Here is a 144,179-nt window from a genome sequence, read left to right on the forward strand (position 1 = left end):
ATCTCTAACGTTAATCTGTCCATTTCTGCACAATCTAGGATTTTCAAAATTATAATCTGGTCTGATGGTAGGTTTTCATTTTTCCAAAATTGGGCGAATACTATTCTTGCAGCTGTCAATACATGTAATATTAAATAATCATTTTCTTTGCCGTTGTTAGGTCTTAATATACCTAACAGGAACAGTTCTGGTTTAAATTCTATCAGGATTTTCATCATCTTTTCTAGCCATCTATGAATCTTAGACCAATATTTTTTTGCAATAGAACATGTCCACCAGGCATGATAATAAGTACCCGGTTTTTGCTTACATTTCCAACATATATCCGATAAATTTTTAAACATTTTCACTAAGCAAACTGGTGTCATACGCCATCTATAAAACATTTTATATAAGTTTTCTTTATATGTTACTGCTTTAGTAAGTTTGATTTTTTATCCCACAGTTTTTGCCAGTCTTCTAATTCTATAGAATATACAAAGTTCTTCGCCCATACTATCATTGTCTCTTTTACTTGTTCTTCTTCCTTCTTCCAATTTAATAAGTATTTATAAAGCTTCTTAATCAAATGTTCATCTGTTTTTAAAAGTATTTTATCAAGTGGAGTTAGCTCTTTGTAAAATCCCATTGTTTTTATGTCTTTTTCATATCTTGTTTGAATTTGCAAATAGGACCACCATGTTAAGTCAATACCTTGTTGTTGAAGGGCTTGCCTGTCTTTGAATTTTCCGTCCTTATCCAAAATGTCTTTATAACTAACATGTTTGTCATAATTAATCAGATTTGGATAAGCAAATGCTTCCATCGTTGAAAGCCACTCAGGAATTTTCATATACATTCACATACATTTAAGCAATTCTTAAAATATGCAATCTGGAAATGGCTGGTGATCTTTAGGAAACATTTAAGATGGCTTGCTTGATAACGATCTGTTTATATTTCCAGACTGCTGTTGTCTATCATGCTGCTTTGCATTTACTATTCATTTTTTGTCCATATTTTGTATATTTGTGTATATATGTATATTGCTATGATTATCAGAAAAAAGTATGAACATTTAAGAAACGTTTTCCACATCTAAACTTGTCACAATAGGAAAAGAGAATTGATTGGGGTGTGGGATAGGGAACTTAGATTAGAGACTGATCAATCACCAAAATAATAATAACAACAATTATTGACTATCGTTTAAAAGGAAAGTCTATCAAATAATTATAAAGTAAAAATAAATAAATAGAAACTAAAGAACTATAATTGTGGCTATCTACTAGCATGAGATATTGATATTGTAACTTCATTAACCAATAAAAATAATCTGAGCTTTGGCTTATTTCCAAAAAAATTGCTATATTCTTGATAAATCATACAGTTACAGAGCCATAAAGATACAGGTGGCTAATATATAGTTCATTATTTGGCCTGCTTGGTATTTTTGAACTTCCTATTTAGTTATCAGAAGCAAAGACCATAACTGTATCTGTAACTAGTATGAAATAAGGAAGATTGGACCAAAGATTAAACATTCAAATAGTTTTATAGATATGTTTTCATTTGAATTTTGGGTAAAATGGAAGAATTGTCCCTTTTTCTCAAAGCCAATTCTAATAAGAGGACAAAAAGGTTAGGAATACAGTGTAGAATAGTCAGAACATTAACACAGAGAGCCTAATATATTTATTTGTCTATATTATTCCTATTGAGCAATTAGGTAGATTGCTAAATATTTAAATTTCCACAAAAAGCTACTGTTTAACTTTGAAAAGAAAAAGAAAATAAACTATAATCTTCCTTCCCCCTCCCCTTCGTTTTACTGTCATCCTTCAGTTTGTGTTGCCTAAGGGAATTCTGTTATTTTGCTTAACAAAGTACCTCTGCATTAACTGTGATTGACCATAATTGTATTAAAGGCAACAGTTCATCAAACATAAGTACTTCCATAAGATATAGCATATTTAGATAATATGATTTTATTCTCCAAGCGCTTTAAAATCAAGTCACAGAACTGTGAGAATTGCTGGAACTTGACATTATACTGATTTAGCTTTAGCTTATTGATGTATTAGATTCATTGAATTTTTTAGCCCTTACATGATGGCTTTTCATGTTGTTACCATTCAAATGTTTGAAAATATATATGGCAAAGAGTTAGAAAAATGTTTTTGTCAGGAAGCAACAAAAATAAATATAGACTAATTAAGTAAGCAGTCTTAACTATCCAAACTTACAGATATCCAATTACCAAATAGATTTATTTAATAATCTTCCATTAGGCTTGGGTAATACAAGTATCTGAGTGCAAAGAATTCCTACCATGAACCATTACCATTATATGATTGATTATAGAATTCCCCCCTCCCTGTTTTACAAAATAAAAGTTGCATATGGCCTAGCCCTAGCAGGTGCATAACTGGGCATGGAGGAAAAAGGAAATGAAGAGGAAAAATTAAAAATGAAGAAAGAAGCCTTGTCAGTTGAGGTGTCATAATGCCATGAAATCACAAAGAACATTCTGGAGCTCTGTTTCACTCTCTTTCTTTTTAAATCTTCCACACCTGTGATTATGCTATTTTGGCTCATAAGTTATTGCATATTTTTTTTGGCACCAGAAGCAGGATGTAGGTAAAATAAAATGGATATATCAGTTTGGAATCTTTCTATTATTTATCTTTCTTCTGAGAAAATTTTCTTCCTTACATTTATTTGGCACCCATCAATATACATGAATTTAATTTAGAGGTTATGTTTCGAAATAGTTTATGTCATACACACAGCCATATTTCATATGCTCATACTGCATTAATGCAAAAATTTGCATAGCATAACTGATCTTTCAAAACAACTGAGGGGTCTCAGAATCAATAGACTGGCTCTGAACTTGTGATGTATTGTTTACATATGCACTATTGCAACAGAGGCAGAATATGTCTAAACATAACTTAATATTGCTCTGTCTTAACAACTTTCATGGAGGGAAATATATTCTCTAATTACTATAACCTAGTAGTTAAGTATTATGTATCAATCAATTTGTTAATGTCACTGGCTATAGTCAATAAAAATTAAAACCAAAGAAGGTGGCTGCTGCATAAATAATTGGAGAAAAAATGTGATTGCTTTAAAAATAACGATTTTTTTTACATAAAAAGATGTTTGTAAAAGTGTTTTTTGTTTCTAATGTGACTTTTTTAAAAAACAAAGAAAAAAGTTTATTGAGTAATGATTTTGTGCTATCTAGTTGGTGTTTAGGCTTAGCAACTACACAGATATATTCTGGACAGGGCAATCTGTCGTCAGCTGGATCCTCAGAACTTCTGATGCTGCTGTGACTGAGTCCACTCATCTTGCTGTTAGTGATCCCTCTTTTCACTTCCCTTCCATCTATCCCAGAGACCTAGATCTTTGTATATGTACTAAATGTGATAATTTGAATCTGCTAATTTGTTCAAGTGAAAATTCTTTTTTGTTCTCTGATTCATGTAATTGTTTTCTAGGCTATTTTTGGTATTCTCAGAAGTCTTTTCCAACACCAAGGTTCAAAAGCATCAATACTCTTTCTAGCTTATTTCTTCAATCTTCAGCTTTCACTTCCTTAAAGTGTTACACATAAAAAAGTGTGCTTGATTCTGACCTTTGCAGAGACATCCTGTAATCTGTATATATTTTCTATGGGCTTCATTGCTACTTTACTAAGTCATGGTCTGCAGTATATAATAGCATATTAATTTATTGACTGTGCATCCTGATGATAGTTGATTCTAAAAGGCACATTCACCAATTACCAATTCTGTATCTCCAATATCGGTTCTAAGGGTAGTCGCTGTCCTCATTGTCATTAGTTTGATCTTCTTTATGTTTAATCTCATTTCTTTCAATGTATTCTTTGGTTTCTATTACAGCAGATGATTTTCATTTTCAGTTACTAATGTCATCAACATTGTGCAGATTACTGATTATTTTTTCTCCATTTAAAAAAATACCCTCATCTTCTAATCCATATTTTCTTAATATATATTCAGCATTTAGATTGAATAAACAAGAAGAGGATATACAGCCTTGTCTTATTCCTTTACTGACTTGCAAAAGACTGAGTCAGTCTGCTGAACCATGTCCCATCCAAATTGTGGTTACCTGACCTGTGGCTATGCTTCACAACCAGATTGCTTTGGCATTCCCATTTTCTTAAGCATATCTCACAGCTTGTATAGTTGACACAGTCAAAGGCCTGTCTATATTCAATGTAGTACATATTAACTTCTTTTTAATATTCTTTGGCTATCTCAATAATTTACCGTGCATCAGCAATGTTTCTTTACTGTACAGTCTTTTCTGAAACTAGCTAAAGAAGCTTATACTTTTAACATAATTTTAGAACATTCTCATATTTATCTTGTACTGAAGCACAATTTTCTTATTCATATATGGTCAAATATTGTACATTAATGCAAAAAATAAATTCTCAATATGAGAAATGGTATGCAGTAAACTGGATGCTGACTTCATTTCAGTGTCACACTTGATTTCAGTGAATATACTGTAATTATGACTAAGTCTTGCAACCCTACATTGGGATTTGGTTCCCACTGAAGAATTATGATTCATCCAAATTATTTTGTAAGCCACTTCCTTTTTCAATAAGGGCAAAAAGTGATGTGCTTTAAGCATTCCAGAACAGAGAAAGAGTTATAAAACTCAAGATAGTGGACAAATCCTAGGATCCAGAACAAGGTATTTTATTCCATGGGAAAGTTTTCACCCCACGTCAGGAGGAAACATCTTCATGCTTCATCAGTTCAGTTTGCAAAGAACTCTAGAAAGCCCCAAATCATAATGGGGAAATTAAAACCTTGGGTATGGAAGGGACACAGGCCTTGCAGTATTTATTTATTGACATTTTATTTACTGGCATAGACTTGTGAATTCATCAATGATATCTTTCTGTACATCAAAGGTTACTTTAGTCTTTGAGGTCAGGGTTAGTTCATGTAACCCGCAAGTTGTTAAGGAAGTACAAGGAAACCACTGTTTGAGATATTATCAACTAAGAGTAGCCAGAGAAAGGCTGAGTGCTAGTATCTTATATCAATAGTGCAGGGTATAGCTGCATCATTTCCCTTAAGGCCGTATGGCTGCATTTACTTTCCATGTAGCTGTTGAAAGAAAAATCTTCATCAGGGTCCAGTTCAAGCTGGGAATAAACAAAATGGAGACTGCTTTAGAAAGAAGGTTCTTGTTTATTTAGTTGCAGAAACTTCAGCGACAGCAGCATGTTTCTGGGGTGGCTGACCACATGGAGCTGGGAGTGGTGGGTTTTTATACCTTCATGGGCTTTTGTGTTTGGAGTTGTTCCTGTGGCATGAACTTTGACCTGAGGTTCAGTGAGGGGTTGTTGGTTCTAGGGATCTTTATCTTTCTAATTCCATCAGCTCTAAGCTTCCTCCTCCAGTCTTTAAGAAAGGATTATCAAATCTGCATTTCTACAGAGCTGGTTTCTGCTTGGGGCAGAGAGACTTGAGGGTGGGTGGGTTTCTGCCTAAGATTTTCTATTACTCCATTGGGGAAATATATTCTGCTTTTTTTAATATCTCCCAAAATATTTCTTTCTCGGGGAGGGGGGGTCCTGTCTTCCTACATAACAAAAGAACTCAGAGGTAATGCAGTTTTTTCCCAAGAGGCTTACATTTTTCTATGCAAAACTGTATGCAGATTATCAGTTTTAACACCTGTAGCTAGTATTACTGTGGAGCATTATTTTATGTAGCTTACAACACCTTTCCTAACGCTAATCCTTTTTTTAACCAAACAGGTTTTGTAGGTTACCAAAACCGTATTAAAAAATTTGTAACCACAAACCGTAAGTGAATAAATGAGTCAATCAATCCTTTTATCACGTCACCCACAACTTAGTATACATTGAGTTTCTAACATCATAGCTGCAAAACAGGGCAGTTAAAGACAAACACATGCTAGGACAGGTTAGGGGACAAGAAGGAAGTAACTTGAACGACTTATTCAGAGAGGCAGAGGTGGTTTAAGGTCAAGGTCTGAACATAAGAATTTTATGAAGGCTTCAAACACTTTAATAATAATAATAATGATAAAGTTGGAAGGGACCTTGGAGGTCATCTAGTCCAACCCCCTGCTCAGGCGGGAAACCCTATACCATTTCAGACAAATGGCTGTCCAGTTTCTTCTTAAAAACTTCCAGTGTTGGCACATTCACTACTTCTGGAGGCAGGTTGTTCCATTGGTTAATTGTTCTAACTGTTGGGAAGTTTCTCCTTAGTTCTAGGTTGCTTCTCTCTTTGGTTAGTTTCCACCCGTTGCTCCTTGTCCTGCCTTCAGGCGCTTTGGAAAATAGCTTGACTCCCTCTTCTTTGTGGCAGCCCCTGAGATATTGGAACACTGCTTTGTACACCATGTCCTTTGCCCTTATCTAAAAATACAGAGAAACAACAGACCTCACAACCTAGTGGAGATAGATTGGGCACTTTACACAACTACCCGAAGAAAACAAAAATAAAACTGGCAAGCGAAAAGAGTTAAACAAACAAAAACAAAGGGGCATCAGGAAGGATCATGACGTCACGGCGTAAGACGTTCCCGCCGGGGATAGTCGCGCCCGCAGCTCATTCCAGGACGAGGTTTCCTCTTTAGAGGCGTGCGCTCGCGTGACAACAAGGGAGGAGAACGTGCTCAGTGTGGGCGAGGAGGACGGGTTGCTGAACGCGCAACACCCCCCCCCCCGTTAGCTTCCGGCGCCACTACCGCCATCACTCTCCAGCCAGCACCTGGCCCCGCCCCTCGTGCGCGGGGCCGCGCCTCGTGCTGGACAATAGCGGCGTTGCCGCAGCCGAGTTGTGTCTCCTCCAAATCAGGCCGGGACTTGCCGCAGTTACAGCAGCCGCCGGGCCCGCCCGCTACGACCTGAACTAGCGGCGGCAATGCCGCCGTCCCGGTTGCGGAGCTGACCGGGGGATTCGCTTTTCGAGCCGGGAGCTTGATGTTGGTTTCTTCTGGATCATCTAGGCTGCCTCTCCGCTTCTCCTGCGCAAAGCTCGCCGAGCCCTTCCCGAACGGTAGAAAGAAGTCTTTCTAGCGTTGCCCGGGTGTGCGTGCGTGGGGCAGGTGAAAGCGGTGAGCCGGGCCCTGCCTTGATCCCGGAGCCGGGCCTGGCTTTGATTGGCACCCCAGAAGACGAGGTGGTGGTGGCGGCGGTAGTGCAGCCACCGTTTCAATGGAAGTATGCTATCAACTGCCGGTGCTGCCTCTGGACAGGCCGGTCCCGCAGCATGTCCTCAGTCGCCGGGGGGCCATCAGCTTCAGCTCCAGTTCCGCTCTTTTCGGCTGCCCCAACCCCAGGCAGCTTTCTCAGGTGAGGCCCCTCTCGCTTTCCCTCGATGTGAAGGTGGGAAGCGGCCCTCGGGAGCGATCTTGGAAGGAGGGGCAGAGAAACAAGAATATCCGTGCGGGACCCCGAGGGGGAAAAGGGATTGCTTTTAAAAAAAATCGGAGACTCCAACGTGCAAGGTTTCAAGTCCTCTAGCACTGTTTAGTCAGGCGAGGAGGAACAAAAGCGGGAGGGAGGAAGATTAGGCCAGATAGCTTGCAGATGAGGTTTTCAGTTAGCGGCTCAGGCAGGCAATCTCGGAACACGCGAAAAAGACGCACCAAAGCACAGCTTGACTCTGGGAATTGCCCTTTATCGGGCTCTGCTCGTCTCCCGTTTTATTTTTGTTAACTCTTGCTGTTTTGTCACCTGTAGCTGGGTAGTAATGCTGTAGATCATCAAGATTGCCTTTAATGAGTTTTTGTTGATTTTTCTCCCCCAAACGAGCAAGACAGTGTAATTTTATCCTGATCATAAGGCTAGAAAGGAGGAGAGAATGAAATTGTTTATTTGGTAGGTAGTTGAGGTGATACCTTTAGAAGCGTTCAGTCTTTTTCTCCTTAATATTTATACCGGTAGTAGTTATGAGAGTTACTAGGATATAATGAAGCTATTATAAACGCTTCAGATTTTAGAGGAGTCTTTTGCTTCACTTCAGCTGAATCATGCTCATCCTTTAAAATATTTTGCAAAAGATTGTCATATATTTTTGTTGTGCCTTTTTCAGGCAGTTTAAATATGTCTTTTATAGGTTTTTAAAGTAAATATACTATGAGTCCAATGTGAATGATACCAGTAATAAACTTAACCATAACAAATGTAGGTAGGTGGTGAAATGTGAAAAAATAGATTCTGTTGCCATTTTTGGCGCTTTTCAAATGTTTTGAGGATTGGGTTACCCATCTGTTATTGCCCTGATGCAGTCTGCTGAGATTTCCCTATGAATGATAACAAATCTCTGAATCTTAAGGCATTTGCCCAGAATTAGAGCTATGTATTTGCTTTCTTTTTGTAGCATTCCATGTACTTGGACGAATCACAATTTTATTCAAACATCTAAGGGTGTAGGTCCCTTTCAAATTTTGAAATAGCCCTGGCTAATACTATTGCAAATGAAAAGGAAATCAGTTATTCTTTGGTTTCTTTTTTAGTTTAATAGCACAACAAAATATGCTACAGAATGTGGATTATAAAAAATTAGTTTGAAGAGAGTCAAACTTAAATTTATTAGGATTGGTTCTAAAGAAATATCACAGATAAAACTAAACTATATTGACTCCAAATTTATGTGAAATACAAAATTGCAAATTATTCAGAGGAGCATAGGTGGAATTTAATGTCAATGGTGTATTGAAAGAGTGCTGACTAAAATAGTCCTGCCATGTATCCTCAGAATCTGAGGATAGGAAGATGTGGGGTGTTTGGTGTATAGAAAATAGCCCTTTAGACATGTAGACTTTTGTTTGTGTGATGATGGAGTCATCCATAACAAAACAAAGCTGCAGTTTTTGAGCCATCCCACGATATTCTTGAATTGAGATTAATGTATTAGCCCTGGGACTTTAGGCGATAATATCCTTTAATCTTAGACATTAAATATGCTTACATTTGAACTGATTTAGTAAAAACTGATTTGAAGCAAGGGACTTTGGATCAAAGTTCTACTTTTATGTAATAGTAGAAATTACCTCCAATTGATTCTTATGCATTTGGTTACCTGAGTAGTTAACATAATTAAGTTGGCTGATGGTGGAATTCATGTTCTGTTAATTAATTATATTCTTTGGGAACAGAAAATGCATACAAGAAAAAGGTCTTTGTATGTTTATTGCTTAGCAGTTTAGCTATTCTATAAATCATATGCTATGATATCAATAGGAAATGCTATGCAGAATGGTATTAACTTTGAAAGGAAGATTGATAGCTTTTGTTTACAATTGTTGACACCTTATAAATTAAATGATTGTAGGCATTGCTATTTCTTTTGCAAACATTAGTAATGCTTACAAGGAATTTACAATTTACAGTTAATTTAATATTTTCTTTCCACAATTATAGTGAATATTTAATACTAGTTATGAAGTCTCAGTATCAGTAAAAAATAAGATTGTGTTTATACAAAATGACCGTTCTTAAGAACAAACCATTTGGATAAACTTATTAATAATGAAATGTATAAAAGAGCATATTTTATTTCAGATATTGAGATGCTAAGTTGTTTCTTACAATATTTAGTTACAACCATATTAGTGCAACTTTTAAGTAGAGCAATTCACAGAAAATACTGAAAGACTTAACAAGTCTGTCAATGACAGTAAATACATTTATAATTAGCTTTTCTTATTTATTAAATTTATATGCCACCCATATCACTGTCAGGTGACTCTGTATGGCTTACAAACATCATAAAAGCAAAGGTACAAAACATTAAAAATTAAATAAGAGACTAAATAAGTTAAAAACCCAGAATACCATGATGTGGCAGTGTGATCTTCTTAGGCCAATAACCACCTCCAGCATGGAATGCCCCTATTGGGGCCCAGATCAGTTGGCACAGCCAGGTTTTGAGGTTCTTATGAAAGATCAAGGGAGTGGGGGCACATCTTAATTTGAGGGGCATGATGTTCCAGAGGGTGGAAGCCTTGGCAGAAAAGGCCTTTCTCCTGGATGCTGCCAGCTAGAATTCCTTGACTGACAAGGTTCGCACCATATCCCTTCTGCAGGAACAAGTGACTGGGCCAATCCCATTGCGTTGCTCAGATAGCCTGGACTCATGCAATAAAGGGCTTTAAGGTCATAAAGCAACACACTGAATTGGACATGAAAGCAGACTGTGCAACTTATGCAACAGCTAAAGGTTACAGTGGGCTGCCCTAAGAGCCCCTAGAACTGTCTGTGTGGCTGCATTTTGTACCACCTGTAGCTTCCAAATGCTCTTCAAAGGTAACCCGAAGCAGGGGGGAGATCCAATTTCTTTTAAAAAACAGATACTGTATTAACATTATTAACATTATCTAATTTGTTCCCTTACAGAATACCAAAAACATAAATGAGAGTGTAAAATCCCTTCTAGAAAGCCCATTAATTCTCTAGTTAATAAATTCTAAGGGTCAACATCCTTACAAAAAGTACATCCAAGTTATTTTATAAAAATATAAATAGATGGTAATATTGACTCAGTTGAAGATATTTTGATTGATGTCTTACCTACGGGTACATAAATTATCTTTTGTTTTTCTCTTCTATGTTTCAGTGCACTTTAATGAGCAACTTGTTCTGAACTTGAAACAATAAGGGAACTCTACCCATAAGTTCAAAACAGCCTGATTTGAATTTGAACAGAGTACTTTGAACTCAAAATATTTTATATATCTCTGAACAAATGTTACGGAGACTTAAATTTTTCAGGATATGTGAAAAGTTTTAGCTACTATATATATTTTTTGTTCTCTAAATCTTACTTTTTCAATCCATCCTTTTTCTTCAGGGGCCATCAGAAAATCTGTTTCTTACATCATCTAAATAATCCTTTTAAAGTGGCTGATGGTTTATAAAATGTGGGCAGGAAGTCTGGATTTAAACCTGTATATGCAGCTATACGTCTTGTTGCCTCAGAAAGCCATTTTCAGTTTCCGATAGTAGAGATTTTTGAGTTGATGAAAACTACATAGTATTGCAGAATACTGAAGGGGTCTCTTTTGCACCTGCCATATTCACTACTGTCTTCTTATGAATTTGCAAACAGTTGCACATACCTGGTAAACATACATTGGAATATACAGAAACATGGCATAAATATGTTGTCACTAACTTTGTACCATATACAGATTGTGTCAGCTTCATTTTGTTTAGGGATTTATTGAAATACATAATTTGATAGGGTGTCTAAACTTTTGTATACAACTGCTGTTTAGTCAAGCTTTTTCAGTTTCATGTCTTCTTCACTTTCCTGTTTTGATTGTATATATCCTCAGAAAGTACTGAGCTTTTTTTTCAATAGTGGTATTGTCAATTATCAGACACTCTTATGACTTTGACATGGTCATGTCACTGCTTCCAGATCTGTTCATCTGTTATAAAAAGAATGGTGCTTTCTGACTGGGAAGTGTCTTATTATCTGGCACTCATGCTCAATTAATATTACACATATTTTAATGCACTTGTCTTGGTAATAATACAGAAATGGTTTATTAGTACCTTTCTTCACATTTGATACTGGAGTGTTGGCCTTCCTTACATCTACCATCTACCATTCTTATCCCCATTGGGGATTACTGTTATTATTCTGCTCTCTTTTTCAACTCTACTCGCAAAAGGTAGTTAGTTTTACTGCCTAAAATAGAGGTTCTCAATCTTGAATTATTAGAATAATTATCACAGAAGAGTCTTACTAATACACAGCCATTGGGGGAGTCGGGATATAGGAAGAACTAGTTCTAGTGAGGGATAGGAACCGTTTTAGTAAGTTTAGCAGTTAAAATCCCATGAATGAATTGTTTCTTCTGTGAAGAGATTGACTAGTAAGCTCACTGTAAACTATGATTGGATGTAGCCAAAATATATGCCATTGGCTTTATAACCAAGAAGCATCATTTTATAATTGATTTTAGAGAGTTAAAATGGAGTGTGAGGAAAAGTATGCCATCCAGGGTTAGTTTTATTAAACATGATTGAAGTTTGAACTTTTGTCCTTTACTGGAGCATTTATTTATAATGGTTGCTAAATAATATGAGAAATTAAGAAACTTTTAAAAAATAGAAATAACATATATTTTTAATTTTCAGAGACGTGGAGCAATTTCCTATGACAGTTCTGATCAAACTGCATTGTACATTCGCATGCTAGGTAAGTGTGGTTGTTTATTGAGATATCAGTTCTATCTGTCAAATAGACAATATGCAGAATGCATTTTAATAACTTTTTGCTTCTTTTTGGTCCATTGCTTTCAAAAGTATTTACATTTAATTTGGTATCAGACATTAAAAATACATTTGAAGATGATTTCAAAAAAGGAAGATATGGGCTGTCCTGTAATTCAGATTTCAGTGTGAAGAAAATATGGGAGTGAAGATGCAAATATATAAGAGAACTACTAAAGAACATGCCAGATATTAAATATATGATAGTGGTGTCATGCATTTACATTTATGTATAAATTGTATACATATATTTATTTTTAATGTCCTTTACCTGTGTTAAAGGTTAGCTCTTGTAGTTATAGTTCTTGTGTTGAACATGTAGAGATTACAGCAAATGATGAATACATATAAGATTAAGAATTTGTTATGTTTAAAGATAGTTGGAATGATTCATGAATAAATATTTGTATAGGAATGAGTTTCAGTTTAAGTTGTAAACTAAATATTGTTGTGTGCTAGCAGTTTTGAAATAGTGCAACTTCAACACAGAGAAAAAGATGTGGAAGGAATTTTTATTTTAAATTATTCATATTAGTTCCACAGACATAAGAAATACATCATAATCAGTGATTTATTTGTTGAACCCTTATAGTAACTTCTGTTTAGGTCAGGGGTAGCAACTTTGACTCTTTTATGACTTGTGGACTTCAATACCCAGAATTCCTGAACCAGCCAAGGCTGCCTACCCCTGGTTTAGGTTATTCATTGTTATAAATTTTACAGAAATGTGTTGGTGGCTTTTAGAGCACTGAACCCTAAAGTAAGCTCAGTTGTTAGTATTGAACAATCAGCAGACAGTAAGTGTTGGATGATATATCTATGAATTCTACTTTAGTACCTGGTCAATCATAGTAGAATCTCTGTGCATCCCCAGATAAAAAAAGAATTGCAATCCTGTTGAATATGGGAATTGAAAGTAAATGATTCCTTAAAAATAATTACAATAGATTAATTCTAGATTTCCTTTCTGGTATTTACCTAATTGTTATTGTTTATTATACAGACAAGCTCAGACTAATTTGGCAAATTTCATTCATCCTTGTTTGTTGCTGTACCACAGCTACTAACCTCCCTGCTTGCTTTAAAATTCCTTTTGTGGTATTTGTTGGCATTTGGCAACACTAGCAAAATATTTATTTTCATTGTTTCATTTATATTAACAAGCCTTAGTTGCTTAAAAAGCATTTCCAGCACTTTGCTAGATAAAGCAACAAATCCAAAGTCATTACTCTCTGTTCACCTGGTCCTTCCATGAAAGTGAAACTTAAAATGAAACCAGCTCTACACCAGGAGTGTCAAACTGCCCACCATGGGCCAGATGCATCACAGTGAAACTGCGCCTATCCCAATGCCGGCAGTAGCAAAAAAGTCGTGATATGTCGCGGCACGTCACATGTTTGACACTTCTGCTCTATACCATTGGTAAGCTTATCTAATTTCCAAATCTGAGTGTTTCAGTACAGACATACAGTTTATCTGGGACCATTATGAAAAACCAAAAGTAATAGTTTTGAACCCAGGTTTTTAGAATTAACATTATGATTGTTAGAAGATACCTTCTGATTGTTCAGAAAAAATAACAGTGCAATTACCAAAATGAGTGAGATAAAAGATAATATAGTCAGTAATGCCAGAGGCATGGTGACTGCACTCACGCCCTCCAGATTTCAGTTGAGTCACAGTTCAACAGACTGTTCTCAATGCGAAGACTTGTAAGATACAAATCAGATATGAATCCATATAAAATTCCAGTTTAATAATGCTATAGAGCTGAATATTCATGCTATCTGGTAGGTAAATTCACATAGATTTGGACTGTGAGAAAATCTGATTGAGTTGTTTAAGTACAGCCTTATGACTTTATCTGTATTGAAATTGATTCTGTGACTCCCAGTGAGATTGACAACTTTCACTGGACTGTGAATTTGGTCACTTATTTGCTAGGTCCAGTGTCCTGAGTCATTTGTTTGGGTCCATGTGGTGGTATTGCCATCTTTGAGGAGAGGATGATCCTTCTGGCTTGAAGAAGGAGGTAGTACAGCCCTTTTAAAAGAGACCATTGCTGGATTATTTTCCTCTGGATAGTTATTGTCCAGTTTCTTAACCTTCGCTTTATAATGTAGGTTGCTGAAAAAGTGGTTGGATAGTTCTTGTAAAGGGGCTTGGAGGAAGCATGTTATTTGGACCCACTCCAGGCTAGGATACAGCACTGAAATAGCATTGGTCACACCTCTTGATGACTTTTGGTGAAGATGGGATGGGGATGGTATGTCCATCCTTGTGCTTCTTGATATCTCAGCTATTTTCAGTACCATTGATATTCTTTTGACTGGTTGTAGAAGCTAGAAGTTGGAAATGCGATGTTGCAGTGGCTTGCCTCCTTCTTCAGTGATTAGTCCTAATTGGTATTGACAGTGGGGAGAGAGATTACATCTAGAGCCCCTTAGTACATGGTGCCTAAAGATTCTCACTCCCCCTTTTTAACACCTACATCAGGCATGCCAAATGTACGGCCCATGGGCTGCATCTCGCCTGAGCAGGCCATGCCCACCCCGGCACCGCCAAGGCAAAAAACAAACGATACGTCATCATTTGGTCCATGTTGCTATTGGCTTGACACCCCTGACCTACATGAATCTGTTGGGTGACATTCACAATCAGTGTGGAATCCAGTATCATCAATCAGTATGCTGAGGATACCGACTTGTATATCTCACCCTTGGGCTGTGAAACGGTCAATGGCCTCTGGAGGCTGTTTAGATCTGAATGAGAGAAATAGACAACCATGACAGAACCCTGACTGGCTGCGATTATTTGCCTTCCCCCCCACAAGGGATGTTTTTATCTTTGGCTTTGGATGGAATTACACTTTCCTCTGTGAGATTTATATATACGAGTTGAGAGTCAATCTGAACTCTCAGCTACTGCTGAAAAAGCAGTAAAGTAAGGAGCTCTTATTTTTCTGCTTATTCATTAGCAAGATAGCTATTATTTATGGCTATTGATGTTTAGATAATCTGGGCCATAAAGGTTTTTTTGAAATCCTGGGTTATCATGAATTCCTACCTTAAATCAGTATACATAATTCTGCATTGATAACAAAACAATTATGACAGTATTGGAAAAGTCTATTGGTATAATTTCATTTTTCCATCCAATATACCCAATTCATGCAACTAGCAAAAGAGTGGATTGTTAGTAACATTCTTTGTTTCATTTTATCTTTGTTTTGAGATATTGCAACTTGCTTACTCTGTTGTCAGCAGAAAACCAGTATGATTTATAAAATGCTGCTAAATTAAGGTTTTGTTTAGTCAATAATCTCTTTTCAGAAAGGATTCAAGGAGTGAAATCAGGAATGGATCTTGAATTTTTTTTTTTTAGTTCTATATAGAATACAAATGACTGATTATATTCAAGAATCTCCCACTGCATTTTGCATACCATCTTACATAATGGGGAAAGGAATGCATTTTAGCAACTGGGTCCATTTTGTTGACAAGTGGCCACAGTAGTTATTGGATATAATTTTGTACAATATTTGAATGTGGAATATTTAAATTAGAGAAAAAATAGCAATACACCTGAAACTGATAGAACTATTATTGATTCAGTTAAATAAAGCAAGGTGCCCAACATATTATGATGAATGTTTTTCTCAGGGAAAATACCAGTGTATCAAAAGCAGATAAAAGTGATAAGGTTTTAAAGTACTTATCTATTCATCATAATTGCAAAGAATCCCTTTGAAAAGAAATATTGTGTGTTCTGTTCACATTGAGCCTAATCTTTTTAAAAAGGAATGTTATCATGTTGGCATTGCCATCATACTGATTTTATTCTGCATTTGTTAAGCTTAATATCCCCTGAGGAAGATGTTCACTGAAACATTGGGCAAAGCATAATTCTTTAATCATTTCTGCTTTCTGCTCCTTTTTATTTTATAGGGTTTCCTGCTTGAGCAGGGTGTTGGACCAGAAGACCCCCAAGGTCCCTTCCAACTCTTTTATTCTGTTATTTGGTCAAATGCTTTCTGAAAGCTCAAAATACATAGAAAGAAATCTTACATTCTAAATTAATCCCATAACTATAAAACTAAGAAAGCATTTAAAAAAAGTTTAAAACTAAGTCTTGACTTTTCAAATTATTTTTATTATTAATAGATGAATTTATGTTCATCCAGGAGTGTATAACTTGAGGCCCAGGGCTACATGTGCTCTTCCCAAAGTCTAAATGTGTCCAAGAGACTTCTGAAAGTTGTTACCAAATAATATTTGTAACCTGTTGGAGAAAAGTTAATGCATAATTGTGTTTTAACTATATTTAAATATAAATGTAATAAATTTAGATCCTGTCCTGGCCCCACTCCTCCAGTATATGATTCCAAGGTTCAGGAAATTATACAAATTATAACAGTGTGTTATTTATCTTAACTATTGCTGGGAAGAAATTTCAAAGAATGGAAATTATATCTCAAATCATGGTATGTGAATCGTGGTATTAAATCATGGTATTTCTCCAGCGTGACGAGTGGAGAATCCACCAATGGGTTAACTTCGTCTTCTGCTCTGCCTCTCCTCCTGGGACGTCCCTGCCCCAGTCTCGACTAGTCTTGAGCCCAATTAGACTGAATTCTTGACTCCTGAAGTGATTCTTCTTTAAGTCGTATATTTCTGATATTTTGGTCAATCCGGGGGGGGGACTCCAAAGAACGAACGGCCGTTTGTTTGAGCCCTTTCTGCTGCAGGTCGCAGCACAACCACGAGGCTGGCCTGAGCCCAGCCGATCGCCAGACAAACAAGGAACAGGATGCCATTTTCCGGTCACCAAGTGTGACCCTGAACAAAGGGAGAGACAATCTCCTTTTCCCCTCCCAACCCAATCCTCCCACAGGGCTAGCCAGGATAGCCAAAGCAAATTCGGAATTCATTAGCACAGCTGATCAGTGGGCAATTTAAACCTCCCGCGGATCATACGGAAGCTGGAGAGCTGCGTGGGGACAATAGGACACACACGATGCTGGTGAGCTGCAGAAGAATATCACAGCTTTCGAAGGCTCTTCCCCTAAATCAGCTAAAGACCTCCAAGGCTCCTCCTGTTTCCATTGCCTGAAGCTGAGAATTAGCTGGTCGATGGAGGGCTTTTAGACTCCGCAGCTTCCTCCCAGAGTTTCCTTGCAGCTCCTTGGCTTCATTGCAGCTCACACAGACCGTATTCCAACCGAATACAAGTGCAGTTGTTTTTTCTTTGGTAGCCTGCAGGAAATCCAGCTGAGGGAGGCACAAGAGAGATTGAGTTCGGCCAATAAAAACCTCAACTCCACCCAAGCTCAACCCTTCTTCCTAGCCACATAGGAATAATAATAATAATAATAATAATAATAATAATAATAATAATAATAATAATAATAATAATATAAGATAAAATAAAAATAGTAATAATAATAGTAATAATTGAAGAGCACAAGACATAGATCAGCTCGCAATTACCCTGAACCAGACCGGAATTGTAAATCTTTCCAGTTAAGAATGGCAGATACCAGCACAGTTCAAACAGCGCAGGATCCTGCCACCACCAGCCCCCCTGCTTATAAAAGACAGAGATCATCCAAACAGGAGGTGGCTGGGAAGATCAAGGCCAAGGCAATATTGGCCAAAAGGCCTTCCAAAGCAGTGGATGGGGGGGGGGGGCTAAGCGACGTCACCAGGCTCTAGAGAGACAATTCTCCCAAGCCAAAAGGAGGCAAATCTCCACTGAAGACGAATTAGAGCCACCCAACTACAGGGAGGAGGAAATTTTTGGCACAAGGAAGGCCAGCCAGGAACCTTTGGAAACAGAGGCTGATACGGAACAGGGGAATGGCTCTCCCCTAAGTGAGGGGCCTGGAGATCTGGGTTCAGAAGCAGGCACCCGTCGCTCAGATAATCATGGAGCAATGTCTTCAGAACACCTTCAATCCATGATATCTCAGGCTGTTGCACAGGTCATGACCTCCTCAAGACACCATTGTTTTAGAACAAGGTCTGTGGCCTCTAGGGGCAGCTCCCGCTTTTCTCAAGAGGAGGCCTCTGTGTACCAAGACTCTATTTCCTCCTCTAGGTCTTCCAGAGGCAGGAGGTCTCCTGCGGAGGACCATGAGCTGATGGATCAGAGACTGTCTGACGAAGAGGATGTATCTCCAGATCCTCCTCCATTTGTGGGCCTGTTTAATCCGTCCTTATTCAAGACGCTGCTTCATAAGGCCAGCGGCACTGCAAATATCGAGAGGCCCCCGATTCTGTAGAAAGGAATCTCCACCAATCCCTCAACTAGTAAGGTCACAAACAACAAAGTGTTTTCACAGCCCACCTATACTCAACACTTTGTTCCCTGCCCACCTCTCTTCTTTGATTCTGTTCAGAACAACATGGGGGCACTGGGTTCCTTCCTCCCAATGGGTGGGGGGCAGACAAGAAAATGTTCAACATAGATCCGGCACTATCAGAGATAATAGAAGTGCCAACAATAGATGAACAACCCTCTTTTCTCCATCCCTGATAGCCGGGGATGCAGCGGAGGCCCTGAAATCAGAAGACAGGAAGATGGACCTCATCTTCTGCAGGGCACACCAGGCCTCGGCATGGGCAATCAAGGCAGGGATCCCTACGTCCTTTTTCGCCAGGACATCTCTTCTTTGGCTGCGCCAATTCCAGTCAAGTATTTCCCCGGTGGAGGAGAAAATTCACCAGAATTTAAGGTTAGTGGCGGCAGCGGAGCTCATGTCAGATTCCTCCTTACATGCAACCAATTTCTCTGCCACAGCAATAGTGTACAACACTGGTGCACGCAGATTGCTGTGGCTCGAGCATTGGAGAGTGGACATGAAGGCAAAGTGGTGTTTAGCGGTGGCACCCTATAAGGGTGGCTGGCTCTTTGGTGTGGCACTTGAACCTTTTCTAATTGAAAATAAGGACAAATGCAAGATCCTGGCCCACCTGACAAAGAGGACGGAGAGGAGAGCTCCCTCCTTTCCCGCAGACTGGCCTTCCGACCTGATGCAGGCACGGATCAGGACCTTTTCCCGTCCCTATCAGCCCAGATCGGACCGTCAAGGTGAGAGAAACAATAATAGGGACAGGTTCAAACAACAGGCCCAAGCAAGGCGGCCCTTTTGAGGAGCTGGGGAGCATCCCTACCGCAGATACAAGTGACAGCCCAGGGCCTCCCCATTGGTGGCCGGCTAGCCCTTTTTGCCCACAAATGGCAAGCCACCACCACGGACCTCTGGGTCCTAAATATCATCAGATTCGGTCTATCCCTAGAATTCCTCTCAACACCCCTGAACCGGTTCATTCCTTGCCCATCTCCAAAAGATCTGATCAAGAAGAACCTCACCAAGGAGGCCATCCAACACCTCCTGGACATTCAGGCTATAGAACCGGTAGAAAGAGATCAGTGGGGACAAGGATTCTATTCCATACTATTCATAGTCCCCAAAAATTCAGGGGGTGGTGGAGAGCAATACTAGACCTAAAGATTCTGAACAGACACCTGGAGTACAAAAAATTCAAAATGCAAACCCTTTGCTCGATATTAGCAAGCATCAGGAAGGAGGACCTTCTGACATCCATAGATCTGACGGAGGCCTAACTTCACATTCCCATACTTCCGGACCACCGGAGGTTCCTCAGGTTCTACCACACAGGTCAACACTTCCAATACAGGGCCCTATCTTCTGGACTTTCTTCAGCTCCCAGGGTCAATTTGTGAATCGCCGCGCACTTGAGAACAATTCCGGTGCGCATCCAATGCTATCTGGACGACATTGTCATCCATTCCTCATCGGTCCAGACAGCACAGTCAGACCCGGCACTGACTCTGAAAACCCTTCAAGACCACGGGTTCTCAGTAAACTTTTGGAAGAGTCAGACCGTTCCCTCAAACCGTCTTCTTCATCTGGGAGCAGTCATAGACACACAAAAGTGCACAGTCCATTTCTCTCAGGACCGTCAATGCAGCATTTGAACCCTGGTCAGGCTCATCCAAAGGAAACGGTCCTCAACACTGGCTACACTCTCACAGCTGCTAGGAAAGATGGTGTCATGCCTCGCAATCGTACCTTGGGCAAGGCTACACTCCAGAGAGCTCCAGTGGTTCCTACTTCCGTTTCAAAGAGTGGGGATAGGCTCCTCAAACCAAAGAGTGAAGGTGCCACCAAAGGTCCTGAGGTCATTGTAGTGGTAGTCCTCCCCAGCGATGGGGAAGGGACACTTGTTCAGGGAAGTCAACCGAGTCACCCTTACAACGGATGCCAGCCTATTCGGTTGGGGAGCGCACTTGCAATCACAGCTAGCACAGGGTCAATGGTCAAAGAAAGACCTAAAGCACAACATAAACTGGCTAGAACTCAGAGCCATACACCTGGCTCTCCGTCACTTCCACAGCACAGTGGCGCATTGACACGTGCTCATACTCACAGACAACGTGGCCAAAGCGCATGTCAACCGACAAGGAGGCACTCGATTCAGGGCCCTCATGAACGAAGCACAAGCGCTGGGAACCTGGGCAGAAAACAGTCAGCCTCCATCAAGGCTGAGCACATCTCAGGAGAAGCCAATCGCCAGGCAGACTTCTTGAGCAGGACAACGATAGATCACTCAGAGTGGAGCCTGCACCCTGCTCTCTTCAGAGAGGCAGCAGAGAGATTCGGCCATCCAGTGTTAGACCTGTTTGCCAGCCCAAAGAATACTCAGCTTCCGAGGTTCTTGTCTCGTTTTCCGACACCAGGAGCAGAGAGAGTGGATGTACTTTGAGGCCACTGGGCGAAAGGACTGCTGTATGCATTCCCACCTCTTCCTTTGATACGAGCAACCATCAGGAAGATATTGCAGGAGCAAGCAGAGGTAATACTCATTGCACCGCACTGGCCAAGACCGCCGTGGTTTGCTAATCTCGTAAACCTATCTACATCTCCACCGTGGAGGATTCCACACGACCAAATTTCCTTCAGCCAGGGATCCCTGCTACATCCAGACTCACAGTGGCTCCAATTGACTGCCTGGCGCTTGAGTGGAGTCTCCTAAAGAGAGACAACTTCTCACAAAGAGTCATTAGAATGCCTACAACTAACAGAATCTATGATTCCACTTGGAAAAATTATTGCCGTTGGTGCAACAGGCAACAACTAGAACCATGCAACATCTCTATCCCAGATATCTTAGACTACCTAGCGGAAGGCCTGGATAGGGGGTTAGTACCCAACACAATTTGTAGACAGGTGGCTGCCCTATCAACCATTCTTACCTATGGCAACTCTGAAACTTTAGCCAGACACCCAATGGTGGGATCCTTTGTAAAGGGCGCATCTAACAGTGGTACACAGATACCCTTCCTGGGATCTACCTAAGGTCCTACAGGCCATAACCTTACCTCCATTTGAGCCTGCCAGGACCTGTGACCTACAGTACCTGACTCTTAAGGTCGCCTTCTTAGTCGCTATTACCTCAGCAAGACGCATCTCAGAAATAGCAGCCCTGTCAGCGAAGGAAGACCTTTTATACCTTCCACACGGACAGGATGGTGTTACGTTTGGACCCCTCCTTCATTCCAAAGGTCAATTCCCTATTCTACAGAGCACAGGAGATGGTGCTACCAAACTTTTGCCCCGAACCGTCCCATGAACTGGAGCATAAGTGGCACACCTTAGACGTTCACAGAGTTTTAAAGCAGTACATCAAGCGAATGGCACCCTTCCGTAGATCGGAAGCACTATTTGTCTCCTTCCATTCTCACACAAGAGGTCGGAGGGTCACTGCATCCATAATCGGTAGATGGATTAAAAGGTGTATAGTGGACGCTTACAGGGCACAGTCCTTGACGGTCCCCAGATGAATCACTGCACATTCCATGACCGAGGCCCAAGCCTTGGGATCCTTGGCGGAGGCAAACCTCATCTCCATCCAGGCCAAACACATCTCGGGGGAAACAAACAGACAAGTGGACCTCCTAAGCAGGTCGATCGTGGACCACTCCAAATGGCGTCTGCATCCAGACCTATTCACAGAAATAATGCAGACGTTTGGGCAGCCAGTTATAGACTTGTTCGCGTCTCCAGTGAACGGCCAATTCCCGAGGTTCTTCTCAATGTTCCCATCATCCGGAGCGGAGGGAGTGGACGCCCTGCTTTGCCCATGGCTGGGGGGGGGGTCTGCTTTACACGTTTCCTCCTCTTCCGCTGATTCCGGCAACCATCTGCAAGATGTTACAGGAACGGGCGGAGGTCATACTCGTGGCCCCACATTGGCTATGAAGACTGTGGTTCGTGGACTTGGTGAATCTCTCCAGATCTCCCCCATGGAGGATTCCCCCAGGCTGAGTGTCACTCAGGCAGGGAGCTCTGCAACACCCAGAACCCCAATGGCTTCAGTTAGCCTCCTGGCACTTGAATGCCAGATCTTGAGTGGGGAATCATACCCGTCAAGAGTAATTTCCATGATTCAGGCATCCTGCCAACTCGCAACAAATCGCATCTATGACTTCACGTGGAGGAACTTCTGCAGTTGGTGCGAAAGGCGACAACTCAATGCCTCGGACCTAACAGTTCCAAACATCCTAGAATATCTGCTCGATGGCCTGGACAGGGGTCTAGCACCTAATACCATCCGCAGACAGGTCGCAGCGCTATCCACTTTTCTTACCTGCACCAATTTAGTCCCCTTGACACAACACTCCGGGATTCGCACCTTCCTTAAGGGTGCCACCAACACAAAACCACCCATAGTCTACAGGTACCCTTGCTGGGAATTACCACGGGTACTTTGGGCCCTCAGCAAGGCACTGTTCGAGTCCATCAAGTCTTGTACTCTGAGGACTTGTCCCTCAAGGTCACTTTCCTGGTCGCTATCACTTCGGCCAGGCGTATCTCTGAACTCGTGGCACTGTTGGTCAGGGAGGACCTCTGTTCCTTTCATCAAAACCGAGTGGTTCTCCGCTTGGACCCAACCTTTGTTCCTAAGGTCAACACCCTGTTCCATAGAACCCAAGAAATCGTCCTACCAGATTTTTGCCCCAATCCGTCCCATGCCTTAGAATGACAGTGGCACACACTGGATGTTCATAGGGCATTGCGATACTATATCAAGCGAATGGCGCCCTTCCGCAAGTCGGAAGCCCTCTTCGTCTCATTTCACCACACCTCTAGTGGGCAGAAGGTATCTGCCTCAACTATAGGCAGGTGGATCAGGGCTTGCATTGTGGAAGCGTATCAATCATTTTCTTTACCACCACCAGGGCAGATTACAGCACATTCCACTCGCAGTGCTGCAGCCTCTGCAGTGTGGGCCACACAGGCCTCTTATCGAGGAGGTTTGCAGGTCGGCAACATGGTCTTCACCCTTCCCATTCCTCCGACACTACAAGATAGACTGTTTTGCATCCGCGGACGCCTCCTTTGGAAGGAGGGTTTTCCACGCAGCATCGGCCTCTTCTGTTTCCCTCCCATTGGGACAGTGAGGCTTTGGTATGTCCCATTGGGCGTTGTCTTACCTGAATGCCTTTTCTCAGCACGGAGATGAAGAATCCACTCCCACACTTAAAAATAATTAGTTCATATTAGAGAACCGGGAGCCAACATGTCGAATTGTAGTCAGCCGCTTCGCCTTCATCAAGAATGGGGAGTGGTTACTCAAGGATGGATGTGGCAAATTTGGCTGACTTGGTCTAATGGGCAGGAAGGCAGAGTTAACCCATTGATGGATTCTCCATCTCCGTGCTAAGAAAAGGTGTTAGGTAAGACAATGCCCCTTCCCTTCCTTTCCAGTGGCAGGTTGTAGCTGCTTTGGTTCTGCACTCCTAAGGGATTATTTCATTTAGAGGTATGGAGAAATTAATTCCTTACATTTTCTGTTTCTTTAACTGACTTTGGTCTGTCTTTTCACCATTCAGCTAACTGGTGGCTCCTTGTCGCGAGTTGGGTTGCTGTATACATTTAATATACAACCAAAAAAACATACCTTGACTTGACTTGAACAATAATGGTCCTGATAGATTCATTCTGAGAAAATTGTGTGATTGCTGCTTGTGATTAGTGCTAGCTACAGTGAAAGTTACATTGAAAGTGACTTTCACTTCTTTGTGATTAGGATTTTTGTAAAAAAAAAAAACTTTGTAAGACAATCAACAGTTTTCAATTTGTAGCTTCTGTAGAAGGAAGGAAGGAGTTAGTAGAACTGAAAAACTCCTATATATGAATACATTTTTTATTCATTGCATAGAAATACCATAGGATAACGTGATTTTCTTCAAACCTCCTTCTATTTCCACTAAAGCATTTCTTATAATTCAGTGGTTATGCATTTTTAATAGCCATAAGTAGATTCCTTATTAGAAAAGCCAAATCAGTTTATAGATAAGCTCATTGTTTTAGAAGAAAAAGTCTCATAATTATGTCATATAAATGTTTTCTGCAACTGTATTCTAACACAAGATAAGACTTTCAACAATATTTTGAAAAGCAGTCAATGATAATAATCAACAAAATTATCATCAGTCAAATATCAAAGGTAGCTTTATTTGGAACAGCTTATATCCTGCAATAGAACCTTTAATATCATTAAACAACAACTGCCTGTCTCAGTTGCTTGGGAAAGAGTTGATAGATGGACAAAAATGGTAAATCCAGTCTAAACATGGCTATGTGATTCATCATAATATAAAATTTGGACCTAGTGAGGAAAAAGGTTATAAAATAATTAATAGTATATATCTGAATTCTGAGTACAATTTGTATCATATCAGCTTTTGCATACCTGAGAAGTATTTCTGTAATTTGGAAAAAAAAATCTAGGCATTGGCTAATACTGCTTGAGGGCCTTTGGTGTAGGTCAGGGGTGTGAAACTGCCGGCCCAAAAGCTGGTTGCATCATGCGGAGGCTGCGCCCACCCCAGCTTTGGCAATGTAAAAAAAGGCATGATATGTCGCAACATATCACGTGACGCAGCGAGTTTGACATCAGTGATGTAGGTGGTTAAGACATCAAGCTAGAAAGTAGGAGATGGTGAGTTTAATCCCATCTTTGGCATGAAGCCAGCTGGGTGACCTTGGGTTAGTCAGATTTTTCTCAAGCTTAGGTAGTGGCAACTGCTTCTGAAAAACTTTTGTCAAGAAAATTGCAGGGGCTTGTCTAGGCAGTCTTTGAAAAAGAGACATGATTGAATGGACGAAAAATTAATTATTTATTGTTTTGCCAGTATAAATAGTAAAAATGCTTCTTTTTGCTGAAGGGGGAAATACATACAGTAATTTTCATGTTAATATTACGTTTTGATATTTTAATGAAGATTGATGTAATCAAGCTAAGTAAATTTTAATGGAATTACTGTAATTGTGAAAGTTATAAATGTAGGATTGTATATATTAAAAATCTATCAACAGGTATCTTTTAGAAAAATGATTTGATACTAAAGAGAAAAAAGAATTTTGATATTTTTCTTTAGATATATTTTTGTCATTTATTATGGTAATTTAGTATATGATATTAAATTTAAATATCTAGTGAATTGTGTATGAGAAGGTAGAAAAGGAATTTATGACAAGCAGGGAACTGGATATTTGTAAAAAACTTCAAACTTGTGAAATTGCATTTAAGGTAGAGGAGCTGAGACAGTTCCTTGTATTATTGTTACCCTACATCCACAGAACGTCTACACCTTGCAACTGTATTCAGTTGCATTTTTCTCTGTAGCTCTTCGATGGTATATTTCACTCTTGACCCTATTTCCAGGAGATGTACGAGTAAGAAGTCGGGCAGGATTTGAAAGAGAGAGAAGAGGTTCTCATCCATACATTGATTTCCGTATTTTTCACTGTAAGTATTTAATAGCAGTACAGTAATGAAGAATTCCATTTGTGTTTGGCTGCTGCGCGTATAGTCATGCAGGTTTTATTAACTAATACTTCTCTTTTATGGAAATAATTTCTATTTGAGAAATTATGAACATACTCTATGTAGAATATTACAGTATTGTTTCTTAAGCTACATTATATGAAGTTGAAAAAAAAAGCACAATGGATTCAGACTTAAGGGTGTATGAGGAAACAAACATAGCAGTTGTCTCCAGATCTCTAAATTCAAGTATGTCTTTTCCTGGGATAGTGCAGTGCAGTAACTACAGAGAGTAATTGAATGATCTTTTGAAAAAACATAATTGTCTATCTTCACATATTAGGGCATAATTAGAGAATCTCATTATTGTGTAAATTTACCCGTTCCATTGGCAAAGAGGCAATATTCTATAGGAATGTAAAACTCCTCTCACCTCTCCCAGACTTTAAGAATTAAAGACTCTGATAGCATAGGACAGGGGTAGGCAACCCAAAACACTTAAAGAGCCACTTGGACCTGTTTCCCACCAAAAACAAAACACTGGGAGCCGCAAAACCCTTTTGATATCTAAAATGAAGATAACACTGCATATATCCTTTTTTACCTTTATTATAGGTGTGTGTGTGTTTGTGTGTGTGTTTGTGTGTGTATGTATGTGTGTGTGTATATATATATATGTATATGTATTTATGTATGTGTATGTATACACACACACACACACACACACACAGGTTAAAAAAGGATATATGCAGTGTTATCTTCATTTTAGATGTCAAAAGGGTCTCTCTCTCTCTCTGTCTCTCTCTCTCCCTCCCTCTCTATCTGCCCTTGGTCTGCCACTCCTCTTCCCCCGCTCTCTTTCTTTCTCTCTCTCTTTCCTCTCTCTCTCTCTCTCTCTCTCTCTCTCCCTCCCTCTCTCTCTCCCCCCCTCCTATCTGCTGCTCACCTGGCAAGCTTCAAGCTGTTGTTCAACAAGCTCAGGGATAAGCAACCTCGTCTCTTTTATGACTCATGGACTTCAACTCCCAGAATTCCTGAGTCAGCCTAGCTGGGCTAGCTAGCTCTCTCCTGCCCTTCCTGCTTCCTGCAGAGACGCAGCAAAGGGAGGAGCTCCGCCCAGTAAACTTTTCAGCTCCTCGGAGAATACTGTGAGTGCACTCTCTTTTACACATACACACAGACACAGATACAGACACACACACACACACACACACAGAGAGAGAGAGAGAGAGAGAGAGAGAGAGAGAGAGAGAGAGAGAGAGAGAGAGAGAGAGAGAGAGAAGCAGGGAAGCGCAATTGCCTCTCTCTGTCTCTGTCTCTCTCTGCAAAGGCAGAGGAGGCTGGGAGCCACAGGAGAAGCCTCAAAGAGCCGCATGCGGCTCCGGAGCCACAGGTTGCCGACCTGTGGCATAGGATGACCACTCTTTGTCTGTTTAGATAGCCATGATGATAAGGTAGAAGTGCAAATGTTTTCACTTTGGACATGGCTTGAAATTTTAATGATAAAATTCATAAGATTCTACTAAAAGATAGACTGTAGTTGCAAAATGAGAGGCTTGAGCAAATCATGACATACTGGATGTAATTATCTCTATTTTTAAAATACTATCTTCTATGAATGTTTAAAATGCTTGGATTAATCAGAAAGCTGCTTCTTGACAGAACACTGAAGATTTGTTTATTTCAGCTACATATGAATATTATGTAAAGAGGTTCTGATATTCCTGGGAGACTTTGACTTTATTGTACATTCTTTCATGGGATGACTTCCCCACATTTTGATTTGAATTTTCTTTAATTTGGAACACTTTCTTTATATGCAAAGTGGAATGTTTTGAGTATTTTGGAAGTATTTTAAGTTCAGCTGTTTCAATTCTGAAACACTTCATAGATACTCAGTTTAGGTTGCCCTCAAATTACAACCACTTGTTTAGTGACTGTTCAGAGTTACAGCATCATTGGAAAAAGTAAATTACAACCAGTGCTCACACTTACAACTGTCATAATATCTCCATGGTCACAAGATCAAAATTTGGGGGCTTGGCAACTGGTTATTTATTCATGGTGGTTGCAGTGTTTCATGGTTAGACAATTGCCATTTGCAGCCACTCCAGCCAGCTTCCAAAAGCAAAATTTATTGGTGAAGCTGGTTTTGCTTAACATAAACATAGTTTATTTAACAGCTGCAGTGAATCACTTAATTGTGGCAAAAAAGGTTTTAAAATCAGGTGTGACTCGCTTAACAATCACCTTAGCAGAAATTCTGGTCACAATTGTGGACATAAGTTGAGGCCTACTTGTATGTTGCTTTCAAAAATATGCTGAAGCTCTTCGTGAATACAATTCTTTCATCTATTCACTGTACTAGAAAAAAAGCAGGAAGTAACAATAGCTTTCTTTTTCTTTTTGTTTGAACTGTGAAACTGTAGTTGCCAGCTTTCAACAAGGCACAATCTTTAACACCATATGGCACTGAATTAAAATTCTGGTTTAATAAAGTTGCTTGACATAATTTTCTGATTCAGGTAAATTGAATGACCATTATCTGCATTCATCTTACTATAGTTAGGATCATCCAAGATTGTGCTGGAATCATTGATTGAAATGGGAATTTAGTGTCTCATTTTGATCCATCCTATTTTCTAGTCCTTTAATGTTGTCAAGTAAAAAGAGAAGGGAAAAGAGTATGCAATTGGAATTATGTTTTTCCTCTAGCATCTTGAAAATGCCTGCTCACTACTATTAAAGGGTATATCTCCTGATAGAAAAACATTAAAATAGTTTTTTGAAAGCAAATGAACTTGATCAGGTACTTTATCACTGGTGAGCATCTTAGTCTGAACTTTGGTAATAGTTGTCTATTGAATTTCCTTCCTTCCATCCTCCCTTCCTCCCTCCCTCCCTCCCTCCCTCCCTCCAAATTGTGCTAATATTCATGTATATTGGAGAGCAGGTAATTTAACAAGAGTTGTATCTTAATTATGAATAATAAGAGACTGTAAAACCTAATTCCCTACATGAACAATTATTGAGGTTATTTGAAGTAAGCAACAATGGCCGTGGCATATTACTGGGCCATGAGCCGTTCAGAACTGGGCCATGGAAGTGGTGGGTGCATTCCCACTTCTGTGAGCAGTGGGCAAGCAAGCGTGCACGCATTCCATTTGCATGAACATTAGGCGCACATGCCCACCACTTGTGGAAATGGAACTGAGCGCATGCACGCTTACTGACCACTTGCTCAGAACCATCTCCTCACCTGCTAGTCCGCAAATGTGAAAAGGTTGGGGAACTCTGGTTTAGAAGGCAACCATTTTCAGAGCCATTTTTTCTATTTTCATTGTTTTACATGGACATTAATAATCTTTAGCTTGAGAATGACAGCTGAAATGTTTAAAAGACAACCTTTATTCACACTAGAAATAGAGGTTAAAGAGCCTTAAAAGGAAGAAAAGGCAATTGAAATACATCACGGAGTGAGATTTGCTGGTATTTTCTGTACCAAGTTGGAAGGTCTAAGCTGCCAATTACTTATACTGAGTGCATTAATGTGAAAATTATTCTAGCTAACTGGTTATGTGACTCTTCACTAAATTGACTCAAAAAATCCACCATGATATTGTCTACATCTAGGCAGATTGATACAATTTGTCTATGTTTCAGTTAGTGATTTTTCTTATTCCTGCCTTGAGAATCTGGGAGTTAAATTTAGAGTCCTATGGGAAAAGTATGTGCTGTACCATTGTCGATTGATCTTGTGAATGATAACCACAGGACAGTATATTAAGTCATTCATCCTTACATTTCTATTTTATTGTTAAGATGGAAAAAATAAGTTTATTCATTTGTTCTTGTTTGGCAGGAATATTGCTGTGATAGCACATTTAAATGTAGGAAGTATCTGTAGCTGATTGCTCTATTAACAAAGATTAATAAATTTCAGTCCTAGAAATGTTAGTTAACAAGACAAGAGAGATAATGATATTTGGACTAACATATACTCATGAGCTTTCTAACTGGAGTATAATTCTATTGGTTTTATATTTTCACTGTATCTTTTGGGTTGGATTAAAATGGGCAGTAAAGAACATGAAGTCATGTGACTAATAACACTTTATAAATGTACACATAATATTTGACTAATACTGTTTGGAAAGTAGCTATATACATCCCCCCATAATTGTAACTTGTTAGAGCATGTTCTGATTCCTTCTGTTGCTATAGCCTTTTCTCAGTCACTACCCATATACATGTGAAATTGTTATCAGACTGAATCCATACCTACTTGTACATTGTTTGTTTCTGATAACTCTATGTTAGAGTGGATTTTAGAAATATTGGCATTATAGTACAGTTTAATGTGTGTGCTTTTCAGATGAAATTGTTATATCTCAAGTTTTGAAAATTGCCTCAGAATCTTGACAAGGAGTAAAACTGTAGTGTAGAGTTATACTTATATAGGCACATACTTAAAATGTGATTGCAACCAAAAGTTTGAAACTTCTAATTTAGTTATTTTTAGTATATTAAAATAAAGCCAAAACATTCTAATGTTTTTTCTGTGCCCTGTACTTTCTCATTACCAATAACTTGACAAGGATTTCAAAAAATCTAGTGAAGATCAATATTGCTCTTAACTTCACAGTATTGCTAATCTCTGAATTGTTCCACTTTACTAGTAAATGTACATCTACATATCCATACATACATACATATAATCAGAAATTAATCCTGTTAATATTTGTGGAATTTATTCTCAATATGTAAGTGCATATAAAATTATAGTCTAGGTAGGTTAAACTGTCATGGTATAGTTAATTGAAAACTGGCACTTTCAGTTAATATTATTACAGAATGTATACATTATTTAAGCTTTGTGTGCTTCATGTAAAGATATATTTTTTGTAAAATGTTTCTAAATGTTAAAAAGCCAGAATGTTTTAAACTAGATTTTATTATAGTTTCATTTACTATTATTTGTTGGTTCCAGAGTTGTCCATAAAAATGCTTGAAGAATAGAGTCTTAATCTACTTGAGATCTGTGTTCACAGATGGACATTTATTTTGTGGAATTCAAATGCCCTTATCATCTCTCTATATCAGTGTTTCTCAACCTCAGCAATTTTAAGATGTGTGGACTTCAACTCCCAGAATTCTCCAGCCAGCATGCTGGTTGAGGAATTCTGGGACTTGAAGTCCACAAATCATAAAGTTGTTGAGGTTGAGAAACACTGCTCTATATCACCTCCATCCATAAGATTCCTCAATCTTTTGTTACAGATTTTTTGAAATGAAAAGTGAAAGGGATTGTGCATTCATTTGGTGTTAGCAAGTTTGAAAACTCTTGTTCTGATCAGACCCTTACTTAGACCTATGACGCTTATGTAGTTAATTTGTAAACCTGGCCATTTGGATGGCCTGCCTGCCTCCCTTAGAAATTGACACATAACACTAAGTCATAATGTAAGAACTGATACCAGTAGCTGAATGCTACTTACAGAATTTAAAGAAAAAAATGTTATTCACTCTTTAAGTTGTGTCCAGTTCTTCACAACCACAGGGACAATAGCATGCCAGCCCCCCCCCCCCTGCCCAAACTCAGACTCAAAAGACTCATCTATATATGAATTATATGTTAGTAACTTTGGAAATAATTTCATGTTTCTTGTACTTCAAATTCTGGCCAGCTGGTTTGGGTCCTTGGAATAAAATTATACTTTCACTGCTTTTACTTTACTTTGTTGTTTGCAGATTATTGGGCCAGAGGGAGTAAAGGGTTGATAGGTTAGATATGATGTTCAACATGGTACTTCTTTTTCCCCTATAACAGTTTCATGGATATATCAGTGTATAGTAAGAACTGCTAAGGTTATAAAGAAGAGGAGTCAATATAATAAGATGTTGAAGCAGGTTTGGGGAAAGCCAGGTTTACGTCCACCTTCAGTCACAAAAATCCATTGTGATTACCAGATCTGACTTCCTCCCATTCAAGTTATCTTTTCATAAGCTGATCCCAAAGCTTGGAAGAAAGATGATACATACATATATAAATAAACGTACCTGAGTATGCTAAAACAAATGCATGCTTTTCACTTCTGAAATGTTTATTTTATAGTAATGGACAAGTATGTGAAATTTTTAGAGTACAGTTTTGTCTGTATGGAGAAATGATTTCCATTTTCAAAAATAAACTTTTTGAGAATCATTAGCTTTTTATGTAGACATCTATTTTTCTCTAGTATTCCTTTCCCTTTTAATTGATATATTTCAACTTGGTCAACAGTGTTCTTTTCCTGCTGTCATGTACTTTCTTCCTCTCTTTCCCAGTTTGAAATCTGAGAAAAATTGGTCAATTTGATCAGAAACATGACCATGTTTCTCTTCTGTAGATCCTTTAAAAACATGTTCTAGAATAAAAAGACATTCTAAAAGCACAAACTGTCTTTCTCCTTATTCAGTTCATGGCTTCTTTAAACAGAGGTGATTTTTTTCATTTTTTGGGAAGTATTAGGATTTGTCTTTAAAGCGCTATTGGAAAAGGAATGCGAACTTATCTTGTGAAGATACATGTCTTGCTTACAATTAATGTCTTTATTTACAGGATTGTACTTTTGATATCCAAACCACTATTCAGTGTTTGATGAGTGTATTTATTTTGAGGTGTAGGAGTTTGATATATTGGATGAAAAATACCTCAATTTTTCTTGATAATGGTAATTTTACATTTATTTTGTATTCATTTCTATTTTGCCTTTCTTTGAAAGAACTGATTGAGTACAATTAAATGTAGTATAGGATAATGCATTAAATCATATTGAATGTGCTTCTGAAATGTGAAGTTACGTCATGGGGTTAAATTATTTAGCATGAGACTTAATGCAGAGAACTTAAAAGTAGTACAAGTATTCCTCCTTTAGCAACTTTTTTATTCAGTGATCATCCACAGTTATGATTGTGGTGAAAAAGTTAACTTTATGACCGCTCTTCGCATTTGTGACCTTCACAGGTCTGTAAAGCAAAGGAAAGCTGAAGTAAGATCATAAAGTTGCTTTGGATAGCAAAAGGTGCGGTATCATAAATTTAATAAACACATTTACTGTTTCACTTGTCAATTATTTTATGACTTAGTTGCCAGTTCCAATTGTGGTAACTAAATGAGAGCTACCTGTAGTTTCCTTCCCCTTCCCCCAAAGTTTTATTTACAAAGTGACCATTTAACATTTTGTTCAGGCAACATAAAATTATGGCTTTGTGGATGACTAGTTCCTAAAAGTGTTGAAGGATCCACAGAGTGGGCTTTTCTAAAAATGGCCCTATTTCTCATATTGTCTGAAAAATACCAGAAAAAAATGAGTATTATGACTTTTATGTTGAAAAAGTATCAAAATAGGCTTAAAGTATTTTAGTAAAATCTGAAAATAAGAGCTTAAAGATCTTAACTGCTAGATAGATACACTTTATTTCATTAGTTTCAGAAATGTTTTTGTGTCAGAGACTGCAGTGGCTATAAAGCTCATGAATAAATATAGGAATACAAATAGAAAATGCAAGATGTACATTTTAGAAATAAGGGTTCTCCAGCACTGGAGATGGATAATCCACTAATGGATTAACTTAATCCTCTTGCCCAATCAGATCAAGTCAGCCAAACTTGCCACACCTGTCCTGGGCCTGATTTGCCCCAGTTTTTGACTTGCTCTTGCCCAGAACAGACGTGCAGGTTTGGCTCACAGGCAGGTAGTTACCCTTTAGTGGATTATCCATTAGAGTGCTAAAATTTCTAAAATAACCTGACTTTTAGTTCCCTGAGTAGCGCTGGGACCAGCGCTCTTCCAGAGGAATATTCCTTACTGACTCCTATTGGGTTTCAGTTTCCTAACAGAGGACCCCGTTCTCTCCCCAACTTACTTTCCCCCCCATTCACTCCTCGCTGGGTAAAGGGGGATCTCTTCCGTTTTTTCTTCCTTCGCTTCCAATTCCCCCCCCCATTCGCACCAACTCCTCTGGCTTCGGACCTTTTCCCTCTCTTCCTCTCTACCTCCCACCAACTTTCCTGGCGTCGGGGCTTGCGGCTACAGCTCCGACGGCCTTTAAAGAGCCCGGCCCGGCTTGCAGAGGTCATAGGGACCTCGGATTGACTTGCCGCGTTTTTCGGACGCTGCGGTGAGGACTCACTCTCTGGCGTCGGAGCTTGCAGCTGCAGCTCCGACAGCCTTAGAGGGCTGGATCGGCGTGTGGAGGCCGCAGGGGCCTTGGATTGTCCTCGCCGCGTCTCTCAGTCGTTCTGGTGGCTGCTGCATAAGGGTTTTCTGTGGCTGAATCTCTTTGCAAATAATAAAACTTCCAGATTACACAGGATTATAGATATGTTTTATTATGTGAATTCTAAACTCTCACGGTTGTTGGTCGAGTATGTCATTAATGTTTGTTATTGTATGGCCAACCATAAGTTTATTTTCAGAACTTAGCCTGAACCATTGTTCTGATAAGATTTATGATTAGTCCACTCACAGGAATTAAATAGCAATAGTTTATCTGCTAAAAGTCTTGGAATGTATTCATTCACTGTATCCAGTAACTAGAAGACCTGATGTATTGAATTCAGCTTCAGAGACATGAAGTAGATTTCAAGCAATAAATTGGTTTTTATACATTTATGTTAATGGCATCATTACAGTTGAATGATAATTATAGCATAAAATAATCCAGATATCTAAATAATTTTTTCTCTTGCTTTGTCTTTTTGGGGATTTAAATGCTGCACCTTAAAATTCATCAGGTAAAATTTGCTCATGAAAGACATGTTCCTGACACTTGCTAATTGGATTGGGGGTTAAAGCCTGTTTACATTAGTTCTTTCCTGAAAATCTGATCCATATGTACTTTGGAGGGCTGGCAAGGGAATGTTGAAGAAGAGAAAATTGCCTTTCCCTAGATAGAAATAGGTTATTTTACAGTCAAACCCTAAATATTCAGCACTAATCTATATTGTTTTTTTGTTTAATAAATGAGCTGACTTATCTGATTACCAAACAAAACTGAAATAGTTAACACCAGATGAGAACTTTTGATCCACAAGTTCTCATCAGTCCCAAGTCAGTGGGATCAGTGGTTGGTAATGATGAACATGATAGCCCATAACATCTTGGGAGGGGGAATATATGTTTGGCTTTTCTTCTGTAAATAAATATTGTCTTTATAGATTCAGCTTTTGAAGTTTTAGGAAAGGGTTTTTTTTACAACTTAAATCTCACTATTTCCCTCCCATCTAGCAAATTCTGAATTTGAAGTTTCTGTGTCTGCAAGAAATATCCGAAGGTTATTGAGTTTCCAGCGGTACTTGAGATCTTCCCGTTTCTTCCGTGGTATTACTCTTCCAAATTCTTCAAACATTTTAGATGATGATTACAATGGGCAAGCTAAGGTTTGTTTTTGTAGTTATCTTGTAACTTTGCTCTAAATAAAATAGTAATTTTTCTTAAGGTGTGCAAGTAAATAAATAATTTCTATTAAAAGTTAGTAATGCTTCTGTTCCAGACTTATAGAAGTGGCGTTTCTGTTTATCTTCTTGTTCTGCAATTTGCCAACTCTCATCAATTTACATAATATATATATAATCATAACTAAAATTAAAAGTCAACACTAACAACAAGTCAATGTAATAAAATATGCATAATGCATAAACCTAGGAGAAAGCTGTCCAGAAAATCATGTTTAAATATTTTCCTGAAGACCAGCAGGATCGCTAGTCTGATCGCTGTCAGGCTATTCCAAAGCATAGCCACTGCAACAGAGAAGCAGCACCTTCTACTTCTAGCTTTGCCTAAAAAAGTATCTACATAGAAGTAGATCTAACTGTAGATCTGAAAGCAGTGGGCAAAATCTTTGTCCATAGTAAGGTTCAGATGAGTCTGCTTTGTTTTAGAAATAGTTGATCATTTTAATATTGGTCTACTTAGGTTAAAAAAAAAGATGTTTTGCTTCTATGAGAGAAAGCTGTTGATGTAAGAAGGCAGTTGCAACCCATCTGATCCATTAGTGACGAATATGATTCTAGAATTTCTCAAGTCAAAACTATGATGTAGTCTCAGACCTGGAATATTGTTGCTTTTCTGTTCTGACTACTATTCTTTTCAGAATCTGTATAGATTTATAAAATTGCAGCAAGGATGATTCAGATATGTAGCATTTGGAAAGAAATGGTTTTTATTCCCAAATAAAATGTTCTTTTCTTTTGCTTTTCAGTGTATGCTAGAAAAAGTTGGGAACTGGAATTTTGATATCTTCCTTTTTGACAGGCTAACAAATGGTAAGATTCCATTTGTTACTTTGAAGATACTGCTTTAAAAATTGAGCAATTGCTTTATGTGTATATAAGCTCATTTAGATTGTCGGGCTAATATTGACTAATATTCTACTTTCAGACATGAAATCTGGTAATTAGTTGAGTATTGTGCTTGTAGAATTGGGAATAAATTTTCTCTTTAAACCTATGTTGACATTTCTCAGTTTACATGCAGGGCTGATGAGGGAGTGTGCACACATGCTTGTCTCCATGTCCCTGTGTGGGATAGGCTGCTGAAAAGATGTTCATATGGATAATGGGGAAATGGCAAGGGAGTTTAAAAGCATATTCAGTTTAACATTTATAAAACAATTTTATAGGCTGTTAAGTTGAAGGGAGGTCTAGAGAGTGTGTTCATAGCTCCAGTTATGCTTTAGCCTTATGAGCAGAGGAATATCTCTGTAGGGATTTTATGGTAAGAAGTCTGTGGCTCAAGAGACTTGAAACAGCCAGTTCCTTCACTTTTTAAAATTCTTACCCCATACTTTTTAAGGCAATCATGTATTAAGGACGTGTGCAGAATGTGGTAAGGCAGAAAGTTAAGCTTGCATTTAGATTTACAGATGAACTACTTTGTATAAATATATTGTTTGCTTTATGCAATGATTTCTATATCAGTGATTTTCAAACTTGGCAACTTTAAGATGTGTAGACTTCAAATTCCCATTGGCTAAAGTAATCAGCCAGTAATTCAGCCAATAAACAAATTGGGATGGGTGAGTTCTGAAAAAGTGGTTGGAATAGATAATTTCAGAATAGTAGCAAATATATCTAGGGGACTGCCTGTTTTGTGGTTAGTGAGTAAATAAATAAACTCTTAACTATTGAGAGAGGAATCAGAAAAAACTTCGAATTACATCCTTGAAGGTAATTCTTGATTTACAACCATTTGTAAGTTAGACTAATTCCTTTATTATACTTGAGATAATAGAGATAATACTTTTCCAGCAAAATTTTAATTTGTTTTAATATTTTCTAATTTTATTTTGCTAAATGGACAATAGTCTTATATCAAGCTAACTGCTAAATCACCTGGTTCAGTATTAGTCCTCGACTAAACAGCCATTCATTTAGTACCCTTCGAAGCTACAGTGGCACTGAAAAGTGTGATTTATGACATTTTACAACTGATGCAGCATACCCATGATCAAGTGATCAAAATTTAGACGCTTAGCAGCTGACTCATATTTATGATAGTTGCAGTATCCCGTGGGTCATGTGATCACCTTTTGCCATCTTCTGACAAGCAAAGTCAATGGGAAAGCCAGATTCACTTAACAAACTTGTTACTAACTTAACTGCAGTGATTCACTTAACAACTGTGGCAAGAAAGGTTGTATAATGGGGCAAAACTCACTTAACAAATGTCTCACTTAACAACAGAAATTTTGGGCTCAGTTGTGGTTGTAAGTCGATGACTACCTATATAGGATCAAGTAAAAGAGAGAGCAATTGAATTATTATTGTGACATGTAGGAAATGGATGAAATTATTGACATTATAGGCTATTTGGAAATACCTCATTTTCTGTTCCCTGTTGAAGAGTTGTAAATGTCTAATAATGTCACTGTGTAAATGTTCTCTCTCCCTCTCTCTTGAGAGAAGTCAGTGATAAAAAAATTGTGAATGGAATTTATAAAAAGTATAGGTAGTCCTTGCTTACCAAATACCTTATTTAGTGAATCTTTGAAATTACAATGATTTGGGGAAAAAAAGCTTTGCAACCAATCTTTGCAGTTATGGCCGTTCTAGTGTCCTGCAGTCACGTGATCACCATTTGTGAGCTTCAGAACTGGCTTCCAATAGCAGAATTAATGGTGAATGCAGAAGTGAAATTGAAAGTTGTGATCACCTGATTATTGTCATGGTGATGCAATCAATGTGATTTTTTTTCGCCTAGCAATTGTAGCACATAGCAATGGAGCTGCCTGTCCCAATTATGGTTGGTAAACAAGGGCTACCTTTAAGGGACTGTTGAAAATTAATGGATTCATTTTATAATACTGGGTGATAAATTTCTGAATCACTTGGTGATATGAAAGCACTGAACATTAGAAATCTTAATTAAAATATTGAGAACTATATTTTAGTTACAGATTTGAAGAATAAATATGCATGTTATGTATAACAGAATTATTTAAACAGACTTGTCTACTTCCTACTAAACATGGTTTCTTTTTGTATTTTTTTTTTTTTAGGAAACAGTTTGGTCACATTAACCTTTCACCTGTTTAATCTTCATGGACTTATAGAATACTTCCAACTAGATACAATGAAGCTACGCAGATTTTTAGGTAAAAAATTCATAAGTTCAAACTTACCCAGTAAATCTTTTTTTAAAATGCATTTCATTAATTTGCTGCAACTGTTTTCAATAAAATGAGAAAAATGTCTATATTGTGGATTGATAACTCTTCATGAATATTGTCCAATATGACTAAAGAAAAAAAATACCTATGAAAATAGGGAAAGTAAACCAAAAAAATGTGATTATGTAGTCCTGGATATTTCTATATAATAATTTTCCTAGATGTGTGTGAATATATTTGGCAGATTTTACAGAGAAAATCATGTTATGAATATAAAGAAATGATTTTTTTTAAAAAAAGTAGTTTGCAAAATATTACCGAGAAATTGGAAGGCAGAATGTATACCTTGCATTTAGTGATTATTAATCATACTGGCAACTAGATTACATCTCTTCTCCTGCTTTAACTGCAGAGCAATTCAAACTATAGCAGGTATCTTAAGGGGTGGGTAACTGGCATTTTCCAGTATTGTAATACTGAAGTTGAAATGATTAGAAAAACAGTAACGCCCACAACTGAAGAAACCTGGATGTTTTGCAGCAGTTGTGCTACATAGTAGAAAATGAAACACTTTGCTATAAAGGCCCTCGTGCTAATGTTGCACTTAAGTCTGCATATAAATGTATGTTGTATACTGGCATTCTCTGGTAAATTAGTTACTGAAGAATGCAGGATGATACAAGTCAAATAAATTATTAAAGCAAAGACTTCCTTGAGGAAGTACTTGGTGACTACATGAAACATTTTCAGCAATATGGAAACAGCTGTTTTTTACTGCCTTCTGGGATATTACTTGATTTCCCTGTCTTTTTGAATACCTTGAGATTTCCTGGTAATCTCTTGATTTAACCATGGCTCACTGTGCTTGGTTTTTGGATCAGATTTTGGTTAGATGCCAGCTATAGCAAAACAATATATTCTTGATTATAACGTTAAAAAGATGTTATCTAGAAACTTAATTTGGGGGCATTTATTGTCAGTATGCATCTGCTGAATGAGATTATTTTCTGTCCCCTCCCCCCGAAAAAAACATAATGAAATGTCTTATGATTCATAACGTGCTGTAAAGAGAAAAACGTGCTTACATTTATGGCCATAAAATTAATAGGGCAGCATTTTGAATAATCAGACTTCATTTTAGCTTAGATATTATCATTTTATATTGATATTGGCAATGCTTTTCTGAATTTTCTGCTATTCAGTTTTATTTGGACCATATTGGAGTTTTCATGTTTATGTCTACAATAGTCAATGGCTAACAAGATTTAAAAACTTTCCCATATTTGTTACAGGCTTAGAAACATTAATATGCCAGGCATTTCCTGCTTTTTTTTCCAGTTTGAATTTTTAAAATGAATAGAAATTTATTTTCTAGAGATGACAAGGACATTCAGAAATCCCTGAATGTTTTAAAGAAGTTTGCCTTCATTTGAATTTTTCTGCTAAATCATTACTGAAGTTTATCATATTTTATATTATACCTATTGTTGCCATTTTAATTGATATGAATCAAGAACGGAAGGGGTTATTTTGAGGTTGTCTTTTTCCTTTTCCTCCACACATTAATATTTTTCATTTGTAGTAATGGTTCAAGAAGATTATCACAGCCACAACCCATACCACAATGCAGTTCATGCTGCTGATGTGACTCAGGCCATGCACTGTTATTTAAATGAACCCAAGGTAAAAGAAAAAAAGTTCCGTCATTATTTCCATATATTTATAACAAAATTGCTATTACAAAAGAAAATGATCGGTAATGACATTAGTAACATTAAGCAAAGGTAATATAAAACTTAATTGCTTTTGGAAGTGCTTGCTTTATGCCATAGATTATTTTCCTTGATATGATTTCCTCCAGATATATTTCATATATTGGTTGGGGTTTCTGGAGTTCCAGCTTTGTACAAATTGGGAGGGATCCAATTGGGAAAGTTTGTAATACTTTTGAAACTTTTAATAATGTCAAAATCAAGATTATATCAATTATGGGTAGTTCCACATTTGGAAAAAAAAATAACAGTATTACTTATTGTTTCAATATTGCTAGCCCTAGAATTAAAAAAGACAAAGACTTCTGTGTACTAACTAAAATACAATCAAAGTGAGAGAATAACTTGATGCCATGGTCAAACTCTGTTGGAAATGCTAGCCACATTTTTTGGAAGTATCAGTAATAGATATTCCTATTGTCATAATTTATATATTACAGCTTCTACAGTCTCTAACTCAATGGGATATTCTGCTCAGTTTAATTGCAGCTGCCACTCACGATTTGGATCATCCAGGTGTTAATCAGCCTTTTCTTATTAAAACAAACCATTATTTAGCAACTTTATACAAGGTAAGTAGAAAACTAATACTTCTGTCCTTTAATGGGATCTGACTAGCAGTGACTGATCAGGAAAAGAATCTTGAAGTCATAGTACACAGCTTGAGAAAAACGTTAAATCAGCTAGCTGCTATTAAAAAAAAGGCAATCCCTGTTTGGAATTATTAGGAAGGGAGCTGAAAATAGAACTACTGATATAATGCTAGCCTTAAAAATTATATTCAGGTTACACTTGTTTTGTATAATTTTGATTATAAGAGGTAGAATATTGTATAGTTTTGATCACTGAATCTTAAGAAAAGATGCAAAAAGGAGCAACCAAAATAATTAGTTAGTGCAGCACAGTGCAAGGAAAAATTATAGCAACTGGGCCATTCAGCTTGGAATCTAAAGATTAAGGGGAGACATGATAAAAATTGCATAAAATCACCATGGCATAGTTAACATGAAGAGAAGGAACAGATTCAGAAGCCCGGAGTATCTACTGCAGGAGTGTTAAACTGCCGGCCCATGGGCCGGTTTCATCATACCGGAGCCGCGTCCACCCCATTGCCGGCAATGGCAAAATAGTCCTGATACGGCGAGTTTGACATGTCTGATCTACTGAAACTAAATACAGGGAGATTGGACTAACAGAAGGAGTTTGCTGACACCTGTTTTTAAAATCAGCTCATTTGGATGGTTTCAAAAGGAGCCTAGATAGTTTTATGGAGAAACAGACTGTCAGTAGCTACCAATATTGATGAATGTTTATTACTCTTGAATCAAGGTTAGCATGTCTTATATATGGCTACTGAGAGGTGAGACAGGAAGAGGTCTTGGTGCATATAGTCCGGGATTGTGAGCCTCCCAAATGCATTTTGTTGGCTTCTGTGATACAGAATGCTTGAGTGGATCAACATATGAACTGATCTGTTGGGTCTCTTTTTATGTTCTATTCAGAAGTATTAAAGCATTTAATACAATAAGGAGCACACAGTACACATTTTTTAAAGAAGTGATCATTTCTGTGGAAAATATTTTTTTTTTAAAAAATCAAAATACAAAAAATAGTGCTTAAAAGTTCCAGCACAAGACTATAGTAGCAGATATATAATCAGTCTGGATACTTTAAAAAATCCCTTCTTAAATTGTCTTCATTGTTATTTGAAAGTGGGCAGAGAAGACATTTTGGTAATCCTAAACTTCACAATGAGAAGATCCTGCATCTGAAAAGTTGCCTACTTCAACTATTAGCAAGACCAGGAAAGCATGTTTACACTGGAACAAAACATGCTCTGGTTCTTCTCTGGGGTATGGGGGGAAATGCTATTCTTCAAGTTCAAAATCAGTTGAATCTGAGTAATTGGTGAAGCCAATAAAGAGAAGTCAGGAAAGGAAAGTGTGGTTGATAAATGTTAAAATTGGCTGATTTATCCAGGAAAATGAGAAGGATTGTGTTCCCTTCGTTAAAAATCAGTATAATTTGTTGCTTGTTATATGTAATTCAGCATTCAAAGAATATATAATACCAATAATCTTTTATTTAATTTCAGAATACCTCAGTATTAGAAAATCATCACTGGCGATCTGCAGTGGGGTTATTGAGAGAGTCTGGATTATTTGCACATATATCACTAGAAAGCAGGTATGTATCAGATTTGCAAAAACCCATAATTTTTACAGAATGGAATATACATTGCAGAATGAATGGTTTAAAATGAATAAACTAATAGTAAACGGTAGTTGTATTTTTCTAAAATGCATTATAATTCTGAATACAATTTTACATTCCCATAAAGCTAAATGCAGGTGGTTTTCATGATGACCACTCATTCAGAGACTGTTCAAATTTGCACTGAACTAATGGTGCTTATGACTGATTTCTTAAAAGTTCCAGCTGTCACAGCATCCCCGTAGTCTCATGATTGTAATCCAGCTGTTCAGCAACTTGCAAGTACAGTGTTGCAGTGTCCCATAATCCTGTGCGCTTTGCACAAGCAGAGACAATGGAGAAATTGGTATGAGGTCACAAATGCTTAACAATCACGTGGGATTTGCTTGACAGTGGCAACTGAAAGTGTTGGAACTGCTGTTGCTAAATGGTGTGATCCTGTGATGTCACACTTGCAAGGGCAGTTCCAGTACCAATTGGTACTGGAATTACTTACTTACAATTTGTAAGAAAAGTGGAAGAATAATAATTCTTGATTCATGATGCTTTCATCTATACTACCATCATTTTTAATGATATAGAAAGTTATAGTCCAAATATCTTAGATAATTTGGATTAACTTTCCAAGCAGCGTAGCTAATCCCAAACATCTGAAAGGCACCTATAGATAGACAGAACCAATAACATATAATCAGTAAAATGAACAACACAAAACTATTTCTCAATAAAAAGAATTATTAACAACCAAATGTTACATATAATATAGCAAAATCTTGCTACTTTGGAGAAATAAATTTATCTTGATTACCATATTTTCCGGCGTATAAGACGACTTTCTAAACCATAAAAATCTTCTCAAAAGTTGTGGGTCGTCTTATACGCCCAGTCGTCTTATACGCCGGAAAATATGGGTACATCAAAGCAAGCTCCCCGTATCCTGCGCCCCATGCTCCTCACCCCTTGGCGCAGGGATTGGCTGTCCGGATGAGAACTTAAGTGACCCACGCAGCCAAATAGCCCTAGAAAAGTGTCCCTCCGAGAAACAACCGGGAGGAAGGGGTGAGGTTGGAGCGTTGGCGGACCAATGGTGGGAGAGGAGCGCTGGCGGAGAGCCAGCAGAGTAAGAATGCCCGTGTTGGGTCAGCGGCGAGGGCTTCCCGAGAAGAAGTGGCCCCGCCCCCTTGCTGCCGAAGTGCTGCTCAGCACTCGCAGAAAGCCAGCAATTTCGCAGAAGCGTCCCCCTCTCAGGCAGGGATCCTGCCCCTCCCAGTCTAGGGCGGTGGAGGGAGGTGGTGCGAGCAGGGCTTTTCCTCCCCCGGGGAAACCCCCCCGCCACCAGCCTCTGCTCGGGTGGGTGGCAGGAGCAGCTGGTGGGAGCCGGCAGGCTGCGCAGAGGGTGCCACTTCCTTGGGGTTGACCGCACCAGGTGCCATTGCGCTGAGCGCCAGAAGCCCTGGGACCCCGACAGACAGACGCTCAGTGTTTCTTCCTCCTGCTCGGCCGCTTCTTTGGCAACCTGCCGCCGTGGCTGGTGCTATCGCTGCGCAGATGACAGAGCGATCTACCTGTGGGGTGTCGTCCCGGAAGCGGTCTGGCAGGCTTCCACTGGAACGAGAGGGGCCAGCTAGTCCCATTGGGGTGAAAGTTAAAGTACCTGTATTTTCCAGCGTATAAGACGACTTTCATGAAAATCTTCTCAAAAGTTGGGGGTCGTCTTATACGCCGGAAAATACGGTATTTAACAAAAAGTACAGATAAAACTGTAAGAGTGCCCTGGAAATTTAAATAAAAGAGGGGTAATCAATTGGTGGCAAATGTTCTTATAGAACTTGTAGTGTAGAAGAACTTGGGCTGTGGTTTCTGTGGCGCCCATATCACAATGGCAGTATCCGGTTTCATATGGGTTTTCCTATATTTTCTTAAAGGACAATGGGAGAGAGGGGGAACAGGGCTGAAATGAACCTAAACATCTGAGTTACATCTTTGAATTACTAAATTTAAACTTCATGTTTTCCAAACATTGTAAATTTATGATCAGTATTGAGCTAAATATTTGTAATAATTCATTTTTGCATTTACTTACTAATTATTGCTTTGGGTTTCTTCCTCTTATCTCCAATTTCAGGCAGCTGATGGAAAGCCAAATAGGAGCATTGATTCTCGCCACTGATATTAGCCGTCAGAATGAATATCTGTCCCTGTTTCGTACCCATTTGGACAAAGAAGACTTATGCTTATTAGAGGAAGATCATCGGCATCTTGTCCTCCAGGTAATTTACATGAATCTTAGGTGGAAAAGAAATTACGGTAAACAGTATCCTTCTAATATATGGTTTGAAAAAGTCCTGGTTCTTACTTAATAGTTTTTATAAAAATACAGTTTGCTGGGACTGAAAATTAAGGCCTCCTATTTGTTTCCTATTACAAGTGTAATACAACAGTATATTTTCCTATTCTGGCAGGACCATTTGATAGAAACTGATATGTCCTCAGTTTCTTGAATGTTCTGAAATTATTAGGCAAACATTAGCAAGATTTTATATTTTTCAAAACGTTGCAATAGAATTTTAAAGTCTACCTTTAACCTTTTTTTAAATAAAATCTTATAGGAACAAACAAATGCCTTTTCTGTTTTAATAATTTAGCTTGGATTCAGTAGGGAAACAATCACATAGAAATTGAGATCTCGCCACAGTTCCTTTCTGAATTTAATGTATATTGCTACGGAAGTTGATTTGACTTGAAGTATGTATTTTGAACTTGTAAAGGCAAAATAGTGTAGTTACAGTAATGGCCAAAATTGTAACCTTTTGGGAAAAGTATATTTTTGAGGTTTGATGGCTAATAACACCACTTTTTTTTGGAGTAGTACCATAAAATTATATATAAATGGAAAGATAATTTAATGAAGAATGTAATGCAACAAAGTTTGTTCAATTATCTCTACTGTATTCTATGAAAAGTTATAGCCAAATAACCAGAAAAAGGAAGCACAACTTGCTTAGGTTGATATCAGGTAGCTTTCCTTCATCTGATTGTAGCCAATGAGCATGAGTATTTAGAGAGCCACTCAGGTGTCATCTTGTTTTGGCAATGAGCCAATCAGATCACAGTAGGATTCAGTTATTGATGTCATGTATTGAAGCTGAGAGGAGGACATTTGTCAGTGTGTTATGTGATCGCTATCAAGTTGGTTGGGTTTTTTTGTGTTCTTTCATTTAGTGAGCTTGTAAAATGTAATAAAATTAAAGTAATGGTGCAAAGAGTTGACTGGTTGCCCAGAAAATGATGTAAAATAGTATTATTAAGTGAACAAGGCTACAGTTATAAAGAAATTAGAAGAAAAATTGGTGGAAACTTAACCAAAAGTGGCATTTCTACTGTACACTTTTCCCAAAATGTTTCCACAATTTTGGCCACTACTGTATAAGTTAATAGGAAAGATGGCTGCCACTTTTTTCTTTCAAATAATGTAATTATTACATGAAGGCAACATCTGACATTTCAGGTAAGAAAATGATTGCTTTCAGAAACTAAGCCTTAAGACAGGATACAACATGTAAAATATTTTAGAGATTGCCATGTTTTATCAAAATAATAAACTAATTTATTATTAGAAGTATTGATGTTTAATTGAACTATACTAGTGAATAATAATCATTCTTATTTATACTAACACTTTCTTTTTCTACCTGCTTTCCTTCTAGCCTTATGACTGAAATGTCTTCTCATAATAATTCCATGTGTTAATTCTCTTATTTCCTTTAGTTTCTTAATTTACAATCTTTGGTTCATTTCATCCCATCCTCTCTCAGAAAGTATGTGCCATTAAAATAATGGACATTGTGTTCCGTTTTAATTACAGCAGGTCCCTGTTGTACTGTTTCTTATGTCCATTTTTATTGCAAATAGAATTCCATAGAATTCTATGGAAAGATAGCATTATACCAATTCTCTGCAAAGTGTAATATACATATAAAGTCCCTGATACTTAATTAGTAATAATTAAAAACATACACAATTGTTTAAAACTTGCTGTTAGACTACTTAAGTTACAAAATTGTAGTATTATGGATATTTAATAACTTTTCAGTGTTAGTTTAATGTTACACTAATTTCTGTCTTCCATCTTGAATGGATTTCCTTCTTATTTACACATTGGCCATACTCCAATGTAGTTAAATTCAAACGGTTAAATTTAGTGGCACACCTCATTTAACTGCATGTGGCCTATAGCTCTCATTACTCATTATCATTTACTTTATCTTTTACTGTTATCTTGATTTTAGGATATTACATGGTAACTGTAATGCTAAGGCAAACTAGAACTAAATAAAGTGTTTATTTGTTTGCTAGATGGCTTTGAAATGTGCTGATATTTGTAATCCCTGTCGGACCTGGGAGCTAAGCAAACAGTGGAGTGAAAAAGTAACTGAAGAATTTTTTAATCAAGGCAAGTAGTGAGATGTGAAGCGTTATTACCATAAATTGTGAAACACTAACAGCTGTGGTGATAAGCAACTTGAGCTATTTGCAAGAGGTTCTATGACATGGGTGTCAGACTCGTGACCTACGTGACGTGTCGCGATGTATCCTGACTCTTCTTGCATTGCCGGCAACCGGGTGGGCACGGCTTCCGTATGATGAAACTGGCATGCGGGCCGGCAGTTTGACACCCTATGGAGTTCTATGGAGTTGGAATGGTTTCATTAAATTACTGTTGCTGGGATAATAAATTACTATTTTTTCTAGATCTATTTTTTATTTATTGTTTGGTTATTTCCCATCAGGTCATTTTCAATCCTAGCGCCCATACATATAAATTTTCTCCATGGTGATGTATCCCTAATTTGTTCTTTCAAGTTTCCCAATGATGCACTCATTGTCAGTGTAATTGAAAGTATCCACCTTGCTGCTAATCATCCTATTGTTTTTTTCTTTTTGTCTTTACTAGCATTAGAGTGTTTTCCAGATAGTTGAGTCATATATTGAGTCCAAAGGAGGATAATTTGACCCTGGTTATTTGTCAGAACTCTGGGTTGATTTGTTTGATGATCCATTGATTTGTTTTCATGGCTGTCTATGATACTCTCAGGAGTTTTCTTCAAAACCTAACTTCAAAGATGTCAATATCTTTTATATGATTCTGAGCTTTGTAGGTATAGAGCAGTGATGGCGAACCTTTTAGAGATGGAGTGCCCAAACTGCAACCCCAAACCCACTTATGTAGTGTCAGGTGCTGGGTGGGCGTGGCCAATGGGGTGGGCGTGGCTGCAATGGTAACGGTAGACTGGGTGGGACTAAAAAATTCAATCAATCAATTCCAACTGTGCAAGATCTCCCCCCCCCCCACAAGAAGTTGAAATTGATTGATTGATTGATTGAACCTTTTTTTTTTGCATACGGCGGCGGAAGCCTAAAGTGAAAAGCTTTTATAAAACCCAGCTGAAGGCCTAAGATGTGCCCACACAGAGGGCTCTGCGTGCCACCTGTGGCACACGTGCCATAGGTTCGCCACCATGGGTATAGAGACTTCATGGCATTTGAATTTATTTTCCAAGGCAGACGCTATCCCTACTTCAATATCTTCATTCTCAATTTTACAGCTGTTATCTAACTGTTATCATTAGTTTGGCCTTCTTTATATTTAATTTCAGTCCAATTTTTTCACTGTCCTCTTTGACCTTTAATATTAAGGCTTGTAAATCCCTTGCATTTTTGGGTATTAGAGTTAGTGTTATCAGTATAACAAGTTACATCATGACTTCTATTTCTATGCATAATCATGAAAACCAATTCAGTTTTTCTATTTTATGCAAAAAGTCTATAAGAGTTTTTCATTCAACAATAAACATTGTGTCTTTTCTCTGATAAAAGAAGTCAATTTGGCTACCTTAGCAAGTTCCATGTTCACCAATTATTCTCAGTTGTGGGCAATGCCAAATCTTTCCATCTTTGCACATGTAATAATCTCATTGCAGTTATCGTATACAAAATAGAATTTGAAGATTCTTTTGCAACTATTTGTCCATCATCCCCAAAAGAAAGACCTCTGGTCTCAATTTTATATTAATCTCTTGGAAATTTTTCTTTCTTTAGATATTCCTTTATTTTCTCCAGAGAGAAATAATTTATTTTATACAAGTTGGAATAGTATTGAAATGCTTTTTGTGTAGGCATGATATTCATTAATTCAGTATTTCTCTCTTGTAATTTCAAAACCATTTTCTTCTCTTTTTCGTTTTATAATTTATATGCCAAACATTTCCCTGGTTTGTTTGCAAACTTGGCATGTTTTCCCTTACATATTTAATTTTTATTTCAATTTCTCTTATGTTGTATAGATAATTATCATTGTAAAAGCTTAGTTTGTTGAGAAATACTTATCTTTTCTGGAAATTTCTTTAATTCTTCTGTTTATCTCATCCAAAATTGTTTGTGTGTTGACTCTTTTTTTGAGTTCACTATTATGTTCTCTAATAAAAGATTTATTTGTGTCCCAAACCATCCTTAAATTTGTACCTTTATTGAAATTATTTTAAAAAAATGGTTTTTTTTACAACTGTCCACCATTGTAGTACATTTCATTTACAGGTAGTCCTCAACTTAGGACTATTTGTTTAATGACAATTCAGATTAACAATACGCTCTGAAAAAAAACAGAAATTCCAGTCCCAGTTGTTGTCGTAAGTTGGTTACCCGTAGTCTCCATCTAAAAGATTTCCTTTTATCCTCACAGGGTTGTGATTCAAAAAATTCTTTAGTAGTGTCTCTACTTTAGAAATCCTAGTAGCCAAATTTTTTGAAATTCAAAACATGTCTAGGAACTCATTATTATTTATTATCTCAAATTTTGTGTGGTACTTTCCTTGGAAAACAGTTATTTTTCCTTTTTCAGTCTTGCTATTAAAATAACATGTATGGATAGATCATTTATAACTCCTACCCTGCTATTACATTAGACAGCATGAGGAGTTCAGGCATGTGATTGGAGAGTAGTGTTTTCTGTTTTCATGGGAAAAGTTTTTTTTTTTTAAATAAATTGTAAAAGTTTATTTTAAGGGGGCACAGCAGTATTGATCTATCCTCCTTCTCACTGAGAAATCCTACAGCTAATTTTTGGTAAGAATGGGTCTGGGGTTCTTTGGATTTTATCTGATAGGACTGAATTTATACTAATAGTTATATTAGGTGTAGTAATCTTTGGTTACAACTACTCATTCAGTGATTGTTCAAAGTTACAATGGCACTCAGTGAGGCACAAAGTTTCACAGTGGAACTTTGTTTTCGTCATTCGTTGCTTTCAGGCGTTCATTCTGCACTGTAGATCCCCAAGTGTCTACTGCAGATTTTGGAGGTTGTGGGCAAATTTCCTGACTTACTGTAGATAATAAATGATTAAAACAATATTCTGTTGTAGGAGACATTGAGAAAAAATACTGCTTAGGTGTGAGTCCACTATGTGATCGACAGACAGAAACCGTTGCCAACATCCAGATTGGTAATTACTGATTTATGTGGAAAATTGTCATAATTTTTTATTAATATATAATATGGAGGAGCTAGAAATGAACTGTCTGAATAATTTAAAATGTTTTTTGGCAGATTGCAAACAATTTTTTTTATTTTATTGCAGTGTATAAATGTTGAATTATGCTCATTGACTTTAAAAAGTTTCTGTGTTCATGAAACAGGATTTCTTTTATCTAGCACTTACAATTTGCCCGAAATACTATGAAATTGCTTTTTGAAATGAGCTTAAAATTTCAGTCTAATTTAGATTTGATACATTTTTATAGTGAAGTTTTAAATTTATAAATGAAGAAACAAGAGTTTACAAGTAACAGCTTAGCCAAATTTAAACCAATTTCTTCATTAAGATATTACATTCATGTTTCGGAAAAGAAATATATATTTTAATTTTTTAAAAAAAGAAATATTTTTGATAAAAAATTCCCTAATATAAAATACAAACAGAACTAAAGACAATGGATAAAATCGAGGTGAAGGAAATAGGGGGAAGGGGAAGGAAATGTTTTGATAGGTTTGCATGTTCCATTCTAAGCTTCATGGTTTAAATTAATCATAATAGGCGTTGGTGCTCAAATTCAACATAGTGTGATGCATACTGCAATTATATTTAGATTCCAGCTATAAACTGGAAATTCGTTTCTAGTTACACAGGAGGAGAATGGCTGTTATTTGCAATTAATATTTGTCTATCTCAATCTTAAAAACAGACTATCCACAAAGACATAAGAACTTAATAAATAACACTGAAAACTTACCTGATGCAGCATTCTGTTTCTATAGTGGTCAGCTGGATCGTTGGGGAAGCCCAATGGCAGGGCAGGAATGCCATAGCATCCTCCTGCTCGAGTACTCAAGGAGTTGCTGCTCGGGATCATAATGCCTTTGACCTTGTGCTAGATCTTTGGGAAGAGCCACATCAAGGCTCTGCTTTAGCCTAAATATTGGGTGTGCCTATTGATTTGAATGTCCGAGGGCAATTCGGAAATAAACCTCCATTTGGTTATCAGTGACAGACACTTGCAGGTACAGAACCTTTATTATACACATTAGAAAACTGCAACATTACATTACTTTTTGATATAGCCATTCAAATTGAGACACTTGTCATAACGTCTTACAAGGTTTGAAATTCCTTTGTAGTAGTCGTTCGGCACAAATCTGGCCTATGGGGGGAGGTGACCAAAAATATCCCAATGCAACTGCTTCAAAAGTTCTTGGGTGTGTCTAGCGGTGTGCTGGTGAGCATTATTGTGAACCAACATCACCCTGGAAGTCAGCATGCCCCCACGCTTGTTATGGATGGCTCATCTGAGTTTTCATAACGTTTCACAGTTGACTTCTGAATTGATGGTTAAACCATGCTCCATGAACTTCACTAGCAGTACTCCTTTGGAATCTTCACATTTGGTGCGATATTCCATGGCACCACTTCTGGTGTGGTGTTGGTTCACGATAATGCTCACCCGCACACCGCTAGATGCACCCAAGAACTTTTGAAGCAGTTCCATTGGAATGTTTTTGGTCACTCCCCTCCTCAGTAGCCCATTAGTAAGGAATTTCAAACCTTGTAAGACATTATGACAAGTGCCTCAATTTGAATGGCAATTATGTTGAAAAGTAATGTAATGTTGTAGTTTTCTAATGTGTATAATAAAAGTTCTATATCTGCAAGTTTCTGTCATTGATAACCAAATGGAGGTTTATTTCTGAATTGTCCTTGTATGTAATCTGTGGTCAGTTTGTACAATATAACATATTTTAAAGTAAAACTAAACTCATAGAAAGAATGATAAACTGTTTCTCAAGGACTGTATAGTAATGTTTACAAATGTATTTGTTCACTGTATAGATTTCCTGTGCTCATTAATATGCAGATGCTGTACAGTACATTTTAAAAAAAACCAATACTGAAATATTCCAGTATTTGAGGGGCTGCCACAAAGAAGAGGGGGTCATATTATTCACCAAAGCACCACAGGGCAGGACAAGAAACAATGGTTGGAAACTGATCAAAGAGAGAAGCAACTTGTAATTAAGGAGAAACTTCCTGACTGAGGACAATTAACCAGTGGAATAGCTTGGCTCTAGAAATTATGGCCCCTCCATCACTGGAGATTTTTAAAAAGAAGCTAGACAGTCACTTGTCTTTGAGATGGTATAGGTTCTCCTGCTTGAGCAGGGGGCTGGACTAGAAGGCCTCCAAGGTCCCTTCCAGCTCTATTTTATTCTTAAAATGTATAGAGTTGTGGGGTAGAGTTTTTTGATATTCACATTGTAACTTATTTTGTCTTTCTAGGTTTTATGACCTATTTGGTGGAACCATTATTTGCAGAATGGGCTCGTTTTTCAAACACCAAGCTGTCTCAAACTATGCTTGGTCACATGGGACTGAATAAAGCTAGCTGGAAAGGTATTCAGAGAGAACAATCTAGCAGCGGTGATGATACTGATCCTGCATGTGAGGAAACAGACTCTGATGTAGTACCTCAGGAACACCGACTATCCTGACCCCAGAATCTGCTTAACAAACTGCTCTTGCTTGGTATCTATAGACCAGCGTTTGAGGATAAATTCTGCCTGACTGCCAAGGTTTCAGTATAAACAATGCCAGCATTATTTATTTCCAGTTGTTTTCTTTGAGAAATTTGAAACTGGTTTTCAATTATAAGACCTGAATATAGAGCAATATGCATATGCCTCAGTTGGCTTCTGCATGGAACCTTGAATATGCAACCCTGAGAAGAATACAAGTCTGGACTGGGAAAGTTCAAGATTTGTTATGTGCCACATTATTTGTTTTTTTTAGAGGAGATTTGACGTAAGGCCTTCAAAACTGCCACATGACATGGATGATTCTATTTTCCTGGAATTTAGCAGGACTCCATTCGATCCTTGTCCATTATGTGGAAATGTGAAGTGCCCATACTTGGCTGCCTTGGGCAAGAACTGATGTTTACACACAGACTTGGAAACCGTAGATTCAAAAATAACCTTTCTGCATGGCTGTGAAGGAACCACTGATTTTTTTTTTAAATTATCAAATCTGAAACTGCAGCTCATTTTTCTCTTAGTAAGAGAAGTCTGCCGTGGGTTACAAATTTGGCTGTGCATTGAGAATTGAACATTTAATATAAAGCACAGCCACGTTTTACTCCAGAGTATGGGAATGCAATATAGCAAGCAGAAATACTTCTGAATTTTGGGAAGGGAGGTGGGATGGAGGAGAGGAAGAACTTCAAATTATGTTAAGATTCTATGGTGAAAACAATTGCATGTTGTTTTTGTTATTGTACACTTGAACTGCACATGCAACAAAAAAGGTGGAATGACTACCAGAAACAGCTCAGGGTATTGCCAGTCTGAAATAAAGTGGGATGGAAAGCATGTCCTTCATAACAAGGGTACAAAATGCCCCTTACGCTGCAGTGTGTGTGAGTGAGAGAGTGAGCGTGAGAGAGAGAGAGAGAGAGAGAGAGAGAGAGGATGAAGGAATGAATGAGTACCTGGTGGGATTGTGAAAAAAGGGGAAAATGAAAAGGAGTCAAAAGGCATTTTTTAATTTATTCTTTTTAGAATGTGATATTTTCATGAGCAGCCACGGGGGGTGGGTGGGAGGGGAGGGGAACTGATAGGTTGTTACAGCTGCCTTAAACTATGCACAAAGCTAAGTGACCAAATTTTGTTGATTGAAAAAGTGCATTGTTTACTTATTCCCTCCCTCTACTGAAATGTTACCCATTCTGGGTTTTTTTGATGTGAAAAGGAGAAATGTTTTTAAGGACAAATTTTAAGGACTAATTTTTAATCTTCAAGCATTCCTTTTTTTGTAAGTTTTAAGTACTGTAAGCACAACTGTAATCTATTTTGAGAAACTGGTGCTTTAATTTTGTTCATTTGTATTTTCCTTGTTTTTTACTGTAAAGACTGTTTTGTTCTGTTTACAATTTGCAACAGCCATTTTTGGGAGAGAGCTTCAGTGTAAAGCCATTTCTTAAAGGCTTTGCCATCCTCATGTTAATGTGCCTGTTGCTGTTAATCTTTGATTAATAATAAAAACTTTTCACATTATCTCGAGTCTAGTTTGAAAGGTGGAGAAATAGTTAAGATCACATTAATCAAATAATTTCTTTCTTAGTGACTTTGGATTCTATAAGAGCTTTTTATAGAAGCTACAAAATGTTTTGTAGATGTTTTCTTTGTGGTCCTTATGCAGCAAACATACAGCACTTAAATCAAAATGTTCTAAAGCCAAGGAAAATCTTTAGTGGGAAGCATGTCCTAGGGCCCAAATTCCTGGGTGTGGGTCCAGTTATCTCCTCAGTCTCTTTTCAACTACAGAAGCAGCGCCAGGAGCCTTTTGTCTGATAACCTCAGGTGCACTATAGGCGTTTCAAAGGTTCAAATATATGGGTAGATCCAGGTTCTAGGCTATTATTAGCCATGGAAGCTCACTACGTGATTTTTGGGACAATCACTCTTCATCAGCCCAAACTTCCTCAGAGGATTGTTGTTACGGGAAACTAAGAAGTCTTGTATTGCAATAAGCTATAAGCTGATACCTATTAAAAAGCTACCAGTGGTTTGTCTTGAGAGGGTTTTTTTTTCATTTTTCTTTCTCTTTTGATTTTCTAATCACAAATTAATTTCTGTATTATCTTTGTAGTTATGGACTTTGATTAGAAGGGGAGGCCAGAGTACCTATTTGGCAATTCTATGGCCTTTTCTTGGGGAACATAACATAATGCAGAGAAATAACCTTTTTTACATATATTAATGTGGAGGCAAAATCTTATCCACTGATGGGTGTTCCTTGTCTCTCATATGCCTTAGAACAGTGGTTCTCAACCTTTTTAATGCCGCGACCCCCAACCGGTCGTAAGTCGAGGACTACTCAACCGGTCGTAAGTCGAGGACTACTCAACTGGTGCAGCAGTTTCCAGTTTAAAGCAAACCTGATTCAGGACTTAACAGATACAGTTGTATCTTTAAATTGAACCAATCGTTTTAGTGCAGGGGCGTCAAACTGCCGTCCTGCTGGCTGGTTGCATTGCATTGTGCAGTGGTCACACCCTCCGCAGGTCAGCAATGCAAAAAAAATCGTGATACGTCACATGTCATGTGACACGGCGAGTTTGACACCTGTATTTTTAATGCATACATTTTGTTCATTTTATTTGATTTAGATGTTCTTAGGCCCCGTTGTGCAGTATTCTTTGTTCAAGCATCAAAAAATGACCAGACTAATGTAATATATATTATACTATTTTTTTTTATTTTGAACAGTGGTGGAACAGTTTAAAAATACTGATGTAACTATACAATAATAAACATTAAAATACCTGGGAGCAATTTAACATGATCAATTTAAAAACATTTTCATATTTGAACAAATTTCAAAGTGAAAGCTTTTAAGCATTTCATGATATTTACGTTAAATTTGCTCTTAATACTTATGCAGATAAACCACTTTTCCATGTCACACCAAATTATTCAGCAATTCGGCAAATACTACCCAAGATGACAAAATACTCTGTTCAAGAAGTAAAATGTTTTACTCAACAGGAAAGCTGGCCTTCAATTATTTTTTCCAATCTCAAATTATTTTCTGACCTATTTGACAGTTTATTGTCTGCAATTCAGTTCAACAGGAATTGGTGAGTAAGCAGGATTGAAGGTCTATGAAGGAGGCAACAATGTTAATTAGATATTAAGTTTCATTAATAACTGTTGATATGCTCATATGTGCATTGTCACTAGAATGAAGTTGCAATTATAGTGTTACATTCTATGTAAAAACATGATCAAGCTTTGGCTAGTTTCTTCCAGCATTTGCTTTAAATTAGCCAATTCTGCTAATAATAAAATACTTAAGCGTTGTCACCTTCACCCTATAGAAAGAAAAGTGACTCCAGTGAAGTCTGTACTTCAAGTTCAAAATGAGATGTCAGTACAGGCTAAATGTGTCCTACTATTATATTTCAGATATTACATCAAAGCTATAATTTAAACTATAATTGCATTCACATAAGTTTAAGAGTGACATTTATAACTTAGTGTTAGCCCAACACAGCTTGTACATAAATACTAAAACCTGTGCTAGAACATGGTAGATTTTTCGTTTTTAAACTTGTTCATGGAAGCAAGACACGCTACTCAGTAATGTAAAATTATAAATATAATTCTCAAAACAGTTAAGATGGACCTTTTATACTGAAGCATGGTTTTTCTACTTAACTATTTTCAATTAGATTCTTCATCTTTCCTGTAGGCTTCAGCAGGTGTGGCCCAAACTGAAAAGAAAAAGAATGTATAAACTAAAAAAAAAAAATCATGTATTTTCCTCCTTGCAATATGTTTGTATACAATAAGTGGGAATTTTTATTGACCAACAGTTCATGCCTACTTCTAAAACACCTTTTAGATCAGTAGCTGGGGAATTCTATGATTTTAGGTCCACGGTTCTTAAGAGTTGCCAAGTTTGAAATACATTGCTTTAGAATCTATTAGTGGGAATACTAAATCCACCAGAATGAAAGGAAGCAAATGTTCCCTGGCATGTTGCTCCTTTAACTCAAGAAAACCAATCATAAATACTGGAACTGATAATAAGCCAAGTTAAAAAAGTATGGGTGGACATTAGTTTGCCAATCTCTGGAGATTAGGCATTCTCCTGGAGATCTCTAGTCCTGAATTTATGTAAACTCCAATGTAGCTTGGCTTAGCCTAAAATGTGAACCTTGGTTGCTTGTAAACTGACTTACTCCTGATGTTAGTACAACCAGATTCTATGACTTGTTCAACACACCATGGCTCAGTACAGCGGACAAACTTGGGACCAAACACTTACCATCTTTGTTTCAGAAGCTGAATTCTGTTTATCACTTTCACTTGAACTGTCACTACGGTATCGATATGCAAATTTCTTTTTAAGAGCCTCAGCTATTATTGCAGCAGGATCTGTTGGGTCAGCAGTTTTCCTTATTGTGCTTTCCTCCGGCCTTCAAAAGAATAAGGTAAGGCTTTTATGACACGGTGACTTCAAATGTGGCAAATATATGCGCCGTTTTCACCAATGTTTTGCCTATCTTTTTTTTGCTTTGACACTTCAAGTGCCAGAAAAACAAGAAAGAAGTAATCAGAATACCTATTTATATTCAGGTCTACCAGGTAAAACAGCTGGGCATAGAAAATATATAGTAAAGTACTATCATCCTCTTTCTCTTTAGTTTTAAAAGTTGATACAGACATTCATTTAATGACTGTCTTGAAAAAATAACTTTATGACCTGTCCTTGTACTTAAATTGCTGTCCCTGCAATCCCATGAGCGAGATTAGAGTACTTTGCAACTGGCAGGCGTTTACAACCTTTGCAGCGTCCTGTGGTCATGTGAACAGCTGCCTTCTGAAGCTACTTCACTGAGAAGTCATCAGTAAAACTGCAATTTGGGCCATCTGATGTCTTTCTTAACAATTCTAGTGACTTGATTAACCAACCCAGGAAAATCAACAATATAAATTTGTCAGTCATGATATCTTGTCAACTATCACTTAGCAATGTGGTTACGGGTCCCAATTCTGTTTGTTAAGAGGGTCTATTTGTACTCATTAAAATGACAAGCTTCTGTTTGAAAACCAAATGATGAACTTGATGCACATTCACTTGTGGGAGGTTACTTAATTATCTGAATCAAGCAAATAAATGATTATCTCATCTCCATCTCTGCATAGCAATAATCAAAATATTGCACTTCTTCCCTGCAACCCTATCTCTAATAAGTAAAGGGAAAAACATACCTTTGCACTGAGCGCAGCTTTACATTGTTCATGTCTTTCAGGATATCTAGCATATTTGGCATTTCAAGCTTCTTTGGATCACTATCTATCAGAGCCTTGCCAGAATTTATTCTTTTTCCTTTGCGCTCTTTAATAAGGTCAATGGCAGAAACATTGTGCTGAAGTGATGGTGGTGGAGGCAGGGGTGGTGGTGGTGGTGGCGGCGGCGGTAGGACAGAAAGGGAGGCAGAAGAACTTATTCCAGCTGTAAGAAAAATGTACATTTAAACATGTTGCAAATATTTTTAATAATTTTTTTTAAGAAATGTATCCATTATTGTGTTTACCAAATAGAATCAGCATTAAACTGGATTGTTATCATGTACCACTATTATATTCCCTCTCTGTTCTTGACAATTTCCATTCTAACACAAAATATAATGAAAAGGGTGAAGCTTTTTTTAAGGGAATACATAGCTTGGCTGTAAATACTGACCCCAGTATTGAAGCAGCTTTCTAGTGTGTGACATTTATTACATTTCTATAAAATGTAACAAAAAAAAATGACTCTCGTTTACAGATAAACATAGTTTACTGTGTTTTCTATCCCTGTTTGCTGCCTAGGTTATAGGGGCTAAGATTGGTAGCTGTATGAATGTTAACTAAATATAAAAACAACATTAAAAACACAAACATCATAAAGCAATAAAGAAAATGATAACTATTCAGGAACAGTTCTATTTTTAAAAGTTACTAAAGGCCAATGAGGGTGCCAGCCTAATTTCAAAAGCGAAAACCGAAAACCAATGCCCCTAAGTTCTGGTCCCTTTTACTTCCTACGCATGGTAGACCATTAAAATATACTGGGAGAATTTCATCATGAACAGGTTGATCAAATCACTTCTTTATTGGAAAAGGTGGTTCTTTAAGAATCTTGCTGCCAAAGCATATGTAGTTTTATAGGTTAAAAAAACCCCAGCACTTTAAACTTACTCCTATCCAATCGGCAATTATAGAAGGAAACAGTGTTTGTATACTATTTCTCATGAAAATACATTACATTGTTGGGTAAAAGGAAAATTGGAAATGCGGGCAAAAAACTAATCATCATATGTGTGTCAACTGAACCTTTCATAAAATTGTTTTTAGATACTATATAAGAACAATCACAAGTAAGTCTCATTTTAAGAACTTCCAGTCAAAATCTTTACTATTGCCAAAAGTTTGTAATACAAATCCCAAGATCATCTTGACTCAGATTTCTACAAGAGTTCAATGTAACTTTGCCCAACCTATTACTACTATTACTACTATTACTCTATCTAGTGCACCAGATTACACTTTTCATCACAGTAAAGTATGCTGGCTTAGAATCATGGGTGCTATCATCTACCACAAAGGGAAAACAATAGGTTGTGGAAAGCAGGTTCAAGATCATATGTGCAGATGAGTAATAATACAGAAATATTCCATTCCAGATCTTTCATGTCAAGATAAAGACTATAGCAACTAATTTTCTAAATGTCATAATTTATACACCAAGAATATTTGCACCTGAATTTATAGTATTTTTTTGTCTACAGGCATAACACTTAAAACTTACTGAGAAAATGACAACAATACCTGCTGCTAAATTTTGTTCTTGTAGGCTTACAATTTTGGCTATTTGTGCTCTTAAATTAGCAAGCTCATTTTCTAATGCATTTATTTTCTGCAATGCTTCATTGTTTGTAGCTACTGCAGTTTTGGAGTTTTCCATTTCTTGTGATTTCCTGGGCAACAATTCTTCAGTACTTGAGTCTCTTCCTGAGCAGCCTTCATCTTTAAGGAATGGTTGGGATTTTGACCAGCCTTCTGATCTATAATCAAAAAAAATAGTTTGTTTTTTTCACCATGTAGCATAAACCTTTGATTGAAGGTAGCTAAGTTAAAGTTCTGTCTCTTAAATCAAATATCTTATTCTCTCCAAATGTAGAATGCTGTCTTTGCCATGTTTGTATTTAAGCTAAAACAATGTTTAGAAGTTCCTCTAAACATTAAACTATATTCTGTTCTGTTGTAAAGGTGAAGGTAAAGCGTTCATTTATGTTCCTTGGCCTTCAGCACAGATAAGTTAGAAATCTGATAACATTTAGAAAAATATCAATTGTATTTTAATAATAAAATGCTTTCAAGAAGAGATGGTTTAGATATTAAACACAACCACTGTTTTTCAATTACTATGTCTGCAAACAGTGCAGAAAAATTCATCTATACCAGTGGTGGCGACCCTGTGGCACTGGTGCCAAAGGTGGCACTCGGAGCCCTCTGTGGGCACATGTGCTGTTGCCCCAGCCTTGCCTCCCCCCGCAACCCCCTCACCAGCCCCCCTGGAGGAGAGTTGCCAAGTGTGGCCCACACGGAGCAGTGCAGGACATAGCAGCCAGGCAGCGTAGACAAGACTCTGCCCTCATGCTCCATCGCGCACAGTTGATGCTGCAGGGCGCGGAGAGAGGGCGTGGCCACCATGGCGCTGCTGGGCTGCCTGGGCAATCTGTGGCAGGCCCTGGAGGCAGTGAGTGGCCCTGCGGGCAGGCGGGGTGGGGGCAGGGCAGGGGGTGGAGCAGGGTCGAGGCCAGTTTTTGGGCACTCGGTCTCTAAAAGGTTCGCCATTACTGATCTACACAGATATCATTAGTCTAATAACATTTTAACAGCTTTTAACAGTCAAGGACTACCTCTAATCTATTTCTTTTTCTTTTCTTAGAGTTGCACTTGTGTTCTCATAACTCATTCTGACTAAAATAATATTGAACATCTATTTGTGTCTACTACCCAGATATTTTGGTACTGAAATAGGAACATACTACAAAAATATATGCTTATATAAGCATAAAGTTATTGTATAAACACAAAGGCTAGATAATAAAACTTATTTATTATGTTTTTAAAAGAATTAAAGATTAAGATTTTCTTCCTTAATCAATAATATTGGCCAGTTTTCATGTTATCAGAAAACTTGATTTTCAAACTGTAACTCTCATAGAAATTAGTTAATGGCCTTGGTCAACAGGTTATCTACCAAAGCTTAAAGAACCAATAATAGAGGATAAGCTTTGAGAAACATACCGGAACCGTGTAAAAACTTTGTCTCTTTCATCATCTTCTTCAGCAACCCACCCTACATCTACAAGGGAGACTATTGCATCTTCTTTTAGTTGGTTAGATTGAGTGTTTTCTGCAGGCTGAGATGTAAGCTAGATTGATTGGATAATGTTACATATTAGAGCAGTTGCCTGGGCCTGGATCAGTATAACATCACTATAAAGGTAACATGAAGTTAAAATACATAGTGAGAATATGAATAAGATAAATTTATTTATTTATTTATTTATTTATTTATTTATGAGACTTATATACCGCTTTAAGTGCAAGCACTCTCTAAGCGGTGTACACCAGTAAGCAATGCATATATATATTTACATTGCCCCCAACAATCTGGGTCCTCATTTTACCTACCCCGGAAGGATGGAAGGCTGAGTCAACCTTGAGCCGGTGAGATTTGAACCGCTGACCTCCTGAACACAGTCAGCTAGGCAGAACAAGTTAATACAAGAGTTAAAACACTAGTGGTTTTTTTCCATTTGGGCAAGGTTTCAAATTTAGTAGTATGATCCAATCTAAGAAATCTAAGGAATGTCCCACAGCATTATTCCCATTGTTGTTTCCTAATGATATGACATACAAATTGGGTATTACATAGCAAATATCTAGCTGCAGGTTAGGAAATTTACATATACTAATAAAGTTACATAGGTGAATAATCTGATTAATTTCAAGCTATTTCTCATTACATAATATTTGGATGAGAAATGGAAAGCAAAAATTCATTTCAGAGAAAGAAAATCCAAATCCTTATTAATGTGTTAGTAGACGTTAGTTTAATGTATCTGTTTCCAGATTTGCCAGCCCACGTAAGGAGGCATCAAAAGTACTTAAAGGGTAAGAACTACTTTCTAGAAATGGCTGAAGTTAAAATTCTCAATACTGTAAGGTTATCTTTATTGAAAATCAAGCCTATGTTTGTTATTCTACAATGTTCAATGAGAATGTTATCACTGTGACTACTCTGGCTAATGTTGGATCATTGTGACATAATTTCCAAAAAGGAAGAAAAGCATACAACCATGTCTTTTAATAGTTTAACACTTTATTCAGAGATTATTTCATGGTCGTGTGAAACTAGAACTTTTATATATGCAAGTATTTTAAGTGGGTTAGAATTTCTTGCTTGTTTATTATTTTAGACTTCACATGCTTTTTTGGGAGATGTGCCATAGGACAAACTCAAATTTGCCTTTTGTCAGACCTTAAACTAAATAGGCAACTAAACCAAAGCTTTGTGAAAAGATTAAACCTGAGGCACCAAAGTAAGTATCTCAATTTCCCATCCACATTTAAAATATCTGACTAACTATACTAATTAAGTCACATATGCCCTATTAAAGTAGTAATCCTAAGTATGTTTGTCTTGAAGAAAAGTTTAATTTTTCAGCAATATTTTGCTGTTAGGCTTCCAGAAACAACAAAACAACTGTCACTGCCATTAAAGATATTTAGCTCATTCTCTATGCACAAGAAAATAAGGAATACAGAAATTAAGATCTTAACAATCAGATTTACATGTAAGTAAATACCAACAGTTAAAGTGAACTTTAGTGAAAAAAGAAAAGACTGACTTACAGTAGGCTCAGTGCACGATCCTGCGATATAATAGCTAGAGAGCAAGAAAGGAAGACAGAGGAAAGAGAGAATGCTATAGAAAAGTTTCAAGAAAGCAGGAAGACAGCTGTGATATTATTAGGTTTATTTTTTTAAAAAAACAGCAGAGTTTATTCTGCCACCATTCAGAAAACTATAGTACTTTTCAGCAAGGGTCAGGGACAGAGAACTTTTTTAGTCTAATAACTATTTTAAACATCAAGCATGTGACAACTCAAGAACACACTTATATTTTCCTATTCTCTTGGGCTTGGTTTTAAACTGAATTTATGCCCACTAAACTCTCTTTCCTATCCCTGCATTAGAGCTTTGTAAACAACTGAATCTGCCTTTTGCTGCTGCCGCTGTGTACATTATATTGAGCCTTCAGATAGTTAAAGCATGTAAAATAACAGAGTGAGGTCTCTTAACATTGGCATTTCTCTTTGGTGAATGTTCCAGAGAAAAGTATTGATTAAGATAGAAGACATTATTTCTTATTCTTTTATTCCATAAGCAATATTTTTGAATCAATTTCTGCCCAGGATTTATCAAAAATATTCGGAAGTCACTGACAGCTTACACCAGTAATATCGTAAAATAAATGTATCTACAGATAAATAATAAGGGAAGAAATATTTTTTATTCTAGAAAAAAAGGACATGATGATATTCACATATGATACAAAATGTTTCTAAGCTGCTGAATTTGTTATGTGTAAATATGATTTTATCCTTGAATGCCTTTTCCACTCAAGAACTGTTAAAAGTCACAAGTTCTATAAAATTCAATGTTATTGACATTTGAGTGCAATAGAAATAAATAAATCATGACCAATTTTCCTAAAAATATGTTCTCCCTTCAACTTTCAAATATATCCGTTAGTTTTACTATAAATCACAACTACTGAAAAGTCTTTCAGAACTCATTACTTAGTACTGAAAAGGAAGTTCTATTTAAAATATATGGCATTGTCATCAGAAAATCTAAAATTAAAAATATGTTGAATTTGACCTTTGTCTGATCAATGATATTCAGTTTGCTATTTTCAATATAATTACAAAATTCTTTTACAAAATTCTTATTTTGAAGGGACTATTTTTTTAAATCAGAAAATACTACCATTTTTTCACCTACTTTTAAATATGTTGACATTGAGTTTCATTAGATATTTGAATTATTTTCTACTCTCACAAATGAAGACTTCAGGATCAATACATCCAATTTATAAACCCATATCATTTTCATTTAATTAATTTTTAACCTTTAAAATTAATGTAACTACTTTTTTGCTTAAGGAAATAATTTAATTTGGGGATATCCCTATTTTTGTTTCCAAACTGACAGAAAGTAATTTATATCCCCAGATACCACAGACCCAGATGTTTAGGTCTTAGCAGTTTTGCAAATCAAAGCAAATTAGTAAACATCTTACCTGAAATTGAACCCTTGGGCATTGTATCAGAGAAAGGTTGGAGCCAATTTTTCTTACAATACTTCTGCTTGGACCATAAGATTTATTTGACCAAAGCAGCTGAAAGTAAAAAAAAAAAAAAAAAAAAAAAAAAAAAAAAAAAAAAAAAAAAAAAAGCCTGTGTCAATGTTGCTTTACTTTGAAGTTTTACTTATAATTAAATAAATCCAGGAAAACTATTTTTGTATAAACAAGTATAAAATTGCATTGTAAACCTGTATATTCAGAAAACAGATTTACAACTTAAGATTTATTTTATTGTACAGTGCCCAGAGTCATGCAAGTGCATGGGCAGCAATATAAATTGGATAAAATGGCACAATACTCAGTCCAACAAAATTTGAATGGGCTCACAATATCTCTCTTAACCAACATTATTTTTATTATGTTTTATAATGTAATGAACTACTGAAATGAGCTATTCCAAAGAACTTTATGTATATTTATATTTCACAAATTCAGTTATATTTAAATATTACACTGTATGTTTATGTCCTTTTTATGTAATTGGCATTTATGCATGTCATTCCCTATACATTATTCAGACTTTCAGTTTTTGCAGATATGTCACTGTAATGATATACTTACTGATTCCATAGCTAACCCAGCTTGCATAAATATCACTCTAAATAGATGCTTAATCCAGCAGATCATCTAGAATAAGATAAAGCCTTCAGTAATGTGTAAGTTGACAACCTCAGCTTGCTAGAAGGTAGAAGCTCCATAGTCATCCTGGAGAGAAAAAAAATATTTAAGCAGAATATGCAACTGCTTCAATGTGAGAATTCATCTCAAAATAAATATAACAACAGCTAGAGCTCTAGGATTTTTCACCAAAAGTATGTAAGTGGTAATTTTAATTATATACCACCTTTAATTAAATACTACAAAGTTGTATTCTAATATTCAAAGGATGAAAAAAGGTTAGAAGGAAAACAACAAAAACAGAAGCAAGAACCAATTGTATAAAAAAGCATACATTTAAAGTTATACAGGGTATACCCATAGACCAATCACAATATATTTTATTATTTTTTTCAGATAAAATGTTATCGTATTTACCATAGGAATGTTCAAAGATCACATTTCAAATGAGTATGAAAATGGTAACCAATTCAATTATTTAATGTAATTTATATAATAAATTGTCTGTAGGGCCTGAGTTTTGGTACCAGCAACTGAAGCAATTATAAAGACCAACAATAAATGCCATATGATGCCTGAGAATGATTTTAACAAATATAATTTTGAAAGCATACTGCATTAAAACATTTAGTATACTTTGGGCAAATTATAATATAAAAACGTCTGTATGGTCAGTGTGGCAGTACCTAGCACCATGAAATATCTATCTATCCCAGGTCCTTGGAAACGATTCAATAGGTGGATAAAAATACCAAATCCAGACTAAACATCTGCCAGACTGTGCAACCAATAATATATATAGTTTTGAATAAGAAAAATTTAGTCAAGTGACCATAGTTATGATTATTTTGTAAAGTAATCAAATTTCTGAGCTTTGTAAAAGAAAAATGCAATTGAAGAAAAGGAAATGAAATTCAAGCAAAACTGCAAAACTGCTACCACAAAATATTGCATTCTTATTATAAAGTTGTTTTAATTGATGGTTAGTTTCTTTTAGCAGAGGAAAATAGATTCATTTGGAAAGGCATTTTCTAGTTTTAGGCTTTATTATTTATAGCAGGTTTTAAAAGCTAACTTGTGGCTGTTCAGTTGTCAGTTTCTCACCTGGGAATAGCAGTTCACTTCATGACATATATTTCACAGTTGACATTTTAACAATATTCCTTTAACCTGAAATAAAAATATAGTATTTGTTCTTAAAAATGAGTATTGACATTAGCTAGATTTATCTTTGCTCCTGGAGCTCAAAGCACTTTACATAGCACTTTCTCTTCTAACTTCTTTCTCATAACAGAAAGTCTGTAATGGAGAATGACTAATCCCTAATCATAATCCAATAAGCATCCATAGCTGAGGACTTTCTATAATACTTCAACATGTTAACTTTAATACTCATGTTGGCTCGTCTAAAAGCTAATAATTAGAAGCTCCTAGCTGATCCAGACAAAAAAGAACAGGTTATCCCATTCCCAAAATTAAATGTAGCAACATAGTAAATTTTGTAGTTGTGGTTGTAAGTTGAGGACTACCTTGTACACATTTGCAATTCGCCATTAATATGAGTATTTATAGCACAATCTGTCACAAAACACCCCATTTGCCCACATAATCTCTTAGAGCTTCTTTTAGATTTATACATTCTAACATTAAAACAAAAACTTACATTGCTTTTGCTAAAATGTATTATTTTGTATAATTATTTTGTAACAAATTGAACCAAGCTATTTGTTGTTACAACAAATTGTAGCAAATTGAACTACTCCTACATAGAGAATAAAATAAACAAATGTGATTTGTTCAGTAATGTTTAACACTGACAAGATCAAGGGCAATCAGTGTAGCTATTCTGCTTTGGCTGCTACATTATTTTTTTATTTCTAATTTTTACTCTGCATGTGTGAGTTTGTTTGTGTGTGTTCTGGGACTCTAGATATAAAATCAAATTAAACCAGACAATCAAATAGAGTTTTTTTGTGCTAAGGACATAACATTTAGAGTAGATATTATTTGGTTTTTTGATAGGAGATCCAGATGTGTGAAAGCCTGTTTACACGTATAGGATCAAATGAATTAGTAAAATGTTGACCTATCAAATTCATTAATAATAAATTAATAATGCATCCTAAATTTTAAGACATTTTTCCATTTAGCTCCTATATTTAGAGTTCAATATTTTGAACTTTAAGGAGGCTATTAGAATGCTTTTTTTCATAGGACCTTTATGAAGTCAGAAAAATATTCTCTGTCAATTTATACTAAAGTTGTACTGACTGGTGACTGTGTGTCAACTACTTGATGTCAACTCTAAACAAATAATATTTTCTTCACAATGGCCTTTCTCTAACCTAGTTTTTCAAGTTTTCCAATGGTGTACTCATCACTAATGTAATTGCATCCATTAGGAATTGTTTATATTTACTATGTTCTATTGTAAAATGAATTTATTTTGGTTTATATTGTATATAATTTTTATTAACTTATACCAAGCTTAGTTATACATACTTAATGAACCTATTATTAGCACAAGGTACTTTACAAATTGCTAACAAAATGTCTAATATAGCCTTCACACCTTTTTGTCATCTCTATATACTATGAGTGCATGATCATTCCTTGCTAACTTTCTATTTGTCTTTGAAGTTAATTAATTGTGGCAGAATCAAATAAATGAGTGAGCCAGAGCTTATAATAATTAACTATACAAAATTACTGGTTTTGCACACATGGTTGCTACATGTTGCAACTCTATAATTTTAATTTATGGGAGAACATATTTGTTCCCACAACAAATACAATTATATCTATGAAGAGCAAGTATCAGTACTGTAACATAAAAAGCTGTATTCTGCCAAGTCAGATTATTTTCTGTCTAGCTCAGTTCAGCTGTAAATTCAGATTCAGAATAGTTTTGTGTGATCTCAGTTATTTCATATCATTTCCTATTGAATCCATTAACTGCAAAAACCAAATATTGTGATTACAGAGATTGCAGGAAGTCCTTGTTTAGTGACTGCCTTATTTACTAAGTATTCATAGTTACCATGGTGAAAAAGTAACTCTGTGACCAATCATATTTATAACATTTCAGGTCTGTAAAGCAAAGGAAAGCTGAAGTAAGATCATAAGCAGAGTCAGTTTTACTTAGCGACTTCACTTAACGACTAAATTGGCGGTCCCAATTGTCACTAAATGAGATTTACATATCATGATTCTATTTCTCACAATATTGTTGGATGCAACAACACAATTTTGCAAACATATTTTAATGTTATTTTCAAAATATACTTCAATATATTAACCACAATGTTCTGAAGCATTTTGACTATGGATGTCAGATCATAAACACATTTTCTAACAATAAAAGTAATATAACAGACATAGCTAATGTCAGAGATGAGAAAATTTTTAGTTTTTGTGGGAGAAAAGGAAGCAAAGACTGCAGTGGGTGATGAGTTAAAGTAGTGGGTAAGTGATATGTTAACTACATAGGAAGGATTTTTAGATCTTTTTGAAGGAGAGAATCTCTTTGACTCTTCAGGAATCCTATTATAGATCACAGATGTTGTGTACCCCACTTTGAATTTTCGATTAAGTGTTAGAGGCAAAGTCTAGATGGGCTTACTATTTATTTTGAACCAGATAGATCTTAAGCCTATCGCTCACAAGACAGCACCGTCTTTTCTACATTACTCGATTATTATTTTTTGGGTGTCCAAAGTAACAAACAAGGAAGAGGAGGAAAATCCGGCACTATTAGAAGCAACAGACGTAGCCAGGCAAATTCTGTTTAGATGCAGGAGTAACTTTAAGAGTAACTGCCTTTTCCGGAGCACCCGAAAAGAGAAGGGAGAAGACAATCAAAAGAATGAATGTTAACCAGATGAAATTTCTAAGATTAGCCACGGGGCCTCGGAGGAAAAAAAAAACCTTTACGACTCGAGGATCTTAGAAAGGGCGCATAAGCAGTAATTTGAGAACCATCAGGTTTAGGCCTATGTCAAAAATCAGATCCTCCCGGAGACATAACGACACATAAGGTCCTCCTGCGCGCATTCTTCCGCCCCTGCCGAACACGCTCCCACCCGGGTCTGCCCCTTGACGGGCGGGGAAGAGGGGGGCGCGCAGGGCAAGAACCAGGAATTGCCGCCTACACTGCGGAAGAGCCAAAGCAGTTGTGGCTGGGAAGGCACGACTCTTTTCCAGCCCCACGACTGGGGAAAACAAAAAGCGGCGCCCGGCAATCTCGAACGAGACCGTCGGCGGTTAACAGCTCGTGTCCTTGACTCACGACCGGCAGATTCTCTCTCGGCCCCGACCTGACCGGACGCCGTTCGTCCCACACCCGAAACTTCGCGACAGGGTTGATCTGTGACAACAAATCGAGGCCGATGGAAGGAACTCACCTGCTTGTCTGACCGGTACAGTATTATTTCCTCGCTCGGACTCTCCCGGAGCCGCGGAGTCCCCACCGGCCAGCAATCCCTCGACTCTCTTCGTCCGTCTCCTGCAGCAACCAATCCTGCGGAGCGCCGGCAGTAGGCCTGGCCAATCGCTGTCCGCCGGTTAGGGAGGCGAGGCTTAGTCTTGCAACCCGGCCAGATGACGGGATGTATCATCGACGATATCATCATCGAGACAGGATAAAAGCCCGTGGACTCTATGATCTCTGGAGTGACATCCGCTCTAAAGGCTTCCTTTCTCATCTCGATGGTTTCAGAAAGTTCAAACCCCGCCTAATGTTTTGGATAAGTATTTGCGACAAAAGCTTGGAAAGTTCTGCTCTTTAGTATCAAAGGATAGCAGCGCCATCTCGTGCTGTCTTGCTGTAACAAATACCTAAGTTTGCGTAAAGGGGGTACTTTGCTTTGTCCTGTAGTGCGATATATTTTGGCACTAGTTCTTAATTGATTGACATGCCATCACATTATTATCAACTCTTAGCAGCCACAAGTTTTCTCCATGATGATCTGTCCCTAAGTTGGTCCTTTGGGTCTTCCAACGGTACCTCATCGCCACTCTAACAGAGTCCATCTATCTTACTGCTGTCCTCTCAAATATTAGTGGAGAACCCTTTAAAAAAAGAGCACACATTCAACATATTTAAATCCAAATACCTTTATTTTGCAAGTCTAGTTGTTTGTTGTACTACACAAAACAGAATAAAACCAACTTATCGAAACTTAAAAGTCTTAGTATTATCCAGGATTGCAAAATTACAGCCCTCCAAATTCATTACTGTAATTCCTGACTATTAGGTTCATTGAGTCTGATGAAAACTGTACTTCAACCTGTAGCAAACCAAAAGATAACTATTAGAACATTGAACTACAGATGTGATAAACACCCTCAACTCCAAACAGCATACCAACAAGTTAAGGATAAAATAAAAAATACTGCAAAGAATACTGTAGTTGTTTATATACAGCTTAAAATACTGATTTTCAAAAAGGACTGTTCCCAGTTAGATGTGTGCGGGACTGAAGCTTTAACCACATCCATGCCTTTCCTGAAGACCAAATGAATTTGTCTACTTTACAGGTATAGTTACACCTACACACTTATATATTCTTATTATCTATGATAGCAAACAAATTAACAGATTATTTGGCTAAAACAGTTAGGAGCCACTAAACTCGGGGGGAAATGTCTTTCCCCTTGCCTTCGAATAAGCCTCACTACAGGAGCCCACGAGCAAGCAAATGTCAGCAAAACGTTCCAAGGCATACTTTTTACTCATTCCTCCTGCAAAGAACAAACGTAAATTGTAACCATCAGAAACTGAACCGAGCTTCTTGGGAGTTGTAATTGTTGAAATGCCCCCTAAAATTGATTTCATTCTAACCCACAATGCCTCAGAATTCCTGACCCGGAATAAGCCAATCGGAGGGGGATCATAATAAGGCGAGCTACGAATGGAGAGGAGACGCCTTCGGTTGCAGCCAATCGCGTCTCGGGGATTGCAGTGGTGCCGGAGAGCGGCGATCGCCCGCCTTGCTGGGCGAATGTTCCCTTGACGGGTCGGCGATTCCAGTTCAGCTGACCTTCGCCGGGCGCCCGGAAGTTTCAAGCGGCTTCTCTGCCAGGGTCTCTGGGTATGCGAAGGCAGCAACAGCGGCATTAGCCGATACGTGACTTGGAGTGGTCCTTCCTCCGTGGGGCGGGAGTAGCAAAGCGCCTCCCCTTCTGCGTCCAATGAAAGTGAGGGCGGTAATGGGGATCCCTGGACCTGGGACTGGGGCCGGAGGGGCAGGAAAGAGACGGGGAATTGAGATGGGAGTGGATTAAATCAAGGCGTACGGGAAAGAACGCAAGGCAGAGATCATGAACGCTGCTGCTACTTCGATCCCTGGAGTTCTTTTAGATCTCCAAATTATTCTGTCCAAGACTAAGGATTTGCAATCACTTGTACTGTCGCTCGATTTAGTCTGAAGCTCGGTGGCAGTTGGTTCCTAGTTAGGTTTAGCATTACAGCTCAACTCAATCTTATTATGTTCAAACGGAAACCCAGATCGGGTAATTAGGGTTTTTTTATGAGTGAGTTTGCAATCTTATTTACCTTCCTTAAAACCAGTGTAGTGATTTCATTGATACTATGTGATCCCGGTACGAGAGCTGCACTACAAGAAGGTGTAAGGACCAGGCCAGGCAGCTGCCGGGAGTTGAGTTGAGTTATTGACTTGTAAGCATGAAAAGCAAAAGAAAAGCTGTAAAGTTCAGTGTCCTAATTGAAATATATATTCCTAGAAGTAAGTCGCAGGCTGCTTGTGGATAAATATGTTTGGACTTTGGAGTGGGATTTTATTTGAAGGCTGTAATTGTGTGTTTGGAAGTGCTAGTAAAATTGCTAGACTTCCAATTAAGTATCCATAGAACAGTATTTCAAATGCCAGTCTTACACATGCTTTCTTGAAGATCCTATTTCACATAGTGGGATTTCTATAGTTTAACCCTAGGGATTCATCAGACATCTATAAATTTTTAAATGAAACTTCTTTCTAATGTTTGTGTGAACAGATTACTTGGCTTTGAATTTAGTTATAGTAAGAAGCCGTTGAGTACTTCTGTGATATTTGTGTAGCACTAAACACAATTTGCTCATATGTTATTATATAAATAGCACATTTAAATAATATTTCTTAGGTCTGATCCTAAGTACAAGTTTGCCAAGTAACTTTCATGGCAATGTATAGATTCCCAAAGCAGCCTATTGTGATGTTTCCTTGTACCAGCATTGCAATGCATCATATATAGAGACAGTGCTGTGTTGCAACAGGAGCTCCGTTTAATTAAAAATCTGCTATAAAATATTAGGTAGTGTGATAGTGTGGTTTAAATAGAGGAATACATCCATATTTTCATTAAGTGATTTCAAATTCTTCACCTGCTTGGCACTCTTTCAATTTGTTTTGGTGTGGAATTTCTGAATAAGAAATTGGGCCTACTCAAATGGAGATAGTCACTTCCCATTTAGAGGGTGCTTATTCTGCAGATAGTCCTCAACCTATGACCACAATTGAGCCTAAAATTTCTGTTGCTGAGCGAGACAGTTAAGTGAGTTTTGCCCCATTTTATGACCTTTCATGCCACAGTTGTTAAGTGAATCATGCAGTTAAATTAGTAACATGGTTGTTAAGTAAATCTAACTTCCGTATTGATTTTGCTTGTCAGACGTTAGCAAAAGGTGATCACATGACCCTGCAATTATCTAAACCAGGCATGTCAAACTTGCGACGTCATGTGACGTCGCGCAATGTATCACAACTTTTTCCCCATTGCCAGCAATGGAGTGGGCATGGTTTTGGCGTGACGCATCTGCTCTGCAGGCTGGCAGTTTGACATGCCTGATCTAAACTAAAACATTTCTGGGAATGTTGATTGCCATTATCTGTGGAATTAACTGTGGAACTTGTAAGAATCCTCCAAAAATTCCAGTATTTGTGGGAGTGTAATATCTTTCTAGCTTTTTATTTATTTCAAAATTGCTCCAAGCTGTGATTAAATTAAGCCTACTTTATTATGTATTACAAATAATATACCAAATTACATAATGAATAATTTTAGCCATGTTTAGCCTTTGAGAAAAAAATCAATCCACAAGTGGTTAGCATGTATTTAATAAATATTCAAAATTTACTTTTTGTGTTTATATGATGTTAACAAATAAAAACCTACGAGATTTATTTTCTGCATACATTAATCTTGTTATGGTGTTTATATAGTCCTGTGCATTCTGATGCAGGACTTCATAATTTTAAAATCTCACAGCTTGTTTTTTTCATCATGATCTAACAGTACAACCTTCCTTCCTAAAGAATGAATTATATCAAATTGTGTTAAAACATAGCATATATGTTATGAAATTACTTCATATCACTATAATTATTAATAACAACTTTCTTTGTAGTAGAATCTTACGTATGACAAGGAAAAATGAATACCTCAATGAATGTGGAGCCTGATGCACTCACCGTAGTAAACCAGCTAAGAGATCTGGCAGCTGATCCTCTGAATAGAAGAGCAATTGTCCAGGATCAGGGATGTCTACCAGGCCTTATATTATTTTTGGATCATCCCAACCCACCAGTTGTCCATTCAGCGTTACTTGTAAGTATTATTGGATAGCTCATCTTACAGCATTAAGGGTTTCGGGAAGCTATGGAATCTAAAATGTAAGAACCTAAATGCATATTTGCTATCATGCGTTTCCATGATTTCATTCAGGTACTGTGACTACACATGAAGAAAATTGCTTGAATTTGGGTTCTCTGGATGTGTTGCAAAATCCTGAGTAGAACAAGTTAAATCCTTTATCCCACTGACATAGAAAGATAGCTGAAATGAAAATGATGGGAAAAATTATAGCACACTTAGTATAGTTTAGAGCTCATTTACCTATATCAGTGATGGCAAATCTTTTAGAGACTGAGTGCCCAAGAACCGCCCCGCCCCCCCAGCCGCCCTCTGCCCCTGCCCCGCCCACCTGCAGGGCCACTCACCACCTCCATGGCCAGCTGCAGCAGATTGCCCAGATGGCCTTGCAGTGCTGTGGCAGCCATGCCCTATGCCCTCACCCCGCAGCATCATCTGCACGCGATGGGGGGCAAGGGCGGAGTCTTGTCTCTGCTGCCTGGCTGCCATGTTCTTGGTTGCGCTGCTCTGTGCGGTCCGTGCCTGGGGAGACTCTCCTGGGGGGGTGCTGGTGAGGAGGAGGTTGTGGAGAAGGCGGGGCTAGGGTAATGGCGTGCGTGCCCACAGAGAGGGCTCCGAGTGCCACCTCTGGAACGCGTGCCATAGATTCGCCACCACTGACCTATATGGTCATAGTGATAACTATAAAAAAATCTTATCTGCTTAGTGTTATGTAATTAAAGCAACAAATTTTTTTTTACAAGGCAGAGTAACATTTGGAAACCTGTATTTGCTCAGCATTTTGCAACTAAAGTTATTTAATTCATTATCATGTGAACTTTAATTGTTCTGTCTTGTCTTGGAAGTTTGTAGGACATCCATTTTATTCAAGGAGATGTTGTGGTATTTATAGACTTGTGTGATGACTAACCTTCACATTTTGCCAGAATAGATGTACATTGTGGTACATGTTTTAGGCATTCACTACAATCTGTTCATTTTCTTGCATGTTTCTCTGCTCAGAAATTCTGACCAGATGCTGTTTACTACTCTATGCAGGGGTCTACAAATAGGCTTCATGTGTTTTAGAAAAATAAAGAGACTTTGTCCCTTGAAAAATATGGATGCATAATATAATGAAGCTTGCAAGCATAAAATCCAATGTGCTAGGGCCCATATCAGAAATCTGATTTCTGTATTGCATGTTGACTATTTATTTATTGTTCAGATCAGTGTGCGTCTAGATTTTTTTAGTATTTATTTTTAATCTATAGCACCATGTTTTCTGCACTTTGTGTAATGTTGTTCATTCCAGAAAGAAACGGTATGCTAAGTGTATATGTACTTAAATTATTCTCAAGACGAATTATAGTATAATAATCCCTGAACAAGATGAGGGACACTCTGCTATTTAAAATACATAGATTTGTATCTAAAATATAACAAATGGCCTACTTAATTCATAGCAAATGCAACTACCAAATGGTGTGTGTTAACACAGTTTGGTCATTTCTTTCAATAACAATCGAAATTTTAAATCTCTTTAGAGAAAGAGCTTGCTCCTGACAGCTCCAGATTGTCTATATATTTTAGTTATTTCTTTGAACTTAAATGTAAGCCCTGATTATCTTTGAATGCAAAAGCAAATCACTGCAGTTTAATCATATTGTTTTGATATACTGTTCACGAAGGATAAAAGCCAGTATGAAACTAGTATCAACAAATTAAACTGGCAAGTTCAGAAGTTTCAATACTTTGTCCAAGGTTACTTACTCCCTTTCTTGGGGTTTTGTTTCCAAATGTTTTATTGAGGTATATGTAACATAAGGTGTAATGAAAATAAAGATTAGCAAAAGAAAAAAACCGGGGAGCGGGAAAGAAAGGAAATAGGCAGTATTTTTTTTAAAAAAAAAAGAAGGAAAAAGGTGTTGATTTCCAACTCCTATCCAACATAATAAAATACTAACATAGTTGAAACCTCATCTTTTACATGACCTATTATTATAAGTCAGTTCTACAATTAGATATTAATTCTTCAAATTAAATTCTAAATTTCATTTTTATATTTCAAGCATAAATAATCAAAAGCAGTATCCCAATAGAAACAAGACCAAATAAAATATCTTTGTTTACACAGTTTAGATTGTCATCTTAACCAAATCCATTTTTTTTCTTTTTCCTCTGTTGTGGGAAGAGATATGTATTTCTATTTACACTTATCCATCTTTCTGAATGATCATTCTTTATAGTAAGAAAAAAAATCACTACACTCTTTCAAATTCTTGTTTTCTTCGGATTTTCAAATTCCAGTGATTGCTTTAAGAGTCTAGGGAAAAAATTATAATTAGCATTGAAAAAGAAGAGAAATCTAACTATATTCAGTAAGCTAACTTTTTTTGTGCCTTCAAATATTTGTTGATTCTTGATTCTTCGTTGATTCTTGGTGACTGCCTGGAGAAATCCCCCAGTTTTCTTGGCAAGATTTTGGAAATGATTTGCTACTTTCTCTTTCTTTGGATTGAAAGAAAGGCACTAGTCCAAAGTCACCCAGTTGACTTCATGCTTTTTTAAAAAAAAATTATTTTTATTTTTTTTTATTTATAAATTTTATTGGTTTTAAAAACATAAATCACATAATAGTCGGTTAACTGTGTTTGCTTAGTTTACATTTGTAAGAAAAGATTGTTAACAATTGATTTCTATAATTTGTAATCCATGTATTCCAACAAATTTCTCATTTTCTCTTAAATATTCTCTCTGGTGGGTCCCGTCATCTATATTCTAATTTTTCATTTAATATTTTCAATATGAATAAGAGAGTTTTTCCATCTATTTTTCCCCAACCAATTGTACAATTTATTCTAGATTTCATAATAATCTGTTTCACTCTTATCCTTAAGTTCTAATATCAACCTGTCCATTTCCGCACAGGATAAAATCTTATTTATTACTTCATACTTAATGCAGGACTAGAACTCATCATCTCCCAATATCTAGTTCCACGCCTTAACCACTACTGCAAACTGACTCTTAATAAGCTAATTACTAGTTGATAAAATAAGTATAATATTTGCCATAGGATCTTCTCTTATGATCTGTGGCATTATTTTTTCAGCTCTTGTAAACAGGTTCTTAACAACTGAAAATGCTACTTTAGTAGCAAAAAAATTACAGACCTTAAGATTTACATCTATTGAAATCTAGTTTCAAGGCTGGCTACGGTATTGAGAATCTTGGAGGATTTATGGACTATAGGTAATCTTTGAATTATGGCCAGAATTGGGATCGGAATCTCAGTTGTTGAGTGTAATGGTTGTTAAGTGAGACATCATATGACTGCTTTGCTCAATGACCATAATCCAGGCACTCTGGATTGCAGTTATTAAGTGATATCAAGTGTCGCTAAGCAGACAGATAGGTAAGGAACATGTACCTTGCATACACATCAGTTGGTTTTGCAAGGGAAGTGATTATAATTTGTATATATTGATATGGTTGAGGAAACCAAGGCTGAAGTTAATCAGAAATTGGAAGGATCCTTTCCAGACAATCTTTTTTCCAATCTTTTTTAAAAGCCTCCAATGATGGAGCACCCACAACTTCAGAAAGCAGGCTGTTCCTTTGCTGAATGGCTTTCAGTCAATAAAGCTTCCACCCATTGGTTCTTGTGCTACTCTTGGCTGCTCTGGAGAGTAATCCACATACTCTGCCCTGTGACATTCTTTCAAATATTGGAAGATTGCTATCACTTTCCTTTAGCTTTCTTTTCTTTAGACTAGGCTTCAAGAGCCATGTTCTTTTAACCAGTTTCATAGGATTTAGCCTCCAAGTCTGTTTTCATTTCATTATTGCATTTGCCTAATTTGTGCTTTCAGAATATGCAAATCAAAATGCAATTATTTTTTAATAAGTAGTTTCCCAAATAGAGATTGTATACCTAACTGCATACATTAGGTGGAATGTCCACGAGTTTATTAAAATCCCAAGGGTAGCCAAAACTGAAAAAATGTGAAATTGAACATATCAGAATTGTCCGTTCTTATTTTATAGAGAGACAAACATTATTTTTAATAATTACCTGGCACATATATGCTAACTTAGGTGAGATGGGTGATAGAGAAACATGATGAATAAATAAATAATATTTTACCTTTATGTTGTAAGCATCAAATAACATATTTCCCAATCTTCTGAATTACTACAATGCATTGTTGAGAGGTGTGAAAGCAAATGCTGAGAATGTCTTTTGTTGTGGTTTGTTCTTTGACCCATTTGTTTCTAATAGGCTCTACGTTATTTGGCGGAATGTCGGGCCAATAGAGAAAAGATGAAAAGTGAACTAGGAATGATGCTGAGTTTACAGACTGTCGTACAGAAGTAAGTATAGCATGTTTTCTGTGGTAAATGTACCTGGATTGTCCTTTCCTTTAAAATTGCAATACAAAGGTAGTTGTTTTTGCTGATTCCATACAATGTGTTCAATGAAACTCCATTTTAAAGGCAGCGATGATATTGACACCAATTCATTGGAAATAAATTATAATTGGAGGCAAAAATAAGGAAAAATCACAGCAGTGAAATTATAAATGAAGTTTAGCAACATTATTACAGTAAAGTTTCCAAAATGCAGGTGCTATGAAAAAAGATATTCCCAGCAGAGTATTTTCAGAAAGATTTTGGTAGCTCAGAGGAAACTTGCTTATTGAAGACAGCTATGCAAATAGTGAAATCGTCAATATACTGCTAGAGTTTTGGATGAAGTATTATAGACATCAATCTTTTACTACAGTCATAGACCAGAATTAAAAATTAAAAAGGCATTATAGTTCTTGTTTACAATTGAAATTGGTACCAGAATTGCTATGGCTAAGCAATATGGCCATAAAGTACAACATCATACATTGCTTAGTTCTGGCAGTGCTGGTTACTACCAGTAAGTGAGAACCACGTAGCTCATTAAGCAAGAACCTCACATGATTGTGATTTCTGATTTCCTGCAGGGTCCCTCATTGACTTTGCTTGTAGAAAGCCAGCAGGGAACGTTGGGAATTGTGATCATATGACTGTAGGTACAGTGCACTGGCTGGAATTATGAGGACCTGTCATAAGTACCATTCATTCAGTGCCATTGTAATTTTGAATAGTCGTTGAATGATTGGTGATAACCTGAAAACTACCTGTACGGAGATCCTAAGAGACAGAAAGTGAGTCTCACTATATCCCAAGTACAGGTTTCATCAACCAATCCCAGTGCTGCCAATCTTAAGGGAGTCTCACATTATAGTCCAAAGCATCTGAAGGACATCAGGTTTTCTAGCAATGTCCTAAATGTTGCTAAAAGGTACTAAAGTGCAGATTTTGTGAAGGGGTTTTTTTTGGCTTATTTTGTATTAATCAGATAAGTAATCCATGAGTAGCTGAAGGTCAACGTTCGAAGTTCATTCGATAATCTTAAGGAATTTTATAATGTCTTTTTTTGTATTTTACAATTTAGGGAGATTTTGATAGCTAGGAATTTTTGATGCAGATTGGCAAATTAATGAAAGCCAAACTCTGATTATTTAGCTAGAAGCACTTTTTATTCCATAGTACCGTAGTCTATTTTTGCCAAGATATGTTGAACTAAATCCAGCACAGATTTTTACAATTTATTAGTTGCCTAAAATAATCAGCTAAATTAATATGTATTTAATTGCACAAGAATCCCTTGCAGGTATGTATCTCCCTTACCCACACTTCTGTAAACCTAACCATTTCCATCAGTTTTAATTTAATACAGCTTTAATTGCTTGTAGTTCCCATTAGAAAAGTTTAAACTGATTATCTTAAGTTGCCAGAAGCAAGGGGAGAATGATATCTTTCAATATGGTAATACTATGAATCCAGAATTCCTTGATGATAATTGAATAAAATATTTTATCTACTGTGGCTATTATTCAATTCAACAGAGGATGATGAGGCAGAAGGGTTCACTGCCAATGGATAGTAGGAATCTATTTTGAATCCATAAATTGGATTTTGTATTTTCTTCATGATGGTCATGTGCAAATTTCTCACATGATGGTGAGAGAAATACAAGTGTGACTCAACCCAGTTATAAGTTAGGATTGTTAAAATTATAGTTTGTTGAACCATAAGTATCTTGGTTTAATACAGTTAATGGTAAGCAATAAGAAGAGAGGTAACACATTATTTGATCTTGAGTTTATGGAATTCTTTGAAAATGTGAACATTTTATACATTAATCATTGAGGTAGAAAGGACATGGATACACATTGTATAGTGCAATATGGAGTTTAGGACTAGAGCTTTAGTTTAATTTTAATGTTCCTAAATAAAAGGCAATGATGCCATCTGCTGTGCCTAATTGGAACATGCCTAAATAATTTTTTGAAAATATAGTTCAAATTTTGTTATGCAATTAAAACTAATATATTGGGGAACAAAACAAATAATGCAGTCAGTGTTTATTTACTTAATAACAAAATACCTTGATTGACAGAAGGGAATAATCAAAAGTTATTAATCATAATAAAACTCATAAAATACTTATAATTCCCCAACTGAAATTTTCTAGGACCTGATAATATTTTCATAACTGTGTTACACAAAGGTGCCATTCCAGAAATGTGGAGAAGAGTTAAAATTATTATTGTATCAAAGCAGTAGTGTTCTGATTAAACTAAAATAAGCCTCTAAATATTATTATACCATTTTCAGCAACATTGGATTGCTATTTCTCCATTTTGAGAGATGCATGTGTGCTGAAATGTATTCATTACCATTGTGATTTTGTGTTTCTCTGCCAGAGTATCTCTGAAACTATAAAACATCTGTTAAATGTTGCTTTGGACAAAGAGTGTATATATACCTACAGAAAATATACAAAGACACATATTTCAAAACTACACCCGTCTTTATACTAATATCCTTCAATAATGTTCATCTTTTCTTTCTAAGAGCAATTTCTTCCCATCTTTGAGGCACCTCTATTTAATATAAAATACCTCCTGAAAGAAAATCCAAATAAGGTTTGATTATTTTATTCCAAGGCTCAGCACTTCTTACCTTAACATATTTTGTTATATGACTTTACTCTGGATGGGAGCAACATAGTATTTCTACTCTGTTCCAAGCAACTTCCACACCTTTTTTCCTTATGCCCAGTTCCCCAGACTATCAAGTCAGTCATGCTTTTAGATTTAGATTTATTCCTTTCCACTTATACATATAATACACTTGTGGTTAGACTCTGTGTTAAACAAATATTTTCCCTCTAAACAGACATTTAAAGAGTCATATTTCTAATTCATTGTTGGGTGTCTCAATGGCTCAATGTCCTTTTTGAATTCTCTCATCTGATTGTCACCCATGCATTCAATGTCCGCTACCACATTGTATTTCTCCTTGTACTTCATTCAGAATATTGCACATTCTCTCCCCCCCCTTTCATCTCTGGTGTTTCCATTATTACTATTCACTGGAGAATGTCATGTGACTACCACAAATATATGATTTTTTTTCTTATATACATACAATAACTAGCTCAGTGTTTCTCAACCTCATACATTAAGGTGTCTGGACTTCAACTCCCAATAAATCATTTAAGTCAACATCCATAATAAATTATTAATAATGTTAAAATAAGATACCAAAATCTTTCTTGAATAACTCCGTCATCTTCTGGAAAATATTTAGGGAAGGAATCTTTTTGTAAGGGAGGTTGCTTTGTAAAATTGATAGCTAAGACTGAAAAACAATCTTAGGATCTATAGTTCTATTTACATTAACAAAACAAGCAGCTGTCTTTTCTGGGAGAATTGTAAAAGAAATTGGGTTAAGAAAAACCTGTAATCTAAATACATCTGATTTTTCTTTGCCTTAGGACCACAACACCCGGGGAAACAAAATTATTAGCTTCTGAAATCTATGATATTCTTCAGTCTTCCAATATGTCTGACATGGATAATGTGAATGAAATGAATTCTCGACGTCGAAAAGCTCAGTTTTTTCTTGGAAGTACAAATAAACGTGCTAAAACAGTAGTTTTACACATAGATGGCCTTGATGATTCGGTAAGAAATTCATATACATTTTGAAATTTATAACTCACACTGAAATATGAAAATGAAAGCAATTGTTTTCTGTAAACATATTCTCTGTGTGTAAATTAGATATAACGTGTAAATAAATGTAAATATAAATAATCTGCATTAAGTCTGTTTTCAGATCCTTTGGGTGTGACTTATTACCAAGAACTGTAATGAACATTTCAGGATTAACTTTACATTTCCCAAGAAACTAACCACAGAAATGTCTCTGAATATATAACCTTATTGATTTATGTTCAGCCACTTTAGGACCTGGAAGTAAGTAAAAGACTTGGATAAAAATTTGAGCACATGCAGTTAAAATGGGAATCTATAGGAAACTAGTGAAGTAGGCCAACCAGCCTGCCAATCTCTCATCTGGCTGGCTACATGTTCTTCCAGAATATTCTTTTCAGGTCCATGTTCTGATTTCAAGTCTCTCCCATACCAATAGGCTCTCATAAAATGTATGTGACTGGAGGCTAAAACATATAAGGAACGGTTGCTAGAATTGGGTATGTCTAGTTAATGAAGAGAAGGACAAGGGGGGACATGATAGCAGTATTCCAATATCTCAGGGGCTGCCATAAAGAAGAGGGAATTAAGCTATTTTCCAAAGCACCTGAAGGCAGGACAAGAAGCAACGAGTGGAAACTAATCAAGGAGAGAAGCAACCTAGAACTAAGGAGAAACTTCCTGACAGTGAGAACAATCAGTGGAACAGCCTGCCTCCAGAAGCAGTAAATGCTCCAACACTGGAAGTTTTTAAGAAGAGACTGGACAGCCATTTGTCCGAAATGGTGTAGGGCAGTGGTTCTCAACCTTTCTAATGCCGTGACCCCATAATACAGTTCCCCATGTTGTGGTGACCCCCAACCACTTATTCATCATCGGGTGCTAGGGGCGTGGCCAAAGAAAAGGGGAAAAATGGCGGACAGCCTTGTTTGGCGATCCCCGTGAAATGGTCGTTTGACCCCAAATGGGGTACCGACCCACAGGTTGAGAACCACTGGTGTAGGGTTTCCTGCCTGAGCAGGGGGTTGGACTAGATGACCTCCAAGGTCCCTTCCAACTTTACTACTATTACTATTACTATATATTACTCTACTTCCAAGAACTCAGTGGTTCATAATACAGAATCATAGGAAAATAAACTATAAATCACATAATCTAAAAAAAGTTACTAGGATGGCCTAGGCCCAGAAATTCTTGGTTATTTTAATTTTGATGACCATTTCTACCAATTTATCTGGGATAAATAAAGCTGACAAACTTATTATCCTGATCCCTCCTGGTCTCTTTTAAAAATTAGTGTCATATTTGGTACCTTCCAATCTTCTGGTATCCTCACTAATAAAGTCGGAGGGTGATAATCTGAGTAATAATCAGCAGGCACAATGTTGGAAATATGAATGTGACAATATCTGATTTGAATTGATCCAAATTGTTGAAATAGGTTGATTTCAATTACAAATCATTCTAAAAGTTTTCTCCACATCTACAGAAGCATTCAATTTGTTTGAATAGATTTAAAAGCAACTCATGTATTTAATGATTCAGCTTTCTAAGCTGATGCAGTGATTTGACTGAATCTTCAAATCAACTATTTGCTCAGCCCTAGTATGGACTCAGCCCTATACTTCTAGAATTACATTTCTCTTTTGGCTTTCTTTCTCCTTTTTTCATTAAGACAGATCTAATTAGTTCCCGTAAATTTGTCCATGTTATGGCAATTAACTTAGTTGTTTATGTGTTTGCCTATTGGTATGTGTTAAATGTTTCTAAAAACCAAGAAAATACTGTGGAGTCATTTGTGCTCCCTGAACTTGATTGTTTGCTTGCAGACATTTCATTACCTAACTAGTAAAGCCCATACTCACTCTCACTGATGTTGTTACCTTAGGTGGATAATAAAATGTCTGCAGGCAAACAATCAAGCTCAAGAGAGCACCAAGTACTCCAGACTTCAACATTGAGCTCTGATATATTATCTTGAATTGCAAGAAAATACTACCAAGTTTTCATTTGTTTGCCAGTTTAAATACATGTTGTTTTTAAAAGTGATCTGGGGTCAGCGTAACTTAGGGTTTCCTGTGTATTCTCCTGAGAAGACCTTGTGCAGATGTTTACAATTTTACTTTTCAGATTAAGGCGAGAACAATTGCTTCTTATAGATATAAATTGCTTCCAATAGTATCTAAAACTAAGTGTTATTCAAAAGCTCTTTCCCTCACTCGCTCCCTCCCTCCCTAATTTACAGATAGTAAAATAATGTAGTCTATATTGCCTTTTAAAAAAAAAATAAAGGGCAAGGATCTTACAAGAATTGCTATAGCAGCTCACCATCATACTCCCAAAAGGCTTTTTTAGCATATCAGTATACTCTTTAAATGTAAAAAGTAAAATACACATAAGAGGTTTTGGCAAATGTTCTCAGAACATTCAGTTCACTTCTGTTTGTAAAGATGAATGAAAAAGACTTCAATTGCTGCTACTGTCTGAAACTGTAGTCAGAACATTTAGCAGTTCTAAGTTTCTGGAGGTTTTTTAATGTGAATAGGCTAATCAAATATTACTAATCATTTCACAATGTTTTTCTAAAAAAATACAAATTATGATTATTATTTTGCTACAACCTTTTCTTCCATTAAGATTAGCAGTTGAAGGCTTAAAATGATTTAGTATTGTTTTGTTTCCAGAATTACTAAAGTAAAATAAGCTGTATTTTTTAAAAAAAGCATTTCATTTTGGAACCAATTCAGTTATTTAAAGCTTTCTGTGTATATAATATATATTTTAGTGTATAAAGAGAAAATTTTGTCAGCACTTCTTAGTTTTTCTACATGTTATTTTCCCTTTGCAAAAGTTACGTTTTCTTTTTCATAAATATTGACTTCTGATTAGGAGAAATGATGCAGAAAGGAAAGGAACCCTGAATTTAAGATCTCAGAAACCCCCCCCCCCAAGAAAGACTACACATAAAAAAATTGTAACACAGCCAAATATCCTTTCAATGCCCAGCTTCCCCATCTTGTACCTCTAGATTGTCAACTCCAGTAGACACTAATCCTGGGGATTCTCCCCTCACCCCCATATACCCCAAACATATATACATGACACATAGATACAGGGCATACATATATTTATGTTTATAGCATAGTATATTTAGGAAGAATGAAGAACAAGGACTTTGATGCTTACTTATATCAAACCATCCCCTTATTTAATTATCTGAACCATTTGAACAACTCAGCAGTTTCTATTGCAGGAATAAACATCAGATCAGCATGGTCCCCATCCTCTATAGCAGTGGTTCTCAACCTTTCTAATGCTGCGACCCCATAATACAGTTCCCCATGTTGTGGTGACCCCAAACCACTTATACATCACCGGGTGCCAGGGGCGTGGCCAAAGAAAAGGGGGAAAAATGGCGGACAGCCTTGTTTGGCGACCCCCGTGAAATGGTCGTTCGACCCCAACTGGGGTCCCGATCCACAGGTTGAGAACCACTGCTCTATAGTAAACTTATTGGAAGCATTATTTTTCCTTTAAATAAATATTTCTCTGCAAAAACTGAATCTATGTCAAAATGTGATGCAGAAGGCCTATGAATGACATTAGCTAACATACAAGTTGCTATCTTTCAAACACAAGAATGTTTATGCAAATTTTGAGCTGTACATAAAATTGGCTATACTAATGCACTTCTCTGACATCTCTGTTGATGTTCCTTAAAGTTCTTGAAGTTTGCTATTTGGTACTTATGTTTGGACTATAATTATGCCCACTTTAAGAGGCATCTTAATTACTCTGTGGTAAGAGACTAAAATAATTAAAGCATGCTTTATAGAATTTATTTTATGTAATGATCAAGCTTTTCTATTTTCAATAGTAGTTTTAAAAAATTATAATTGCAAAGATAAGAATTAATAAAAACTAAAAGAATTAAAAAATAGAAGGTTCAGAAAAAAATAGAAAAAAGTAAAAAAATAAGACAAAGAAGACAAGTATATAAAGAAGTGACTTCTTCATCACAAATATAAACAATGTCAGTAACTTACCACCTTCTCTTAAAATAGAACAAATAAATCCTTCTTTCTATATCCCATCTCTTCTCTATAAACAAATTCTTAAGGTCTCCTCGTTACCAGAGATAACATCTTATCTGTTTTAAGCTTAATCAAATACACCAAGTTTATAATCCGTTTAACAAAGTTGATCCTACAGTTTGATTTCTTCTTATTTTTTTCTTTGTCCCTTCTCACACAATTCTTGGAAGTTTAAATGTCTTTTTTGTAGGAATGTAGGAAAATTATCCAGGCCATTTGTACATCTCTTTTAATTACTAAAACATCAGTTATTTTCTTTTGTATGTCCAATGTAGAGCAGTGGTTAGAATGCAGTATTGCAGACTAACTCTGCCCACAGCCAGGAATTCGATCCTGACTTGCTCAAAGTTGACTCAGCCTTCCATCCTTCCGAGGTCAGTAAAAAGAGGAGCCAGATTGTTGGGGGAAACATGCTGATTCTGTAAACCCCTTAGAGAGGGCTGTAAAACACTATGAAGTGGTATATAAGCCTAAGTACTATTGATACATTTCCCCATCATTTTTGTAGGCTGTCATTTTAAAATCTGCTTTCAAAGTAGTCTCAATCTTGTCAGGGAAAATGTGTTCTTCTCCTGTAACACTTAACAAACACATAGAGGCAGATACTTTTAAAATTAATTTCTGGGTCCATTGTTCAAAAAATATCCTTCAATATGTCCAATGTTAAAATATTTTATTTCATTCTGTATTAGTAAGTCAAATTTATGTGTTTTTCTTCTTTAATTGTTATCTTTAGTTCTTCTGGTGCCCTCTAGTCTCCACCTTTCAAGTCTCATCCTATCTTTTTTTTTTAAAAAAAAATCAAAATAAAAGCATTTCTGGAAGTATTTTTATAATAATTTTAAAATCTGATTTCAAATTCATCTGGACCATCAGTCTGTTTGTAACTTTCCAAAATTAAATTCTACTGATACTTTTGCTGTTTATTCTACATACATACCTACACAGAAATCTTAAACTTCTTCTTTTTCATTAAATATTGAAGAAAACTCATCCGTTTTTTCAGCCTTGTCAATCCAAACAGTTAATGAACAATTTCTGAAAGTGATTAGAAAAGGAAGTATGTGAAACCAGTATTCTTTTGAAGGTACCAATCCTAGTTTAAGCAACATGGTTATTTTCTCATCTTCCATATATGCTAAACTGCCCAAGAATAGCAACTCTTTGGAGCACTTTTGGATAATTTGAGGGACAGGGAAGGGATTGCAAAGAGCTGGTCTACTGGATGGCTTTTCATTCCACTGCAGCCGTCAGTCCGCTTTTAGCAGAGCCACCTTCCATTTGTCATTTCTTCCTCAGAAGTCCCTAAAAAAAAAAAAAAAAGTATGCTGGGGCAGTTCAGAGTTGGTGAAACTAGCATAGGTTACTGTTGTGTTGTTGCATAGAAGAGGCCGTGCCACTTGCTTAAAGCATAAGATGTGCTTGTGGTTTTATAAGCAGACATTGTCAGTTGACATCAGAATTGAATTGTGTAGTGCAGTGATGTTCATGAGCTGCCATAGTTAAGGAAGCTGAAGAATGTAACAGCTGCTTTGATGCATTCAGTCAGTATTGGATACAAGATGTCTGATAAATAGCAACTTAAAACTAACTGCTCATCAGCGAGGATTTCAGTCAGTCAGAACTAAATCACAAGAGACTGTTTAGCTGATCATAACAAAGAAAAGCTGCTTTGCTTTTCAGCACTTTCCATCATTATTCATAGTTGGTTTCTCCCTAGTTTGCCTTCAAATTGTAAGCAGAAATGTTATCTTTTTATTTCCTTAGAGCCAAATGCAAACATTCCTTTCTTTTTGTTTAAAAATGTTCCACTTATACAGCATCACATGCACATATGCGTTAACTTCATGTTATTTACTTAGTATTGACCCATTAAATGCATCTCTTTAATTTCCAGTCACGGAGGAACCTGTGCGAAGAAGCCTTACTTAAAATTAAAGGGGTCATCAGCTTTACGTTTCAACTGGCAATTCAAAGATGTGTCGTCAGAATCAGATCAGATTTAAAAGCAGAGGTAAGTGTTCCCAATGGTTTGCTTTCATTATTTTCAGCTTCAGGTAGATATTTTTTAAAATCCTGTTCTACTTATTGTTTTCCATTTTTGTGCAGGCACTGGCCACAGCAATAGCATCAACCAAAGTTATGAAAGCCCAGCAAGTTGTAAAAAGTGAAAGCGGAGAAGAGGTGAGAGAACTGCCCACCCTATAAAAGTAAATTGTTAAAAGTGTTGGCACTAAGATAACAACAGCAGCAATCATTGTAATCTTTTCATCTGATATAACAATGTTCACCACATATACACGAGATTCTAGGCAGATAAATTTTCCAATCTGCTTTGAGCACCAATATCTGCATAATAGTACAACAGTTATATGTGAATAAGAAAAGCTTCAGGAGTCGAATTTTTCATGTCATCTATGATTGGATAGTCTAGTACAGGGGTAGGCAACCTTGGCTCTTTTATGACTCGTGGACTTCAACTCCCAGGAATTGGCTCAGGAATTCTGGGAGTAGAAATCCACGAGTCATAAAAGAGCCAAGGTTGCCTACCCCTGGTCTAGTAGAATTCATGAGCTTGAAGAGGAAAAGAAATATGTGTTTTAGCTTTTTTTTTTTTAAAAAAAAAGCTTTAAAAAGTCATTTTTATCCTTTCTACTACTAGAAGTTAAATTATCTAAAAATGATTGCAGAAATAAATGTAGCTGAAAAGCAAAAGCAGATCTTGTGTGATGTTCCATGATGCATGTTAACACCGTGCTCCATTTTATGCAGATGTTAGTTCCTTTCCAAGATACTCCAGTAGAAGTGGAGCAAAATATTGACCTCCCTGAATACTTGCCAGAAGATGAAAGTCCTTCAAAGGAGCAAGACAAAGCCGTGTCCCGTGTTGGATCACACCCAGAAGGGGCAGCCAGTTGGCTGAGCACAGCTGCAAATTTTCTTTCCAGGTCCTTCTATTGGTGACTTTGAATCAAGGCTAAAGGACTGTGCCAACCAACAGGCGGTAGTTTTTCCATTATTTTGGCGAACTGCCAAGTGCAATTTGCAATAAGTTATCGTAACAGATTTTTTAGACTACACAAAATATATACTGTGTTTTACATTTTATTGGACATTTTGGCCTTTTGAGCAGTCAGAAGATGGAAGCCTCAAATCAACATTGGTTCATTCCCTCGCCCCCCTTTTATGTTTTATTTCCTAATTCTTTTAATGTGGGTCCATGATCAACCGAACATTTTTGAATTTATGAAGCTTTAAGTTAACAGTTATGATAAATATATGCAGAGCCCATTCAATGTCAATGTCAGGACATACGTGCAAAGAAATTGTTAGGTCTGATTTTACAAAATGAAATGCCTTTTTTTCTTTTCTTTTTAGCCTTATTTCAGATTATATATTTCAATTAGATGGCTCTAGAAGGAAAAAAAGACAGATTTGTTCAACTTTTTTCAGTGCCAGTGTGACATGCTCTATTTGTAGGAATGTAAGAAGACTTGAACTTTAAAGGGGAGATTTGTTTTTTTAATTGTCAGCCGATAACCACTTCAATATGAACATTTTAATAAAAGAGGTTAAGACAGAAATGCATGTATATTTATCTGCTGTAAAAAAATGCTTCTGACGAAGGCTGTGACTGACTTTCCAAGTATGACAAGACACTATTGATTGGAATGCAGGTCATTGCTTTTCACAAACTTCAATCTGTTCCCATAATGGTTTGTCTGTAGTCAGAAGTGTGGTGATTGAGTTGAAAACAAGCTTTGAGTGAGAGCTGAACATGTAAGATTATTATGGAGAAGGGATAAGGAACTGGATGCTGAATATGCCATTGTGCCCTATCTACGTTTTAAACATTTTGGCTTGATGGAAACTGTATGTTATTCCTATTGCCTTTTAAAGAAGCTGCTGTCCTGTGTCAATAGAGCTGATATTTGGAGCTGTATGACAGTTTATGTCATGTCAGAGCCAGGAGCAGGGCAAAACTAGTGCCTGATAGCTAGGATTTGAGGGGCATCTTTGAAAATATGAAGAGTCCCTAAAAGTGCACTGTAGCTAGTCTGTTAAAACCCCATACTTGGAGAGCATCATCTTCTGGTATTGTAGCTCATTAAAGAAATTCCAAAGCGCTTGGATCTTGTCTTTTAGTTCCCAATAATGATAAAACAAATGCTGTTTCAGTAGGCAAGATGTTGAGAACAGCAGTTAGATTATTGAAATTTTGGCTGAGATTTTTCTCAGTTTGTTAGAACAACTGCTACTTTGCACCACAGGAGTGTAGCTGAGGAATTGCAGTGCTGTTCAAAATTAAGTCCTTTATAAATCATTTTGTGCTACTGACTTTTTTGAGGCAAAGCTTTGGAAGACCTTATATTTGTCTTGCTCAATAGCAGCAATTAAGTAGCATCATGAAATTCTCATTTAAAGGAAAATAATGTGCAAGAGAAAAAGAATATTCCAAAAATAATTTAAAGTTCACCTGAATTCAGTGTCCTTTTAAGATGAAGAACTTACTTTCAGATTAGATTGTTTTCTGATTTATCATTATCTGGTTTATTTGGTTAAAGTTTACACAGAATACAAGCTTTCTAAGGCGTGTATTATAATCAATATGTATTACAAAGCATATTGCTGTCTAGAATGTTACAATACCAAATGTGTTTGCAAAGATCTCTGCTGTGTAACCATGAATGCAATGTTTACTTTTTATTTTAACATCTTTTCTCTACATTTTGCATTGCCGCACATCCTCTTTACTACATGACACATCTCTTTGGATATTAGTGATTCTATACTAGTAAATATTAAAACGTGTATTTGGTTTATAGGTATGCTTTTTTTGGTCAGTATTGCAGCTGTCCCAGTTAATGTATCTGTAAAACAGATTTTGAAAAACTGTAAAATAAAAGTGTAATATAATGAATTGGCATCATTCTGCTTTTATAAGGATTTTTGAAGCATGAAGTTCAAAATTCATAAGAAGATGACAGTTTGTTTGCATGAGCAGAGCAGGATTTTTTGTAGGTGCGGTTGCATTGTGAATGTACACTGGTTGCTCACAAAAATAAAAAATAAAACATATTTTTTCAGGGAAGCAAAATTCAAGCTACTGTTGCCATGAATAAAACTTACACTGCTTGTTAGCAGAAACTGAGAATATGGAATGCTTCAACCTCAAAATGCCCTGTTCCACCCTTGCTGGCAGTGTCTTGAGGTGAGAATAGCTGTTCTGATTTAATGGAAGATGTCTGACCTTGAAACTGACTATTTTAATTGTATCAAGAGTGGATTATTCTATTGTTTTCAAAACTGAACCAATTCTGGTAAAGTTGGAACAAGACAGCTAGTGAGACAGTGTTATAATCTTGAAATGTTTTAGACATATCAAATCTTATGCAACAATGGGATCTTTCCTCTTTGGAGGAGTCATTTGTATCCTCCCCAGCAGGAGAAGAAAAAAAAGACTTGCTTTACACCTTATCTAATAATTTTCTCCTTCCCGGCACGTAAATAAAATGGCCACATAAAATGCAAAGATTAATTTAATTTCTAAATATAGATCTCTGAATGCAGTGTCCTTCAAATGTGGGCAGTGCATGTTAATGAAATTTTATATAAAGAATATTACTAAAACCTCAGGATATTGACAGAAAGCTTTATTTTTTATATATTGCTGAGCCAACTGAACCATGTTGCTGTCTGTATTATGGAGCCATTATATAAATTTCCCAGGTGTACTGAACTGCTGAAGCAAAGTATGATTCTTTGTGAGAAGTATTTCCTCATCAGGACAGAACACAGGACCAAATACTCATGCAAACAGTACAATTCTATACATCTTGCTCAATGGTACCTTGCTCAATAGTAGTAACTAAGGGATCTCGGAATCCTAGTGGACAATCACTTAAATATGAGCCAGCAGTGTGCTGCAGCTGCCAAAAAAGCCAACAGTGCTAGGCTGCATTAACAGGAGGATAGAATCAAGATCACATGAAGTGTTAATACCACTTTACAATGGCTTGGTAAGGCCACACTTGGAATACTGCATCCAGTTTTGGTCACCACGACGTAAAAAGATGTTGAGACTCTAAAGAGAAGAGCAACAAAGATGATTAGGGAACTGGAGGCTAAAACATAAAGAATGGTTGCTGAAATTGGCTAGTTTAATGAAGAGAAGGATGAGGGGTGACATGATAGCAGTGTTCCAATATCTCGGGCTGCCACAGAGAAGAGGGAGTCAAGCTATTCCCCAAAGCACCTGAAGGCAGGACAAGAAGCAATGGATGGAAACTAATCAAAGAGAGAAGCAACCTAGAACTAAGAAATTTCCTGACAGAACAATCAGTGGAACAACCTGCCTCCAGAAGCTGTGAATACTCTTAACACTGGAAGTTTTTAAGAAGAGACTGGACAGTCGTTTGAAATGGTATAGGGTTTCCTGCCTGAGCAGGGGGTTGTACTAGATGACCTTCAAGGTCCCTTCCAACATTATTATTACTATTATTATTACTACTATTATTATTATCATTATCTCTATTCAAATGAAAATACTACTAAGCTTATCGGAAAATATTGTAAGGTAACTATTTGTTGTTGTTAATTGCGAAGTCGTGTCCGACCCATCGCGACCCCATGGACAATGTTCCTCCAGGTCTTCCTGTCCTCTACCATCTTCTGGAGTCCATTTAAGTTCACACCTACTGCTTCAGTGACTCCATCCAGCCATCTCATTCTCTGTCGTCACCTTCTTCTATTGCCCTCAATCTTTCCCAGCATTAGGCTCTTCTCCAGTGAATCCTTCCTTCTCATTAGGTGGCCAAAGTACTTGAGTTTCAACTTCAGGATCTGTCCTTCTAAAGAGCAGTCGGGGTTGATCTCTTCTAGGACTGACCGGTTTGAACGCCTTCAGTCCAAGGGACTCGCAGGAGTCTTCTCCAGCACCATAGTTCAAAGGCCTCAATTCTTTTGCGCTCAGCCTTTCTTATGGTCCAACTTTCACAGCCATACATTGCAACTGGGAAAACCATGGCCTGGACTATACGCACTTTTGTTGGCAGGGTGATGTCTCGGCTTTTTAGTATGCTGTCTAGATTTGCCATAGCTTTCCTCCCCAGGAGCAAGTGTCTTTTAATTTCTTGGCTGCAGTCCCCATCTGAGGTGATCTTGGAGCCCAGAAAAATAAAATCTGTCACTACCTCCATTTCTTCCACATCTATTTGCCAGGAATTGAGAGGGCCGGATGCCATGATTTTGGTTTTCTTAATGTTGAGTTTCAAGCAAACTTTTGCACTCTCCTTCTTCACCCGCATCAAGAGGCTCTTTAATTCCTCTTCACTTTCTGCCATTAGAGTGGTATCATCTGCATATCTTAGGTTGTTGATATTTCTCCCGGCAATCTTAATTCCAACTTTTGATTCATCTAGCCCTGCCTTTCTCATGATGTGCTCTGCATATAAGTTAAATAGGCAGGGCGACAGTATACAGCCTTGCCGGACTCCTTTTCCAATTTTGAACCAATCAGTGGTTCCGTGTCCAGTTCTCACTGTTGCTTCTTGACCCGCATATAAGTTTCTCAAGAGACAAATGAGATGGTCTGGTACTCCCATCTCTTTAAGACCTTGCCACAATTTTTGTGATCCACACAATCAAAGGCTTTAGCATAGTCAATGAAGCAGAAGTAGATGTTTTTCTGGAACTCCCTAGCTTTCTCCATGATCCAGCGTATGTTGGCAATTTGATCTCTAGTTCCTCTGCCTCTTCGAAATCCTGCCTGTACTTCTGGTAGTTCTCGAGCCACATACTGCTGGAGTCTAGCTTGTAGGATTTTAAGCATAACTTTACTAGCATGTGAAATGAGTGCAATGGTGCGATAGTTTGAACATTCTTTGGCATAGCCTTTCTTTGGAATTGGAATGTAAACTGACCTTTTCCAATCCTGTGGCCACTGTTGAGTTTTCCAAATTTGCTGGCAAATTGAGTGTAGCACTTTTACTGCATCGTCTTTTAAGATTTTGAATAGCTCAGCTGTAATACTGTCACCTCCACTAGCTTTGTTGTTGCTCAGATTTTCTAAGGCCCATTTCACTTCACATTCTAGGATGTCTGGTTCGAGGTCAGTGACCATCTCATTGTGGTTACCTGTGATGTTAAGTTCATTCTTGTATAGTTCTTCTGTGTAGTTTTGCCATCTCTTCTTAATCTCTTCTGCCTCTGTTAGGTCTCTGCCATTTTGGTCCTTTATCATGCCCATCTTTGCTTGAAATGTTCTCTTCATACCTCCAATTTTCTTGAAGAAATCTCTGGTCCTCCCTATTTTGTTGTTTTCTTCTATTTCTTTGCACTGTTCATTTAAGAAGGCATTCTTATCTCTTCTAGCTACTCTCTGGAATTCTGCATTCAATTGGGTGTATCTTTTTCTTTCTCCCTGGCCTTTCGCTTCCCTTCTTTCCTCAGCTATTTGCAAAGCTTCCTCAGACAGCCATTTTGCTTTCTTGCATTTCTTTTTCTTTGGGTAACTATAGGATAATTTTATTGTTGCAGGTTGCAACTTTTCATTGTAGAGAGAACTGCCACTTTCCATTCTTGAAAATATCACCATCAGCATGGTGAAATGTGTTAAGAAAATTCTGAAATTTAGGTTAATTTTTCTTTTGTTTTGGTTTCTATTTGTAGCAAACAGAACATTTAATTTTTGTGACCCTTCATTATTCTGTAAAAATATTGTCTCATGGATATTTAAGATTGAAAATTACTGTGCAGGTATGGAAATTCTGCAAAACATGTTATAAATTGCTCTTAAAATGCTTGTTTCTGTTCTCAGATTGATCATATCTTCATATCTTGGAGGAAGATCTTTAGATTGTGTAAGAACATATGATTGGTTAGTAGTAAATGTTCCCACTGCTATTGAGCAGAGATTCATTTTTCAGATTATCTCTCTTCACTATTTTTAGTGGTTGGCTCTCCACTGTCTTCCCTCCAATACACATGAGAATGCATTATCTTGTGATGGTCTTAACTGAATTTCTATTTTCCCTTTTCTGAAGCTTGTGGGAAACAATCCAATAGGCTTTCTCCCACATTTTGGTCTACAGATCAGTTAAGTCAGATGTGGGTTGTTATTACGGTATCAGATGAGCAAAAATCATAATTCAAATCCAAATACAGCAAAATGCATAAAGTACTACAACATGGCTATTTCAGTGCATTACTAGGATGACTTAATGAATATGAATGAATGTATCTTCCTTCCTTCCTGTGTGGCTGTAATTACATTGGATACTTTTCCTTCAGTATTATTTGAAGCCAAAACTGCAATTAGTTGTTAGCTAGTAGCAGTTAGCGATTACTGTGTGAAATCATGTTGACATGTAAATTTTGTCCTGTTAATTTCTAAGCCACAACATCATTTGCAAAGTAAAATGAATGTATGTGTGTAGTATATGTGGGCTAAAATCATTGTTACTTGAACTACATGTTATAGCTCAGATAAAGTCTTCATATTTATTTTATTATATACAAAGTGGATGGATTCCAAAGCTTTGCTAAAAAGAACCTTTGAAGTGTTTGCTTTCTGTTTAAACATATATTTTAAAATGTGATGCTGTTCTCTCAAATCAACACCAGATGGCAGAACAGAGATAGTATTGTGGAGATTGAATATTAAAGATGTTGATTACAAATGCTGGCCTCATAAGTAGGTGAGAATTGTTCATTTACCTTGGTTTTTTTTGCAATATGTAGATTACATTCATTGATATAATCTCTAATCTAGACTGTTTACATTGTAATGTAAAATAGTACATTGTTATTTTAACAACTTTTTTTAGTGTGTAAGGCTAGTTGAATTAGTTGCAGCAAAACAACAGAATTTTGTGAGGTCTTAAAACACCTTTATTAATATATGTTTTTGTGGATTAGTTCAGCAGAAACATTCTGCAATATTTATTTGACCTGAACAATAAACTTGGCTGAGGGGGAAAATGATCAGAAAGCTCTGTCAGCTTTTAACGATCTTTAACAATAGTAAAATATAATTCATTTCAAAATTTAATACATCTAGACCCACATAGTCAATTTTTGATGAGAATAAAATAGAATATCCTTTATTTGGATTATTGTGGAGTAAATGGCACAGGAAAATGGACAGGAAAGGGCATATGCCACGAAGAATCAACTTATAGTGTAAAATGAATAGGGTGTTGCATAATCAAGCTCTGCTTTTGCATAACTTCACATTCTTTCACTGGGAGTTGCCACAAGCAGTAGTTGGACTGATGTGGTCAAATGTCTATATAATTTAGTTTGGTTACTGAGGGACCTATGTATGATAAGAAAACCATGTTTCTGATGTTGTGAAGGTAAAGTAAGAGAGTTGATACTGCTCTATGATGAGAAAACAAGAATTAGACAAAACCATGGTGGACATTCCAGTGTTTTTACTTGCTTTACATTGCTCCAACCCCATTCCTGCAGGGGTGGAGCAATGTAAAGCAATGTAAAGCAGTGGTTCTTAACCTGGGCGATATTGCCCCCCAGGGGGCGATTTCATTTTTCAGGGGGGCGATGGAACAAAAAGGGGCAATGCGGGGTGAATGAATGAAAAGGGCAATATGGGGGCGATGGAGCGAGAAGTTTTGGGGACACTTTTGAGACTTTTTCGTACAGTGAATCGCTGCATATCTGTCGTACAAAAATATCAGATCACTCGCTATTAGTGGATTGAATTGTGTTTTCAAATGTTCCTCCAGCTAGCTTCAGTACAGAACGCTGTACATATGTGAATACGCATCGCTTATCTTCATGCGCGTTGCGCAGCAGCCTCTTATCCTTTTTATATTTCTTTTTGCGTCTTAAATTTCACTTGTAATTCAATCATTAAATGTTACTGTTTTTCTTTTCGGGCATTTTACTTTCTTGCAATTGAATTTTGTTTTCATTACATTTAAGTGTCTTGAATAAATAAGATAATAATGAAATACATGTATCACGAAGTTTGGGAATAAAGTGACGGGTGGCACCAAAATTTTTCAGACAGTTGAGATATGGGAAAAAGACTGGAAATAAATTATTTGCATTGATATGTCCTAATGACAATTTTAAAGAAAATAAAAAAGTGTTTGCATAAATTGAAGAATTATTTCTTATGTTGTGATTGAGAGGTTATGTTGGGGGAGGGGGCGATGACAACTTTCTCATAGGCTCAAGGGGGCAATTCTTTCAAAAAGGTTAAGAACCACTGATGTAAAGCATTCTAGTGGTGGTGGACATTCAGGACAGGGCCTTTCCAATGAAAGCAGCCCAATACTTTGCGTAAAGAAGTCAGACTAATTCCTTTATTGACCTGAGATGATAATGAAGAATATTTTTCCATCAAATTTATAATTTGTTTCAATATTTACTAATTTTATTTTGCTAACTGGACAACAGTCTCATTTCAAGTTAATTTCTAACTCACCTGGTTCACTATTAGTGACCCAGACTATCAGCTATTGTCCCAGTGTTCAGGAAAAAGTTTGAATTTGGGATTTTTTCCCATGAAAGCCAAGTTACTCTTTGTAGATGCTCTTTGATTGTCCTCACTTTTTGCTGATTTTTTTTTAAATTCCATGTTTTACCAAGATTCCCCAAAAAATGAAATAATAAATTGGAAAGCATAGAAACTTGACAGGAACCATCCCTAGTCTTTGACTATAAATCGGTAAAACATTGAAATGAATGAGATCCAGTTCCATCTGCCTTATTTTTTAAAAAATAGCTTTCTTTCCATCTCACTTCAAAATACTTTTTGAAACCGTTTCATCCTCAAGAGGTAATAAGACCAGATTTTGTTATGTTTTATTTTTATGCATCATTGTTCTTAATTTTATGATTTGTGAAACTTGAGACCTACCAGCATAATGCTTTATTTCCATAAATAGTTACCTTTGGCCAAATGTCTTGCATCAAATGTTGTGAGACCATTTTTATGACTTTTGAAAATGTTTTGGCTTTCCTTCTGGCTATGAAATATTGGATCAGAATAAATGTTTTTCAGCTGGGCTAGACAGTGTTAAACTAACTCAGAATGTAAGCAGCTACCATGCTGAACTGACCTAACTGACTGCTTCTTGTCTCTCCTTGTTAGGCAGATAAAGACCACAGGACATATCAAAAGCCTGTTACATCTGAAGATGAAGGTTGAATGTTTAGATTTCATAAATACTAGCTATTTTACCTTCTTTAAGAAGACTTGGTTATGCAAATTTGGATATATACATAGCTACTGTTTATGTTGGTATGTGTTGACTATCCATTTTGGTAGATGCCACAAGAGATTCTTACATGGATACTTTTCCTATATAGTGTCTTTATTATCATAGACACAATGAATAATGGTTTTTCTTGTTTCAAAATCCAAAATCCAACTCCTATTTCACATGGAAGAATGCTCCATCTCAGACAAAATCTCCAAGATTTTCAGGTAGGATGACCAGAATAGGGAATTCTGGGATTTGTGGCACAACATGTCTGGAAAGCACAAATCTGGGGAAAGTCAATCTATTGCTCAGGGATTCCCATCACTTATAATTTTTCTGGTTTTCTTCACTTGTTTATCAGTATCAGAATCACATCCAGTTTCTGGAGTGCCAGAAGGTCCTTGACTCACAGCAAGAGTCACATCCAGAAGCTATTGAGAAGTTCATACAGCACAAAGTATCTGTTGTTATCTTCCTGTTTGCACCCAACATTTATGCTCAGTGTTATATCCTGATACAGAGGGCCCATTCATGTCTATCAACGAAGAATAGTTTTTTAAAATAATCTAGCAAGTGACTTCAAACACCAAAGCTGAAGCATAAAATAAATCCAGTGAAAAAAAATATATAAGCAGTTGTCAAAGCTCCAAAAAAGTATGATCCCGAGTTCCAATAGCCATGCTTACAAAAGCTTTTAAGAGTTAAGTGGCTATTTGCTAATAAGATGGATCTTTGTGTGGGAGATTAGGAACATCACATAGTGTAGAGACTTGGTTTAGCAATATTAACACTGTATCTGTTGTCCCTCTGAATTACTAACCAACAAAAAGGATATAAAAGTTAATCTGATTATTAATAAAAATGGATTAATCATATGGAAGGAAGCTGGAGTCATTCTTGAAGAAAGTCAGTGAAGTAAGGTCAGAAATCACCTCTATGGGAATCAGCTACATGTCTTGAGGGCACCTTAATTTGGGGAAGACTGGTTAATACACAATATCAACTTTTCATATTGTTTTTATGTCTGATTTGACTAGTTTACATGTTTCTACCATGTTTTACTGTGTGCATCTAGCCTTTATTTTATTAAATTCAAAAGTTCATCTTCTAAAATGATTCTGTTTCAGCCTCATAATATATTTTCTTTTTCATGTGAGTGTTTTCTTTTCCTATCTCTTGATAGGTTCTATCTATTGAATTTACTAGGATCCCTCAGGTTTCTTATAAAACTTGATTTTTTAGTTGCTTGTGAAAGCTGTAACTAAGTCTAATCATTACTAACCTGTAGAGTGGTCATTCAGTGGTTAAGATTCTTTTAAAAAAGGATGCTAGTAATACCCACAAAAATGCTATGGAGACAGTAAAGTTCCATATTTCCAGACGGCACAGAGGAAGGGAGTGGGTGTTGCTGATTTTGCTATCAAATATTTTGCTACCATTTACGGAGTAGTACAGCTAGGGATGTTTTCAATGCAATTATGAGGCAGCAGTACAAATACTGAGTCAACTCATAAAAGTGCAGAAATCTGCACCACAACAGATGTATAACAGAAGATACTTATGTATAGCTGACTGTGAATCAGTGAGCCTAGGCACAACACTGCATTTTATATGATGGTAATGACTTAATGTCTTGCATGTGGGGGATAGGGAAAGGTGGCTAGGCAAAGAGATGTAGTCTTGCCTTTATTTTCCAAGGCAAAAAAGAATTTTAAGGACAGCCTTCTATATTGCTATGGGCTGTATCTGCTTGTGTTGCTTTATGTGGAGTTTTGTTTAGGAGAGGATTGGAAAGCTGGAAAGGTTTGGGAATTCTGGCCTAAAGAATTCTATCCAATTCTGATCCTATGCTTTCAAAAGTGTTTCAGAAGGCATCTTCTAAAATGATGGCATTATCTGAGTGACCCCAGTTTTTCTCAGGCTTATTGGCTACCTGGATCAGAACCAAAATTCTTGTGAAACTTGGTATCCTATGTTTATATTCTCTCCATCTTGGCCCCTTCCCTGGGGTTCTTTTTCTTTTTTTTTCGGTCTTCTCATCAATGATTGGGAAAGCTGAACAGATTCTTATGACATTTCTTATCATAGACACATGGCTACTATGCTTTCTATAAGATGAAGTATACTTTGTGATTTCATCTTGGCTAAAACTCTTCCTTGAGTGACTGCCCTCTTCTATGCTTTAGAGCTTTTCTTAAATAGCTGCCATTGTTCTTTATTTTTGGAGGTTGAAACAAATCTCCTGGATGGATTAAAGTAGTTTGGGATTCTTAATAAAGACCTCTGTACAAATATGAGTTTCACACAAGTTGGATGAAGCCTCCTGCTTGAGAAGCTGTCAACCTTGATGCCCTCAAAATCTAGCTTTCACAGTTTTCCATCTGGGTCTTGGATGAAGCCTGCAAAAATGTTTAAAAATGCCTGTTTCATTTACTTAGAAAAAGTAAAATAAAATTATCTACCCACCAGCCAAACTAACATATTAGTTTTTTAAAAAAGATAAAGAATTCAACCCCTCTCAGTTGAACTGGGATGTTGAAGTTATACTAGTGCAAAAAGAGAGACAGAGAGTGAATTATCCTTGACACAGAGTTCAAAACAGGCTGTTTAAAAAGAGAAGAGGTCTGGCACAAAGCAGAAGTTTGAAATAAAGCAGAGTTTAAAAGGGAGAAAGGAAAAGGCATAAAAAATGATTTTTCTTTTTTTTTTTTTCTTTTTGGAGTTTATGGAATTTTTGTTTCTTTTTAAAATGAGTTATTATTTATAGCATTTGAACGCCTAACTGAAGCCTGAAATGCTCTCACAACTTCCATAATAATAAAAAGTCACCACCATCAGCCTCACAATGTACAAAGACATAATACAGAAAGAAAAGGGGGTGCAGAAGGAGATAAAAACAAGATAATTCTTTTTTTAATATATATTTTATTGATTTTTTAAAAAACTAACAACCTAGTGCTTAGTAAACAACATGTTGTCTGGGTTCACATTTCACAACAATCAATAATAGTCAATTTCTATCATATTGTACTCTACATAATAGCTTTCCTTGATTTTCTCTTCTTCCCGCATTGTTTTCTTTTGCAAACATTAGGTCAATGCAGTTCTTAGTATTTTGGTAAAAAAGAGGTTAAATATAAACATTTTTCTAACATTTATCCAATTAGTAATAGCATCAATATAGAACTTCTTTTCTAGTTAGTCCTCTTGGTTGCGTTATATGTCCTGCTGTTTTCAACATTCTCATTTAGACTTTTTCCCCACAAAATTGAAATCATTTTTATCTGTTAAGATTTTCTCAAAGTTGGTTTACAGTTAAATATCTAAGCTATTTCCCTCATAATAATCCTTCCAACAATTACATTTCTCATATCATAAAAAAATACAATACTACTCAGAATAAGAAAAAAGCAAAAGAGAAAGAGAAAGAAAATATCTCTCTCAAACTAAAATTCATTTATATCCCCCATTTTTCATTTTTAACTTTATTCCATTTGATATTTACTAATTAAATAATCCATGTTATATTTTAACCATATTCAAACAAATACTTAATCTTTAAAAATTGCATCTGATAAGACAGTTACATTTCACACACACACACACACACACACACACACACACATCTTTTAACTCTATTCCATTCAATAGTTACTCATTGAGCAGATCATATTATATTTTAACCATATTCAAACAAATGCTTAATCTTTAAAAATTGCTTCTGATAGGTCCAATCTTCTAATCCCTTGAATCTGGTTTTAGTCTTTTTCTTTTGTCAAATGGCTTTTCTCATCCATCTATTCCGCTTAGTTAAAAAGTCTTGCCATTTTCTTGTGGATGTTGTTAAGTTTGGGAGAGGCAAATCAGGTAAGATGTTGATTTCGTTTATCTTTTTTTGTCTCTCAAGTCGTAGATTTTTTGGTATCTCTGTAATCCATTTTGTCAGGCTTTTCTTCTTATCTTCAGCTTTGTTTTCTGATTCTGGGGTGTGGACTATCTCTTCCAGTTCCAGTGCTTCAGTCATATCTTGTGTGTTTTCCTCCATCTGTGTTAAATCACAATCCCTTCCACTGGTAGATTTTCATTTTCCGAAAATTCTTATGTTGTGAGGTTAATGTAAAGATACGTCCATTTACTATATGTCATCAAAGTTTTTTTAAAATTCATTGTGGTTTACAGCCATTGTTGTTTGGATTAGTTGCAATAAAGTGAGCATTTCCTCCTGGAAAGTATTTGGTTTTTCTTGACAAGTTCTTTTTGCAAGCTCTTGAGATTCCATGATGGCTAGAATTCAATTTTTTTTCTTTCTCTGAAAACAGCTTTAAAGTTACAGTCAACAGGTGTTTATCATCCAGGAAGGTCAGTTATGTTTTTTCAGTTATAATCTTTGCTTATTGTGGCTGGCCCAGAATGTTTTATTTAGCTCTTTTAAATATCAAAGAAGAAGGTTATCTCATTCTGGGTGTCATGCCAATACTTATAACAAAGCAGCTAAAGTTATATATTCTCTTCCACCACTAGATGTCAGCAACAGTATATTTTTGTCCCCTTAATAGTTTAATTCATGGCTTCCTTCAGTGGGAGCATAGGGCAAAGCTCCCCCTCCTTTTCACTTTCGGAGGATTTTTTTGCTTCTTGGGGTATCTTTTCCAAAAGTTCAGGATATAGAGCAGGAGAGAGAAGATCAAATTTCTCACCCAGTTTCAGCATGCTGTTCACCGATGTTCTGGTGAACTTGTGGACTCCGGCTGCAAGTAGCTTGGACTGGCTACTGAGATGGGGCCAGCCTTTCTCCTGTCAGGTTAAAGGGAATTTCCAGATCGAATGGAATGACTGCCATTGTTCCTGAATCGCGGGGATGCTCGTCTTTCTTCGCTGCCTCTTCGGGGTGACTTTAGACCTATTTAGGGTCCCCTGGCAGGGTGAAAAGAGCTGCGAGAAGCAGAGCTTTTGCAATCCCGCGACCGTGTGCAACCAAGCAAAACTGGAAGTCCAAAACAAGATAATTCTTAATGCTTTAATTTTCATTTAATGGCCTGCTGGATGGAAGTGGACTGCTCATTGAGGTTGAGAGGGCATTATTTTTCAAAGTAAGTCCCTTCATTCCTTTTGGGACAGGATAACATTTCTGTGAGGAGGGAGATACAATTGAGCCAGTTGGTAACAGTTGATTTGAAGGAGTTGCAGAGGAGTGCAGAGATAAGGACGAATGCAAGTGCAGTTTTGTAAACACTAGATGAGTGAGAAAGAAACTCAAGATTATCCCAACTTGATTCTCTTTGGTATAAGAGGTTTTGGTATTCTAGAACAATATAATAGAGCTTCAGTAGTTGTTGTGGTGGCTTTTTCTTGTCTGATGTATCTTAATAGTTGACAACAATGAATAAGAATGGGTTTGTGTCTTAGCACAAGGACCAATTCAGAACAAAACTAAGATTTTTTAAAGACCTGTTGCAATTTGTAAAATAAATAATGTCTCAATGAAAGCTATGTTCTTAATATCCCTCCTTAAATAAACTTTAAGAAACTGATATCCCTAACACATTTAGCATTTATTAGAGCTTAATCTTATATATATATATATATATATATATATATATATATATATATATATATATATATATATATATGTTTTCTGAGGTTTTTGCGGGTATATATATATATATATATATATATATATATATATATATATATAATTTGACCTCCAGATAAAACATACTGTATATATTTATAGCCTTCTATATATACCTGTTGTTGTATTGTTTTTTTGTAAACAAGATAGGTAAGCTAACTTTATTAGCAAAAAACACTTAGCTTTGGATAAAGCAAACTTAGTTTTATCTTATGTTAGATGATTTGTGGCATATTCATATATTCCTGTGACCAAAAAAGCAATTCATGAATTTTAAAATAAAAAAAATTGCATCTGGAGATTAATTGTTTTAATTAAGAATCTGGAGTGTCATCAGGGCAGATAATGTTTGAATTTTTCAAACTGTCAGAAAGCTTTCTTTTTCCCCAGGAGTGAGCTGAAACATTTCTGGCATCAAAGAAAGATTTTTGAAACCCAGAAATGCATCTGCTGTCATTAGTTCTTTATTGGCTGAAGTACCGACTTGTTTTTGACTGCATTTACTATGGAACTGGATGATCAAAAGACTTTGGCTTTGCGAGAAATTAAAATAGAAATGAATGAAGAAGACGAACCTGGCTGGGTAAATGTCCTCTCCTGCTTTCCTATGTGCAAGATTGACTGCTCTAATTTTACTGCAGGGTTTTTGTCAGTGGCCACACAGCAAGGCATTTTGAAGGAGAGATTTGATGAATATCTACAAGTAAAAAGGCAAAAGCTCAAGGGCTAATATATTCTACATAGTATATTCTATGTTTCATTAGCTAGCTTAAGGCCTTCATTGACATTAATAAGCAAAAGGGACTGAAGGACAAAGGTAAAATGCAAGTAGATTAAGAAATATAGTTGGCTCAAGAATTTTATAAGTACCTGCCATATTTAGGTAATAGGTTGGCACAGTGGGAATTTATCCTGTCTTCTGAGACAAGGAAGGGGATGGTGTTTTCTTCCCTTCCATTATCACATTCATATAGTTTCTATCTATAATGTATAGATATGATAATGAAAAAAAGCTCAGGATAGCATAGAATGTTGTGTGTGTGTGTGTGTGTGTGTGTGTGTGTGTGTAGGTTGTGCTATTAGATAATACTAAGGAACATGTATCTTCTCATTTACTTAAATATGTCTTTTAAAAATAATTTTCAAATACAAAATTGACTGCCTTTTTGACCTGGCAAAAGAAGTGAATGCAATATTTGTTATTCTGAATGTTGAAGATGGACTGTAGACTCCGGACACAAATCTTCAGAGCTAAGAAAGCTGCATAAAAATGTTCTCGTAGCTTGTGTGCATTTTATCAAGGATGAGGGAAACTTTGACCTTCCAGATGTTGTTGAAATACACTCCTGGCATTCCCCGTCAGGACCTATGATAGTTAGAGTGACTGGGAAGTATAAATCGGTAAGATCTAGAGGTCTGCAGGTTCTCCACTGACGTGTTGTATCTTCTGCCTCAGATGGACCAATGGGTTCTGAGTCCAGTTTCTACCAGATTAAAAAAAACATCATTCACTACACTGTAAAGGAGATTTGTCTTTCATAGATCTATTTTGACCTTGAGTTAACTTTGGCTATGGGAGATCTCTAGCCTTTGATTTTGAGCGATTCGGTTTCTGATATCTATGTGGCTCCCTTCTTTTTAAAAACCCTCTGTAAAGATCTGAACACATTCAATATTCTTGAGTTGGGTTTATATCACCTGGATAATTATTATTGTCATCCTCTACATCAGTGGTTCTCAACCTGTGGGTCGGGACCCCATTTGGGGTCGAATGACCATTTCACGGGGGTCACCAAACCATGCTGTCCGCCATTTTTTCCCTTTTCCCTAGCTGTCCTACTCCCTCTTATTGGTTGCCACACCTACTTGGGGGTCACCACAACGTGGGGAACTGTATTATGGGGTCACGGCATTAGAAAGGTTGAGAATCACTGCTCTACATGCAACCAAATTAACAGAGATTCCATTTGTTGGACTCGTATGGAGACTGCAACTGCACTCTGCCTTATTACCAAATGAGTATAGCATGCCCCTTAATAATTCTCTAAACTTTCAAATGCCTTGGAAATAATATGCAAGAATATTACTGAACTGTGACTGAAGCACCATTTTTGCTAAATGTGACAGTGCACAAATGAGATTCCTCTATAAAAGTTCAAACTACATTAATCTTTCACAGAGGTTCCTTGGCTAGGAAGATGCCTGAATTACAAAATAAACCACAGCAGCCCTTTTTGAAATTATTTCTATTGATTTCTATCTTGTTTAATTTTTTTTTTGCCATGCATATATTATTTTTTCTTTCATATTATGTATGTATGTATGTATGTATGTATGTATGTATGTGTATATGTACATTTGTACAAGCATTAGTACAAACATCAGGTCTGCATTTGCAATAGATAAATCCCTTTTAGATCATGGTATCTTCAAATATAATATATAATTGTTGGCACTTTAATATACTGTACTTATTTTTATTCCTTTGGGATGAACTAGTATAACTCATCAGCAGATTTGCTTTCCTGGGATACAATGAGTTACAGTATGATCATCCTCAGAAAAGGAGAAAAAATAGGTTCCCTGCATCTATTTGCAGTTGAAAATTGTTTTACATTTGCTCCACAACTGTCTAGAACAGTGTTTCTCAACCTTGACAATTTTAAGGCATGTGGACTTCAACTCCCAGAATTCCACATGCCTTAAAATTGTCAAGGTTGAGAAACACTGGTCTAGAATCACATACCACATAATAAACTAATATGATTTCTAGTAAACAGGTTCTGTGATTCTCAGCGTTTCAGATAATAATTTCTGTAATTCTGACCATTTGCCATTATGGTTGAGTTTGTTGAGAGTTGTATTAGTCCAGTAAGAGCCACCAGACAGGCTATCCTTGTGCCAAACAAATCAAAAGTGGTTGGTTTCACACTGGCATGGGCAATCTCTTTAAATGATAAGTATCATTCTGTAGCCTTGTGCAATGATATATGTAGCAAAAAGGAAAAATTAAAACTTAAATGACTGACATAGTAGGAAACCACAATCTCCTGAGCTTTCAGGAATCCCTCAGCTGTGGAATCTGCCCTGAATTGCCACATGCGCTTTGAATACAGGCTTTATCCAAATGGCAATAGAACTCTAAAGCTACGAATTTATTTGGAGTTCTTGTCCCAAACTTTTTAGTTGTAGTTTAAGTAGTTTTAAGGAATAACAAAATGGACCTTTGGCTTATTAGACATCCAGTGCTGTCAATCAGTATTTCAAAATACTCGCCCCTTCATTCCATTGTATTTTCCACATAAAGGCATTTCAGTACATCCTGCTCAAAATGCTAAAGGTGTGGAATTGTCCTTCACCAATTCATATGTTTTCTAGTTCAGGGGTCTCCAGCCTTCACAATTTTAAGCCGTAGTGGCGAACCTATGGCATGTGTGCCACAAGTGGCACGCAGAGCCCTCTCTGTGGGCACGTGTGTTGTCGCCCCAGTCCTAGGCCTTCAGCTGGGTTTTATAAAACCTTTTTGCTTTAGGCTTCCGCTGCCTTGTGTAAAAAAAAAAAAGGTTCAATCAATTAATCAATTGCAACTTCTTGCAGGAAAAAAAAGATCTCGCAAAGTTGGAATTGATTGATTGAACTTTTTAGTCCCATCCAGTCTGCCGTTACCACCGCAGCCACACCCACCCAATGGGCCACGCCCACCCAACACCCAACGATACATAAGTGGGTTTTGGGTTGCAGTTTGGGCACTCGCTCTCTAAAAGGTTTGCCATCACTGATTTTAAGACTTGTGGACTTCAGCTCCCAGAATTCCTCAGCCAACATGATTGACTGAGGAATTTTGGGAGTTGAAGTCCCTAAGTCTCATAGCTGCCAAGTTAGAGACCCTGGGGTTGACCCTTTATTTCGACCATTTACCTAGTTTGCAAGCCTGCCTCAACAGGAACCTTTGCTAATTCTATAAACTATACATTCAGAGCAACGTAGGTTGTGAATGGTGATCATGTGACTCTGGGATATTGCAACCATTGTAAATACACACCTGATGCCAATTTTGATCATGTGATTATAGGGATGCTGTATCAGTTGTAAGTGCAAGGATAGATTGTAAGTCACGTTTTCAGTACCAGTGTAATTTTGGTTACTAAATGAATGGTTGTAAGTCGAGGACTACCTGTAGTTATTTAGTGATAATTTAAAAGTGAAAAAAGCCAGTAAAATTAGTTTGAGGGTTGAGTTTATTCTCTTGCACCAACATTCATATTTATTTTTGTGCACAAAAATGCATCTAGTAACTTATTTTGGTATTCATGAAATGCCTTGCTAAATTTTGGATCAATAAGCAGAGTATGAATGGCATTGTCACCCCCAAACCAAGAAATAATATGTGAAACTTTAATTATACTTTCCAGAAGCACCTTCTATTATTTATTTGTCCCTCCCTTATTATTTTGTTAGTTCACTCTAATTTGATGGCCCATAAACCCAAAGAACCCTAAAACACTGTTGATGGATTTGTTTCTGTCAGTAAAACTACCATGAACTCATTTTATCATCAATTAAGTATCTGAGAACTCAAACATATTCGGGAACCAGAACTTTGTGGTAATGCTCTGTCTTGACAGAAAATTAGCATCCCTCAGAAATGAATCAAAAGAAGTCATATAAACAGAGCCTTTGAGTTAAAGGGATAAATTTCAACTGCCATTCTACTCATTAAGACTAAAAAAATAGAATTCTCCTTCTGAGCTTAAATCTCTGATCTCTTACTTAGGAGCTTAACTGATCACAGTAGAAGATGGAGCCAGGTGGGGTTTTTTTTTTGCTTTTGAAACAGTTATAGTAGATTTAAGTGCAGTATGAGAGGCATAAAATCATTAATGATTTATTGGGGTGCTCTAGTTCATCTCTCAGAAGGGGAGTTCAGTGCCTTCACTTAAAAGATTAACCATCTAATCCTAGAACAGCAATTATAGCCAGGAGCAACCTTATTAGGCAAACCACATTACACAATTTAAGCTGCTAACTTGGTCGATGAATCTATTCAGAAAAACTGAACTCAAGGTACACAACTGATGTGAGCAAATAGCTAATTCTTTTTATTTTTGGATTATTATGATCAATGGCCAGTGAGTTAGAATTTTTTTATTCTAATTTCTCCCTCTCCCTCCCTCCCTCGCTCCCTCGCTCCCTCCCTCCCTCCCTCCCTCCCTCCCTCCCTCCCTCCCTCCCTCTCTGTTACACATTTTTTCTAGAGACATTATATGAAAAATGCTTTTTTTCTATACTACTTGGTACAATGATACTTTTTTGTATCATGCTCACTTCTTTATGGGAGAATAACTATGCATAAGCACTGAATTTGGAGTTAAACATTCAACCAATGCTTGTTCAGAAGGAAATTTTCTTCTCATCACTACTTCTAATTTTCTTTATGTGGCAAAGGATTCTAGTGAGAGAGAAGTTCCCTGGGGATAGGCTCCAGTATGAGTCTGAAAGCTCAGAAGACAAAACCCCTGGTCCTGCCGACTGACCCAGATTGGATCCTGCAACATTATCCTGGGACACGTATATTCGCCTTCGTTTGTGACATGGCAAAGGAGTCCATTTGTAGCATCTACTCATAGGCATAGTTGGTCCCTGATCCTTGAGGGGGCCAAAATATCAGATAGCATTTTGGTATTACAAAATAACACAAAGGCAAGCAGTTTGTATTATTTAAACCAAAGAGTAAATAATCTGAAAAATCTACCAACAATGCGCCTACCTTATCTGATCTGATAGAATGGACAGATAACCTCAGGGAGAGGAAGATCTACAGATAGCCTGGCCCCATTCCATTTAGGACTTTAAAGATGATAATAAGCACTTGAATTGCACCCAGAAATAAACTGGAAGCCAATGCATCTTGCATGACCCACAGTTTATAATACTAGATTTTTTATAAAAACAAACTATTTGTTGTAGTCTATATCATCTATTAATCTTCACATTACCATCTTGAGGTTTGGCACCAACCATTTACTTTGATGATAATTATAGATGGAGTGTTTGGAAGCCATGTAGCTCTTTACAAAAATATGGGTGCAGATGTCATTCTAAAACCAGATTTTTTTTATTAACAACATATTATTTTGTGTCAATTTATTCTGAGAAACACCTTTGAATCTTCTTCCATTTATATTTGTAAATAAGCTTCTGCTACGTCTATTTTGTGAAATACCATTCCCAAATGAGTTTGGCAAAATGTTCTTAATTCTAGATAAGAGTTGTTGCTTAGTCTGTAATATTATTAAGCCATTTGAAATTACTATTAAACTTTAAAATTGCCACACATACTGATAGTTTCATTATTTTTGGCATCTGGAACCACAAATGTAGCTCATGAAAGGTACTATCAAATACTGTACATACATTTTTCTAACAAAGCTATCCATCTTGCTGTGCTCTTTTCACCTTTCATTTTACTCATTACAACTACAATGTTATTCTTGGTCTGTTTTTTTCAATGCTTTTTCTCCCCTTCTCAGATAAGGTGCTTTACTGAAACCTCTAGCAGATTCATCTCCGGTGAGTTTATATTACAAACAAATTCAGGCAAGCCAAGACAATCAACTAGCATCAGGAGATCAAAGACATCCTTAATCAATCAACAATAACAATAATCAATATGTAGCTCTGCTACATCAAGCCAAGCCCCATTTTAGTCCAGTATTTTGTTTCTTACAGCCACTAACAGATATTTTCAACTGCTTGTGAGCAGGAGGGGAAGATACACTCTTCCCAACAACTGCTATTTGGAGGCATCTGATTCCTATGTAGAGGTAACATGGATTTTTAAGCCGAATAGCTTACCTCCCCTCCCTGAATTTATTCACTCCCCATTTTAAACTACTACAGTTGATTCATTTTCTAGATTACTATCCCACATTTTTGTCAGAAGGTCAAGATAGCATATACAGTGGTCTTTCCTTCAGATTTTTCTGAAAACAGCCTTAGAGATAGGCTTGGCTGAGAGAAAGTGACTGGCTCCAAATTATCCTGTGAAATTCTATGGCTGTCCAAATAAATGCTTTCTTTTCTCTGTGGACAGAAATTAGTACAGATCAGGTCAAAGAAAGCAATTCTTTATACAGCAATGGAAATTCACTGAGTGAGTCTGGGCCACACTTTCTTGACTTCACTGGATGTGGGGGGAGAGAGAGAGAGAGAGAGAGAGAGAGAGAGAGAGAGAGAGATGATAGATGATAGATAGATAGATGATAGATAGATAGAAAGATAGATAGAAAGATAGATAGAAAGATAATAGATAGATAGATGGATAGATAGATAGATAGATAGATAGATAGATAGATAGATAGATAGATAATGAGAGAGAGAGAGAGAGAGAGAGAGCGCACCCATGTCACACATGATTTTACTCTTCTTAAGCAGTGACACATGATGGTGGATTTCCATACTCACCAACAAACAGAGAAAAATAATAAAGGGGTAGTCACAAATGAAGCTGAAACTGGGAAATTCTCCTCAGTGTCCTTTCTGTGTAAAACAAATCTCTACTGTGTTAAATAATTCCCTAGTGACTTGTCTCTTCTCCCGCATAGCTTCAGTTCAGTAGCCTCAAATTATGACATGTGTCCCTGCATATGAGAGCTTTTGGCTGAGGCTGAACAAGCTTTCTGCTAAGACAGATGTTCAGCCTTTGGATATATAATAGGAAATCCATCTGATGTCTCATCAGTACAAAATCAATGATGTGATTCAACTGTAGAGGCCTGGCATTCTATGTAAACTTCTACATCCATTACTTTGAAAGGGAAAATTTCAAATCTGATTACACAAAAATCCTGGTTGTAATTCATTGATGGAATCTGGTTCATGCATTTGTCATTACCAGAAGTAGAAATGAACTTTCCTTTTTTTCCTCCCAGAATGATCCTTTGCAGCCTTATACAGAACAGCTATTTTGTCCATTTTTGGATTTGAGGCACTAAAGTTGACCTTGCTTGATTTTGAAAAAGATGCAGGTCCTGATCTAATTAATACTTGGAGGGGAGCCCATCAAGAAATCTCAGGGCTGCAGGCTAAACTAGACAATTGAAAAAAAAATGTTCCAGAATAAAGCAATGGCAGACACTTCTTTCTATTGTTACCAAAGAAATTATGTGACTCTGTAATATCCCAGTTCAAGGGAATCTGTTTAGAATATACCAGTTCAATGAGAATATCCAGAAATACAGTCTGATGCTACATTCCAGCTTTGGTCTAATAATATACTTTATTTTTTTCAAATCATCACTGAAGATGTTATATGGAAAAAGTATATTTAGGATGGAAGCATTATATAAAACACGGGTGTCAAACTTGCCGCATCACGTGATATTTTGCGATGTATCGTGACTTTTTTTGCATTGCTAGAGCTGGGCTGGGCGCGGCTTCTGCATGATGCAACCGGCCCACGGGCCAGCAGTTTGACACTCCTGATATAGAACATTGGCCCCCAACCGTTTGGGCACCAGGGACTGGTTCTGAGGAGAGAGGTTTTTCCACAGACTGGAGAGGGTGTGCTTTCACATGCTGCCTGCATCCCGTGGATGGGGCTTGGCTTATTTGCATGACCTGGTTTCTGGCATGCCACGGCCTGATAGCGATTCGCTGCATTTTCAAGCATTGTATTCACACACAGATGGAGTTCCCCATCTCCCCAAGGTCTCCGTTCAGATACAAAGTGTTTGAGCACCTAGGGGCACTTGGAAACACAGTGAATTTCTGAGTCTCCAATGGTCCAATAGGTGCTCAGTCACCTTGGGGAGATGGGGAGCTCCGTTTGTGAGCAAATGGGGTGGTTGAAAATGCAGCAAATTGCTGCATTTTCAAGCATTGTATTTGCACACAGATGGACTTCCCCATCTCCCCAAGCTCTCCGTTTGGATAAAAAGTGTTCTAGTGGTGGCGGAAAGGAATTGTGGGGGGGGGAGCAGGAGATAGGCACAAAGTTTGCACTGAAAATGAAAGTTTCTCTGGTCTGTGATTTTGCGAGAATTCAGGTACCCATTCTCTGCAAAAGAGCATGGGTGCCTGAACTCACGCGATATTACAGCATCCAGGAGCTTCCTTTGATTCTCCTCTCCCTCAAAGGCAAAAACCGCGCCAGAGAAGAGACAGATCTTCTCAAGATGAGTCCAGTTGTGGGGAGATATAGTGAATGTTGCAGAGCCTCTACAGTCATCCATAAGGGCGAACAACTGCTATGGTGCTGTAATGTTCGTAATTTTGGGCACTTATCGTTTAACTTTGAACAAGCGTTAAATGAACGCTCGTAACTCGGGGAATACCCATATTAAAGTTAGGCAGCTTTCTTCAGTAGCAAAACAAAGCAAGTAATGTAGAAATAACTATGTTAATAACCTGTTGAGATGCACTAGAATCTCACAGTAACTGTCTGTAAGAAAAGTTTCAATAGAAACAAGAAAATGCACAAACAAACAAAAAAACACAACTGAAAACCAACTATATGTCAATTTTACATTATGCAGTATAGAAAGCCTGGGCTGCTTATGTCACAACTTTCAAAGAGAGAGAGAGGCAGAAAGAGATCTCAAAAATTTGCCTTGCTTTTGAAAGTCAAGTGTATTGTGGGAGTGTGACTGATTGCTTCTATTCATGATGGATATGAACTGAGGAAGAAAATGGTAAAACTGGAAATTCATTCTTTTTTTCATTTCTCAATCTACTTAGAAGTAAATGATGCTAATAAAACAAGTCATAGTTGGCTAACAAGGTAATTTCTCCCCATATAAATCTTGACTCAAAAAAGATTTGTATCCCCTCATGTTCACTTATTTCCACATTTCCCATGAGTGACAAAATGTTGTGACCTGGATATTTTCCCCTTGGTTGTGAATCCTTATAAAGCATAAAATGATATTGGTAATGGATTTATTAATCTTGTAGTGCTGTATAGATTACAAGTTATTGCCGATCTCTTTCTAAAAAAAGTTTAGTTTCTCTCATGGGATATTACAGAAAAATATAGAATGCAGAAAGAGACTGATGAGGATGCTGGCTTAGGTTAAAAGAGGTGATATATTCTAGAAAGAATGTGGAAATGATTATAGGAAAAGGAGCAAAGCAGTCATACATCAAGAAGGAACTATTTATTTATTTAATAGATTTATATAACTAGCCATCTTAAATATATGTCTGAGCAACTTACAACATTAAAATAATAATGCCCCTTTGATCTAATCAGATAGAAACAACTGGGGAGAAATGGTCCCCAAAACCTGAAGGGCTTTAAACACCTTGTAGCATCAATTTGGTTGGGATTTAAACTGACAGTTCCATGGATCAAATACTTCTGTTCACAAGAGCTAGTATGTTCATGTTGTGAAAAAAATGGCTGGAAGACAACCATTACTGATTCTCCCTTTTTTTGCAAACCCATGGATTGTTTCTTGTTCTCTAAAGAGTTTCCAAAGTCCATCAATTGCTCTTTTTTAATTTAGAGGAAATTGAAGATTGAAGGAAAAGCTCCAAAACGTATCCCTCTGTGTTTAGAGAAAGTGAAATTCCACTTAATGAATCTCCAGATTCTATACTAAATCTTTATGATGGCTTCCAGACTTCTTGTTATAAATGTATCAAATTTCTTGGGTCTTCAGTATGAGCTGAAGTTTAGTGAACAAACGTGTGAAAAAATGGCCCCAAAATCAATTAATATATTTTTGGTCTAATTTTTTCTTTGCATCAAATTCTTTGCATCAATCTGATGGAGGACTGATGATGTGGAAAAATGTTTATAATATTTGCATATAACACAACATTGGACAGATTATTAATAGTCTAGAAATAAAATTTTATCATTCCACGTTATTTTATTCAGAAATACCATGCCCTCATTTTAAAAAGGTATAAGAGAAAATGAAACAAGTTTAGAGAAGAGCAACAAGGATGATCAGATGACTAGAACTTGTTATATTAAGAGACTAAAAGATATTAGAATTTCTCCAAAGAAAGGAGAAAGTTTTGGATTATAACATTTAAAAATATTGTATAAAATTGTTTTGGATTTGCAGCTCCTCGAACAGGATACTATAGCAGAAGGCTGTGTTTTTCATAAATAACACTTGCCTAAAAGGTGTCTTTCTGGGTTCTCAACCCTCCTAAGCACTTTGTCTGAGTTCTATGGAAATTGGATATGGCAATCTCTTCAAGTGAAACATTTCTGTCCAGAGGTAAATTAAGCCACTGCATGTTCTGAGATGTCTTCTTTCACCAAACTCCATAGAAGATTTTTGTATGTATGTGATTATACTCTTGTTTGCCTCCCAAGCTCCATTGGATAGAAGCACAGGCTTAATAAAATAAATAATAAATACATTTAGGTAGGACAGAACATGAAATTTATCTTCTCTAGGAGAAAGTTTTTAAAAAGTTTTTCTTTCTATGTAGGCCTTTCAGGCCTATGCAGTTTAGAGTGTGTGGAATATAAAAGAAGAAAGGATATTTATTTTAATAAAGGCAGCAACAGAAGAATAGGAGAAACAGGATAGCTATACATGTTACATGAATAAAATCTGCACAGCAAAAGGATCAATAATTAACAGTTACAAGTGGGCTGATAAAGATATACAGGAATAGAGAATGGGAACCAATGTAAAATTACTTAAACTGAGCAAAAGTGGCATTCAAAATAAATCCCATGCTGATGAAACCACCTTACATTATCTTTGCTAACATTCAGCCCTTCTAGGACTTTTAAAAATCTGCCCCTAAAAGTACTTGTTTTTTGAAAAGCCTCTAGCCAAGATGGACTGGGGGCAAACTTTTCAACTCTTTCTCCCATTTTGTTTCCATCCCTTGTCCATGGTAGTCATCAGGACAGGCAAGGAGAAGGAAATTATGAAATGTGCCATGATTTATATATTTGTGTTAAATATTAGGATGCATGTAGTATTTTCATGCATAGTAGCATTTTCAGGATAGCATCCCCATGCACTTATCATAATTTTTATATCATAATAGTTTTCTATAGATACCTCAGTCTCTACCTCTCACTGGAAAACCACAATGGTTTCATTCCATTAAAGTCACCTGCTAGCCTGGAGTGTTTCAATTTTTTTTATAGGGAAAGGCCAAGAATGCGTTTCTTGAGAAAGTTTATAGGTTAGCACCTTTACTGAAGGTATGAATGTGGCAAACTCTATCAAACGTCTGCTCCCATTGAAACATGCAGCCATTGGTATAAGAATCTATTGCAATATATATAATGGAACCATATATATCCAACTTCATCTGTTGAAAGGTCCTAAGACAACATTGGATGCCTGCTTCTAGCTAGCTTCTATATTAACATTGTTTGTTGGATAAACTGCAGTAAGTGGGCTTCACACTACATGTGAAGATATAGCGCAATTGTGGTTTGTTTGTTTTAGCATGTCATGTAAACTCAGCCTTTATAAGAAAATATAATAATCAACTTTTTTGGTTTAATTGCTCTCAAATTCTCAAGCTGGTGATGTTTCAAAATAAGGGACAATACTTAGTTTTCTTATTTTGCCTAATCTTAAAATACCTAAAAATCAAACACTATTTTTAAAGTGTTTTAGAAAATTCTTGCCATTCAAATTAATAGGAAAGCTGCCATTTAATGTTGGATATATAACGTTTGATAGGATGGATAATTATAATAAAATTCACAAATGAAGGCAAATATATGTGTCCCAGGATAATGTTGCAGGATCCAATCGGGGTCGGTCATTGGGATCCAGTGACTGATCCAGATTGGATTCTGCTATACTGAAATTGCCAAAATATTTTATCTTTGTTTAAAAATCCCATTTCTAACTATCTGATAGAAAGTAAATACACCGTGATGAGAAAGGCAACAGCTTCCTTTGAAAAGGCTTGGAGTATATTGATATATAATTCAGGAATTCAAATCTGAGTTATGTTGGGGATTATCTGTTTGAAATCTATCCCTTTGTCTAAGTGGAAAAGTCATACAATGTTCTGTGAAACCAGGCACTGATTTATTACTTTTGAAAGGACTTAATATGGTTCTCATGCTGATTTGTTTAGCAGAATGTCTTACTGTAATTGTGTGGGGGACAGAACAAAACCATTTTATATGCCTGGAAAAAAGGAAGCAAATTGCTCAAAATACATTGCTTGATCCAGGTATGAAAATTGTTCTGTTTATAACAGTTTGATTTACAATAATAAAACATAATAATCCTATATCTAAACAAGTGTGTGGTAATTTCGTTTTAGGCTATTTGTAGGTTTTTGCTTCCAGGCAAGAAAAACTGAAAAGAAGTCAGAAATTGGGATTTAATACACCAGAAAAATTGCAGTCTGAGAAAAAAAGACCGAAACCCGGTTGCAGTTTTCACATTTTTCCACATGGACAAAATATATTTCTGGGTGGCAGCCTTAGGACAGGATTATAGTTAAAATAATGATAGTTCATTTCACAATCTGATATGTTTCTATATTATTTTCTCTGGCACAGTTAGTAAAATTACATAGTTATTAAAAATGTACATAAATTAAATAGGCTGTCAGTACCTATAGCTTTTCCAAATCATGGGAATATAAGAGACAATAGCAATTATTTTTTTAAAAATCAGCTTCATAGTACCCCTTCAGCTGCAACAGCAATTATGATAGTGACCATCTTGATCTTTGAGAAGATTTCATGTTACAACCCTGAAGTCTTTTGCTAAAAATGGACTGAGAAACAAATGATAGGTGAGACTTGCACTCTCTGCTAGACAGAACAGTTAGTAGAACAAGGTTACCTGAACAAACCAACTTATGTTCCTGATGTTTGAATTCACATAAAAAGAAACACGTTTATCCATTAGTCTATTTTCTTTTAGGATGATCATCACTGCACTGTATACTGTAGTGCACTGAAATGGTGCAATAAATAGTGAAGAAATAACAGTATGAGATAAGAAAAAGGAACACCCTGAGACTAGTTTATATTGGCATCAACTATCCCTCTCTAAACTTCCTATCTTTGGGAACCCTCGTTGCTTCTATGATCTTGAAGTACTGTACCTCTGAGAATCCATCTAAGTTTGATAGTTTTTCCTTTCCTCTTTATCCATTCACTATTGTTTGATATATTTGTTTTGCAACATTATTCTTTAATATCAGTCATTCACTTGGAAGTAAAATTTCATTTAGTAAGCGTATGTTCCTTTATCTCTTCTAATTGTTCCACACTCACTTCTTAAATACACCAGTCTGACAATTTTCAAGTTAACTTATGCTTTTTATGACATTTCTATATAAAAAATGTTCTTATAACAGTCATTTTCAATTCTTTCAAGAAACATTAATTTGTGCTTGCTTTGGCAACACATATACTAAAACAAACACTAATTCCACCTCACACTATCTATTACATTCTATCAATACTTGAATATGTTAAAATTTCTCCATCCATTTCCTCATCTTTAATAAATATTGTACCAAGATATACGGAATTATCTACTTGCTCTAGGATTTTTTTTGCTACTTATGAAAAACTTGCAATCACTCATTCCATTTTTTTTAAAATAAGAACTGCACTTTTTTCCCCCTATCATCACCTCTTTAGTCTTCCCATCAGAATTCTTCCAAACGTCTTCCCAGGAACACTTAACCTTATTTACTTATTTATTTGATTATTTATATCCTGCTTTTATAATTTTTACAAATAACTCAAGGTGCCAAACATATTCAACACACCTCCCTCCTCCTATTTTCCCCACAACAACAACCAAGAGTGGTGAATTGGCTGGAGAGTAATTGGCCCAAGGGCACCCAGTTGGCTTTCATGGTTAAGGCTGGACTTGAATTCACAGTTTCTTGCCTTCTAATCTGGTACCTTAATCACTAGACCAAACTATTCCTACATTTTGTTTTGTATAGTGGACTAATTATGACATTTTTCAAATTGTCAGACGGAAATACAGATTCAATCTTCATCCATAGTATATCTTATACAAATTGTATAGTCAGTCCATAAGTGAATCCATTGTTTATATACTGTATTATACAGTATATACTGCACACACACACACACACACATACACACACACACACACTTCTCATCTTATTTTTGTAGTACTCATCTAATGCATATTTTTTTCTCATTTATAGCCTCTTGCACATTATTGAAATATAGCCCTGGTGGCGCAGTGGTTAAAGTGCAGTATTGCAAACAAAACTTTGCTCACAGCCTGGAGTTCAGTCCTGATGGTTGATACAGCCTTCCATCTTTCTGAGGTCAGTAAAATAAGGACCCAACATGAAAATAATGCTTCAATATTGTAAACTGCCAGAGAGTGCTGTAAAGCACTATGAGGCAGTATATAAATCTAAATGCTATTGCTATTGTTCTACCAACCATCCTTTTTTATACTTCTCACTCATTCCACTCACTTCTGTAGCACTTTGTCATATTTTATTTCCACACTCATTTTCTTTATACCTGCTTTTCATTCATTGTGTTTTTAATAGATTTACATATACAACTTATACTTCTATTCCTATAGTTATCTTACTTTTATGTTGTTCCTTATTTTTCTTTCCTTTTCTTCCATATCTTTCCCCATTCTCTCCCCCAATATCCACTCCTGACACTATCAAGTAATGGAGAGCCCATTTTCAGAACTTTTTATCACAATTTTTTTCAACCTTTCATTCTGAACCATCAAATCAGTTCTACTTCTGAATTATATTAGTGTATATGAATAAAGCTTTGATTAAACTACATACAGTAATTAAAAGAAAGCTTTTCCTAACCAGGTACTTGTCAGTCAACATGATCATTCATTGGGGGGGGGGGCTTCTAAATGGCCTGATCACTGTTTATGTACTCTCATCTTTTTTTGGAATAAGCTAGCAAAGGGGTGAACTAGGATACTTGCCTCCTGTCTACCCATATCTCATGTAGCATTCTCTGCTAACAGGAAGGATAGTACCAGGCAGCTTTGATGCACTTTGGTCAGTTTGTCACAACCAAAACCGAAGCCCAGTTTTACCCCAAGTCTGCTCACATTGGGTTCATTCCCACAGTGTCCTTGCCCACAGTGTCCTTGCTCTGCTTATTTCTTGAGGATATGTCTTCCCAATGGAGCTTCTGTCTCACAGGAAATCTGCTGCTAAGGTAGGCTGAAAGCAGTCCAAGGTGTTGTGGCAGGCAAGTAAAGTTCTCCCATTTCTTGTAACAGAATTGCCCATCTGGACAATCCATGGCACATGGAAGATGGACCTCCAGAGGTCAATGATCTGTTGGGCTCCAGTTGGCAGGCAGTTCTACTATGGGACATTTCTTCTGCCCAGCTGCTAGGCTCAGCAACTCCATGACTATTTGTGTTGTGGCTGCCAGAGACAATAAACTCAGCAACTGTCCTATTTTGTAGCTGAGTTTCTCCTTTTCTAATTAGGCTTTAAAGCCAAACTTGAAATGATAAGGCAATAATAATAGCAATAATAATAATGCATTATATTTTTTATTTGTTACCATCCAGTTTTGTCATTTATGTCACCAGTATTTTTTATCTTTTTTGTTTCCTTCCTTTAAATGTTTGCTAGAAATTTAGCAGCATATAAATTTCCTAAAATATTAAATGAGTAGTATTTTCAAAAAGGCAGGATGGGGAGGGTGGAGGAGGTTTATCCTGACTGTGTTTCTACCTAACATTGTTTTTATTACTTCTCTGTTGTGCTAATATATGTCAGGATGGGATCTAGTTCTACTGCTTTGTAAAGCTGGCTTGCTTATTCCACAATTACAGTCTGATACAAAGTGTCTTCTGCAACCTGTAGGCTTCCTCTCCTCTTGCTGGCTTGCAGGCATGGCAGCACCTGCTGGAAAGCCTCCTGCTTCCCCCCCTGCAGCTACCTCCCTTGGAGCCGTCCTGATCCCGATGGGCCTGCTGGCATGGTGGCAGGCGAGAGCACAGGGTGAGCCATGCTTTGCAGGACAAAGCTGGCAGATCTATGCCAGCAGGCCCATCGGCATCAGGATGGCTCTGAATGAGGTAACTGTGGGGGGGGGGGGGAAGCAGGATGCTTTTTAGCAGGTGCCACCAGGTTGGCAAACGTGGCGCTGTCCTTCTGCTTTCCAACCCCAACATTGCAGAGTAAAGTTGGGCAGCCTCTGAGCACCCCTGCCAAGCTACAGATCTGGTGTAGTCTTGGCCGCTGCTCCCTTCCTTGGCATGCTGAGGCTGGAGCACGTGGCCTGTAGTCAGGGCTACCGGCATGGCAGTGGACGGGAGTGCTGGGGGAGTGCTGCTTTGCAGGACAGAGGTACTTGCAAGTCCCACTCCAGCTATGGTGTGGAGCTGCAACTGTGTCTGTGCCCAGGGGGTGAGGAGAAGGAAACGGAGAGGCGCAATGGCTGGGCTGCTTCTGGCCCACTGGATTTGGGGTTTTCCTTTGATTACAGCTGGGGTGGGCTGACCCCTTGCTGTCTCCAGGATGGCCCTAGGCCAAATGTAAACATCCCGCGGGCATGTCTATCCCGTCCTCGTCTTCGGTGTAGCTGCAACTGACTCCTTTCCACAGGCTGTGTGCAGCTTCCGGAAGCACCAGTCAGCTGGAGCTGTGCACCAGTCAGCTGGAGCCTGGGCAACACTGTAGCTCCAGCTGACTCTCCCACAGGCCTGTGCTGCGTTGCTGCCACTTCAGCTCATTTCCACACTACACTTTTACACTTTTTTTAAAGTGCTTTTCAACCCATCATAAGCGTACCACCTGCCAGGTGCTGACGTACCACCAGTGATACGCATACCACCGGTTGAAAAACCCTGTAATAGAAGAGTCAGCAACTGATGACTCTCAGGCAAATGGGGCACTTTGAATGGGTCCATCTGCCTATTAATTGCCAACACAAAGTGGAAAGAGATGAATGACTGATCAATATGTGAGCTAAAACATTAGTAACTGGCAGTCTTGGTATAATTATAAAATACATCCTGCAAAAATAGTAGCAATTTATTGTGGTCTTCATTTAGCTTTGGTTGTATGTGAACATCACATTAAATATTATTGTAGGATTTTTTTTTCTAATTGAGAACTTAGCATATTCATTAGAAGCACAAAACCAATTTGTTTCAAAGAATGAACAAACAAACCAAATAACATAATATAAATCAGAAGTCAGTGATCCAAAAAGGGAAAATATCTAATTTCTATTCCTAACAGCATTCCCAAAAATACAGGAAAAACTCCTGGGCAAGTTGAATATACTAATTTGGAAAACTACTTGGCAAAAGAAGAAGGCTAGAATCAGATTTGAGAGGAAGTACTATATAATTAAACACTTGTTTGAATATGGTTAAAAGAACAGATAAATTATGGATATAAAGGGGTCTCATAGTAGGAAAGATCAGACATACAAGTAGTATAGTAATTTTTATAATATATGAAATGTGAAAATATTGGGATGGTATATGAATGAAAAGGTTGGATATTTAAAGGTTACTAACTTTGAGAAAACTATGACTGATAAGAATGGTTTGAATACAGAGGGAAAAATAAGTTTAAATAAGAATTTTGAAAACAGGACATATAGTGATTTAATAAGGTGATTAGTATAAATGCAACTGAAATATAAACTAATAAAAAAGATGCTATGTGCTGATGTTACTGTTTTTGTATAAATACAAGAAAAAGGTTTATATTTAACTTTATATGTATTGAATTTTAAGAATGATATTTGCTAAATGTAGATAAAAGAAGAATACCATTAAATGAAGAGAAGATCAAAGAAATTATCACTAATTAACATATTGATTATGGAATTATAGAATTAATTATTGTTGATTATTTTTAAACACTGAACCCAGACAACATCCTGTTTACTAAGCACTGAGAATGTTATTGTAAAAAGTTAATAAAACAACAATTTTTTTCAATGTGGTTACTAAACCTGTGGTAACCATTTCAGTGTGCCTGTCTGAGACTTCCGGTTCCCAAATGAAATGCTTGGATCTTGGAGTCTACGTATATTAAAAAGAAAATTACAACATATCTAATTTCAATTTGCCCTCTATTTTTAGCTATCTGATATGCCGGATTGCAAATCTCATGTTAGTCAAAAAGTTCGAAGCTTGTTTCAGACTCTACTAGCTTCGCTGATTTGCTGACTCTCTTTATACAGTGCTGTCATGCCGCAGGGATGCATGAACTGCAAAATATCAGGAAGGAATTTGTTCAATCTAGAAATAAGGAGAAATTTCCTGACAGAACAATAAATTAGTGGAACAGCTTGCCTTCAGAAGTTGTGGGTGCTCCATCACTGGTACAACCACTTATCTGAAATGGTATAGGGTCTTGTGTTTGAGCAAGGGGTTGGACAAAAACAGGGGTCCCCAACCTTTTTGGTTCCATGGACCAGTGGTGGTGGTTTTGGTGGCAGCAGGGAGGAATGATTTGGTAAAGGTATTTGTGAAGATAACTCAAATAAGCAGGGGATTGTGGTCCGAGATGAAGAACTAGATTTTGACAGGGAGAAGTGTGAATCAGGTATTGCACATCAGTCATGCAAGAATAGAAAGGCTTCCCAAAAGAGAAGCTACCTTCTGGTAGGTGATTCAATTATAAGGGATGCAAATTTAGGAAAGGACACAGAGGCTTTGAAAGAGGTCAGGTGTCTTCCAGGTGCTACTGCCAGTAGGGACAAGAAGCGTATTTCTAAAATAATCAAGAATGGCAGCAAGGACTGTGATGTGGAGGCTATTGTACATCTTGGCACTAATGATCTGTCCCAAAAAGATGTACTCTCTGTGCAGAATGATTTCCAGAGCTTGGGGAAGGAACTTAGCAGAATAGGCTGTAGGCTTACTTTCTCAGAGGTTTTACCAGTGTATAAGGAGCAAAACGGAAAAGGCCAGCGCATAGCACAATTCAATATGTGGCTAAAGGAGTGGTGTAAAGGGGAAGGCTTTGGATATATTAGTCACGATGTCAGTAGCTGGTCCAATCAAAAGATGTACAAAAGAGATGGTTTGCATCCATCAAAAAAAGGGACTGAGTTACTCGGCTATAAATTCACAGATTTTCTGGAGGGAAATTTAAACTAAACAGCGGGGACAGGGAGTTAATTGATACGGAACAACCCTGTCCCCGGCAATTTAAAAACTATAGGGCTATCAGTGCATGTAGCATAGATGTGTGTGTGGACAAGAATACCAACCTTGCTACCAATCAAAATGAAGCCTCTATGAGGTACAAAATATGAGGTACAAAAGGGCTATTTTATAGGGGACCCTGTCCTGGGTGTGGGTCTTGAGGGGTGTGGAAATGTATATGTGCTTGTTCTAGGGCAGGGCTAGGCAACCTTGGCTCTTTTATGACTCATGGACTTCAACTCCCAGAATTCCTGAGCCAGAATGGCTCAGCATGGAAACCTCTCCCTTTCCCCTCAGCATGGCTGGCTCAGGAATTCTGGGAGTTGAAGTCCACGAGTCATAAAAGAGCCAGGTTGCCTACCCCTGTTCTGGGGTAACACTTGAAGCAGTGTGGGATTCAAATATGTGAACAATCGGTTCTCTGTGTGGATGCCGCTTCCGGAAGTCAATTCTGGGCCTGGGCAACAAAAAAATTAGCTACCGGTTCTACTGAAGTGGTGTGAATCAGCTGAATCCCACCACTTACTTGAAAGATTTGGATGTGTGTATGTTTAGACTTGGAGAAGCAGTTGATTAAATCAAGTGATGTGGATTGGGTCTCTTCATTTGAGCTGTGAGCAATGTCTCCATTGTGTTAATTTATTTATTTATTTTTGAGACTTATATACCGTTTTAAGTGCAAGCACTCTCTAAGCGGTGTACACCAGTAAGCAATGTATATATATATTTTACATTGCCCCCAACAATCTGGGTCCTCATTTTACCTACCCCAGAAGGATGGAAGGCTGAGTCAACCTTCAGCCGGTGAGATTTGAACCGCTGACCTGAACACAGTCAGCTAAAGTGGCCTGCAGTACTGCACTCTAACTGCTGCGCCACCTCGGCTCATAATTGAGTTTTGTGTGTTTGTTTGTGTGTATTTACAATTTGTAATAAGTGTTTAATTAATTCTTATTTTTGCTGTAAGTTTAAAGGAGTTTGGAGGCTGTTAATCTGTAACTTTGTTGGACACCTGGGTTAGTTAACCTGTGATTCCCTATATAATATTTCCAATGTAGTTATATAAATGTATACATTTTTCCCACAGATAGGAGAGAATCTTCGTAGTTCAGGGTTGAGTTGTGGAGTCCTTGGTGCTCTCTGAGCTTGGTGGTTTTCCTGCAGATGTTTCTTTACCAAAATATATAACAATGTTCCACGTGAAAGATGCTTTTATTACACACCACTCTTCGCTGCAAGATTTCAAATATCTGTTGATTGTTTCCTTGCCTCTTCATCCTTCCCTGTTCTCTGTCCTTCTGTAGGCTGCCCTTCGCTTCGGTCCATGGATGGCCCCCTACAAGCTAGGCCTAGCAGCTTTATCTTTGATTGCAAAGAATTGGATCTTCCTGTTTGCCTGCTCAAAGAGCTAGAACGGTGGTTCTCAATCTGTGGTCTGTGGATCCCTGGAGGGCTTGAAGAAATGTTATGATTTAAATCTTGAGTTGAGTCATGGGGGTCCATGGTCATGATTGGTGGCCACAAAAGGTATGTAAAGAGGGTCTGTGGTCGGGAAAAGGTTGAGAATCACTGATCTAGCTGCTGTAGATATTAAAACACCAACGAGAGCATCCTTAGTTAATAAAGTGTCTCAATAAGTAGACTATGTTGGGAATGTGGCAAGCATCATATTGTTTTAGAACTGGAGGAGGCTTAATGTAGCCAAAGCAATTTTTTATTCCTCGATCCAAAATCCTGCTACGTATGTGTGTTTTCATGAATGTGTCTGTGTATGTATTTCTGGAAGGGATTAACTAAGAACAAATGGTTTAAAAATTTGACAAATAAATAAATAACAAAGTGTGTGCCAAGAGTACTGTTTATAATTCTAGCAGTGTTGCCCAACCCTTGAAAGTTATCCCAGCTCTGCGGCTAAAGCAAGCAGAGTTTGATGTATATGCTGGTTAATATGCTGGCTTAGAAACTAGGAGATTGTGAGTTCTAGTCCCACCTTAGCCATGAAAGCAGTCTGGGTGACTTTGGGCCAATCACCAGGAGATTGTGAGTTCTAATTAGCTGGTCCAATCAAAAGATGTACAAAAGAGATGGTTTGCATCCATCAAAAAAAGGGACTGAGTTACTTGGCTATAAATTCACAGATTTTCTGGAGGGAAATTTAAACTAAACAGCGGGGACAGGGAGTTAATTGATACGGAACAACCCTGTCCCCGGCAATTTAAAAACTATAGGGCTATCAGTGCATGTAGCATAGATGTGTGTGTGGACAAGAATACCAACCTTGCTATCAATCAAAATGAAGCCTCTAATAGCGAGTGCCACATAAAGTGCACTAACCAAATAGGTGGTAAGACAATAGGGGAACTCAGGCACCACACAGGCTATGTAGAAAGGAAACACAGGGCCACCCACAAAGGACTCAAATGTTTATACACCAATGCACAGAGTATGAACAGCAAACAGGGTGAACTAGAAATTCAGGTTAATGAGGGCAGATACGATATTGTTGCCATTACGGAAACATGGTGGGATGAAACTCACACATGGAACACACAGCTAGAGGGATTTAAATTATTTAAAAGAAACAGACCAAATAAAAGAGGAGGTGGAGTTGCTCTCTATATAAGAAATAACTACATCTCCACAGAAATAGAGTACAACAATGATAAAAACTGTCTTGAATGCATTTGGGTCAATATAAAAGGGGGGGGGAATGACATTGCCATAGGTGTATACTACAGACCACCCAACCAAACAGAGGAAATAGATGAACTTTTTGCCAGTCAGCTAACTAAGGTATGTAGGAAGCACATCACAATAGTAATGGGGGACTTTAACTACCCTGACATCAACTGGGAGACAAACTCCGCACCAAGTGGAAGATCAAACAGGTTCCTGGCAAACCTAGCAGACAACTTTGTCTCCCAAAAAGTAGAGAAGGGAACTAGGGGATTAGCCATCTTGGATCTAATTCTCACTAACAGAGATGAAATGATAGACGGTGTTGAAGCCATAGGAACCCTGGGAGGAAGTGATCATGCAATATTAGAATTCAACATTATAGAAGCACAACCAATAGAACACAGTCAAACTAGAGTCTTGGACTTCAAGAGAGCTAATTTCAATAAACTTAGAGAGGGCTTGGGAAGGATTCCATGGATGAGAATCCTCAAGGGGAAAACAACTCAAGAAGCTTGGGAAATTTTGAAAAATGAGATAATAAAAGCACAGTCTAGCACAATACCAACAAAGAGGAAAAACAACAGCTCTCAAAAGAAACCAGCATGGCTGCATAAAGAACTCTCTGACAAATTGAAAGATAAAAAGGACAAGTATAGAAAGTGGAAAGAGGGGAACATAACTAAGTCAGAATATCAGCAAATAGCCCGAGCCTGCAAAGATGAAGTGAAGAAAGCCAAGGCTCAAAATGAACTAAGGCTTGCGACCAAAGTCAAAAATAACAAAAAAAGCTTCTTTCAACATGTAAAAAACAAGAAAAAAGTGAAGGAAACGATTGGTCCATTAGTGGGTGGAAGTGGCACGAAGGTGACAAACAACAGGGAGAAAGCAGAACTATTTAACTCGTGTTTTGCATCTGTCTTTACACAAAGGGAAAAAACAGACCAACCTATCAAAAATAGTGCCATAAAAAACAAAACAGAAACACAAGTTAAGATAGGCAAGAAAATGGTTAGGGAGCACCTGTCCAGTCTAGATGAGTTCAAATCGACAGGACCAGATGGATTACACCCCAGAGTTCTCAAGGAACTGGCAGATGTGATATCGGAGCCACTGAACTATATTTTTCAAAGATCCTGGACCACAGGGGAACGACCAGAGGACTGGAAAAGAGCTGATGTAGTTCCCATCCTCAAAAAAGGAAAAAAAATGGATCCAGGAAATTACAGACCTATCAGCCTGACCTCAATACCTGGGAAGATCCTGGAAAAGATAATCAAACAACGAATCAACAAACACCTAGAGGCAAACAAAGTCATTACTAAAAGCCAACATGGGTTTGTCAAAAATAGATCATGCCAGACAAATCTTATTGCATTCTTTGACCAAGTGACAAAATTAGTGGATCAGAGGAATGCTGTGGACATAATTTACTTGGACTTCAGTAAGGCATTTGATAAAGTAGATCACAACCTACTACTTGACAAGATAGAAAAATGTGGGGTAGACAGAACCACCACCAGATGGATCCGTAGCTGGCTGACCGGCCGTACTCAGCGAGTGGTCCTCAATGGAACTGCATCTATATGGAGGGAAGTGTGTAGTGGGGTGCCCCAGGGCTCTGTTCTGGGCCCAGTACTCTTCAACATCTTCATCAACGATTTGGATGAAGGGATAGATGGGGAACTCATCAAATTTGCAGACGACACCAAGCTGGCAGGAATAGCCAACACTCCAGAAGACAGGCTTAAGATACAGAAGGATCTGGACAGACTTGAACACTGGGCACTAACTAACAAAATGAAATTCAATGGTGAAAAAAGCAAGGTTCTACATTTAGGCAAGAAAAACCAAATGCACAAGTACAGCATAGGTGGCACCATGCTCAATAGTAGTAACTGTGAGAGGGACCTCGGAGTCCTAGTAGACAATCACTTAAATATGAGCCAGCAGTGTGCTGCAGCTGCCAAAAAGGCCAACACAGTGCTAGGCTGCATTAACAGAGGGATAGAATCAAGATCACGTGAAGTATTAATACCACTCTTCAATGCCTTGGTAAGGCCACACTTGGAATACTGCATCCAGTTTTGGTCACCACGATGTAAAAAAGATGTTGAGACTCTAGAAAGAGTACAGAGAAGAGCAACAAAGATGATTAGGGGACTGGAGGCTAAAACATATAAGGAACGGTTGCTAGAATTGGGTATGTCTAGTTTAACGAAGAGAAGGACAAGGGGGGACATGATAGCAGTGTTCCAATATCTCAGGGGCTGCCATAAAGAAGAGGGAATTAAGCTATTTTCCAAAGCACCTGAAGGCAGGACAAGAAGCAATGGGTGGAAACTAATCAAGGAGAGAAGCAACCTAGAACTAAGGAGAAACTTCCTGACAGTGAGAACAATTAATCAGTGGAACAGCCTGCCTCCAGAAGCAGTAAATGCTCCAACACTGGAAGTTTTTAAGAAGAGACTGGACAGCCATTTGTCCGAAATGGTGTAGGGTTTCCTGCCCGAGCAGGGGGTTGGACTAGATGACCTCCAAGGTCCCTTCCAACTTTACTATTATTATTATTATTATAAAGAAGAAATAAACAAACATAAATACTGAAACTTCATATGCTTGCCCACCGTTTCAGTAGTCTGGTTCCAAAGGTCCTGGTAGCAGTCTGTGGCCCAGGGGCTTGAGGATTCTTGGACTAGAAGAAAAACCCCCAAGATCCTTTCCAAATCTGTTATTCTGTTATTCTATTATTCATTACATTTTATGGACTGCCTGGATAGTAAAACTTTGTAGGTTGTGCTTAAATTTCCTAGAGGTTTGCCTTTTTGAAAAGAATAAGGTTTGCTGTATAATAGCTATAGAAATGATATAAAGACATTTTTGAATAGGGTTTCATGAAGGCTTGCCAGTTTAGTTTCTAGTAATAAAACTAAGGAAGAGTCTCATGGTATCTGAAAGGTTAACACATTTCTTATTTGAGAATGTATTAATAGATTTGGACAAGACTGTATCTGGGAGAAATGTAGATGCTGTTATAAATATATTGTGCCATTTTACCAAGGCCTGGATTAAGAATCATGCTTTCTGAAATATTATTGGTGGTAACAATCTTACCACCAGTGTATCCATAAAAAAATTATCATGACACCAAAATGACAGGGCAAGTGATGGTGTCATGCTGCTCTGGTAGTTTTGCATCATAATCTTGGATGTACAATGATATATAATCTGGGAGGGTGAAGATGGCAGTTATGTTTGTTGCAAAGAAATCATTTCTTTAGATGTCTTTCTTTTTTTTCTTTCTCTTTTGTTATCTTTCATTTTTTCTTTTCCTACCTTTTCTTTTATGTTTCTGCAAGTTCCTAAACTTATGTAAAATCCCTTATAATAAAATTACTTTTTTTAAAAACACCTCTCATGTAAGTTCATACATTTGAATTATGATGGAGTCACATACATTCTTTGCTCCCCACCTTCCATGGCCATGCCTGTCACAGCTATGCCTTTTTTAAAAAAATAGTTTATTATCCAATTATATGTGGAATAAATCTTGAACTTGCAGATCTTAGTGTGATAAAGGGACCCAGGAAATTGGCACATTGAGATACTTAAGATTCAGGCTCCAATTTTAAAGGTCAAATCAAACATTCTGAACTGGGTACAAAAATATACTGTCAGCCAGCGAAGACAATTATATGCAAACGATATCCAAAAGCTATTAGTGGCAAAGCAATTGAATTACCATACAGTGGAAGTTTCCATATCATCTTCAATGGCCAAGGAGGAATGCATTACAATAATTTGATCCCATCCATTGAATCAGCATTGATGTTCACTAGATTTTTGCAGCAAACTGGCATATTAAATTCATAAAATGCAGTGGTTTATCAAATTCATTAAAGTACATGGGCTATAATTGCTACCATATTGTACCCCAAATGATTAATACTTGTTCCAGGAATGTTCAATTGTCACTATATGTTCAATTGTCACTATATGAAGGCACCATCATACTTTAGCATGATAAGAAAGAAAACAGAATTGAAAGTTATCAGCATATTGCAAAACCATTTATTAGGCCCTGTCCAATGCCTACAAGTTAATTCCTATGGCAAATTTGCTAATCTAATATCTAGAGCTTTTTTACCCATTGTCACAACCCGTGGTTTGCTTAAGAAATAACCCAAAATATATAAACCATGATACTAGGTTCACACAATAGTTAGCTATAAATAAACTAGTATTTTGGCAATTGCAGTGTATACCTCCAGCCTATATTCTACTGGTGATACTGACTTCTTTATAGTTTCTATATGTACAATATGACCATTAATAAGAACTGTGCTTTGTCCATGGGGCTGGGCTATTGACCAGGTTTTCTCAGCTTATATCAGCCCGCCCATCGGATCTCACAGAGAAGTAGGCTGTAGCTATCTTCAGCTAGGGATTTTCATTTAGAGGATCCTAAGAGATGTGCCTTCTCTGCTGGGGCACCTGCCTCATGGAATATTCTTCCTCCTGAAATTAGATTTTGATATTCTGAAAAACTCCTAAGACCTGGTTGTGCGATCAGGCCTGGAGTACCTAGGGAACTGAGACATGTTTAGATGACTCCTTTGTGAGGAGGCCACTTTTATTTCCTCCAATTATGGAATCTCCAGGCTTCTTTTAAAGAATATTTATTATTGTGGTTTTTTATTTGTATTTGCTATTTGTATATTCTTGCATTTATCTATGGTTGTGCACTGATCAGAGTTGCCTTGGGTCAGATGTGTGGCTATATATATTTGATAAATAAATAAAGCTAGTCCTATGAAAATTTTCATTCCTGCTATATGCTGTACCATCACTCTAGATTGCAAAAAAATAGCTTCATGTTCAAAGGCCTGATCTCTTCAGAGGTTTTGAGGGTATTAAAACTATGTGTGAGACTAGATAATGCCAAATAAGGTTTCCACATAGCCCTGGTCTCATTTCTCTTACCTTTTAATCCATTTTCCTGCTGCAGTGCATGGATCCTCATGGATACTCTATGATGGATGAAGAAGGGCCATCCAGTGGGCCAGTGGGAAAATTAGCATGCTAATCAGTGCTCCATTTGTCCATTCCCATACTCAGGTACATCTGTATTTTTTTGCAGGGGGGGGGATGTTGAATAGAGATACTAGCAAATCCATTTTTTTAAAGTATATAGCTGATATTGGAAATCAAGAGCAACCACAATAGCACAAATTCAGTCTGGAAGGGGGAAATCCCAGGGACTGGGAAGTGGTTGAAATGGGAGTGCCAGTCAATATGAAATTCCCCAAGCAAGGTTGCACAACTGTTCTTGTAGCATTTCCTCAGATGTAAAACTAAGCCAGAAGTTAAATGTTTCAGCAATTGGAAGTTCCTTGAACTATGCAAAGAGAAATGGACAATGCCAATCTTAGATGAGTCCTGCCCTTGCATGAGGAGAGATTGTGTGATTCCTATCAAGAAGGCCAGACTAAGACACTAATGCCATATAAGTCAGAACCATTTTTAGTGTAACAACTATAGCAACAGAAGACTTCCGGTGGCTGCGTTGGTGCTGATGGCAGCTGTTTTACAGCTGCCTCTCCTGGGAGATCGTAAAAGCCAGTTAAACAGCGACGACCAGCTGTTTTATGGCTTGAAAACTTCTTCCCGGGTGAAGGGAAGAAGGTGAGCTTTCTCCTGGATAGGAGTTGAGCCTCACCAACCTCCCAGGGATTTTTTCTCGGGAGGTGAAGTGTGAGAGCTCCTCCAAAGTCCGGGTGTTGCTCCGTTTCCTGGGATGTCTTTGTTCTCCGAAGAGAACGAAGCCAGACGCCGCCTCCACTGCTGCTTTCCTAATGAAAACTGTAAGTTACTTTTAAAGCAGACAGAGCTCTCAGGAGGACAATGACTGGATTTTACTTCTAACTTAACTCAGGGAGAACTAACATCTTCTCCTGTTTCTATCTGAACAAATTGCTGGAGCAAGAAATATGGCGGAGGAATATTGTTTCTTTGTTACTCTTCTTGTTTGAACACTTTCATTTTCTACTTTTTATTGATCGAGCTTTAACAACATAATGGACTTGATTTGTTTAAGAGAATTCTTTTTTTTTAAGGAGTAAACTTCTTTTTTTTGCTGTTCTTGCTCTTTATATTTTTACTAGTTTTTAATTCTTTAAAAAAATTTTTTTTTCTTTTGTTAAAATGGCCTCAAACGTTCTGGACTTGCTTCTCTTCCTAAAGTTGCAACTCCTTCTTCAGTAACTCAGACTGTACAACAACAACCCAGACCTAAACTTTCTCCACCCTCACCACCACCGCAGTCAATAACACTTAAAGATTTGCAAGATGCTTTGGAGAACATTTATGAGAAAATTATACAAAAGACAGCAGAACCTATTGAGAAAAAAAATGATCAGATGAGAGTAGATATTATTTCTGCACTGAAGGGGCTTGCTGGACTTGTAGAAAAAATTGATGACAGGGTGGATGAAGTGGTGGGGAAGGTTGAAATACTACAAGATAGAGTTGACAAGATAGAACATAATGCAGACAATGTACAGGATGAGATTTTAATGTCACAATATAGAGAAATGGAGTTCGCTTTGAGAATAAGAGGCTTGAAGGAGAATTTCAGGAGAATTTGAAGGAAGAAATTGCAATTGAATTGGCTTCTGTTTTGGAATGCGACCCTGAAGCAATGTTGAGAGATATAGAAAAGATTTTTAGAGTTAATTCATGGGTCGCAAAACAGAGGAAGCTACCAAGAGATGTGGTGGTTTATTTTGCTAGAAGATCATTGCAGAATGAAATTATTCAGGCTTTTTATAAGCACAGATTTCAGATTGCAACTCAAGATGTGATAATCTTAAAAGAAATACCTTCAAAAATAATAATAATAATAATAATAATAATAATAATAATAGTAAAATTGGAAGGGACCTTGGAGGTCATCTAGTCCAACCCCCTGCTTGGGCAGGAAACCCTACACCATTTCGGACAAATGGCTGTCCAGTCTCTTCTTAAAAACTTCCAGTGTTGGAGCATTTACTGCTTCTGGAGGCAAGCTGTTTCACTGATTAATTGTTCTAACTGTCAGGAATCCTTAGGAGAAGGAGAGATTTTGCTTTTTTGGCGGATGAACTTAAGAAACAATAAATTCAATTCAGATGGGATATACCTGTGGGGATAGTGGTGACTTATCTTGGCTTACGTTATCGTCTTAATACAATTTCTAAAGCAAAAGGTATGACTGTGTTAAAAGCAGAGGCACCACCATCTCCAAGATCAAAAAAAGATGAGAGCAAGGCAGAAACACAATTTAATGTAGGCTTAAAGCCACTCCCAGGAGAAGCGTTATTGGTTGAATCTATTCAATTAATTGATGACCCAAAACAACAGAGAATTACACGTGCTGCCTATAAACGTAGAGAAAGAGAACAACAACAGCAACAGCAACAAAAGGTTGATGATGGATTACACTTTACTTTGGAGCCAGTGGGAGGAGCAAGGCCAAAGAAGTCATCGACTGCAAGTCTAGAGGTTTTGTTCCAAAGGCTTCAACCTGCCAAGAATGGCAAAGCTTCTAACCTGGAATGTTAATGGGCTTAACACTCCACAGAAAAGAAAGAAAGTTTTTTACTATTTGAAACAACATGAAAATGATATTATTTGTTTGCAAGAGACTCATTATTTCCAAAGATCAAAAATACTTGTTCAACCCTCGGCTTGGGGTACATTTTATAGCTCCTGCATTGCAGAAAAAAGGAGGTATAGTTATATATGTAAGAAAAGAGCTTTCACCAAAATTAATTGACTTGGACTTACAAGGCAGATATGTTATTATTGATCTTTTAATAAATGATAACAGAACTCTTCTTGTTGGATTATATGCTCCCAATCAACAACAAAAACATTTTTACAAGATGATTCATCAGAAACTAATTTCTTTGGATTATAAATTGGTTATTATGATGGGAGATTGGAATGGTGTTTTGGATCCAAGCAAAGATAAGAAGGGTTCTTTTAAAGTGTGTAACCAGGCTAGACTTCCGAAAAATTTTTTTGATTTAAAGGAAGATTTGGAACTCAGAGATATTTGGAGAGAACGTAACCCTCAGGAAAAAGATTTCACCTTTTTTCAGACAGGCATCAATCTTATTCTAGAATTGATTTTTTTCTAGTTACTAATGATTTTTCTTTCAGAGTGAAGAATACTAAGATATTTTCTAGAATTTTTTCAGATCATAGTCCTGTATGGTTGGAAATTTCTTTGGATAAGGGTCTAGAAGGTCTTGGAGGTTAAATGAGAATTTATTTAGATATGAAGAGAATATACAGAAATGTAGAGGTTATTTAAAAGAATTTTTCTCTTGGAATATGAATAAGGCACCTCGATGCCAATGGTTTGGGATTCCAGTAAAGCATATATGCGAGGGATTTTGATCTCTATGAATAATGCTCATAGACGTAAACAAACTGAGAAGCGTAAAGAGTTGGAAGATGAGATTAAGTAAGGAAAAGATTTTATTATCAAATCCAATGGATAATAATTTGAAAGCTTCTATAACTCTGTGGGATTAATTGCACAAATATCCATGGGCATCTCCCACAAGGGCCCCAGAGATAACAAACGGACCGGCTCTAGACACAGGATGCATTCATCAACCATATAGACAGACTCTGATAAGAACACCTGCTGTAGCCTTGCATCTGGAAAGTGTCTGTTATTTGATATATGGTAACCACCCCTATATACGTCTTTTGATTACGCTGTGTGATGTAAAAACCTTAGTAACAATAAAAGAGGGTGCTGGAGTCAGCTCTGGGCTCTCATCCCGAGATACCTGCTGCGTGCGTGTCTCATTCTCCATGGGAGACCACCTCATCTGGTGACCCCGACGTGATCCACTGAAGGATACGTCCCTGCCGACCCTTTACTTATCGCCTGGAATAGGCTTGGTGCACCTGACGAAGTTGCTGGCAACTGACTCCTCTTCGTAAGTATGGGGGGTGGAATGTCTCACGCTCAAAAGCAGCATGTGGAAGAGCTGAGGCTACTTGGCAGGAAAAAATATCTTACTGATCAGGAACAGAAATTAACCCGTCACCTTTCTAAATCTGAGGCTGTTAAATTGCTTGCTTACGTATGGGCTAACTGCTCATCCTATCCGGAGTCTGGATCTTTAAAAGTAGATACATGGAGGAAAATTGGTACTGTTCTCCATCAGTCTCCGAGAGCCCCCCAGAGATTTTGTGCCTTTGGAAAATTGCCTATACTCTGATTCAAACCTATGCTGAACCGCCTCATCAGCCTTTATTAGATCCTCCACCGTATAAAAATCCGTCTGTTATGTTGGCCACTCCCTTACCCCCTGGAGCAGGTTTTAACCCTTCTGCCCCTGCAAATTCTATGGATCCTGATAAACAGCAAATAGCCTCTTCTGTTCCTGCCACGTTGCCGTCTCTCTCCCGGCCAGGAATCATCCGTGGTGCTTTTCAAAAGGCTTTAAACAATGGTGATTTAAGCGTTTCTGAATTATCCGAGACAGAGTTGTTCCCTGTTACTTACCAACAGACTGCAACAGGCTTAGTAGTTAATTGGGAAGCACTTCCCCTGGCTATGATCAGAGAATTGAAAAAGGCTACAAAAGATTATGGCATAACCAGTCCCTATATTAGAGGACTAATACATTCAATTGCTAGTGCATATCGAATGTTGCCTCAAGATTGGAAATATCTGTTCCGCATGCTTCTTAACGGAACACAATACGTAGTTTTTGAATCTGAATATAAAAGAGAGGCACAAAAGAGAGCTAATCACCCAGATTCACAATGGACAGCAGAACAACTCTTTGGAGAAGGCAATTTTACTACCCTTAATGCTCAAGCTCAAACTTTTACTCCCTTTGCATTTCCTATCATTAATGCTTGTGTTCTTTCTGCCATGGCTCGTGTTGATGAGTCTGGCACCCCGATTCAATCTTTTTCTGCCATTCACCAAACTGCAACTGAATCCTATGCAGACTTTGTGAATTGTCTGCAAGTTGCCATTGAGCATCAAATTTCAAACAGAGATGCAGCAAATGAAATCCTCATAAAATTGGCTTATGAATATGCAAATGCAGACTGCCAGTCCATTCTTAAACCAATTGTTTCCAGTCCCACGGCCACTCTGGCAGACTTTCTTAAAGCCTGTCGCATTGTGGGAACCAATGCTTTTCAAATGGACACTCTTGCAGCTGCAATCCAAAAGGGGAATCAACCCCAAGGCACTTGCTTCAATTATACTCTTCAGATGTATTGCAACTTTCTCTTGCTGACTGGGCAGGATCTGTTTCCTGTCATGTTCCCTCTGACCCTCGCTTCCAACTCCCTAACATTGTTTCAATTTCTTTGCATTCTCCCATTTCCTCCTCTCCCATTCCTAACGCTGTCACCCTGTATGTTGATGGCAGCAAGACTTATGGTTCATGTGTATGGAAGGAGGGTGAACAATGGCACACAAAAATTACTCCTCCTCAAACTTCTGCTCAGTGTGCTGAACTTGCTGCTACAATATTGGCCTTACAAACTTTTTCTTCTGAACCTTTTAATCTTATTTTAGATAGTCTTTATGTATATAAAGTTCTCACCTCTTTATCTGATTCATATGTGTCACCCTCACTGGATGACTCTCTCCTCAGTCTATTTCTCACACTTCAATCCCTTCTTCATTCCCGCTCTACTTGTTTTTTTCCTGCTCATATTAGAAGTCACCAACCTTTCCCTGGTATTATCTCCGAAGGCAATGCCAAGGCGGATGCTGCCGCTTCGGCCGCCTCCACTCACCAGGATGTTTCTGTCCTTGTTTTATCTCCCATAACTCCATGGGACAGCCATTCATATTTTCATCAAAATAAGAAGGCTTTAATGAAACAATTTTCTTTAACGGCTACGGAGGCTGCGGCTATCATACAACAATGTCCCACCTGCAGCCTCCAAGCACACTCTGTTCCTCAAGGGGTCAACCCAAGAGGGACGCAGAGCTGTCAACTTTGGCAAATGGATGTTACGCAATATCTGCCATTTGCCCCTTGGAAATATTTGCATGTTTCCATTGACACCTATTCAGGTTTTATTATGGCCACCCCTCAAAGGGGTGAGTCTGCTAAACATGTTATTAATCATTGTATTCGTACTTTTTCTACCCTGGGCAATCCAAAAGAAATTAAAACTGATAACTCTCCTGCTTATACCAGCACCTCCTTTGCGCAGTTTTGCTCTCGCTGGTCTATTGTTCATAAATTTGGCATTCCACATAACTCCACTGGTCAAGCGATCATGGAACGAGCCAATCAGACCGTAAAAAGGGCTCTACACATGCATGCAAAAAAGAAAGGGGAAAATACCCCCGGCTTGCCTGGGATACAAAACACTCTTAATCTTGTACTTTTTACCTTAAACTTTTTGAATGTTTCTGGCACCCCTGGCTCAACTGCCGCAAGCAGGCATTTTTCTGCTTCTCCCACAGATTCTTCACGCCCCCAGGTATACTATCGACGTTTGCCTGATCCCACCTGGAAAGGGCCTGCCTCCCTCATTACTTGGGGTCGAGGCTATGCTGCAATAGACGACCATGGCGAGATCATTTGGACTCCAGCTCGTTGTGTTCGTCCTTATATGGCTCAACGTACACCACCTCAGCCAGGCATATGAGGATCAGGGACTGTGGGCTTTTAATGCTTTTGTACAGGATGCCAGGCGCACTGCTCTTACACTTAACATCACGAACTGTTGGATCTGCATGCAAATTCCTGGTGACAGTCGTGGTGGCCTTATTTTCCATGCCATCCCGTTCAATGAAACAGGATGGAAGCAGCTGTGGAGCATAACTACAGAGACATTGAATATGACATATGCTGTGGGCGCTCGTATAATGGAACCTGCCAGATTTTGTTTTTATAGCACAGGACTATTCCGTACTGCCATTTATTTGGGAACTTATAGTAATTGTCAACAAGTTATTATATGGAATTCAGCAAAGAAATGCAAATCCATCAAAAGCAACCTTACTAAGGTAAATGACACTTATCGAAGCAATCAATGGACAAACATCAGTACCTACATGGCTTGCCTTGACATGGAATCCATAATAACATTTGCTAATGAGTCTCACCAGGGTTATTATGAGTTACCCGATATGTGGCTACTATGTGGCCGTAGAGCCTATCACCAGGTGCCTAAGGATTGTAAAGGCACCTGTACACTGGGCCTTTTGACTCCTGCTGTATATGCCTTGCCTCATCTCCCTGATGGACGCCTTTGGAACAAACGTGATACTGGTTCCTCGGATCCACCCCTAACATTGGGTGGTAGTTTAGAGACTCAAATCAGCAGAGGGATTCTACCCAATCTAGGAGTTGCCATGAACTATAGAGACCTTCATTTGCTTAACAATTGGACTGTTCATATGTTTAATGAAACAATCAACAGCATTAAAATGATTAATCAAGAAATGGGGGAAATAAGGGAAGTAGTTTTGCAAAATCGGTATGCTTTAGATATTATTTTAGCAGCAAAAGGCGGTGTATGTGCTTTAATTCATTCTCATTGTTGTATGTATATACATGATTTTCAACCTAATATTTCTGCTACAGCTAGGAAAATAGAATCTTTGCTCCAAAATAATCCCTTACGCAGCGATGGATCAGGCACCATGGATATTTGGGGTGCCCTTTGGTCCTGGCTACTGGATGGATCCTGGCTACAATCTTTGATTTCTATTATAGTAACCATTTTGATATTATTTGTATTGCTATGTTGTTGCATTCAATGTATTCCCTCCCTCCTGCAAATGTGCAAAAATGTTACGCCCTCCACTAGGAAGGATGCCTTAATCAGTGAATCAAGATCCCTTCTGGAACTGGAAGTGAGTAACATTGAAAAAACAGAAAAGCAGGAGATGTGGGATTAATTGCACAAATATCCATGGGCATCTCCCACAAGGGCCCCAGAGATAACAAATGGACTGGCTCTAGACACAGGATGCATTCATCAACCATTTAGACAGACTCTGATAAGAACACCTGCTGTAGCCTTGCATCTGGAAAGTGTCTGTTATTTGATATATTGTAACCACCCCTATATACGTCTTTTGATTACGCTGTGTGATGTAAAAACCTTAGTAACAATAAAAGAGGGTGCTGGAGTCAGCTCTGGGCTCTCATCCCGAGATACCTGCTGCATGCGTGTCTCATTCTCCATGGGAGACCACCTCATAACTCTGCTTAAGGAACAATTTAATATGTTAATAGCGGATCAGATAGCAATTAATTTGAGGTACATGAAGTATAATACATTTTGTAATGCAAATAAACCTGGTAGATGGTTGGCTTATCAATTACGTAAGAAGCAGAAATCAAGAATTATAAACAAAATATGTTATAAAGGCAAAGAGGTGTATCAACAAAATTTGATTAAAAAGGCTTTTTTAGATTTTTATTCTAAGTTATATACTAGTGAAGTTATACAAATTTAAGATGTAGAAAATTATTTACAACAAGCCAATTTTCCCAGACTTACGACTGATCAGTGTGATGGAATTAATGCTTCAATTACTGCTGAAGAGATTACCTCTGCAATTAAACAATTAAAGGTTGGTAAGACCCGAGGTACTGATGGATTAACTGCAATTTATTACAAGATGCTATTGGAAGAAATTATAGAACCACTGAAGGAACTTTTTAATGACATTTTGCTGGGAGCAGAGTTACCTCCGTCCTGGAAAAGGTCCTTCATATCATTGATTCCAAAGGATGATCAGGACTTGTCCCAGCCTAGAAATTATAGGCCTATATCTTTGTTAAATACGGACTATAAGATTTTTGCAAAGATATTGGCAAATAGATTAATGCAGGTTTTGAAACAACTGATTCATACTGATCAATCGGGATTTATAACGGGAAGATACATGAAAAATAATGTAAGACAACTGGTTAATATAATAGAATATTTGGATAAGAATAATCAAATTCCTGCTGCCTTAATATTTATAGATGTGGAGAAAGCTTTTGATCAATTAGACTGGAAATTTTTATTGAAAGTGGTAGATGAAATGAATTTTGGAGATAAATTTTTGTGTGCTCTTAAAGCTGTATATCAGCAACAATCAGCACAAATTATAATTAATGGGGGATTAACAGAGCAATTTAAAATAGAAAAAGGTACTAGGCAAGGTTGTCCTTTATCCCCTTTGTTATTTGTATTAACTATGGAAATCTTACTTATTAAAATTCAAGAATCCTCTAGATTAAAAGGAATAAAAATAAATAAGATTGATTATAGGTTGAAAGCTTTTGCTGATGATTTGGTGGTGACATTGTCTTATCCAATAGATTCGGTTAACGAATTGGTTGAAATTTTAGAGCAGTATGGACAGGTCTCTGGTTTTAAGGTGAATAAGAATAAAACTAAAATTTTACTTAAAAATGTGTCTATGAAGGGAAAAGATACTATAGTTGAAGCAACAGGTTATGATGTAGTTAATAAGGTTAAGTATTTAGGAGTATATATCACAACATCTAATGGGAAATTGTATAAGAATAATTATGAACAATTGTGGATAAAGGTACAAAAAGACTTAAATGACTGGCAAAAACTACAATTATCCTTGTTGGGGAGAATTTCAGTAGTAAAGATGAATGTTCTACCAAAGTTTCTTTTTTTATTTCAGACGTTACCCATTTTGAAAAAGGATGCAAATTTGGAAGAGTGGCAGAAGGGTATCAATAAATTTATACGGGGTGGCAAGAAACCAAGGGTTAAGTTTAAGCTTTTACAAGATGCTAGAGAAAGGGGTGGACTTAAAGCATCTAATCTGAAATTATATTATGATGTGGCCATTTTAACTTTAGTAAGTGATTGGCTCAATTTAACAAACAAAAATATTTTGGTTCTTGAAGGTTGGGATTTATTATTTGGTTGGCACGCATATTTAGTTTTTGATAAGAAAGTAGGTTGGGTGTTTAAGTCACATATTTTAAGAAATGCCATACTTCGAGTCTGGAGGAAGTATTATTATAAATTGAACTATAAAATACCCATTTGGGGGATTCCTGGACAGGCAATTCAAGGGGTTTCTAAAGGGGTGAATTCTGACAATATTTCCTATAAAGAGTTGCTCATTTGGTCAGGTACAGATTGGCAATTAAAGTCTTTTGATTTGTTAAGGCAAGAAAATATTTTACAATCGTGGTTTCAATATTTACAAATAATGGAGAGATGGAGGGTAGATAAAAAGGTGGGAATTACTTTAACAGATGAAAACTTGGTAATTCAGATTAAAGATCAGAAATTTGCTCATATCAAAAGAATTTATAATGAGTTGATAAAATTGGATTCAGAAACAGAGTTAGTAAAAGATTGTATGATCAAATGGGCCCAGAATATACAGGAACCAATCTTAATGGATTCTTGGGAGATAATCTGGGTTAGAAATGTTAAATTTACTCAAGCACAAAATTTGAGGGAAAATTTTTATAAAATGTTTTATAGATGGCATTTGGATCCTAAAAAGTTATCTTGTATGTATCCAAATTTGCAACCCAAATGTTGGAGATGTGGTTCCTTGGATGCAACTTATTTTCATGTTTGGTGGGCTTGCAAAAATATTAAAGCTTTTTGGATTATGATTTGGTGGAACATTCAAAAGGTTTTTAAAAGGAAAATTAAATTTACTCTCCAATTATTTCTTTTGGGTATTTTTGTGGATTTTGATGTTAAAGAAACTATTTTTATGCTGAATTTAATAACAGCAGCAAGACTATTGGTGGGGCAGTATTGGAAAACAGATTCTCTGCCTTCTTTAGAAGAATGGGTATTCAAGGTTTCTAACTTAGCAGAAATGGCTAAAATTTCTGCTTACTTAAAGGACCATTCACAAAAGAGATATGTTTCTGTATGGAGAAGATGGATAGAATATATTCAGAAGAAGTATGGAACAACAAATTTTCATTTATTTTATGAATAATGGATTTTTATTAAATTATGAATTGAAGTTTGCAGAGAGTTAAGGGTTATTATGATTCTGGTTATTGTATAAGTAGTAAATTTAAGTTGACTATGTTTAGTTTTCTTTTCTTTTCTTTTTTTTGTAACCCTGTACTGAGCTCTGGGAAGTCGGGGGGAAAAGGGGGTGGGGGAGGGGGGAGGGGAGAGTATGGGTAGTATGTTCAATAGTTCAGATTTTGGTGATAGAGGATTGCTCGGGCATTTTCCCTCTGACCGCATCTGATTGAGAAGAAGAGGAGAGGGATAAGTAAGTAGAAAGATGGAGGAGAGAGGGAGGGGAGGAGAAGAGGAGGTAGAAGGAAGGGGGAAGTGAAGAGATGAGAGGGGGATGCGGTCTGGGGGAAATGGGTGAGCAATGTCGGAATTTGTGTGTTGTATTTTAACTTCTTATGTATCTGAATTTTTTTTCTTATGATTGTAATGAAAATAAAATAATAAAAATTAAAAAAAAACTATAGCAACAGAACCTTGCAAATAGGAATATATTTTGCCTCCCTCACTTAGAGTGAACTAGGGAGAGATCTGTCTGAGACATTTACTCAAACTAGTTTCTTGGAATGGCCCATTTGTCTGATTATTGTTAGGACTTGATAAAGTCCTTCATCCTGTCCTTCAATGTCATTCCCTATGCCCTCTATAGATTCTTTGTCTTGATTCCTGGAGCTAAATTGTGACAAAAGACAGGAAGCCATGGTTATTTCTTCCACAAGTGAAGTAAGAAAATATGGATTTCTTTTATTTCTCTTGAACCAGGACTGTCACAAAAATATTTGCTAGCATAGATAGAATAGCAATAGCACTTAGATTTATACACTTCACAAAGTACTTTATAGCACTCTCTGAGCAGTTTACAATAATCTGGGTCTTCATTTTACTGACTTTGGAAGGATGGAAGACTGAGTCAACCTTAATCCCGGTCAAAATTGACTTAGCCTGCAATACTGCATTCTAACCAATGTGCCACCAGGGATCTTGCTTTTTTTTATCCAAGTAAAGGTTCATATAATTCATAGCAAGTCAAATTATATTAGTATCACTCTTTCATCTCCTGAAGAGGAATGTACATGAAACACTATGCACAATAAATAATACCACAATTTTATCACTCCTCAAACCGGTTGCTTGAGGCTGCAGCTGATTCTACCCGTTAGAACAGCCCCAGTTCTGAGAAATAGAACAATAGAAGATTGGACACACAAGGAATTTGTCTCTGGTGCATAAGCTCTCAGTGCACATACAAGCAACAAGTGATAAATCATGATGATCATAATCATCATAAAAATACATTCATCATAAATCATAAAATACAACACTTACTGATAACAATCAACATAAATTATACTAGGATACTAAATAAAACAATATAAATCATAAGATACAAGCAATGAATTTATAGTCATAAGAAGATAAGGAGATAGGTAATAGGGAATAGAAAAGATGAGAAGAATAATAGTAATACAGCCCTACTAGGTAGTTTGATAGTGTTGTGGGAATTAGTTGTTTAGCAGAATGATGGTATGGGGGAAAAAATTATTCTTGTGTCTAGTTGTTCTGATGTGCAATGCCCTATAACATTATCTTAAGGGAAGAAGTTGAAACAATTTATATCCAGGATGTGAGGGGTCTCTAGATATTTTCACAGC

General features: G+C 37.1%; 3 protein-coding genes across 7 annotated transcripts; 2 read left to right on the forward strand and 1 right to left on the reverse strand.

The window, feature by feature from the left end:
• Window positions 1–6,781: 6,781 nt before the first annotated feature.
• PDE7A (phosphodiesterase 7A) lies at window positions 6,782–53,941 on the forward strand. Of its 2 annotated transcripts, XM_039335463.1 has the most exons (13): window positions 6,782–7,372; window positions 12,173–12,233; window positions 26,068–26,151; window positions 35,442–35,593; window positions 36,415–36,478; window positions 38,713–38,808; window positions 40,406–40,506; window positions 41,036–41,167; window positions 42,691–42,782; window positions 44,935–45,079; window positions 47,166–47,262; window positions 50,230–50,310; window positions 52,639–53,941. In XM_039335463.1, exons 1-13 carry the CDS (start codon window positions 7,235–7,237, stop codon window positions 52,848–52,850), a joined length of 1,455 nt encoding a protein of 484 aa, XP_039191397.1. In that variant the 5' UTR covers window positions 6,782–7,234; the 3' UTR covers window positions 52,851–53,941. The 2 variants fall into 2 exon arrangements, with proteins under 2 accessions (XP_039191397.1, XP_039191406.1); XM_039335472.1 differs by lacking the exon at window positions 26,068–26,151 and having other exon boundaries at window positions 6,783–7,372.
• A 1,674-nt stretch (window positions 53,942–55,615) lies between these two features.
• MTFR1 (mitochondrial fission regulator 1) lies at window positions 55,616–69,579 on the reverse strand. The gene is made up of 10 exons (XM_039335486.1): window positions 69,378–69,579; window positions 66,079–66,144; window positions 64,918–65,061; window positions 64,291–64,389; window positions 61,224–61,351; window positions 59,739–59,974; window positions 58,137–58,380; window positions 57,190–57,340; window positions 56,577–56,632; window positions 55,616–56,018 (listed from the first exon to the last, which is right to left on the reverse strand). The coding sequence occupies exons 3-10, from the start codon at window positions 64,981–64,983 to the stop codon at window positions 55,979–55,981; spliced, it is 1,020 nt and encodes a 339-aa protein (XP_039191420.1). The 5' UTR covers window positions 64,984–65,061; window positions 66,079–66,144; window positions 69,378–69,579; the 3' UTR covers window positions 55,616–55,978.
• Window positions 69,580–70,941: 1,362 nt separating this feature from the next.
• On the forward strand, window positions 70,942–90,722 carry ARMC1 (armadillo repeat containing 1). 4 transcript variants are annotated; one of them, XM_039335496.1, is made up of 7 exons: window positions 70,942–71,066; window positions 73,379–73,578; window positions 77,888–77,979; window positions 81,488–81,677; window positions 87,699–87,815; window positions 87,911–87,985; window positions 88,574–88,765. In XM_039335496.1, exons 2-7 carry the CDS (start codon window positions 73,405–73,407, stop codon window positions 88,763–88,765), a joined length of 840 nt encoding a protein of 279 aa, XP_039191430.1. In that variant the 5' UTR covers window positions 70,942–71,066; window positions 73,379–73,404. The 4 variants fall into 4 exon arrangements, with proteins under 4 accessions (XP_039191430.1, XP_039191456.1, XP_039191440.1 ...); XM_039335522.1 differs by having other exon boundaries at window positions 70,943–71,066; window positions 73,382–73,578; XM_039335506.1 differs by having other exon boundaries at window positions 70,946–71,172; window positions 73,382–73,578.
• The last annotated feature ends 53,457 nt before the right edge of the window (window positions 90,723–144,179 follow it).

This window comes from Crotalus tigris, unplaced genomic scaffold (genome assembly GCF_016545835.1).
Source record: "Crotalus tigris isolate CLP2741 ecotype Arizona unplaced genomic scaffold, ASM1654583v1 scf7180000017546.9332058, whole genome shotgun sequence".
In the NCBI taxonomy this organism is placed as follows: domain Eukaryota; kingdom Metazoa; phylum Chordata; class Lepidosauria; order Squamata; family Viperidae; genus Crotalus; species Crotalus tigris.

Bases quoted from the DNA above. Each gene is read 5' to 3' on its own strand.
- ARMC1 (XM_039335496.1), top strand. From the start codon at position 73,405: ATGAATACCTCAATGAATGTGGAGCCTGATGCACTCACCGTAGTAAAC. The intron at 73,579-77,887 runs GTAAGTATTATT...TGTTTCTAATAG, and splicing joins TTGTCCATTCAGCGTTACTT to GCTCTACGTTATTTGGCGGA. The intron at 87,816-87,910 runs GTAAGTGTTCCC...ATTTTTGTGCAG, and splicing joins GATCAGATTTAAAAGCAGAG to GCACTGGCCACAGCAATAGC.
- PDE7A (XM_039335463.1), top strand. From the start codon at position 7,235: ATGGAAGTATGCTATCAACTGCCGGTGCTGCCTCTGGACAGGCCGGTC. The intron at 36,479-38,712 runs GTAAGATTCCAT...TTTTTTTTTTAG, and splicing joins TTTTGACAGGCTAACAAATG to GAAACAGTTTGGTCACATTA. The intron at 45,080-47,165 runs GTAATTTACATG...TTTGTTTGCTAG, and splicing joins ATCGGCATCTTGTCCTCCAG to ATGGCTTTGAAATGTGCTGA.
- MTFR1 (XM_039335486.1), bottom strand. From the start codon at position 64,983: ATGATCTGCTGGATTAAGCATCTATTTAGAGTGATATTTATGCAAGCT. The intron at 59,975-61,223 runs GTATGTTTCTCA...TTTTGATTATAG, and splicing joins AAAGTTTTTACACGGTTCCG to ATCAGAAGGCTGGTCAAAAT. The intron at 57,341-58,136 runs GTATGTTTTTCC...ATTCTTTTGAAG, and splicing joins AAGCTGCGCTCAGTGCAAAG to GCCGGAGGAAAGCACAATAA.